The sequence below is a fragment of the Megascapheus bottae genome, chromosome 6, assembly GCF_031878675.1.
Source record: "Megascapheus bottae isolate mThoBot1 chromosome 6, mThoBot2.hap1, whole genome shotgun sequence".
NCBI lineage: Eukaryota > Metazoa > Chordata > Mammalia > Rodentia > Geomyidae > Megascapheus > Megascapheus bottae.
In genome coordinates, this window is record NC_143514.1 from 298336 (window position 1) to 422500 (window position 124165).

The following is a 124165-nucleotide window of genomic DNA, read 5'->3' on the forward strand; positions in this document are numbered from 1 at the left end:
GATGCAGTGCGCACACCAATGCTTAACAATTGTGAGTGTGCATGCATGCACATACATGCATATGTGTGCACATGTGTATGTACTTGTACTGGGGCTTGAACTAAGCACCTCTCAGTCTCACTTGGCTTTTTCTGTTCAAGTCTGGCAATTAAGCCAGACCTCCCCTTTTGGCTCTTGGCTTGCAAAGCTGAGATAAGAATCTGGGCTGATTACTGTGATCCTCAGATCTCAGCCATCTGAGTAGCTAGAATTATAGGCATGAGCCACAGGTGCTCAGCTTAACAAATGGTTTTGTTTTGTTTTGTTTTGTAGTATTGGGGTCTGAACCTAGGGCCTTTTGCTTGCTCAAACAACAAATGTTCTTCATCAGTCAATCAACCAAATCTTACGGAAGTCATAGCCTGTCTGTCATTCTTCCCTGGCTTTGTTGAAATCTTTTCATCTCTCTATCCCAGGTCTCTAATTGTTCAAAACAGTGACAACAGCAGTCACCCATAGCAACCATGAACAGCCAGAGAGAGGGCTCCTGGGTTGCAAGATCTTCAGTTGTCATCCGATCCTGGAGTGGCTCTAAGGAAGGACATGCAGAAGGGGATCTGTGAAAACCCCACCCTCAAGAGTGGTGTCACTTACTTTCAGCACTCCACAGATAGCCTCCAAGTGTCGCAGTCTAGGAGGACAGGAGGCTCTGTCTGGCCCCAGCCCATAACCCAGAGTAGCTCCTTGACGTGAGAAATGTTGAGACTGAGCAGATGCAATAGGAATGCTGGTACTCTTCCCTGACTGCCTATTTTGGCCATCTCCCTGCCTTTTAGACTCCACAGTGGAGAGGTCAGAGGCTTGAACCAAGCCAAAGATACAGGAGAAAGGTCAGGAATCTACCCAAGCTAGCTTGGACAGTACATAGGAAGACACTGTCTCAAAAAGGGAAAATAATAATAATAATAAGTCAGATCCTAGTAGCTCACATCTGTAACCCTAGCTATTCAAGAGACTGAGATCAAAGCCAGACCAGGCAGAAAAGTCTGTAAGACTTTTAGCCAGAAAAAACTGGAAGTAATAAAGGCATAGCTCAAGTGGTAAGAGTACCAGCCTTGAGCAGAAAAGCCAAACAAGATCACTAAGCCCTGAGTTCAACCCCAGTACCAACACACACACACACACACACACACGCACACACACACACACACACAAAGTAAAGAGGGAGAGAGGAGAGAGGAAAGGAGAGGGAGAGGAAGGAAAAGGAGAAGAGTAAGAACAAAGACCCAAAAGGTAAGAGATTCAGTTCTCATTGTGCTTTCCCAATGTGGCAGCCCAATAGTACTAGAAAAATATCCCACCGGGATCTTCCTCCTCCTTGTGCCCTGGAAGAAGAGAACAGATATTTGCCCATATTGATCTTTCCTGGTGATTGTCTGTGCACGGTGTCATTCAGCAAATGCAGATGTGTGCACATGTGTAGGGGCCATCTCTTCTTTGGGTTCCAACTCTGTGGTGGCCTCAAGTCTACAAGTTCGAGGGCAATCGTCTTTCCATAAGTCATGGCTGCTGTAGCTGGTCAGATTTTTAACCTTGCTCTCCTGAGAAACCCAGACTAGCTGGAAACTGCATGGATGCAGGACAGGCTATTGTGCTGAAGCTCTGGATCTGAGGCAGAGCCAAGAAACAAAATGGATTCATGCTGTGAGCATGGCTCCCCTACAGCTGGTACAGACAGGGTTTCTGTGGGACCATGCAAATCTTTCTCCAAGCAGTCTTTTTAGTAACTACAGAAAGTGTTTGTTATCCTTTGGTTTTCAGTAGACAGGCAAAACTCTAATGGTGACAGTGCCTGTTTCTGAAAGTGAGCCAACTAGCAAGAATCTGCAGAAACCAAGAAGCAGCCTCCACCAGAGGAGTCCTGTCTCTTATCATTGCTGACAGGACTTTGGGGGCTCAGCAATGGGACTCCTTGCCAATAACCTGGAATTGATGTTGCCTTTTCAGGTTAAAGCTTTAAATTCAGGGCCGGGAGTTTGGCCTAGTGTAGAATGCTTGCCTAGCATGCAGAAAGACCCGGGTTCAATTCCTTGGTATCACATATATAGAAAAGGCCAGAAATGGTGCTGTGGCTCAAGTGGTAGAACTTCTAGCCTTCTAACCTTGAGAAACACTGTCCTTGGACTTTCTCAAGTCTCAAGACAGTGTTCAGGCCCTGAGCTCAAGCCCAGGACTGGCAAAAAAAAAGCTTTAAATTCAGCCAAGCACTGGTAGCTCACACAACTATAATCCTAGCTACTCAAGATCTGAGGATCAAGGGTCAAAGCCAGCTGTGTGGAGAAGTCTATGAGACTTACCTTTAAGTAATTAGAAAAAGGCTGGAAGTTGAGGTATGCCTCAAGTGGTAGAGTGCCAGCCTTGAGTGAAAAAGCCAAGTGAGAATGTAAAGCCCTGAATTCAAGCCCCAGTATGGAGACAAAAGAGAAAACAAAGAGAAAAAAAAAATATATATATATATATATGCTCAGTGCATAACAGACCAAAATGTAGTTACTGATAGGTTCAGGAAGGAGAATGGCCAACAAGATTACGTTTAAGTTAAAAAAAAAAATTAAGCTACATTCGGTAAAGAGCCTGGAACTACAGGAGCAGTTCTGGGAATGGAGTAGAAAGGCTTGAAGGGGAGGGGTTCCCACAGCTGTCTAGGTCTGGAGGAAGTAAATTGCAGCTTTGGAGTTAGAGGAGTTTGATTTTTATCATGACCTGTAAATATTCATAACATAAAACAGACTTGCTATGAACAGAAACAAAACAGATGTCCTTGTTTCTGATTCTGTGCTAAGCAAGCAAACTCCTTTGACTAGCTTCCCAAGGGCTGTCACAGGACACCAAAGCTTTGGCCTTTAGCCTTTCTAGTTCTAGTTCTATTCATAATTTTATGAGTAAACTGGTATTCTAGTTTTGAATACCCGCCTGTGGAAGCTTGACTCAGCAGACAAATCCACATCTATTTGTGTTAATAGATTAGATTTGTAAGTTTATACAGCCAATACCAGATTGTCACTGTGGTGAATTATGCCTTGGGGGAGGAGGGAGGAAGAGGGTTAGGAGGAGAGAAACTGCAAGACCAGCAGGACATACTTGTGCTTGGAACCCTGGTTGTGAGGCCAGATAGATAGATAGATTGATTGATTGATTGATTTGGTTGGTCATGAGGCTTGAACTCTGGGCCTGGGTGCTATCCCTGAGCTATCCAGCTCAAGGCTACCACCCTGCCCCTGGGCTTGGGCATTGTTCCAGAGCATTTCTAGTGCCCAGGCTGTCTTTGAATCATGATCCTCAGATCTCAGCCTCCTGATTGGTTGGATTACAGGCATGAGCCATGGTGCCTGGCTAGATTTTTTCTTTTCCCATCCTGGGGCTTGAACTCAGAGCCTAGGTACTGTCCTTGACCACTTTTGTTCAAGGCTAGTGTGCTACCACTTGAGCCACAGCACCACTTCCTATTTTTTCTGCAAATAGTACTGAGGAATCAAACCTAGGGCTTCGTGCATACTAGGCAAGCACTTACCACTAGGCCACACTCCCAATCCGGCCAGATAGATTTTGTAGGCATTGTGGGTTTAACAACTACTTAAAAAAATAGTGGCTGCTCTGTGAACTTGTTAGAGATAAATGAGGCAGCACAGTAATACCTTCATGTAATGCCTAATATAAATGATGCTTAGTGAATAAATAATTTTCTCCCCCCTCCTCCTCTTGCTCCTTCTTCATCTTTTTTGTGGATATGTGTGTATGTACATGTATGTATATGGGCTAGTCAGAGATCTTGAATTCAGGACCTGGGCACTGTCCTGAGCTTCTTTTGCTCAAGGCTAGCACTCTACCACCTGAGCCACACTGCTACCCCTGGCTTTTTTGTAATGTAGTGGACTTGAGTCTCAGACTTTTCTGCCTGGGTTACCTTCAAACCTCGATCCTCAGATCTTCAGATCTCAGTCTCATGAGTAGCCAGTATTACAGGCATTAGCCACTGGCATCTGGCATGTCTGTGTTTTTTGTTCACTCACTTACATCTAGGCCCTGTGTTCCAAATATATAGCAGTTCTACAGACAATACCTAAACTTGTATGGCATTATGAAAATCAGATAATCAGGGCAGGCACTAATGGTTAATGCCTGTATTCTTAGCTATTCAGGAAGCTAAGGTCTGAGGATTGCATTGGGAAAACAGCCTAGAGAGTAAAACCTATGAAACTTGTATTGCCAATTAACCAGCAAAATGCTGGAAGTAGAAACGGAGTACAGGTGGTAGAGTACCAGTAGAGTGACAAAGCTAAGGAAAAGTGCATAGTCACAGAGTTCAGGCCCCAGTCTGAGCACAATAAAAATGTTAGCTGTACCTCCCTACCCCTTGAGCCATAATGCCACTTCTGGTTTTCTGGTGATGAACTGGAGATAAGAGTTTCATAGACTTGGGACCGGGAGTTTGGCCTAGTGGTTAAAGTGCTTGCCTAGCATGCATGAAGACCCGGGTTCAATTCCTCGGTACCACATACATAGAAAAAAGCCGGAAGTGGTGCTGAGGCTCAAGTGGTAGAGCTCTAGCCTTGAGAAAATCCAAGGACAGTGCTCAGGCCCTGAGCTCAAGCCCAGGACTGGCAAAAAAAAAAGAGTTTCACAGACTTGCTGAGCTATAGCCTCAGTCCTATAGGAACTTTACAGTGAAGTACAGTTGTGAAGATGCTCAGGAAACTGTCAGAAGCATTCTAAGAGAATTTTAGAACTGCGACAGAGTAATTTACACGGTAGATAAAACTCATTCATATTAAAGCATTTTGATGATTGCTTCTTTTGATATCATTTTAATAAACTACCCATTTGCTTAAAAAAAAAAGAGTCTCACAGATTTTAGTGCCTGGGCTGGCTTTGACCCACGATCCTCATATCTCAGCCTCCTGAGTAACTAGGATTACAGGTGTGAGCCACTGCACCGGGCTCCAGCTTTAGAATAATTTTGTAACATAATTTTACAAAAGCTCTTTTTTTTGTTCTACCACACATTTTGCCACTCTCCAAATTCCACTATTTTCCTATTATTCCTAAAATAATAAAAGGATTACTTAGACAAAACCAGCCCCTAAACTTTCTTCAAGGAGACCCAGAAAGAGCTAGGGTCTAGGGCTTGAACTCAGGGCCTCCTGTTCTCATTTAGCCTTTTCATTCGACCACTTGTACCAAACCTCCATTTTGCAGCTCTTTGCTGGTTAATTGGTTTGCCTGCCTGGACTGGCTTTAAACCAGAACCCTCAGATCTCAGCCTCCTAAGTAGCTAAGGATTGATTACAGGAATGAGCCACCCGTGCCCCACTAATAGTGACACATTTAAGACCAGAATTGCTTATTCCTTGGACTGTAAAGAGTAGCTAAATGTGCTTGGGGTGGCTACATGGAGAAGGCACCACAGAATCCCGGAAACATGGACTCACCAACATAGGGACATTAACTTTTCCTACCCTTCTCTCTCATTCAACCATTTCAACCCACCCAAACTACAGCACTCCCAGCTCAGGAGTGGCCAGAGAGCTCACATGACAGTCACTTTCTTACTCTCCCGTGATGCTGTGCTCCCTGGGACAGGAAATTCTCCGGAGAGCTGATAAAGTCAAGCTCTTGGCATCATGCACATGTCTATTTGAAAAGTGGAGGATTTTTTAATCTCTCAGTCCAAAGTTAACCTATTTGAAATTGACCACTGAGAGTTGGTCTCCTGTTTAAAGGTTTAGCTGTGAGTAAATAATCTTTAAAAAAAAATTGTAGACCTTTTTTTTTATCAGACTTTTCAAAGATCTTAAGCGGGTGAAAGTTCACTAGACTGAAACAATAGAAATATTTGAGAGTGGAATGTGGCCTTTGCTTTTTTGCCAGGGCCTGAACACTGTCCTTGGACTTTCTCAAGGCTAGAGCTCTACCACTTGAGCCACAGCACCACTTCGGGCTTTTTCTATTTATGTGGTACGGGAAATGGTGCTATGGCTCAAGGGGTAGGGCAATAGTCTTGAGCTGAAGAGCTCAGGGACAGCACCCATGCCCAGAGTTCAAGCCCCAGGACCGACAAAAAAAAAAAAAAAGAGTGCCTCTATTTATGTGGTACCGAGGAATGGAACCTGGGTTTTCATTCATGCTAGGCCAAACAACCAACACTCCCCGCTACTTTTTTTTTTTTTTGCCAGTTGTGGGGATTTGAACTCAGGGCCTGAGCACTGTCCTTGGGCTTTCCTCAAGGCTAGAGCTCCACCACTGGAGCCACAGCACTACTTCCGGCTTTTCTATCTATGTGGTACTGAGGAAGTGAACCTGGGTCTTCATGCATTCTAGGCAGGCACTCTACCACTCGGCCAGGGTTCCAGCCCCACAGCCTTTACTATTTTTTTCTTTTTGAGACAGGGTCCCACTACATAACCCAGGTTGGCCTCAAATTCCCCATCCTTGTGCCTAAGTATCTTGAATGCTGGGAATATAGATGTACTCTACCGCGACCAGTTCATGTCATGATTTAAATCTTACTTTCCCACCTGTGCTCTAAGAGATAGAAAAACATTTACATAATCTTATATTAATGAACTTCTAAATTAGGAGAGGAACTAATTAGTTACTATTTTTAGGGTGTAAAGGTAATTAAATGCCATGAGTTTGCTAATGAGATTCAAGGGGGACAGTCATTTGTCCTAAATCATCTGGGAAGTCCAGATTTCACATATTTTATCTCCCAAGTCCTTTACTCCTCAGACCTGAAGTTCAGAAGTATATCAACAATGGAAAATATGATGAGTTTATTGATACTCTCATAAAAAAATTTCTGGGGGCTCAGAGTTTGGCCTAGTAGTAGAGTATTTGCCTAGCATGTATGAAGACCTGAGTTCAATTCCTCCGTACCACATACATAGAAAAATCTGGAAGTGGTGCTGTGGCTCAGGTGGCAGACCACTAACCTTGAGATAAAAAAAAAAAAAACCCAAGGACACTGCTCAAGCCCTGAGTTCAAGCCTCAGGACTGGCAAAAAAAAAAAAAAATCTGCCTATGAGCTGGGAATGTGGTCTAGTGGTAGAGTGTTTGCCTAGCATGTATGAAGCCCTGGGTTCTATTCCTCTGTACTACATACACAGAAAGAGCTGGAAGTGGTACTGTGGCTCAAATGGTAGAGTGCTAGCCCTGAGAAAGCTCAAGGACAGTGCCCAGGCCCTGAGTGCTTCGGGGCTTTGCACTCTTGTTTAGCTTTTTCACTGGAAGTTGATGGTCTAATACTTGAGCCACAGCTCCACTTCCAACTCTTTGCTGATTAACTGGAGATAGGACTCTCATAGACTTTCTTCCTGGACTTGATTCAAATTGCAAAATCCTCAGATCTCAGCCTCCTGAGCACCTAGAATTATGGGTGTGAGCCACTAGCACCCAGTTAGTGTCATAAATTCTATTAATAACAAAGATAAACAAGATGAGCCGGGTGCTGGTGACTCACACCTGTAATCCTACCTACTGAGGAGGCTGATATCTGAGGATCATGGCCTGGCCTGGGCATGAAAGTCCCAGAGATTCTTATCTCCAATTAATCACCAGAAAACCGGAAGTGACACTGTGGCTCAAGGAACACCCAGGCCTAGAAGTAAGACAGTAGCCTTGAGCTGAAGAGGTCCGGGACAGCACCCAGGACCATAGTTCAAATCCCACGATTGCCAAAAAAAGGAAGCAATTTTTGTAACCACAAGAAACAACCTAAATATAAAACGAAAGACAACATATTCTGGCTTTAATTCAGAATTCATTGTCTTGCAGATAATCTGGCATGTATATCTTTAACGTAATCAGAGGACGTTTATCTCCACTCAAGTAATTGCATCTACTTTGTAATAAAATGCTCAAATGCACTGAGACTGTGAGTTGCTAGCTCAATAGCTAGGGAAGGGTGATATAAACTCTTAAGTCTTATTCTTTTGAGGGTTTAATGGCAACTGCATTCAGCCCCTCTCAAGCATTCTTCAGCTTGAGCCATATCCCCACATTTTCTTAGCCTATTCACACTTGGAATAGTACAAATAGTACTTAGAATAGTAAGTCATACTCTTCAGTTTTATAGCTACATGCTACTTTGTCAATTCTGTCCAGTTCTCTTTCAGGTATGTTCAGAAGGAAACAAGAGAAATTAGGGAATTATTTTATTATGTGTAGATTAGTACCAATGAAAACATAATTAAACATTTACATCCTGTTGGTGTTGCATAAAGTCATTTGTACAAGAACATCTTTATAATGGAATGAGGCTCGAGGCAGTCTCACACTGAAGGCTCTCCCGCCCAGCTCCTACCATTGGCCATAATTATAAAGAAGATTTTTTTTTCTTTCTTTTTCTGGCCAGTCTTCAACAGATCCTCCTACCTTAGCTTCCTGAGAACTAGGATTATAGGTATGTACCACTAGGCCTGCCAAAAGAACTTCTTTTCTTTGGATCATGTCCTTGGGATCATCAGGTTCTTTTCCTTGGATTTAATCCTCAGGGTGGGAACGCAGAGCTTCAGTGGAATTCAGAAATTGAACTACCAATATGGATTAATTTGAGAGAGTAACAAATGTGATGAGTATGTTGGCCTTTTGTGTGTGAGAGTGTGTGTGTGTGTGTGTGTGTGTGTGTGTGTGTGTGTGTGTGTGTGTGTGTTTGCATGTGCACCTTGAACCCTTAAACTCAGGGCCTTGAAGTCTGTCTGGCTTGACATTTTCACTCAAGTTTGATGCTCTACATTTGAGCAAACCTCTACTTCTAGCCTTTTCTTAGGTAACTAGAGATAAGGGTCTCCAGGAATTTTCTGCTGGATTTGGCTTTGAACTTTGATCCTCAGATCTCAGCCTCCTAAGAGGCTAGGAGTAAAATGTGAGCCACTAGCTCATTACTTACTGGCAATGTTTTGAGAATTAAAGGCAGCATACTCTGGTGTTGATGCCTGAAAGCCTTCCTGCCAAGGCACAGGCTTTGAACCTCAGTCCTCAGATCTCATTCTCCTGAGTAGCTAGGATGATAGGCATGGGCATTGGAGCCAGGCTCATGTTCACTCCTGAAACTGAGGATGAGCCTAAAGTGAACCAGAGAGGAAAGAAGGTATCTGCTGGGGGATATGTAAGAGGTGTTGAATGTAGCAGTTGAGGGTGTCATTACTAGATTTCTCACTGTCATGGGACACTGGAGACTACAGTGAGTGACAAAGTTACCAACATCAGTTTGACTGCATAGATATTTGTATATGGTTGTATAATAGCCTGTATTCTGAGAAGACCTAAGTGCAATGATAGCCCAGTACTAATTAGCACTTTATAAATATTATTCATTTCCCACTAAAGAAGATAAGGTTTCTTTCTTTATTTATTGCCAGTCCTGGGGCTTGAATTCAGGGCCTAGGCATTGTCCTTTAGCTTTCTTAAGGCTAGCACTTGAGCCAGACCATCACTCCCAGCTTTTTCTGTGTATGTGGTACTGAGGAATTGAATCCAGGTCCTTGTGCATGCTAGGCAAGCACTCTACCACTAGGCCAAACTCCCGGTCAAGGGCAGCTTCTAAGAATAGAACAATAAGCTGTGTCTTCTTGGGTCATAAAATTAGGAAGCTCAAAGAGTGTTGAGAACATATAAAATGAATGGCTTAAAGAAATAGTCATTTCCCCATCAGGGACAAATTGAACTATGAGTTTATACTGTCAAGAAAAAGAAAAAGAGAAGCTGGGGAGCAGTGGCTTATGACTAATCACAGCTACTCAGGATGCTGAGATCTAAGGAGACTTCTTTCCAGTCATATATATATATATATATATATATATATATATATATATATATATATGTGTGACAAGGAGCTGTGGCTCCAGTTGCAGAGTGGTGTTAGCCTTCAGCAAAAATGCTCAAGGACAATATCCAGTCCCTGAATTCAAGCCCCAGGACTCCGGGTGGGAGGGGGAGGGGGAAAGAGGAGGAGGAGGAAGAGGTGGAAGAAGAACAAAGAAAAGGAGGGAAGAGGGGGAGGAGGGGAGAGTAGAAGGAAGGAGGAGGAAAGGAAGCTGGAGAAGGGAAGAGAAAGGAGGGAGGACAAGAAAGAAGAAGGAGGAGGAAGAAGGAGGAGGAGGAAGTGGAGGAGAGAAAGATCCTTTCTTTCTTTTAAAATTTTTAGCTGGGTGTTGATGGCTCATGTCTATAATCCTAGCTACTCAGTAGGCTGAGATCTGAGAAAGAGCTCATTTTGAAGCCACCATAGGCAAGAAAGTCTGTGGAAACTTAGGTCTTGAATTCAAGTTCCCAATATCGGCACAAACATAAATAAAAAAGAAAGAGAATGCATTAATTTTTAGTTATTATACAATGAAGTATTTCAGGGGAAAGTAAAACTTATTCACAGAGGAAGTTCAATAAAAATAAAGTCCCCCCCCCACACACAGCTTATACTAGGTGCTAGAGGAGAACACTGAAATAAACAAAGAATTAATCCTAATTAATTCTGAGGAAGTACCCCTGAAGACCTTTTCATGAACTGCCCATTGAAATTTATGTTGAATCACACCAATTGTTTCATGTGAGCTATGGAATAAATACATAATGTGAATATGCCTATTGATACTACATATTGTGAGATAGAACAACACAACATTTATATATCTATTTACATTAGTTATTGTAAGATGGACAGCTGCAGAAAGTCCCCAATACTAGGGACCCACTCTCTGCTCTATAGCTCACCCCTCAAACATCAAGCCAACTCACCTCCTTTCAACTTCAAGTCCATGAACTCTATCAAAAACATTTAAAACAATGTGACTTCCATCTCCACAATGGGTGATTAGACTCACACATCCTACTACTTTCCTAGAACAATAGGTGAATCTAGTTTTGACAGGTTGAATCCAAATAAACTCCAAACACTTGCATAAGATAGAGATGAAACATTTTGAACCCAGAACTGAAAGCGAATGAGCCACTTGCATTGGCTCAGAGCTGGTTTTGGATCCTGCTGTTATGCCTGTACCACCTGTCTCAGGAAACGGGCAGAGTGCCGTACAACTTGTTTCTTTTACTAGAGAAAAACAAATAGATGGTTTATCCTGAGAAAGTACAGCAACTTATATTTTACATGCCCACAAATACATATCCTAGGAGTCCTTATCACCTCCCAACCCTACTACAGCTTCTCTTTTATCTTTTTAAACACCCTGTTTCATAAATTGTAGCTATATCCACAGCAGGAAGACTAATAAGATAATCATTGGCCAAACATCAAAAAGCACTTGGGTGGGCCTTCCACAGACCAGGTCCATGGCGCTTGGGGTTCTTTTTATTGTTGTTGTGATTGTTGTTCATTTTTTTAATCTCTAGTCACATTGGCTCATCTTTGTTTTTTTCCTTTCTCCTGTCATTGTGAATTTTTGCCAGGTTAGGAATTTTTCTCCGGAAGAAACCCAAACTAACAATGATAATAGTAATAATAATGAAGCCAGATTAAACAATGCCTGATCAGCTGTAAGCTCTGTGTGAGCCTACCCTGCCCTTTGATTTCTTTATCCATGTTAAGTGGAGTTAATGCATGGACCAGCATTACACAAGGGTTACACAAGAGAAAGGGCTATGCCAGAGAAGTCTGATGGACTCCATGAAATGACTTTGGAACTGTCCTCACCATCAGAACTTACATGAGAACCATCAAGCCATCTCACGTGGGCTGTGAGTCTAATACATATGTGCATATCCAGCAAGCAATTGTGTGTGTGTGTGTGTGTGTGTGTGTGTGTGTGTGTGTGTGTATGAGCATATGTGTGCCAGTACTAATAGGGCTTGAACTCAGGGCCTGGGGCTCTCAACTGACATTTTCACTTAAGGCCGGCACTCTACAACTTGAGCCACATGTCCACTTCTGACTTTTTGGTAGTTAATTGGGGATAAGAGTCTCAAGGATTTTCCTGTCCAGGAGGATTTCTAACTACAGTTCTCAGATCTCAGTTTCACAACTAGCTAAGATTACAGGCATGAGCCACCAGGCCTGGCACTATTTCACTTATAATGAGAAAAATAATTTGTTTCTTTTGGAAGTAAGGACTAAGGATTTTGTTTGCTTGTTTGATTGTTCTGAGATGTTGAAAGTTGAACCTAGGGTCTGTGTGTGTTAGGCTAACACTCTACATTTTCAGTCTGTTCACTTCTGATGTTGGTGTACAGAAATTAATACAATATTCTACTTTTGATGTGAATGCCACAAAGCACACTGTGATTTTACATCCTTTGATCTGGACATAGTACAATTACCAGTATTTGGGGACTGCATTTGGTGTTTTACCCATGAAATGAGATTATTAGTTCACTTCAAGCTTACTTTCCTTTTTTTCTTTTTTTTTTTTTTGCCAGTCCTGGGCTTGAGCTCAGGGCCTGAGCACTGTCTTGGACTTTCTCAAGGCTAGAGCTCTGCCACTTGAGCCTCAGCACCAGTTCTGGCTTTTTTCTATGTATGTGGTACCAAAGAATTGAACCCAGGTCTTCCTGCATGCTAGGCAAGCATTCTACCACTAGGCCAAAGTCCCGGCCTTACTTTCCTTTTTCTTTTTCCCCTTATCACTGCTTTTATCATCCCCCTTATCACTGCTTTTATCATCCCACTCTCACAATCCCTTCCAAAAAGATGATACATCCCTTTCATCCCAGCTATGGTGGCAAATATAAAATAGGAGGGCTGTGGTCCAGAATGGGATTAGCAGAAAGAAAGACCATGCTCAAATATAACCAGAGTAAGCTGGGCACTGCTGGTTCATTCCTGAAATCCTAGCTACTTAGGAGACTGAGAATCATATGCTCTACCACTTGAACCTTACCTCCAGCTCCAGGCTTTTACTGCTTAATTGGCAATGAGATTCTCTCAGATTTGTATGCCTATGCTGCCTTCAAACTTGGATTCTCAGATCTCAGCCTTCTGCCACCAGCACCAGGCTTTAATAAGTGTATTTATATGTGCATGTAGGTATGCAAACCACAGTTGGTTATCCATTTTGTTGTTTGTGGCCTTTCAGATCTCTCAGACTGGAAATTTGACACCATAATGCTAGTTTTGGGTCATCAGAGATTTAGGAGATACATTTCTGTCTACACAAATTATTGGCTCTCTTCGTTCCTTTTTGAAGTTTTAGCAACTTCCCTTTGTTGAGATGGAGCCTGAAGACTAAAGTGGGAAGACTTTCTGCCTGGAACTGACCTGGCACCATCATCTTCCAATCTCAGCACACCATGTAGTTTAGGATGCTAGGCACACACTACTATGCCCAGTAATGGGTTGAGAAAGAATTTGCTAATCTTTTCTGCTGGGATAGTTTCAAATCATAACACTCCAATCTCAGCCTGCCAAGCAGATAGGATTCCAGGCTGCAGCCCTGGTACCTAGCCTTACTGAAAGATTTTAATCATAGAATTTTAATGGCAAGGTTGGGATTTAGATCACTCTAGCTGTTATAAAGAGAAAAAATTGTGCTAGTAAAAAATTAAAGCAGGGCATGGTGGCCTATGCCTGTAATCCTAGCTACTCAGGAGACTGAAGTCTGAGGATCTTAGTTAAGCACTAGAAAATGGGAAGCGGGGCTGTGGCTCAAGGGTAGCCTTGAGCTGAAGAGCACAGGGACAACACCTAGGCCCAGGGGTAGGGTGGTAGCCTTGAGCTGCAGAGTTCAGGGACAGTGCCCAGGCCTAGAGTTCAAGCCCCATGACCTACCGAATAAATAAATAAATAAATAAATAAATAAATAAATAAATAAATAAATAAATGTGCCAGGACTGTTGGCTCAAATCTGTAATCCTGGCTACTCAGGAGGCTGAGATCTGGTTTTAAGCTACCTTTGGCAGAAAAGTTCAAGAGACTCATACCTCCAATTAGCTAACAAAAAGCCAGAATCGGAAGTGTAGTTCAAGTGGTAGAATATTGGCCTTGATCCAAAAAAACCCAGTGTCACAGAAAGCAGGAAAGAGGGAGAGAAGGAGGGAGGAAAAGAAGGAGGAGAGGAAAGGGGAAGAAGGGAGGGAGAGAGGGAGGGAAAAAAGGAAAAAAAAAGATTAGAGGCAGTTGCTCAGAGGAGGAATGGTAGTAATTTAATTAGAGAGGTACTAAGGAGAAATGAATGGGTTTGGAATGAGATTTGGCTGTAGAATGGAAAATTGGTTCTTCCCAAGCAGTTTGATTAACTGACTCACTGGAAACAAATTTGTTTTTTAAATCTACCTATCCAGTAATCATTTCCAAAAATAATATGTAGTCACTGCCTGTGCACAGGACATCTGGTTACTCAAACATGTCACTCCTCCCTTCTCCTTCATTCACTATTTCAGCCAGCTCAGCCTCTCCTGACCTCTAACAAGGCATGACCTTCCCAGAGGAATGTTCACCTGAAACAGTGTTTAGCATTCAGGGCTTCGGTTAAACAGAGCATCTTCTTGCAGGCTCTCCTCTTCTGACTCCTCCTACACTAATGGGGTGTATGTGTCCATGGGGGTTTTGTTTCTCCCACACACTATCTATCATTCTGCTGTAACTGTTGCTGTGTCTTCTTCAGCAGAGTTCCACAGAGGCAAGAAGACACCTGTTTTGTTTGCTACTTCATTACTGTCTGTGGCCTGCTCAATAACTGGAACCCAGGAGATACACAACAAATATTTGTTAAATGATTGAACTTGCCCTCAGAGTATCCACGTTGGCAGCTCAGAACACATATTTGAAACTCTGTGCCAAAATCTTTCCAGGGATCATTGCAGATTTTCAAATCAATATCTCATTTTTTTCTGAGATGAAAATATGAGTATAATTTTAAAGCAGTACCCAATATTGGTCTGGGAGAGCTTGTTTAGCATGGCCAAGACTCATAATTCAGGTCTTACCACCACTAACATTTAATTAATTTAAAAAAAACAAAGAAATGACATATATTTTTTAATCTGCTCTATTCCTTAATTTTTCTATCCTTTTTTTTTTTTGCCAGTTGTGGGGCTTGAACTCAGGGCCTCAGCACTGTCTTTGGGCTTTCCTCAAGATAAAACTCTACCACTTGGGCCACAGCACCACTTCCAGCTTTTTTCTATGTATGTGGTACCGAGGAATGAAACCCTAATCTTTATGCATGCTAGGCAAGCACTCTACCACCAGGCCAAACTCCCCGCCTAAAGCCCTCTCGTCTTATCTATAGATGCCATGTGGTTAGGCTGACTGGGGACCATGGAGTCAGAAAAAAAATGAATTTTCTTTCTCTCTCTCTTTCTTTCTTTCTCTCTTTTAGTGGGAGTTATGGGGTTTGAACTCCGGGCCTGGGCTCTGTCCCTGAGCTCTTCAGCTCAAGGCAACTTCCCCTACCCCTAAGCCACAGCCCCACTTCCCTTTTTCTAGTGATTAATTGGAGATAAGAATCTCTCATTCTTTAGTGCCCGGGATGGCTTTGAACTGAGATCCTCAGATCTCAGCCTCCTGAGTAGCTAGGATTATAGGTGTGAGTCACCAACGGCTGGCTAGAAAAAGTGATTTTTCATGTCATACTTTTTGTAACTCTTGAATTTTGTATTATGAGGTGTGTGTGTGTGTGTGTGTGTGTGTGTGTGTGTGTGTGTGTGTGAGTCCTAGGACTTAAACTCAGTGCCTGAACAATGTTCCTGAACTTTATTGCTAAAGGCTGGCGTTCTTCCACTTGATCAATAACTCCACTTTCAGCTTTTTGGTGGTTAATTGGAGTTTCATAGGCTTTCCTGGCCAGGCTAACTTTAAGCCCCAATCCTCAGATCTCAGTCTCCTGAATAGCTAGGATGACAGGCATGAGCCATGGGCACCCAGTGATATGTCATTTATTTAAAATAATTAAATTGTTATTATGGAAGACTTAAGTCAGAAAGAGAATTTTTAAATTATTATTGATTGTATACAGAGGTTACAACTCCATATGTCAGGTTATGAATACAGTGAATATTAATCAATGCCACTCTGAGAAGAGAAATTTAAGAGTTAATTTTGGCCAACTTAGATTCTTGGCTTTACTTCCTTTTTATACCCAAGTTGTTCATTCCATTTGTGATTCTGTGCTGTGAGGTTTTAGTGTAGGGTCCTTTCCCTGTAAACCCCAAGCCCCAGTCCAGTGATCTAATCTAAACAGACCAATTTATGCATGACAGCTCATTTCTTCCACTCCATCTTCCATTCCCAGCAACAAGCCAAATGTCTTGTTATAACAAAGACTCTCCACTCCAGCTGGAGATTAGAATGGTGGTTATGTGCCAGCCCTGCTAACTCACCAGCTACGTGATCTTCGACAGATCAGGAATTTCTGCTGTGGGTTCTGAAGGTGCCCTGCTTAAGGGCATGCTTCAACTTTTGACTCTCTGGCTTGGTTATTCCAAGGCCTCAGACATGCTTAATCTGGAGATTCATTTTTTTCTAAGGCTGGAACTCAGGGCCTCATTCTCTTGCTTGACTTTTCCCACTCAATGGCGGCACTCTGCTATTTGAGCTACACTTCCACTGCTGGCTTTTTGCGGGTTAATTGGAGATCAGAATTTTTTGTACTTTTCTGCCTGGACTGACTTTAAACTATGGTTCTCAAATCTCAGGCTCCTGAGTAGTTAGGATTACAGGCGTGAACCATCAGCATGGGAGCTACATTTTATTTTCTTCCTTTTTAAAAAATTATCCTGAAGTAAGTAGTTGTACAAATGAGTTATCATTCAACAAATCAGTTTATGAATACAATGCATCTTGATTGATGTACTCCTTTTCTCCTCCATTTCTCCCAGCCCAACCCCTCCACTCACTTTCCTTAATTTCATAGGATATAAATTGAATATTATGATAACCACATTCTTCCCCTCTTCTTTCTCCTTCCCCACCCCCTATTCCTTGCAAGGGCCAGTTTCCTGGTATTTATTTTGGTGAACTGTGAGGGTTTTGTTTTGTTTTGTTTTGTTAAGGAATTATATTATTTGTCTTCTCCCCCTGCAAATGTCACACTTTGGTTACTACATTTGTGTCCACTTGCATACAACCCCCTATGTGTTTTTTGGTTGGTTGTGGGCTTGAACTCTGGGCCTGAGCATTGTCCCTGAGGTCTTCAGCTCAAGTCTAGTATTTTGCCACTTGAGCCACAGTGCCACTCCTAGTTTTCTGATGGTTAATTGAAGAGGTTCATGGACTTTCATGCCCAGTCTGTCTTTGAACAGTGATCATCAGATCACTGAGTAGCTAAGATTACAGATGTGACCTCCAAGTGCCAGGCTTGTGAGACTCTCGGCTCCCCGCCTTTTATCAGTCATGGGTCTTGAACTCTGGACCTGGGGGCTGTCCCTGAGCTCTCCAGTTCAAGACTAGCATTCTACCACTTGAACCAACAGTGCCACTTCCAGTTTTCTGGTGGTTAATTGGAGATAAGAGTCTCATGGTCTTTTGTGCCCAGGCTGGCTTTGAACCGCCATTCTTCAGATCTCAGCCTCCTGAAGTAGCTAGGATTACAAGTGTGAGCCACCAGCGCCTGGCCCTTCTAGATTCCACTTTCTATCACAGGGGATAGATAGTATTTCCAGTCAGAAAAGGGAGAAAATGCCAGGTAGTTAGGGCAAATGAGTATTCGAGTCATGATGACTTTTCTCTTTACAATTCCCTTTTCCCCCAGTGGGCTGATTTTGATTGTTTTTACTGTACACAGTAAAACATGGGCTTTGACACTTCATGAAACTTGCCTGTGATGGACACACTTTCTGCCCATAATGGATGCCTCCTGCCTATGATGAACTATGATCTGCCTGTGATGAATGCCTCCTGCTCGTGATGGAAGTCTCCCGCCTCTCATGATACTTAAGATCATTTAATTTCTCTGACCTCCCTAGATTGTGCCTGAGTTCTTGAGAAGTGCTCCTGTTTTCCTAGTTGGGAATTAATGAGCTTTTCCTGGAGCTTGCCCCAGGCAGCAGGTTAAGGCTGATGGCTGAGGGCCAAGTCCCCACCCCCAGGGGACCAGGATGGACTCCTTCCTTCTTACACACCTGGATGCTGACTCATTTTCTCAAGAGGAGAGAAGCCGATCGTGCTCTCTGACATACACTGAAAATGTGCACTGTGTATGTTGGGCACACACCTGCAGTGCCTGCCCTGGGGATATGGAAGCTGAAAGATCAAAAGTTTGAGGCCAGACTGGGTGCTGGTAGGTTATGCCTGTAATCTTAGCTACTTCAGAAGGTAGAGATGTGAGAATGGAGGTTCAAAGCCAGCTCGGGCATAAAAGCTTGTAAGACTCTCTTCTCCAAATAACCACCAGAAAACCAGAAGAGGCTTTCTGAATGCTAGCCTTGAGCTGAAGAACTCAGGGATAGCACCCAGGCTCAGAGTTCAAGCCCCACGAACAACAAAAAAAAAATTTGAGGCCAGCCTGGGCTACACTGTAATACCCTCTGGAAAAGAAGAAAGGAACAAAGGAGAGAGAGAAGGAAGAAGAAAATTCACAAACAGAAGCTGAATTGATAAGGATAGCACTAACAATAATAGTAATGACGGTAAAGCTGGTTTGGTAGTACATACCTAAAGTTCTAACTACTCAGGAAGACATAGGCAGAAGGATTGCATGAACCCTGGAATTTGAGGCCAATTTAGTCAATGTAGCAGGTACTGGGAAATGACAAAGTAGATGCCTAAATCAAGTTTTGTGTCTAAATCACAGTTGATTCTCGATACATCTTTCTACCATATTTCATTAACTCAAATCTTTTGTTAGACTCACAGTGTGGGATGGAGGCATACTTGATTGGCAGAGTGCCAGCTCAGTAAGGAAGCCAAGTGAGTTCAAGGCCCCCAAATTCAAGCACCAGAACCAGCAAAACAAAAGAGCACTGACTAAATGGATAATGAACTATGCAATTTGTAGGCAAGGGCCAGAGGGAAAAACTGGGAGAAAGTGAAGAAAAGGGATGACATTGTCCGTAAAGGAATGTACTTGTTGCTTGACTTAGGAAATGGTAACTCCTCTGTATATCACCTTTATAAGAACTGTAAAATTATATTTTTCAAAAGAAAAAGAGCTGACAGAGGTTCAAGTAGAATGCCATCCTTGAGTGAAAAAGCCAAGAGAAAATGTAAGTCCCTGAGTTCAAACCCTAGTATTAGAACACCCCCTGCCCCCCAAAAAAGTCTAAGCAGAGAAAGTATCAGTGACTCACACCTGTAATCCTAGCTACTCAGGAGGCTGAGATCTGAGGATTATTGTTTGAAGCCAACATCCCCACCCCCCACCACCGCAGAAAAGTCCCTGTGACATTCTTCTCTCCAAACAACCACTAAAAAGCTAGAAGTAGAGCTGTGACTCAAAATGTTAGAGTGTTCCCCTTGAGCAAAAGAGCTCAGGAGCAGTGTGCAAGCCCCAAGTTCAAGCCCTACAACCAACTAACCCCCCCAAAAAAAAGCAGAAAAGAAAAGAAAAATTGAAGAGAACGTGGGGTAGTGTTCCATGATTACAATTCATTGCAGGTAAGACACTTTGCAAGAGGCAAAGGGCAGGACCTGAAGTGAACCTGGCCTGCTTTCCAGGTCAGTGCAGGGCTTCCATGGTGGATTTGCTGACTGTAGACGGCCCCAGCTCTGACTTGGCTTGCCTGGTAGACACAGCCATACACCAAACTGAGAAATCAGTAGCATCTTTTCTTTCCTTTCTTCTCCTCCTTCTTTCTTTCTCTCTTTCTTTCTTTCTTTCTTTCTTTCTTTCTTTCTTTCTTTCTTTCTTTCTTTCTTTCTTTCTCCTTTACTTCCTTTGCCTGAAAATGGCTGGCAATGGAATTTTTCTTCCATACACCATCAAGGACATACTTTTGCTCCTTCCCTTTCATTTTTGAAGGTGAAAGATGTGTGCAAACCAGGTTGGAAAGTGCTACATAGAAATGAACACAGTGGATATTTCCTTCTGACAACACACAGTCAATTTTCAAACAGAGCAATTGATACTAGGAAAAACAGCCAAGGCAAACTGTACTTCTATTTTGGGGGAAGAAAGAAGTGAATTTGTGTGGGGGGGGGGGTGCTGGGTTTGAACTCAGGACCTGGGCCCTGTCCCTGAGCCTCTTTGTGCTCAAAACTAACACTCTACTGAGTCACAGCTCTTCTTCCATTTCTCTGATGGTTAATTAGAGATAAGAGTCTTAAAGAGGGGCTGGCAGTGTGGCCTAGTGGTAGAGTTCTTGTTTAGCATGCATGGAGCCTTGGGTTCGATTGCTCAATACCACATATATAGAAAATGCTGGAAGTGGTATTGTGGCTCAAGTGGTGGAGCTCTAGCCTTGAGAAAGCCCAAGGACAGTGCTCAGGCCCCCAGTTCAAGCCCCAGGACTGGCAAGAAAAAAAGAGTCTTGAGGACTTCCCTGCTTGGGCTTGTTTTCAACCATAATCCTCAGATCTTGAATAGCTAGGATTATAGGTATGAGCTACCAGTACCTAGCTGAATTTATATATGCATGCATGCATATAGTATGTATGTATATATGTCAGTTGTGGGGCTTAAGCTTAGGAACTAGGTGCTGTCCTTGAGCCTCTTTGTTGCTCAAGAATACCACTCTTTTGGTTCTTTCCAGCTTTTTAAGCTGAGGGACTGGCAAAAAAAGATAGAGCGATAGAAAGAAATAACCTGTATTAATATAATTTTTCATTGCTGTATAATATTCCAATGTCCAGTGTTACTTTTTTATTTAAAGAATTTATTAAGATTGATTTTTTGTTTGTTTGTTTTTTGTTTTTTGTTTTTTTGCCAGTCCTGGGCTTGAGCTCAGGGCCTGAGCACTGTCCTTGGACTTTCTCAAGGCTAGAGCTCTACCACTTGAGCCTCAGCACCACTTCCGGCTTTTTTCTATGTATGTGGTACTGAGGAATTGAACCCGGGTCTTCATGCATGCTAGGCAAGCACTTTAACCACTAGGCCAAATTCCCGGCCCCCTTAAGATTGATTTTTACATCAAATTTCAAATGACATGTTTAACAAACAAGTATTCAAGAAGGGAATCTCTATATACAGTCACTGGCTTTTAGATTTTAGAATATAATTAAAATTAGGCTGAGGGTTTGTATGTCATAGATACATATTAATCTATGTAATAAAACATGATGTCTATAGAGTCAAAAATAAAAAAAAGAATATCGCTCTACCGCTTGAGCTACATCACTACTTCCAGTTTTTGAGTGGTTAGTGGAGATAAAAGTCTCCCTGCGGCCTGGGAATGTGGCTTAGTGGTAGACTGCTTGCCTAGCATGCATGAAGCCCTGGGTTAAATTCCTCAGTACCACATAAACAAAAAAAGCCAGAAGTGATGCTGTGGTTCGAGTGGTAAGTAGTATCCTTGAGAAAGCTCAAGGACAGTGCCCAGGCCCTAAATTCAAGCTCCAACTCCAGAATAGAGCTTGGTGTTAGAGTGCTTACCTAACATGTTTCAACCTCCAGCACCACAAAATAAAAATAAGATAAATAAAACTCTCTCTGAAGTACCAAAAAAAATTACAATACTTCAACATTGGCCCATGGAGTGGCCAGATACGGTAAATCTGTTCTGGACTGTCATCCCTGAGAGGGATGAGACTAAACATGAAACTGGCCCTTGGTGTAAAAAGCCTGGTTCATCAGTTCCACTAAATCAGCCTTATATCCATGGCTACATGCCAATTATAGGCCAGCACTGAAGAAGAGATTGCTAAAAGGACACAGAGACTCAGAACCCCCAAATTGAATTGAAGATATTGTGGGGAAAATCTTAAATATGAGTAAGGGAAGAGCAGGGACAGAGAATGAGAACAAGATACCTGGTTAAAGCAATCCTGGTTGATCATTATTTCAGTCATTGTTTCTGTAGGGATTTTGGAGAATTTTTTTTTATCAGTTTATCTCTGGAGCCAAACAGGAACAAGCTGCCTGACAGGGGGTCTCTTGAGCTTTGGCTGTTTTCTTTAGGATGACAGAAGATGGCATTGCTTGTTTGAGGGGCAGTAGGCTTTCATTTACAAGGTGCTAATCAGTGAATCTTGCTCTTCCTGGATCCCAAGTTGATTATGCAGCGACTGAGGTGAATAAGTTAGATCAAAGAGCAAAGATGGCTGGGAAGGCAGAGAAGGATTGGAAGGTCCAGCTCTTAGTTAATTTATAAGCTCTACACCTTTTCAGTTGCCTCACAAAAAGAATAGCCAAATGTCAGTGTCTGGATTTGCTTTGGCCTTGTTTCCATCCAGTGTACTGTACTCACTCCCACTCCCTCTCTCCCACCCTCACCCAACCATTCTGTTTTCCGGGCCTTAGTTTTTCTACTCTTGTGTAAAACAGAAAGGAGCAGATCTATTTTATCTAGAGGGAAATTATTAAGCACATTAGAGTGAATAAAGTCTTATCAAATGGTAGTACTTAATTCAACTATGATTCTATTATCAGTAGAATTTGTTGTTGGTGGTGGTGGTGGTGGTGGTGGTGGTAGTGGTCGTGAGCCTTGAAGTCTGCCTGGGCAATGTCCCTGAGCTCTTTAGCTCAAGGCTACCACCCTACCACTGTAGCTCCACTATAGAGCCGCTTCCAGTTTTCTGGTAGTTAATTGGAAATAAGAGTCTCACTGACTTTCCTTGAACCTCAATCATTAGGTCTCAGCCTCCTGAATAGCTAAGATTACAGGCATGAGCCACTGGTGCCTGGCACCAATGAACTTTTTTTTTTTTTTTTTTGCTAGTCCTGGGGCTTAAACCCAGGGCCTGGTCACTGTCCTTGGATACTTTTTGCTCAAAGCTAGTGCTCTGCACTTGAGCTACAGCGCCACTTCCAGGGCTTCATGCGAGCACTCTATCAGTAAGCCACACTCCAGGCCACCAATGAACTTTTAAAGTTTGGTGCACACTACATGTGGCTTAGGGGCTAGAGTTTGGCCTAGTGGTAGAGTGCTTGCCTAGCATGCACAAAGACCTAGGTTCAAGTCCTCAGTACCACATACATAGAAAAACTTGGAAGTAGTACTGTGGCCAAAGTGGTAGAGCTCTAGCTTTGAGAAAGCCCAAGGACAATGCTCAGATCCTGCGCTCAAGACAAAAACAAAAAGGGGGAGGAGGGCTCTCTGTGACATTCACACACATACCCAATGTACTCCAGTGAGCCCCACCCTCTCTGTCTCTCTCCCTCATTCCTTTTTTTTTTTTTTCCCAGTCCTAGGCTTGGGCTCAGGGCCTGAGCACTGTCCCTGGATTTTCTCAAGGCTAGGGCTTTACCACTTGAGCCACAGCACCACTTCTGGCTTTTTGCTATGTATGTGGTACCGAGGAATCAAACCCGGGTCTTCGTGCATGCTAGGCAAGCACTCTACCACTAGGCCAAACTCCTGGACCCCCTCATTCCTTTCTTAAAACAACTCCAACAGGCCTCAGTCCTTTAATTTTGATTATGCAAACAAACTAGTGGTCCATTTTGGTACTCATTCCCCCTTGGCCCTCCTCCCAAGTGCTCTTACTCTAACAGAGGCTATTTCACTTTCCTGTCACTGTCATTCTTTTTCTTTATCTTATTTTAGTGTGTATTAATTGTGCTAAAGACTTTTTTAATTAATTAATTTATTTATTTATTTATTTATTTTTGCCAGTCCTGAGGCTTGAACTCAGGACCTGAGCACTGTACTTGGGCTTTTCCTCAAGGCTAGCACTCTATCACCTGAGCTACAGCACCGCTTCCAGATTTTTCTATGTATGTGGTACCAAGGAATCAAACTCAGGTCTTCCTGCATACTAGGCAAGCACTCTACCAAACTTGGTGGGCCAAACTTCCTACCCAAGATTTTTTTTTTTAGTTGGTCATGGGACTTGAATTCTGGGCCTGGGTGTTGTCCCTGAGATTTTCTGCTCAAGGCTGGCACCCCACCCCTGGAGCCATAACCCCACTTTCTGGTTCTCTAGTGGTTAAGTGGAGATAGGAATCTCATGGTTTTTAGTGCCTAGGCTGGCTTTGAACCATGATCCTCATATCTCAGCCTCCTGAGTAGCTAGGATTACAGACGTGCCTGGCAGTAAATGATTTTTTAACACAGTATTTTAGATGTGCATATATTTTGCACATAGATTTCATATATTAGTTTTATGTATTACATCTATTCTGTCTCTATCTCTGTCTCTGTCTCTCTCTCTTTCTGTACTTATTTTGCAAAAAGATTTTGTATTTATGCCTGGGCCTATATCTTGATCTGCCATCTCTCATGTATCTGGGATGACAGCCATTCTGTAGTGCTCAGAATTTTGCTTGAGATGGGAGGGGTCTCTCAAACATTTTTGCCCAGAGACAGAATCTTTTTATCCTCTAATCTCTGTCTCCGAAGTACTGAGAATTACAGGCAGGGTCAGCTGTGTACTCACCATCCCAGAAAACCACATGGATACAAGCCACGTAAAAGAAAGCAAGATTTAATGGCCACCAAAGTGTACAGGCTGATCTCCTGCAGGATAGAGAAGAGCAAATTGCTCTCAGGCAGGGGGAGGTAATTCTAGGGTGCCGGGGGCTGGAGACCAGGGAAAGGGCTGGGAACAGGAAACCTTTGAAATTATAGCAGGACCCTAGAGATATCAGCCAGCAGGGGCCAAATTTCCTATAGCTGGTTTAGGCCAGGAAAGCATCCTGTGTCTGGCACATAGCTGAGACAATACATTCTGTAGCCAGGGCCAAACGTCCTATAGCTGGCTTATCACCAGACAACATTCTACATTGGGGTATATAGTCAGGTCTGGACATCTTGCATTTAGACACTAGAGATAGTATGTGACCAGGAATGGACATCAAGACTAAGGCGACAATGTGTCCCTTACATAGTTGGGGACATGTGCGTGCACTTTGAGGTGGGAGTGGGCAACTGTGGCTGGGCCTGGTGGGTGGATGCCAAAGATGGCTGTCATCCTAAAAGGAGGCAAATATGCCTACAGGATAGGCACTGGTAACTCACATTTGTAATTCTACCTACTTGGGAGACTGAGATCCAGAAGATGACAGTCTGAAGTCAATCTGGGCAGAAAAGTCTGAAAGATTCCAGAATAGCTGGCAAAAATTCACATGGGCAGCATAGCTCAAGTGATAGTACAAGTCAAGCAAATTGGTTATTTAAAAATTTTCCAGCTCTAATCATAACCTTTCTTTTCCCTGGCTAAGTGTGACCCCAGAATTCTGGAGACTGAGTCAAGAGGGTCAAGAATTCAAGATTATCCTATGTTATATACCTGAGACCCTGTCTCAAAAACACAAAAAGAAAACTTTATTCTCAGACTAGTCTAGCCTTGTTCCAGCTCTGTGATTCTGGCAATCACTTGAGGGCTTTTCTTTTGCTTTGGTTTGATCATCCATAAGATGAGTCTGTGCTTAAAAATGTGAGTTATGGGGCTGGGAGTTTGGCCTAGTGGTAGAGTGCTTACATAGCATACATGAAGACCAGGGTTCAATTCCTTGGTGCCACATACATAGAAAAGTCGGAAATGCTGCTGTAGCTCAAGTGTCTTTAAAAAAAAAACAAACCCAAGGACAATGCTCAGGCTCTGGAGTTCAAGCCTCAGGACCGATAAAAAAAAATGTGAGTTATGATCCACTAAGTCATGTCATTAATTTAGCAGGTTGCAATTGGTATTTAAAAGTTGAAATTGGCAATGGAATTCTATGTAGCCAACAGACAAGATGAAATAATGGCATTTGCAGAGAAGTGGATGAATCTAGAGCAAATCATGTTGAGACAAGTCAAGACCAAAGGAACAAAAGACTCATGTATCCTTAATATGTAGCTATTAGATCCAAACAGTACAAGAGCGAGGACTCAGTATTTGTATAGCCAATGCTATGGTCATGGTATTGGAGATAAACACAACTACATAGACATAAAAACCTATGATTCTATAGACATAATGTTTTATTACATAGTTTAATATGTATCTATGATATATAAACCCTTACCCTAATTTTGATTATGTTCTAAAAACTGCCAGTGATTGTATATAGAGATTCCCTTCTTGAATACTTGTTTGTTAAACATGTCATTTGAAATATGATGTAAAAATCAATGTTAATAAATTCTTTAAAAAAAATAAAAACAGAACACACACACAAAAAAAAGTTGAAATCGGGGGGGGGGGGGGGGGGGGACCGGGAGTTTGGCCTAGTGGTAGAGTGCTTGCCTAGCATGCTTGAAGCCCTGGGTTCGATTCCTTGGTACCATATATATAGGAAAAAAAGAGCTCTAGCCTTGAGAAAAGGCCAAGGACAGTGCTCAGGCCCTGAGCTCAAGCCGAGGACTGGCAAAAAAAAAAAAAAAAAAGTTGGAATCTAAGCTGTGTGCCAGCGGCTTAGGCCTGTAATTCTAGCTGCTTCAGGAAGCTGAGAGCTGAGGATGGCAGTTCAAAGCCAGTCCAGGTATGAAAGTGCATGAGACTTATCTTCAATTAATCACCAGAAAACCCAAGGTGGCAACAGAGCTCAAGTGATAGAGAGCTAGCCTTGGGCTGAAGAGGTCAGGGACAATGCCCAGGCCCAGAGTTCAATCCCCACCACCAACATCCCCCCCCGCCCCTGCAAAAAAAAAGTTGAAAGCTAAGTGTTCCATTTGTAGTTTTCTATGATGCAAGTGGTGGATCATGCTCTAGCATGTACTTTTTACTTCTAGGGTCAAAATAAAGAGAAAACAAAACTAACAGCAAAAGACAAAAAAAAAATAAGATTGGACTAGATGGTGAATGCAGCTTCTTTCATCTTTCATTCATGTGAGCTAGACAGGAATGCCATGTTATACCTGAAAGAGAGCAGAAAGAAAAATGACAAGAAATAAAACAGTTCACAACAGGATGCAAGCTATAGAACAAGAAGAACCAATAAAAGAGCACCATAAAGGTAAAAAATAGAAAATCTCTTCAGAGAGTTGTTCACTCTGTCCTTGACCTGGCCTTCAATTTCTCGCCTGTGTAAGGCCTTCATTTCTGGGGTAGAAAGAACATTGTGTTTTCCTGGGGCTGTTTGCTCCAGTCTTGCCCCACCCCCCTCCCCTCTGGTATATAGTGTGTGTGTGTGTGTGTGTGTGTGTGTGTGTGTGTGTGTGTGTGTGTGTGTGTGTGTGTGCTGTAAGGAGAGGGACTTCAACTCAGGGCCTCACCCTCTTTTTTGGCTTTTTCACACAGGGCTTGGCACTCTACCACTTGAAATGCACTTCCACTTCTGGCTTTCTTGTAGGTTAATTAGAGACAAGATCTTCTGGGGCCAGGAGTGTGACCCAGTGGTAGAGTGCCTGCCTCAAATGCACGAAGCCCGGAGTTTGATTCCTCCATACTACATATACAGAAAAAGTCCAAAGCGGTGGTGCTGGGGCTCCAGTGGTAGAGCCCTCGCCTCGAGCTGAAGGGTTCACCCATAAGACCGAAGTCATTTAGGGGCACACATACTGGCCTCCAGGGAGTAGGCATGCAGGGAACTGTGGGTGGAGTTTAAGGAAAGCCATGTACATAAACAGCATCCAGTGGTACAAGGCAAAGTTCATAGTGCTAGTACAAGCTAGTGATCGTAGATTACAGTTCTCTAGGAGATAAACATGGAGGGCAATGCTGTGTAGTTTGTTTTGTGATTATTTTTATTAACTAGTTGTACAAAAGGATTTCAATTCCAGAAGTATACCTTGATCAATATCACCCCTTCTCCTTCATCTTTCTCCATCCCATTCCTTCTCTCACTGATGTAGCTCACTGTTTACATACTGTATGTTGAATATTATAACTGCATTTGCCCATCCTTCCTCCATTCATGTGTCCCCATTATCACCCTCCCCAATATGTTTCAACTTCCTGGTATTCATTGTGTTAAATGTTAGTTGTTCAGGGGAGTTACACCATTGCATTTTTCCCCTTTATTTTAGTGTGTGTGTGTGTGTGTGTGTGTGTGTGTGTGTGTGCGCGCACACACATGCTGATACTGAGGCTTGAACTCAAGGACTGGGCACTGTCTCTTAGCTTTTTTGCTCAAGGGTACCCTACTACCACTTGGACCACGGCTCCACTTCTGTATTTTTCCTACTTTATGCATTAGAAAACTGAAGCTCAGAGAGGTTGAATACTTTGCCTCAGTGTGCTGGGGTGTTATGTAAGGTCTGTGACTAACTCAGGCTGGTCTTACCAGCAGCAGTATGAGTCACAGGCATGTCACCTGGGCTGGCAGCTGGGAGTGGGGGTGGATGAGGCTAAAGGAAGCTGAAGAGCATTCCAGTCCAGCTTGAAGCTTTGCACTGGTGCTGCCGAGTGTTGTTAGAAGGCCAGACCTGGCTAGTCTGGGTTTCCATCACCAAATGAGGTCAGTTTAGATTTTCAGTCTTTAAGTGTTTTGTCATACTTTTAAAAGTTTTAGTTTTGAAAACCATATATGTCTTTATAAAGTGAATATTTTAGCCAGGTGTGGTGGTATGTGTCTATAATCAATCCCAGCAGGCATGCAGGCATGAGCCACCCAGCCTCATAAAAAACATTTTATTGACCACCCTGGTACAAACACTTTTCATCACTTGAGCCTTGCTTCTAGTCCTATGTATACTTTGAATTTTTTTTTTTTTTTTTTTTGCCAGTCCTGGGCTTGAGCTCAGGCCTTGAGCACTGTCCTTGGGCTTTCTCAAGGCTAGAGCTCTACCACTTGAGCCTCAGCACCACTTCCGGCTTTTTTCTATGTATGTGGTACGAAGGAATCGAACCCCGGTCTTCATGCATGCTAGGCAAGCACTTTAACCACTAGGCTAAACTCTCGGCCCTACTTTGAATTATTTATTTTGCCAGTCCTGGGTCTTAAACTCAGAGCCTGAATACTTTCCTTGGGCTTTCTCAAGGCTATCGCTCTACCACTTGAACCACAGCACCATTTCTGGCTTCTTCTACATATGTGATACCAAGCAATTGAACACGGGTCTTCATGCATGCTAGGCAAGCACTCTACCAGTAGGCCAAATTCCTGGCCCCAAAGAGGTTTTTTTTTTGGTCATTTGTGAGGCTTGAACTTTGGGCTGGGCTCTGTTCCCAAGACTCTACTAGTTGAGCCACAAAGCCACTTCCCTGTGCATACTTTTGCTGTTGTTGTTTTTTTTGGGTTTTTTTTTTTTTTTTGGCCCCTTTCTCTTTCTGGCCCCGCTCGCTCCGGCCACCACTCGGTTGGGCTCTGTTCACTTCAGCTCAGCTCGCTTCTTTCGCTCTCTGTCGCCGTCGCAGTCTCGTCTCTGCCACTTCCGGCTTGGTTGTGTATGTGGGATACCGAGGAATCGAACCCGGGTCTTTGTGGATGCTAGTCAAGCACTTTAACCGCTAGGCCAAACTCCCGGGCCCTTGCTGTTGTTTTTGCAGGAAGATGCTTAAGTAAAATCAGGGGGATGGGAGTTTGGCCTAGTGGTAGAGTGCTTGCCTAGCATGCACAAAGATCTAGGTTTGATTCCTCTGTACCACATACATAGAAAAAGCCAGAAATGGTGTTGTGGCTCAAGTGGTAGAGTACTAGCCTTGAGAAAGCCCAAGGACAGTGCTCAGGCCCTGAGTTAAAGCCCCCAGACTGACAAAAAAAAAAAAAAAGAGTTTTGGAGGGGTCTTTTGGGATCAGTCCTGGGGATTGACCTCTGGGTCCGGGCACTGTCCCTGAGCTTTTGTGCTCATGACTGTCACTCTACCTTTAGAGCCAAAGACCCACTCCCAGCTTTTTGGTAGTTAATTAGAGATTGGAGTCTCACAGACTTTCCTATTCATGCTGACTTTGAACCACAATCCCCAGATCTCAGCCTCTTGAGTAGCTAGACTTACAGATGTGAGCCACTTGTGCAGTAGTTGTGTGTATGTGTCTGTGTCTGTGTGTGTGTCTGTGTGTGTCTGTGTCCATGTACATTTGTGTGTCTGTATTGGAGACTGAACTCAGTGCCTCCCACCCTAGCTCAGCTTTTCCGTTCAAGATTAGTACTCTATTTCTTTAGTTACACTTCCACTTCTGAGTTTTTGCAAGCTCATGGGAGATAAGACTCTTTCATATTTGTCTGGCCAGGGCTAGCTTTGACTAACAGTCCTCAAATCTCAGTCTCCTAAATAGCTGGGATTACACTTGTGCCCAGTTTTAAATTTTTTTTTTTCTCTACCTAGGAAGAAGTCAGTTGAGAAAAATGAGTTAGGAAAGAAAACAATGACCCGAGATGCCCCCTGAGGCATATGAGCTTAAGGAGAGAACACATAGGGAAATTGAACATTTGGAATTTCATTTCTTTGAATTAGCTACAGCCCCATAGTGCTTGGAAAGCATCCCTGTCTCCTGGCAGCTCCAGTCCTGCTGTCTCCATGCCATCGCATTTCCCTGGCCATGCAGGCTTAGTGGGGGAAACTGGGTCAGCATTGCAATGACAAGTAGTGTGGTTTCTTACCTCATTGACTTCACATGACCTAGGGTTCTCATAGATCTCCTTCTGAGCCACTCTGGAATCTCTAGGAAGGTTTGGGGGTGGGAGTGGGGGTATCACAAAATGATCATGGTTCTTCTGGTTTCTGGCCAGTACATCCACTTTCTACAGCCTGCTAGAGCAGAGCTTCTGGCCTCTCATCTGCTTTCACAACTCAGTTAACCCATGATCAACTGTGGTCTGAACATGGAATATTCTTTTTTTTTTTAATTTGTCAGGGTGATGTAGAGGGGTTACAGTTACATTCATCAGGTAAGTGGGCACATTATTATTTATTTTTTTTTTTTGCCAGTCCTGGGCTTGAGCTCAGGGCCTGAGCACTGTCCTTGGACTTTCTCAAGGCTAGAGCTCTGCCACTTGAGCCTCAGCATCACTTCCGGCTTTTTCTATGTATGTGGTACCGAGGAATCGAACCCGGGTCTTCATGCATGCTAGGCAAGCACTTTAACCACTAGGCCAAACTCCCGGCCTGGCACATTACTTCTTGAACATTGTTACCCCTTCCCATGTTTTTCTCCCACTTTCCCTCCTCCACCCCTCCCACACATCTTGTTTTTCCCTTACCTTAATTTTTCTTTCTCCTCCTCCCACCTCCTCTCCCCCCCTCCTTCTCCTTCTTCTTTGACAGTTCTGGGGCTTGAACTCAGGGCCCTTGGGCCTTCCTCAAGGCTACAGCTCTACCACTTGAACCACAGCACCACTTCCGGCTCTTTCTATATATGTAGTACCAAGGAATTGAATGGGGGTCTTCATGCATGCTAGGCAAGCACTTTACCATTAGGCCAAACTTCCAGCCCCTACCTTCCCTTTTTCAAATAAACAAATATTTATACACTATACCAGGTACCACATTCAGATACAGTAACAACATGAAATAAACCATAAGGGGAAAAGAAGAGAAAAGAAATAATTTCAAATAAAAGAACAACAATCACAAAGATAAACCTCTTGTTTCCATATCCTGGAATTGGTTTCACATAGCCTCATCCTACATGGCCATATATACATAGCTTTTGCGCTACTATGAATCTCAGCTGGGAGAATCCTAGATGTATACTAATTTGAACATGGAATATTTTAGGAATAACTCACTCATAAGTTCTCATTGCTTTTTCTTTCTTTTTTTTTTCTTTCTTTCTTTCTTTCTTTTTTTTTTGTTGATCCTGGGGCTTGAGCTTAGGGACTGAGCACTGTCCTTAGACTTTCTCAAGGCTAGAACTCTACCACTTGAGCCTCAGCACCACTTCTGGCTTTTTTTTTTTTCCTATGTATGTGGTACCGAGGAATTGAACCCGGGTCTTTGTGCATGCTAGGCAAGCACTCTACCACTAGGCCAAACTCCCGGCCCCCCCAATTTCAACTATGTTTTTTTGGTGTTCTGTTTTTATTTTTTTTTTAAAGAATTTATTAACATTGACTTTTACATCATATTTCAAATGACATGTTTAACAAAGAAGTATTATACAATCACTGGCACTTAGTTTTTAGAACATAATCAAAATTAGGGTAAGGGTTTATATATCATAGATACATATTAAACTATGTAATAAAACATTGTCTATAGAGTCATAGGTTTTTATGTCTATGTAGTTGTGTTTATCTCCAATACCATGACCATAGCATTGGCTATACAAATACTGAGTCCTCGCTCCTGTACTGTTTGGATTTAATAGCCTTCTTTCTTTTTTGAGGAAGGCCTCACTCACTACGTAGTCCAGTTTGGCTTTGAAGTCACAATCTTCCTGCCTCAGCCATCCGAATGTTTCATGTTAGCTTTTTGTCATGCGTAAAACTGCAAAACTAGTAACTACAGTGTGTGTTGAAGTAGTTATTCCTTAAGCCTGAAGCCTGACAAAAGTGACCATTTTGTTCCCCAAGGGAAAAGGCTGCTGACCCCAGAGGTATTGTTTGCTCAACAACAACAAAAAAACCCAAAACAAAAAAAAAACAACCAACCAAACAAAAAATGTTCCATCTTCCCAGCATTCTGGGAAGAAAGCATAAGTATACTAACAATCCTGTTTCACTTCTGTATATATGCCTTGCAACACAAAAATTCAGTAAGAAGAGTATGTGTGATATGGTTAGTAAAATGGAAAAGTCATGAGTTTTGTTTGTGGGAGACAGGAGCAATGTGTTCCCACTGTACAGGAACCTCGACCTAGCTGAAGGGCTCCCAAAATAAGTGGCATTAAGTCATCTGTTACAAGTAGAAGATAGTTATACTGATTTAAGAATAGAGATGGGGGGCTGGGAGTTTGGCCTAGTGGCAGAGTGTTTGCCTAGCATTCACGAAGACCAGGGTTCAATTCCTTAGTGGCACATGCATAGAAAAAGCCGGAAGTGGTGCTGTGGCTCAAGTAGCAGAGCTTTAGCCTTGAGAAAACCCAAGGACAGTGTTCAGGCCCTGAGTACAAGCTCCGGGACTAGCCTTGAACAACAAAGCTAATGGATAGTAGGGAGGGAAAAACCTCAAGTTCAACCCTAATACCAGCACAGAAAACAAACAAAAGAGAATTTTTCCAACTTGCAAACGATTTGACTTTTACTGAAATAATGTCTTGACTGCAGAGAAATGGAATGTTGTCGAACCAGAGCCAAAATTATGTTGGATTGGGGCTGGGAATTTGGGCCAGTGGTAGAATGCTTGCCTAGCAAGCAAGAAGACCCAGGTTCGATTCCTCAGTACCACATACATAGAACAAGCGGGAAGTGGTGCTGTGGCTCAAGTGGTAGAATTCTCACCTTGAGAAAGCCCAAGGACAGTGCTCAGGCCCTGAGTTTAAGCCCCAGGACTGGAAAAAAAAATTTAAAAATCATATTGGGTACGCAGGGTCACGCCTGTAATCCTAACTACTCAGGTGGCTGAGGTCTGAGAATCTAGGTCGAAAGCCAGCCTGGGCACTAAAGACTGTGAGACTCTTATCTCCAGTTAACCACTAGAAAACTGGAAGTGGTGCTGTGGCTCAAGGGGTAGGGTGGTAGCCTTGAGCTGAAGAGCTCAGGGACAACACCCAGGCCCAGGGGTAGGGCCTTACCCTTGAGCTGAAGAGCTCAGGGACAATACTCAGACCAAGTTCAAGCCCCTTGACTGAAAGGGGAAAAAAATCAGGTTGGACTACCTTAGGCCTTTAAGGGGACAATTGCCTTAATTTTTGTACTGGTAGATAAACTTCTCTGAAATCTATGTCACGTTCCTCAGCGGATCTGAGGCTACAGGATGCTCTAGGAAAGATGTGCTGACCCGGCAGCCTGCTTACCTGGTGTTTCCACCATGGAAGTGGTAAAATGATTTATGGTCCTCTTTCATTCTGTGACTATAAAAGTTGGCATAATATCTTGGTTCAGTTGCTATTCCTGGGCTACAGTCTCTCATATTTGGCTCAGAATTGACCACTTTATTCTTCTAAAGTAAGGTTATATCACCATAACCTAAACTTGATGAATTAAAAAGATAGAGATGCTAGGTACCAATGGTTCATACTAGCTACTGAGGAGGCTGAGATCTGAGGATTGAGGTTTGAAGCCAGCATGGGCAGGTAAATTCATGATATTGTAATGTGAGAATGTACAGAATATAGAGAAGCCACTCTTTGCCAGTTTGAATCTTGGAGTCTTTATTAAAAAGCCAGTGACTGCATGGTAGACTCACGTCTCAAAGGCCAGCAGCCAGAAAGCACACTCAATATAGTCAGGAAACAGGCCAGAGGTGACAGAAACAGTGGGTACAATACCAATAAGCCAATTAAGCTCTGATGGAGAGCTGAACTGGGTGATGGAGGGCTGAACTGGGATGTCATGCTGATGGGAGAACAGCCAGGAGACAGGGCCCAGGACTCAAACACGGAGACAGGAGGCAATGGCATGCTGCTACCTAAGCTGGTTCAGACTTAAATAGACTCAGGGCAGGGGGCAGGGTTACAGGAAGCTCCCAATCCCAGGTACTAGACTGACAGGCCTAGTAACCTACCAGCCAAGTGCCCACCCCTGTCTCCAGGGATGCAGGCACCACCCAAGACTTGGAGGAGGGGGGCTTAATCTTCTCCCTACTAGGTAGACTAGAGCCATTTGGAAGGCTTTGAAGCCTTTGATGCCCACCTTGAGGCTGCATTTAATGAATAGCTGTTTCTCACAGGTTTTCCAGCACTGGGTAGAAAATTCCCTCCCCCAGCCAGAGGCCCCAGAATGGCTGAGAAGCCCCCAGCCCCCAGCATGTGGGTAGGTGTTGGCATGGTTGTGACTCAGTTTCCTTACTTAGACTCAGTCACCTTCAAACACTCTTATCAACCAGCAAGACGTTGAAAGTAGATATATAGCTCAAGTGGCAGAGTGCCAAGTTGAGTGAAAAAGCTGAGTCAGAGCACAAGGCCCTGTCGTGAGCAGAAGTAATTCACCAGTAGGCATGTAATACGATGCAGCATAGTTTATTGATTTAACATAGCTTAGCAGAGTTAACGCAGTTACTATATTCTAGTCCTAACTTGCCTAATTCCATCCTGCCTATCCAGCACACCCTCTGGACTCATCTCTCTGACATCTTAGTCTCAAAATCCAACAGGGCCTGCCCATCCAGTTGTTAGACGCAGCATCCAGTACTGCCGCCCTGGGAGCTCTGGGGCCACACAACACAAGTCTTGGTCTTCATGGGGCAAGGAGCAGCTTCTGAAGGCCAAAGTTTAAGACCAGCAGAAGTGTTGCTCCTCATTTTGGGTCCTTTACTTACTTATATCAGTTCTTGGCTGCTCCTCTCTGGCCCGAACTCCTTGCTTGATTCGGATTGGTTAGAGCCCAGAAAAGTCTCTTTCAGATTGGTTGTGCCCAAGGGTGCGCTGGTGCCTTACTCTATCTCCTATGGTCAGGTGTCTGGACTCAGCCATTTACTGGGTGCTGGACGTTTCCATCGTTACTGCTATACACCCTGTTCTAGTGGTTTTATCTCTTATGTCCATATGCCCTTAGATACAAGTTGACACTGACAATATACCTCTTTAAGTATTTTAGCTGTATTTCAGCCCACTGTTTTTCATTTTAACCATATTCATTATATTACTATTTTTCACACCATAGTCATTTAGTATTTTTGTATCATATTCATTATTCTAGTATTTTCACATCATGTTCGTTACGTTATTATTTTCACATCATATTCGTTATGTTAATATTTTCACATCATTACCCCTGTTTTCCCTTCACATTTTTATGCTTTTACAAACCTCAAGTTCAAGCCCCTGCACCAGTACAATAAATAAAAGAGCTTCCCAACTATTGCCACTTCTGCTCCGGACATCCAGTCACTGACACTGGCATGCCTGGTGATCTAGGCTCACTTGAAGCAAATGATCAAACTTGTGAAGCAAGTACCCCAAGACTCAGATCAACCCCCCCACCCGAGTTCTGGGGCTCGAACTCAGGGCCTGGGTCCTGTCTTTGAGCTTCTGGTTCTTTTTTTTTTCCCCTCAAGGCTAGCAGTCCACACCTCTTCTAGCCTTTTCTGTTTAAGGAATGGAACCCAGGGTTTCATGCAAGCACTCTATCACTAAGCCACATTTCCAGCCCAACCCTTCTGTCTACTGTGCTCATTTTTGCCTTCCAAATCTAAACTCAATCCCTTCTTTCGTTGTGTTGTTTCTTCCTTCCCCTGATGTTCTTCAGGATTTTCTACTCACTCCACATTCATTTGCTCTTCCTGGGGCTTAAACTCCTGGAACTGAGCTCTTGCTTGGCCTTTTCACTGGAGGCTGCCATTCTACCTTTACTTTTGTTTTTTTGCTGGTTAATTGGAGATAAAGACTCTCACTGATTTGTCAGGCTGGTTGGCTTTGAATAGCCCCACAGCCCATCTTCTGTCCCTCCCTTCTTTTTTTCTTCCTTTGTTTCCCAGAATGTTGGTGGTTTTTGTTTTTTGTTTTCACTTGTTTCTGGTTCTGGGATTTGAAATTCAGGGCCTCCTGCTTTCTACTGGGAGCTCTACCACATTCCCAGCCCAAGAATGCTGGCATTAAAGCCTAAAATTTAAATACTTTTTTGCAATGTACTCTGAAGAGTTATCCTGAGTATCTCCCATAGATAGGTAGTTGAAGTAAGGTGGCTGAGCCTAAGTAAGGAAATTGAATGAGAGCCATGCCAGCACCGGCCCAGGTGCTGGGGCTGGTGGCTTGTCAGCTATCCTAGAGCCTTTTGCTGGGGGTGGGAAGGGGGAAGGAAATTCTCCACCTAGTGCTGGAAAGCCTGAAGGTTAGAGGCTATTCATTAACTGCAGATGTGTAGCCCCAGGTGAGCTGAGAGGGCTTAGTTTATGAGAACAAAGGCCAGGAAAGCTTTACCGTTTGGAGATTAGGGTTTGGCTCTTTTCCTTCAGGTGGGGGAAGGTGAAGTCCCCTTCCTCAGGTGATGGTGCCAGCAGCCCTGGAGACAGGGGTGGGCACTTGACTAATTAGTTACTAGGCCTGTCAGTCTAGTACCTGGGACTGGGAGCTTCCCATGATCCTGCCCCCTGCCCTGAGTCTATTTAAGCCTAAACCAGCTTAGGAATGATTCCACCAAGTCACTTGTCTCCTTGTTAAGGCTCTGAGTCCTGTCTCCTGGCTGTTCTCCAGTCAACATGGCATCCCAATTCAGCTACTTGGCTTACTGATATTATATCATTGTCTCTATCATCTCTGGCCTGTTTCCTGACTGTATTGAGTGTGTTTCTGGCCTTTAAGATGCAATTCCTGTATACAGTCACTGGCCTTTTAATAAGGACTCCAAGATTTGAACTGACAAAGAGCGGCTTCTGTATATCCTGTAAATTCTTGCCTTATTATGTAGTTTGTGTTAATAAACTCATTTTTCTTCTGTCAATGTCTTTTGTTACAGAGTCCCAATTAACTTACTGAGGGCAGACAAAATTTCTTTTTCTCTCATACAAGGTTTAGGGCCTGGTTTAATAAGAAACTAAATATCCTGTCAGAATGTAACGATTTAGTTTTGATGATATTCTTTCTCCTTTCTGTCTCCTGTGTGTGTGTGTGTGTGTGTGTGTGTGTGTGTGTGTGTGTGTGTGTGTGTGTGTTGTGTAGCTGCCAATCCTAGGGCTTGAACTCAGGCTAGTTCAAGGAAGCACTCTACCACTTGAGCTCCATTTCTGGCTTTTTTGGTTGTTAATGGAAATGGGTCTCATGGACATTCCTTTCCGGGCTGATTTTGAACTTTGGTCCTTAGATCTCAGCCTTCTGAGTAGGATTACAGGTGTGAGATACTGGTGCCTGGTTAGTTTTAACATTTTTAATGTGCTCTATTTTCATTCTAGAATTGAGCAATAACTCATTCCATAAAACAGTACATGTTCTAGTGGGCTGGGCTGAGCAGAGCAGATTCATTTCATAGAAAGAACAAAAAAAAAAACCAAATCAGTCTTTTGAAAGTTATTAGCCCTATAAGGTGTACAGAATAATAGAAAAATAACTGGTTGGTTAACATCCATTTATTTCAGATTATTTTTGCATGTTTAGCAAAGTGTAAGGCAGAAGGTACCATGCTTGATGATTCTGGCCTGTTGGGAAATGCAGGTCCTGTTTGGGTAATGCAGGTCCTGTTAGGTGGAAGAGATAGTTTAGTTTCAGATTGGGGATATGGATCTTCAGCATTATGAACTCCATTTTGATTTTTAACATGATTTGTTGGGGCCTAGTGCAGGAACTTAATATGAAACAATGTCTCCAGTAATTTCTAACAATTCCCAATATTTGGCACCAGGCTTAGATAGGAAATATCTTTTTGTTTTGTTTTGTTTTGGTCAGTCATGGGACTTGAACTCTGGGCCTGGGCACTTTCTCTGAGTTCTTCAGCTCAAGGCTACCACCCTACCCCTGAGCCACAGCTCCACTTCCAGTTTTCTGGTGGTTAATTGTACCACTGAAAGAAATTTGGAGGGGTAAAAATTAGGAGAATTTTGCTGAGTGGCATGTGTCATAAATGCAGACAAAAAGGATATGAAAGATATACTGGGTAGTCAGATAAGAAAACACAGTAGACTGCATACTTAATGTGTTTGAGACAGAGACTCACTATATAACTCAGCGGGCCTCCAACTCAAAATCTTGCCTCTGCCTCCCAGGATCTGAATTACAGATGTGTACTACCTCACCCAACTTTAGAGTGGGTGATTTATAAGCTATAGAACTTGGGCTGGGGATGTAGCTCAAGTAGAACACATGTACAAGGCTGGATTTATTGCATTGGATATGCATTTTTATTGCATATGGATATGCAATGGATATTGCATTATGGATATTGCAAACCAAGATTAAGGTACCAATAGATTGGGTGGCTAGTGAAAGCCATTCTCAAAGAAGGTGCTTTTTATTTGGTGCAAAGGGCAGACACCCTCCCTTGAGCCTCATTTATAAGGGCTCGGCTTTTTTTTTTTTTGCCATTACTGGGCTTGAGACAGGGCCTGAGCACTGTCCTTGGACTTTCTCAAGGCTAGAGCTCTACCACTTGAGCCTCAACACCACTTCCGGCTTTTTTCTATGTGTGTGGTACCAAGGAATCGAACCCGGGTCTTCGTGCATGCTAGGCAAGCACTTTAACCACTAGGCCAAACTCCGGGCCCCCCCCCCCTTTTTTTGTACTAATCTTGGGGCTTCAACATGGGGTCTGGGCACTACCTCTGAGCTTTTGTGCTCAGGGCTAGTACTCTACAACTTGAGCCACAGCTCCATTTCTGGCTTTTTTGGTGGTTAATTGGATATAGACTCATGGAATTCCCTGCCCTGGCTAGCTTCAAACCATGACTCTTAGATCTCAGCTTCCTGAGTAACTGTGATGTCTGGCATGAGGCATAGTCTATCCTGATGTCCGGAGCTCTGCTTTTATCACTTCCTAAAGCCCCCACCCCATTCAAGATGCTTACAAAGAGAAGTCTGTGTTGGTGGCCTGCACCTGATTTCCTAGCTATTCGGGAGGCTGAGATCTAAGGATCAAGATAAAAGTCAGCCTGGGCAGGAAGTCCAAGAGACTCATCTCTTATTAACCACCCAAAACCTGGGAGTGGGACTGTGGCGTTAAGTACAAAAAGCTAAGAAAGCAGCTAGGCCCTGAGTTCAAGTCCCAATACAAGCGCACACACAAAATATGCAGAATATTACATACAGCATTTCTACCAGTTATCTTAGGGTGCAAAAGCAGGAGTGATTGGTTCTTTTAAAGTCAGTCTAAGGACCTTTAGGTGCCTGGAGTGTAACTGCTCATTCCACAGGCCTTAGACTCCAGAGGTCCAGGGATCTCCAGGTTTTAAGCCAGGGACAGGAAAGCTCAGGGCTCTGGCAATGGAGTCCAGCTGAGGTCAGAAGTGATTATTCATTTTCATGCAAATAGTGTATCCACCCACCCTGGAGTAAAGAAAGAGCCTGCTGTGATTTCCTTGCCAGCTGCAAAGAAAGAAACAGTCAATGGAGAACTAGCCCATTATCTGAACTTCCCCCCACCCTGCAGGACTCCAGTGGATACATTCTCTACCCTTTCTCCTTGGGAGGGAAGAGGATGCATCCAAGGATGATATGGGAAATCTTCTGCCCAGGAGATAGAAGAATCTGGGGGAGGTCATGCCATCAGGATATTTCAGAAAATCAGCAGAGCACCCCAATCCATCAGCCAGACTTTCTCAGCCAAGTGCTTTCTGTGGCACTCATGGCACCATTGGAACAGCTCAGGTCGGGGAGGGAGGCACAAATCTGGCTCCTATCTGAGGAGAGGCCCAGGAAAGGCTCCTTTCACTTCCCTCACCTTCCCTCCCTTCTGAGGTAGGGCTTTGTAGCCCAGACTGAGGTGTGAGCTAACTGTGTCCAGTGGAAAGTGTGTTTTGATTTGTGATGGAAAAGGCATTTCTTTTCCTCAGTCTCAATTTTCCATAGCTATGTTTCGACAAGCTCTGGGGGAGATTTTTTTTTTTTTTTTTTTTTTTTTTTTTGCCAGTCCTGGGCTTGAGCTCAGGGCCTGAGCACTGTCCTTGGACTTTCTCAAGGCTAGAGCTCTACCACTTGAGCCTCAGCACCACTTCTGGCTTTTTTCTATGTATGTGGTACTGAGGAATCGAACCCGGGTCTTCATGCATGCTAGGCAAGCACTCAACCACTAGGCCAAACTCCCGGCCCCTCGGGGGGAGATTTTTAAATGTTCATGAAAGTTCACTATAAGAGTTACAATAAGGTGCCCCCACCATGCGATTGCACACACACACACACACACACACACACACACACACACACGGGCCAGAGGGAGCTGCCCACATTCCTGCAGCTGCGAATGCCACTTGTTCATTTTCCCATGGTTTCCCTCACTAGGGCCCTGGGATTTGTTTTTCTCCACTGTGGATCTGTCCAGATTCTGGTTCTGTTGTTTACAGAGCTTGGAGAAGAGATCAGGAATGGAGGCAAAGGGGAGAGGGAGGGGAGGAGAAATAAGACAGTGCTCCTTTGTCTTCACACTCATTGTCCATGGCACTCAGGTCATCAGCAACCCCCTCCACCCCCCTCCAACTCCATCAGAGGTGACCTGGTCATTCTCCAGGGCCAGGCCGCCCCCTGCTGCCCACTGCCAAGTAGCATCTGGAGACTTTCCAAAGCTGAGGAAAAGAGGAAGGAATCCAGGTCTGGGGTGGGCCAAAAGTCACAATCACTTCAGGTTACTGCAGAACCTTGCTGAAATCTTTTCAGAGAAGATAGATTAACCAAGTCAGTGGGTGTCCTAGAACTCATCCACCAACAATAGACCCTGCCAGAACCTCCATGACTCCAGTCCTCACCCTTACCCTTAAAGTATACCCTTCACTCCCCTTGACCAGAAAGGGTGATTTGACAGAGGGAAGCAAATATAAATGAGAATGGAAACTTTCCACGTGGAAGAATTTACAGGCAATTAGTCAAGGCTCAGATTAAAAAACATTTTTTTTCTAAACTTCCTTTCTCAGACTCTCCTTTATTTCTTTAGCCTGCGTAAAAGCACTGTGTGTGGGTCTCTTCCTGCCAGAGAGCAGTCTGTGGCTGCGTGCAGACTTCTTTCCCAGTGTGTTAGGGTCTCCCAGTATTAGGGTCCATGATCAAAGGAACAAGTCTGACACAGAAGCGGAAGTTAAACAGTTTTATTCCGCGCCTAGCATTGAGAATCGAACTAACCAGTCAGGAAGATGTGAGTGAGAGCAAGCCCGGTTAATCTCACAGGCTACTTTTATAGGCCACCAGCCCTGTGGTTGGGCTTGGCCATACACAGGTGGCCAATGGAATCTCAACATACTTGAGTGATGGCTGGGCCAACCACTAACACTTTTGCAGTTTGAACTGACCTATCATCTAGATGGGCTTCTGGCGCACTGCTCTGACGACAAGGGAAAGGGAGGGAGTTTCCTGGTAGGCCAAGGGGGGATGGGGGAGGAAATCTGGTAACTCCACCTGGTTAAACTCCTCTTGTAATCAGAGCTGTTATCAGGGAATTTACAGCCCCCAGCTTGAGTTAAGTACTCTTTTGTCATGCCTATAGGGGATGGATTTTAGGGGAAGTCAAGAAAGGGGTCCCTTCTAGTGGGTGGCTTCCTCACAGGGGTCCTGGCAGTCACCAAGAGATAGCAGGGACTCTTCCCAGGGGAGTTCAGGTCAGCAGTTACCCTTTGGGCATGGGCAGGGCCATGGCCTCCTGCTCCATCCCTTGGTCCTCTCCAGTTCTGACTGTAGCTGACACCCTTAGTAGAAGGAGTCTTCCTATCTTCCTGAGCTCCAAAAACCATCTGGAAGGTCAACAAGGGCATGGGTGAGGCTGTCATAATGTATGAGAGGAAAGAGATGGGGTTATACCATGGGGGAGGGTGTGAAAGCAGGAGCAGCAGCCAGCTTTTTGCTAGTTAATTATCTCTAGAAAAGTGTCTTGGATTTGTTTGCCCAGGCTGGCTTCAGATGAAAACCCTCAGATCTCAGTCTTTTGAGTAGCTAAGGCTACAGATAGGAGTTATCAACATCTGTCTGATAAGGGTATTTTGTCACAAATCTTACAGTTGTCAAATCCTTATAGTCATATTTATATTTGATTTTTATTGTAATTAGTGTCAGTTGTGGGGCTTGAACTCATGAACTAGGTGCTGTCCCTGAGCTTTGCTGCTCAAGGCTAGCACTCTGTCACTTTGAGCCACAGTGCCACTTTCTGGTCTTCTGATAGTTACATGGAGATTAGAGTCTCATGGACTGTCCTGATCAGACTGGCTTTGAACTGTGGTCCTTAGATCTCAGCTTCCTGAATAGCTAGGATTACAGCTCTCTATTGTCTTTAAATAGTTTTGCCAAGAGATTTCAATGCAATATGACAATTCATAGATATAATGTGCCTTGATTAGTGTCATCCCTCCCATATTTCCACACCCCCTCCATATTTCTACATCCCCTCCTACCTCTCGCTCCACTATTATTTGTTTCTTGAGACAGAGTCATATATAGATCCCTGGCTGGCCTGAAATGATTCTTCTGCTCTGCCTTCTGAGTTCTAGCATTACAGGAATGACTACCATGCCCTGTATTCAGTTGCTTTTGAAGTACTGGCTGGGCAAGCATCTGTGATAGTAGCTAAATCAATATGATTCCAATGTAACACATATTGGTAGTAGATGCACTACCGGCCTGGTTCTCATAGACTGGCTGCATTCTGTGAGAGCCAGTGGACAGATTGATTCCCACCTTACCTCAGCTGTATCTCACCAAGGCCACTGACATCACATGGACCCTGGCCCATGTGACTTCTGCCTCTGAACCACCAGCGTCACCCAATTTCATCTCTTGCAAGCAATCTACTTGTTTGCAACTTTGGAGCAATTTTAACACTGGCATTAGACCAAAACTCCAAGCAGGAAGTACTCATAGGGCCTAAGTAGGCAAGGGCATTCTGGACTCTGCACACCCAAATGGAAGGGGGTTAAGCATGGCTATCAGAAGGCATCAGTAATGTAATGAGTCTGAACTCAGTTCAAAATGAAAATACAATGTCCCCTGTTTAAAACTTATTCAAACTTTCAAGATGGTGATAGCAGGACATAGAACTAAGGACAAGGCCCTTTTAGGGTGAGACACTGTGGAATAGCACAGGTGCCATGCCTAGGAAGCCAGCCCTTTCAGAGAGAGGCCCAGGCAGGGAAATCCATGCTGGGCTTCAATTCAGGGCTTGGGTGCTGTCCCTGAGCTTTTTTTGCTCAGAGCAAGCACTCTACCACTTGAGCCACAGTGCCACTTCCAGCATTTTGGTGGTTAACTGATGATAAGAGCCTCACGGATTTTCCTGCCCAGGCTGGCTTTGAACTGAGATCCTCAGATTTCAGCTTCCTGAGTAGCTAGGCTTAAAGACATGAGCCCAGCTAACTTTTTTTTTTTTTTTTGGTTATGGGGCTTGAACTTTAGGCCTGGGCATTGTTCCTGAGCTCTTCAGCTTAAGATATCGCTCTACCACTTGAGCCACAGCACCACTTCTGGTTTTCTGGTCACTTATTGGAGATAAGAGTCTCATGGACTTTCGTGCTTGGGCTGGCTTTGAACCGTGGTCCTCTGATCTCAGTTTCCTGAGTAGCTAGGATTACAGGCGTAAACCACCAACACCCAGCATCTAATTTTTTTTTAAAGTGAAAACATTAAAACAAAATGTTTGGAGCTGGGCATGGTATAAGGTAAGCACAATGCCTCTGTACTGATTTTTTTTTTTTAATCGAACAAACAAAAGAGGCCAGTCTGCTTAATGGATTTAGAAAAACTTTTCTAAGTGGGTTATCTGTAGAGCAGACAAAGCTGTTTCTAGGTGCCCTAATTACTGAGAATGTAAAGCCTGAGCTATGAACTCATTCAAAACCTTCCTTATTCCCCGATTTTCTTGGGGGAGGAAGGGGTCAAAGTCTTTGAGACTCAGCAGTAAAAGGAGAATTGTATTCTACCTCTGCTCTGGGATTAAAGCAGTGAGGTTAAGAAATCTGGCCATTGTTCACTTTCAACAAAGTGGACTTGTTCCTTACCAGCTGAAGCATGTGAAGCATGCAGATGGACCAATGATGGGTGCTAATTGTCCTTGTCATTGTCACTAATCAACCTTGTGTGAAGCTCTCTGCTAATGGACTTTGGATGGAGCACCCTGTTTACCTTACTGTTATCTGTGAGAAGACTGTTTTGCTGGGATTATTCTTTTTCTCCTCCTTCCTCTGACTGTGGATGCTATTTCTAACCCCCCCCCACCTTACAAGTCATGAAAGGGAAGTCAAGAGATATTAAATATTTTCCTTAAGGTTATAGAGTTGATACATGGTAGCGCTGAAATGGGGGAGAGTATGTGTGTATGTGAATGCATGCATGTATATGCATATATGCAAGTGTACGTGTGTGTGTGTGTGTGTGTGTGTGTGTGTGTGTGTGTGGCAGTGCTGGGGATCAAACCTAGACTATGTTAGCCAAGCACTCTCTCCAAGTTCTTATCTCTGGTCCTAGAGCTGAGATTTAAAGAGTCAGGTCCTCCAGCATCCTGTGCACCAGGACCCCGCAGTCCTGAAATGAAAAGATGAGAAGCCCTGCTCCTGAGTGATCCAAAGTCTGGTTAGAGATGCCAAGATAGGGACATGTTTAGATCTACCATGTGACATATATTATAATGAGGATCTACATAAAGTATCTTGAAAAGAACAAAGAATGACCCAGGTCCTGTCTGGACATATACTGCACTACTGGAAACCTGGATACACAAACTTCGTTCATTCTTTCTTTAAAATTTTATTTAGGGCCGGGAGCTTACATGAAGACCCAGATTTGATTCCTGGGTATCACATACATAGAAAAAAGCCAGAAGTGGTGCTGTGGCTCAAGTGGTAGAGCTCTAGCCTTGAGAAAGTCCAAGGACAGTGCTCAGGCCCTGAGCTTAAGCCCAGGACTGGAAAAAAAAAAGGGGGGGGGCAGGAATGTGGCCTAGTGGTAGAGTGCTTGCCTAGCCTGCACAAAGCTCTGGGTTTGAGTCCTTGGTACCACGGAGAAAGCCAGAAGTGGTGCTGTAGCTCAGGTGGTAGAGCGCTAGCCTTGAAAAGGCCCCAAGGACAGTGCTTAGGTCCTGAGTTCAAGGCCCAGGACTGGCAATATATATATATATATATATATATATAATTTTATTAATTACTTAATTTTTTGTTGGTCATGGGGCTTGAACTCTGGGCCTGTGTGCTGTCCCTGAGCTCTTCAGCTCAAGGCTACTGCCCTACCCCTGGAGTGACAGCCCTACTTCCCATTTTCTAATGGCTAATTGGAGATAAGAGTTTCATGGTCTTTAGTGCTCAGGCTGACTTTGAACCTCTGTCCTCAGATCTCAGCCTCCTGAGTAGCTAGGATTACCGATGTGAGCCACCACTTTTTTTTCTTTTTTTTTTTTAATGTCCTGTGGCTTGAACTCAGGGCTTAGATGCTGTCTCTGAGCTTACTCTCTTAAGTGCTCTACCACTTGAGCTCTACTTGTAGCTTTTTGGTGGTTAGTTGGAGATAAGAGTCTCAAGGACTTTGCTGCTTGGGTTGGTTTTGAACCACAATCCTCAGATGTCAGCCTAAGTAACTAGGATTACAGGTGTGATCCACCAGCATTCTACTCTTTATTGTTATTTATTTATTTTTGCCAGGCCTGGGCACTGTCCTTGGACACTTTTACTCAAGGCTAGTGCTCTGCCACTTGAGCTACAGCACCACTTCCGGCTTTTTCTGTGTATGTGGTACCCAGGAATCAAATCTAGGACTTTGTGCATGCTAGGTGAGCACTCTATCACTAGACTATGCTCTTGGCCCCTCTGCTCTTTATTTTTAAAAGCTAGTATCAATTAGTCATACAAGGAGATTTTATTTATTTATTTTTATTTTTTATTTTTGCCTGTTCTGGGGCTTGAACTCAGGGCCTGAGCACTGTCCTGGGGTTTTTTTCCTCAAGGCTAGCTCTCTGCCGCTTGAGCCACGGCACCATTTCTAGCTTTTTCTATGTATGTGGTACCGAGGAATCGAACCTGGGTCTTTGTGCATGATAGGCAAGCACTCAACAACTAGGCCAAACTCCCGGCCCAGGGAGATTTTATTTTAACATGTCCAGTTATTACAACTATCATGATCAGAGTCACCACTCCCTCCCTCTCCTCTGTCCCCTCTTCTTCCCTTCTCCACCCAAGCTCATCAAGCTTCATCTTCATTTTAAACACTGATTTTTCAAAGCTCTGGGAACTTCACACTCTAGATAGCCTCTGTTTAATCCAGTGATTCTGAAATTAGATTTCACTGGCCTAAACATCAATATTTTGAGCTCATCAGGTAATTCTCATAGGCAGCCAGAGTTGAAAACCCTGATTGTTGCTGATCCTTCAGTCCTATGATGCAGTTCATGTATAGCTGAACTATGTTAGATATAAACAAGAAAAAGTTGCTGGAAGCATGGCTCATTGGTAGAAAGCCTACCTAGGGGCTAGCAAGCTTGAGGCCCTGAGCTTAAAACCCTAGTGCTGAAAAAAAAAAAAAGAATATAGGTACTATGGTTTAAATGTGTTCCCCGAATTTCATGAGCTAGAAGCTTACTCTCCAAAGTCATATGTTAATGGTATTTCAGGGTTGAGGCATTTGGGAGGTGAGTGAAGCATAAGGACTCCATCCTCATGAATGTATTAATCCACTTAGAGATTAACCATTTTCCCTGGAGTAGCTTTGCAGTAAAAGGATCAGTATTTTAGGTCTGTAATCCTAGGCATTTTTGTAGCAGAAATCCGGAGGGTGGAAATTTATGACCAGCCAGGGCAAAAAGACCCCATTGCAACTAGTAGCTAGGGCAGGTATCATTCCAGCTACACATGAAACATAGATAGGAGTAGCCAGGCTCAGTGGCTCACGCCTGTCATCCTAGCTACTCAGGAGGCTGAGATCTGAGGATCATGGTTCAAAGCCAGCCTGGACACTAAAGAATGAGAGACTCTTCTCTCCATTTAACCACCAGAAAACCAGAAGTGGCATTGTGACTCAAGGGGTAGGGTGGGGGCCTTGAGCTAAAGAGCTCAGGGACAGCGCCCAAGCCCAGAGTTCAAGCCCCTTGACAGACAAAGAAAACAAACAAAAATAGGAGGAATACAGTCCACATAGTTTCAGAGGATCAGGCACAAACACAAGCTCTTCATCCTAAATAACAACTAAAAGTAAAAAGGGCTGGAAGTGTGGGACTCAAATGGTAAAGCACCTGAAGTGCAAGAGGCTTTGAGTTCTTACTCTAGTATCATCCCCACTCCAACAAAAGGCTCTTGCCAGATGCCAGCAAGATCTTGGACTTTCCAACTCACAGCCCTGTGAGCTACGTAGACTTTTATGCAAATTATCCTGTCTTGGGTATCTTATTGCAACAACAGAAAATAGATTAAGATAATAGGCAAATCTATAACAGAAATAACAATAATTACCACTTGTTGAGACATACATTTCTGGAACACTGCAGTTACCTTACGCACATTACCTCATTGCATCCACCCAACCCTCTAATGAGACAAAGCTCCTTTTTCAGATGTGCAATCCTATGCCCAGAGAACTTAATTTAGCTGTCCAAAGTCATGCCAGAAATGTGTGGATTTGAGGAGCTGGGTTTGTAGCTCAGTGGAGAGATGCCCAGGGTTTGATCCTTCCTCTACAAAGAAAAAGAGAGTACTACCTGACCATGATCTTGTTCCAGAGCTGTAACTATAAGAGATCCCATTTATAATTTGACATTGCCCAATTTTCTTTAGTTGCAGACACACCTATTGTTAGTCAGGGCCTACTAGGTCATAGTAAGGTGGGGCTTTGTTTTTAAACCACTTCCTAATGCCTCCCATGTTAGCCTATTTTATGTACGTGGGGTGGCACACACTCAATTTACACTTAGTTTCGTGTGTGTGTGTGTGTGTGTGTGTGTGTGTGTGTGTGTGTTGGTACAGTAGCTGGAACCAAGGCCCCGTGCTCTCACTTTTTGTTCGTTGTTATTGTTGTTCAAAGCCAGTGCTTTACTACTTGAGCCATACCTCCATTTCTGGCTTTTTATTGTTGATCATGGCGCTTGAACTCTGGGCCTGGGCTCTGTCCCTGAGCTCTTCTGCTCAAGGCTAGTGCTTTACCTCTTGAGCCACAGCCCCACTTCTGGTTTTCTGGTAGTTAACTGGAGATAAGAGTATCATGCCTGGGCTGGCTTTGAACCATGGTCCTCATATCTAACCTCCTGAGTAGCTAGGATTACAAGTGTGAGCCACGGTGCCTGGCTCATTTCTGGCTTTTTGGAGAAAAGAGTCTCATGGACTTTTCTATCTGGGCTGGTTTCAAACTGTGATCCTCAGATCTCATCCTTGTGAGTAGCAAGGGTTACAGTTGTGAGCCATCTGGCTTCTTTCCATAATTAATACCCATATCAAGTTGTAGACAGCCAGGCTCCAGAGTAGAGGACACTGATTTCCAGTTTGATTTTTACCAGCACAGTAAACTTACACCCTAACTGGCTGACTGTTTTAATCATCTGCAAGTGGGGAATGAATGTTTGCTCTCTGCAGCTACAGGACAACCTGAGGGTCAAGCATTCTCACATTTCTCCCTGGGTAGACTAGCTGTTCACAGGAGCACTGGTGAGGCCACTCTTCCTTATCCCTGTGGATGAGCCTTAAGCACCTCTCCTCTCCCCTACTTGCAGTCTACTCACAACTTCTGAAATTGCCTGCAAGAAACATAGGTCAGAGTTCACAAATATACCAGGAAACAGGTGAAAGGGCATCAGGAGAAGGGCCAAGTCTTTTTTTTTTTTTGTGGGTCATAGGACTTGAACTCTGCCTGGGCGCTGTCCCTGAGCTCTTCAGCTCAAGGCTGCCACCCTACCCTTGAGCTACACCCCATTTCCCATTTTCTAGAGGTTAATTGGAGATAAGTCTCAGTTCCTTTTTGTGTCTGGGATGGCTTTGAACCTTGATCCTCAGATCTCAGCCTCCTTAATAGGATTACAGGTGTGAGCCACTGAGCCTGGCTTTGTGTGTGTGTGTGTGTGTGTGTGTGTGTGTGTGTGTGTGTGGCCATGGGGTTTGAACTCTGGGCTTGGGCGCTGTCCCTGAGCTCTTCAGCTTAAGACTACCACCCTACCCCTTGGGCCACAGGGCCATTTCCTGTTTTCTGGTGATTAACTGGAGATAAGAGTCCCATGAACTTTTTTTTAGTGCCCCGGCTGACTTCAAACCTTGATCCTCAGATCTCAGCCCCCTAAATAGCTAGGATAACAGGCATGAGCCACTGTGCCCCTCTATGGCTTTTTTTTTTTTGCTAGTCCTGGGCTTGAGATCAGGGCCTAAACACTGTCCTTGGACTTTCTCAAGGCTGCAGTTCTACCACTTGAGCCTCAGCACCACTTCCAGCTTTTTTCTATGTATGTGGTACTGAGGAATTGAACCCGGGTCTTCGTGCACGCTAGGCAAGCACTCTACCACTAGGCCAAACTCCCGGCCCCAGTCTGTGACACTTTTATATCCAATTAACTACTCCAAAATTAGAAGTAGAGCTGCAGCTCAAAGTGGTAGAGTGCTAGCCCTGAGAAAAAGAACTTAGGGGCAGCGCCTAGGCCTGAGTTTAAGCCCCATAACAAACAAAATAAAATAAAAATAAAAACAAAACCCCTGGGCCGGGATTTTGGCATAGTGGTAGAAGTGCTTGCCTAGCATGCCATGCAGGAAAACCTAGGTTGTATTCCTCAGTACTGCATACATAGGAAAAGCCAGTAGTGCTGTGGCTTACATGGTAGAATTCTAGCCCAAGGACAGTGATCAGGCCCTGAGTTCAAGCCATGGGAATGGCAAAAAAACAAAACAAAACAAATACAAAACCTCAAACCCCTAAAGCTGGGTGCTGGTGGATCATGCCTGCAATTCTAGCTATTCAGGAGGCTGAGATCTGAGAATCACATTTTGAAGTCAAACTAGCAGAAATGCCCATGAGATTCATCTCCAACTAGCCATCAAAAAAACTACAAGTAGTAGTGTGATTCTAGTAGTAGACTACCAGATGAGCAAAAAAGCTAAGGAACAGCTAAGTGAGGTGGCTCATGCCTGTAATCCTAGATACTTCAGGAGGCTGAGATCCGAGGATAGAGGTTCAAAGCCAGCCCGGGCACTAAAGAAGGTAAGACTATTATCTCCAGTTAACTACTAGAAAATGGGAAGTGGGGCCATGGCTCAAAGGGTAGGGAGGTAGCCTTGAGTTGAAAAGCTCAGGGACAGCGCCCAGGCCCAGAGTTCAAGCTCATGAACCCCCCCACCCCCCAAAAAAGCTAAGGGACAGCATTCAGGCCATGATTCTGAGTTCAAGCCCAGTATGAGTACACACAAAATATTAAAAAAGAAACATACGGCCGGGAGTTTGTTTGGCCCTAGTGGTAGACTGCTTGCCTAGCATGCACAAAGACCGGGGTTCAATTCCCTGGTATCACATACGTAGAAAAACCAGAAGTGGTGCTATGGCTCAAGTGGTAGAGTTCTAGCCTTGAGAAAGCCCAAGGACAGTGCTCAGGCCCTGAGCTCAAGGATCAGGACTAGCCAAAAATAAATAAATAAATAAATAAAGCCAAACAACAGAAAAAGCTCCATGGGCACCAGTGGCTCAGACCTGGAATCTTGTAATCTTAGCTACTCCGGGGGCTGAGATCTGAGAATTACGGTTCAAAGCCAGTCCAAGCATGAAAGGCTGTGAGACTCTTATCTCCAATTAGCTACCAGACAATCAGAAGTGGCTCTGTGACTCAAATGGTAGAGCACTAGCCTTGAGCTGAAGAGCTCAGGGACAATGCTCAGGCCCAAAGTTCAAGCCCCAGGACCAACCTAAGTAAATAAATAAAATAAACTCAAGTTTATATTTATACCATGATATAGATAAAAGTAGGAAATGGGCTGGGAATTTAGCCTGGTGATAGTGCTTGCCTAGCATGCATGAAGACCCAGGTTTGATTCCTCGGTACCACATAGAAAAAGCTGGAAGTGGTGCTGAGGCTCAGGTGGTAGAGTGCTAGTCTTGAGAAAGCTCAAGAATAGTGCTCAGGCTTTGAGTTCAAGCCCTAGGTCTGGTTAAAAAAACAAACAAACAAACAAAAAGAATTTATACTGGGCCAGAATCCTGGCCTAGTGGTAGAGTGCTTACCTAGCGTACTCAAAGCCCTGGGTCCGAGTCCTTGGTACCACATATCCAGAAAAAGCCAGTCATGGTGCTGTGGCTCACGTGGTAGAGCACTAGCCTTGAGAAAGCCCAAGGAGAGTGTCTGGGCCCTGAGTTCAAGCCCCAGGACTAGGAAAAAAAAAGAATTTATATTATTACTATTATTTTGTTTTCTTTCTTTCTTTCTTTCTTTTTTATTTCTTGTTGGTAAAGGGGCTTGAACTCTGGGCCTGGGCACTTTTCCTGAGTTCTTCAGCTTAAGGTTAGCTCACTACCACTTGAGCCATGGCGCCACTTCCGGTTTTCTGTTGGCTACCTGGAGATAAGAGCCTCATAGCCTTTGATACCTGGGCTGGCTTTGAACCATGATCCTCAGATCTCAGCCTCCTGAGTACAGGTGTGAACTACCGGTAGCCAGTTTATTACTATTATTTTAAAAAAATGAAATCTGCCCATTGCAGAGAACATCTAACAAGGTATATCTGGGTAGTGCTCTGTGCCCTTACCACAGGATCCACTGTGTAAAGTTGCCCTGTGTGCCAGGAGGGCACTGACTCTGCCTGCCTCACTCCCTCTCCTTGGCCCTGCCACCCCACTCACTTTCCACGTGCTGTTCTGGCAGCCCCACCAGCTGTGTGGCAGCAGGTTCCTGGTGACTGCTCAGCCAGAACTGCCTCAGGACAAACAGGAAGGATTCAGCTGCCTTTGAAGATGATTCTCATTGACAGGGAAACCTCAAAATGCGGAGGAAATAGCTGGTGGCTCAAGCCTGTAATCCTGGTTACTTAGGAGATCAGAGATCTGAGGATCACAGTTCGAAGCCAGCCTAAGCTGTTTCTTTTTTCCAATTAACCAGAAAAAACAAATGGAGCTGTGGCTCAAGTGGTAGAGGGGCAGCCTTGAGTGAAAAAAATCTAAGGGAAGTCACCTTGGCTCAGAGTTCAAGCCCCACGCCAAGCAAAAGGAGGAAAATCATTGAGGAAGATACCATGCTGCATCATTCCCCTTGCCTCTTTCTGGACCTCCCAGGACCTCGACTTGGGGTACTGCAAAGGAGCCCTTGCAGGTACAGCTGCCTCCTACAACTTGGCCCCAAACTCAGCTAGAACTTTAGCTCCACTGGTTACACTATGGTGAGCTGAGCCCCTCCTTATCAACTTGAAGCTTCCTCTGTGGGAAAACAGAATATGTCACCATTCTTTCATGTGAGAAGCCTGCTCTGGGCAAAGGCAGATTCCTGATGGAGGCTAAAGCACAAGGAGAGAACTCCAGCCTGGAGAAGGCATGCAGGGAGATCAGTTTCTTTTCTGACACTTCCTAGTTGTGTGACATTAGGTAAATGATTTCACTTCTCTGAGTCTAGTCTAAGTTTCCCTATTTGTAAAATACAGTGGTAAAGCACTTGTCTATTTCATGCCTAAGGCCTTGGTTTCAAGCCCATTCATACCAAAAAAAAAAAAGTTAACCTGGTGGTGGTGGTGTATATTTGTAATCTTAGCACCTGAAGGTTGAGACAAGAGGATGATGAATTCTAGACTGCAATCTACCGATTTAGGAAATGAGACTGTTCACTTATAAACAATGTGAGTTGTAAGAAGCATCTTCAGTCCCTCCCCAGCACTCAGAGAAGTAAACGGTGGTTCCCAGCCCAGGCAATTTGTACTTCTTCCTGTGGCATGAATGCTCCTGCCCTCATCCACTTCCTTCTCACTTCTCTGGCATCTTTCCCAGCCCAGCCCTCTCATTTGTTCAATTAATAAACTGTTGCTGTCATTGCAGTTCAGACCCCATGCATAGACCTGGTACTAGGGAAGGGAGATGGGGAGGGGGCTCTCGCATCTGATGAGGCCACTCTCATGTCCGTGGTGGGAGAAATAGGAACCAGGGTTGGCAGCAGATGCCGCTTCCTGACCCAGGTCTCCTGGGACCTCATCAGGATAATCAGCAAGAGCTTCATTAAGATGGAGCACGAGCCCATCCATTTGGCAGGGCACCAGCGTTCTTCTCAGGGACAGGATGGCTCAGGATTGGAGATAATGGCCAGCCTTAGGCTCTGGCCTTGTTCCATGTTCAGGTTGGACCTTTGGCTCCCTTGTTGGCGTGCAGGCAGGCATGCATGCACGCACACAAGCTAGTTTCAGGGCTTTCAGTCAGCTAAAGGGTTCGTGGGTACATTCCTGTCCTTGAAGGCTAGTGAACAAGATGATGCTGTAGAGCCCAGCAACGCACGAGTGCTCCTGCTGATTGCTGAGAAGAAATGAATTCTGAGGTTCCCAAGAACCCATTAAGCCACCACAGGTCTAAGGGACTTCCCTCCTAGCCTGGAGAATGGAACAAGAGTGAGGCCTACCCTCCCTTTTCTGCAGACACCTGCTTCCTGCCAACTTCTGTGCTGGCTACAGCTCAAAGAGAATGTGGCTTCCGTGAGTGTGTGTGTGTGTGTGTGTGTGTGTGTGTGTGTGTGTGTGTGTGTGTGTGTTGGTACTTGGGCTTGAATTTGGGGCCTTGCACTCTTGCTTGACTTTTTTGGCTCAAGGCAGGCACTCTACCACTTGAGCCACAGCTCTACCACTAGCTTTCAGATGGCTCATTGGAGATAAGAGTCTCACAAACTTTCCTGTTTCAAATCTCCACCCTTAGATCTCAGCCTCTGGAGTAGCTAGGATTATAGCTGTGAGACACTTGGCCTTTTCATGGGGTTTTGTTTCTTCCTCTGGAGAGGGCTATCTTCCAATATTGGTTTCTTTTGCTATCAAGTCAACCCAATGCATGTTCTTGTTCTCTCTTGTCTTTTCTTCTTCCTCTTCTCATCTCATATCCCATCTCTCTCCACAGAGGCCGTAATAGTTTTGAACTTAATGTTGACAAGTCTTGTACATATATTCACTGCCTAGTAATTTTTGCATACTTCAAAGTTTTTATTTTGTTTTAGTTTTAAGTTTCAGTCTATGATGGAATAGTTATGTTATGTTGGGTCTGTGGTAGCACTCCACTGGAGAGCTTGGTGGAACAAGTTTGCTCTTCTGGTGGCCCCAGATTTGTAGACCTTCAGGTCCCAATTCTCAATAGTGCCAACAGATGGGGATTGAATGAGCATTGGAAACATTCTAGACTCAAACTACAGACTTTAGGTTTCTTCTGAGATCTCTCTCTCTCTCTCTTTTTCTGTGCTGGGTCTTAAGATTTGAACTCAGGACCTGAGTGCTGTCCTTGAGGTTTTTTTATTTTTGCCAGTCAGTCCTGGCAAAAACAAGGCCTGAATACTGTCACTGGAATTTCTCAAGACTAGCACTCTACCACTTGAGCCATAGCACCATTTCCAACTTTTTCTGTGTATGTGGTACTAAGGAATCAAAACCAGGGCTTCATGCATGCTAGGCAGACATTCTACCACTAGGCCATGCTTCCAGCCCTGAGATATGTTTTTCTTTTTTTTTTTTTTTACCCTCAAAGATAGCACTGTACCACCTGAGCCACATTTCCATTTCTAGCTTTTTGGTGGCTAATGGACAATAAGAGTCTCCTGATGATAGATTTTTCCTGCTGTGGCTAGCTTAAAATCACATCTCAGTCTCTTGAATAGCTAAGATTTCAGGCGTCAGACAGTGTTGCCTGGCTGTATTTTCACAATTTCATTTGGATATAATCAGGTTTTTTTTGCAACATTTTTCCCATCAAGTTCTTCCTCTTTGAGTCATGGTTACAAATATTTCTGGATAAGTAAAGATTGAGATGTTGTAATAAAGAGACCTCAAAGTATAGTGGTTTAAAGACCAACAGAGGAGACTGGGAAATGTGCCTGAATGCAACATGCTTATTAAGGAAGAAAGACAAGGAACTCTCTCATACCTTTACAGTGGAGCATACAAAGGTCTCCATTTTTTTTTTCTTAAACGTTTACTTTTTGTTAGGTCTGCCTGGAAGAAATGACTTCTTTCCTTGGTTCTCTCCCCCTGCACACTGGAAATCCCCGCCTAGCACCCACAACCCTAGCAAATGGAATGCCGGGGGACAGTGGGAGGTCCCCCAGTCTGAAGTATTTCCCCATCCTCTGAGATCATATCCACTTCTGCTGTGGCCACACCCCTATGCCAGTCCCAGGGCTTCACCTCAGGACCTGAGCGCTGTTCTTGGGCCTTCTCAAGGCCACAGCATCATTTCTGGCTTTTTTTTTTTCTTCTATATATGTGGTACCTAGGAATCTGACCAAGGTCTTTGTGCATGCTAGGCAAGCACTCTACCACTAAGGCCACACTCCCAGCCCTCACCCTGAGGCTTTTATTTGAAGTACACTATGAAGTCATGTGTTTTTTGTTTATTTTGCCAGTCCTGAGGCTTGAACTCAGGGCTTGAGTGCTGTCCTTTGGCATTCCCAAGTCTAGTGCTCTACTTGAGCAACAGCACTTCTGGCTTTTTCTGTGTATGTGGTACCAAGGAACCAAACCCAGGGCTTATGTGCATGCTAGACAAGCACTCTACCACTAGGCCTAACTTTTGGCCCCTAGAAGTCCTTTTTTTTTTTTTTTTTGCCAGTCCTGGGCTTGAGCTCAGGGCCTGAGCCCTGTCCTTGGACTTTCTCAAGGCTAGAACTCTACCACTTGAGCCTCAGCACCACTTCGGGCTTTTTTCCATGTATGTGGTACTGAGGAATCAAACCCGGGTCTTCATGCATGCTAGGCAAGCACTTTAACCACTAGGCCAAACTCCTGGCCCCCCTAGAAGTCCTTTTAATACTAAAAACAAAACAAAAAACAATGGAGATAAGAGTCTCACAGACCACCGGGAGTCTGTGGCTTGTGTGTGTAATCCTAGCTACACAGGAGGCTGAGATCTGAGGCTCAAGGTTCGAAGCCAGCCCAGGCACAGAAGTCCATCATACTCTTATCTCCAATTAACTACCAGAAAACCAGAAGTGGTGCTGTGGCTCAAGGGGTTGGGCGATGGCCTTGAGCTGAAGAGCTCAGGGACAGCACCCAGGCCCAGAGTTCAAGCCTCACAACCGCCCCCCGCCAAAAAAAAAACCTCACGGACTTTTTGTCCAGTTGTGATCCTCAGATTTCAGCTTCTTGAGTAGTTAGGGTTACAGGTGTGAGCCACCGGTGTCTGGCAATAACATATTTTCTTTTCCTTTTAGACAAGTCTAGCTACATGGCCCAAGCTGGTTTCAACCTCACTATCCTCCCATGTCATTGTCCCCTTTCCACCAGGCTGGGATTACAGTCATGCACCACCCTGCCAATTTACAAATGCTCTATGAAAAGTCTAAGTACGCTACATATTATGAGTGACTGCTGCTGTTGTTCTTCAAGTCTTTTGCGTAACTTTGGATATTAAGTGAGCATCTGCAGAGCTTTGGATATAAGGTAAATCTGGAAAGGTGCGGGAAAGCAAGGTTCTTGCAAGTCCAGGAAGTGTATTTTCTTTTTCTTGTAGGGATATACAAGTGCTTAGAGCTCAGTCCTGCAACAGAAGCTGGCGAGGAAGAGGCGTTTGCTTGATGCTTCTGCCGTCAGGCTTCGGTTCCCGGGTGGTCGTGGGCTTTGCCGACGAGGGAAGCCAGGTATGAGACTGGGAAAGCACATACCGCCATCCCCTTCCTCGAGGCACCGACGGGACGAAACGCAGTCCCGCCACCAGCCGGCGCGCTTCCCGGGCGTCGAGCGTGTTTCCTCTTGAGAGGCCACGGCGGCCCCCGGTGGCGGCAGGGCGGCAGAGCCGCACAGGACGCCTGGTCCCGGGATACCCCGAGTCTCAGACGCCTTAAGCCCGCCTCCCAGGGGAGGCGTGGCCCGATAGTGTCCAGCCTCTGGGGAGGGCGGGACCCGTAGATCGCCCCGCCCTCGCGCTGCGGCCCTCCACGCAATGTCGTCGGGGGCACGGATTGGCTGGCTCCATGCGTGAGGACGCTGCGTCGTGGGGCGGGGCGCACGAGCGGTGTCTGTGGGGCCTCAGCGGGTCCCGGCCGCCCCCGCCGTCGCGCCTCGCCCACCTCGCGCCTTCTTTTGGAACGTCTCGGGTCTCGGGGTCGCGCGGCTACCTGGAGTCTGGCGGAGCCGCCTGTCCCAGGAGGCAGCTCTGCTGGCCGGGTCTCGGTGTGGGGAAGATGGCGCCGGGGCCCCCGGGCATCGGTGAGGAGCCGCTCCCGGGGTGCCGGCCCGGACCCCCCTCGCGGCTCCTGCTCCTGGCCCAGGCGCTGCTCCTGCTGCCCGCCGCCAGAGCCGGCCTCTGCCCCGCGCCCTGCGCCTGCCGTCTGTCCTTCCTGGACTGCAGCCGCCGGAGGCCGCCCGCGCCCGGCTGGAGGGTGCTGTCGGGCCCGCTGCCCCCCGGCGCCGCCGGCCTGTGAGTCGGGGAGCGGGGAGGGAGCGAGCACGGGGAGGGGCTGGGGGGCGGGAGGACAGGCTCCGCTCGAGCAGGGACTGACGGTCGGGCCCCGTCCGAGGGCGTGGTCGGAGCCTGGCCTCTCCGCGGGAGATCATCTCCACCTGCGGGCTCCGTGTTAGGTACTGGGGGCGCGTGGACTCCATGTTGGGTACTGGGAGTGCCAGGCTCCGGGGAACTTTGGTGACCCCCGGGCCAGCCGGTGGCCTCCGGGCCGGCCTTGGCTTCCTCGCCCAGGAACGTCAGAGCGGGCAGTGGCCTGGGTTGTCGGGGGGCACCAGGTACCCAGCACATCTTTTTCTTTGGGGCACCAGCGCTCCTCTTAACTTTGGAGTAGTATACACCTCTTTTTGATGTACACATTGCGCTCCTTTGGGGTACCAGCGCACCTCTTTCTTTGGGGTACGCGGCCCTCAGTCACGTGGTCCTGTCAAACGCGTTGACAGCCTCTTTTGTCTGTAGTTGATGGGGGTTGAGTTCTGCTGAGGTTTGGAGTACCTAGGATTATAAACATGTATCCTGAGATTCCCCACTACTTGCTTTGTAAGTCACTTTCACGAACAGATTCGGGAGTCACAAAAAGAATCCCCCCATCCATCACGTGAAGCTTGAATGCTTTTCTGTGTCTCCCCTGTAGTAAGAAAATAAAATCACACCTCTTTTGTTTATGGTGTGAGAAGCAAGTGTGGTGACTGGCTGAATCTGCTGCTGAGTCTGTCTTTACCTGTATCAAGTAGTGGCTTGTGGAGAGCTCCTTGGTCTGAGTCAGCCCAGTGGGGCTGTTAAATACTTGGAATTATGGGGACTCTTAGCAACCAACATACAGTTATTTCTCTGCCATTAACTGAAACAACAGGCTTATTAATTGACTTGTAATAGAGTTATCTCTGAAAAAGAGTCACCATTGAAAATATTTCAGGGTGTGATTAAAATGTGGGAATAAAATATAAGTAGAAGAACTGTATTGTAGAGGTTAAGAAACATGGATGTGTTTACAAAACACTAGCATAGCTAGGAAAGAAAGCTGCCTCATACTGAAAAGCTAAATATTGTAGTAAGTGTTGAAGTTAATATAGTTTCTGTTACATGACATCTATAGCTAGTTCTGTTTCCTTCCACTCAAATTATAAGCTTCATATCCATGTGTGCTGAGTATAGTCTGACTTAAATGTAGCATAGTATCTTTGTTTTGCATTCTTGGAACAACTACCTGATGATGACCAAATCATTGGCACAGGTCTAAAACACAATTGGCTTCATACAGATGTGACTGAAATAAATTTGTCTTCTTTTTTTTTTTTTTCCCTTGGTTTGGTCAGATCTCTTCAGATCAAGGCTAGCGCTCTACCTTGTTGAGCCACAGTGCCATGTCCAGTTTTATTGGAGATAAGAGTCTCAGGGACTTTAATGACTGGGCTGGATTTGAACTGAAACCGTCAGATCTCAGTCTCCTGAGTAGCCAGGATACAGATGTGAGCCACCGCTGTCTAGCTTTGGCTTAATTCTTAAGATCCCTTTATTGGAGGGACTGGGAGTTTAGCCTAGTGGTAGAGTGTATGGGGGATGTAGCTCAATGTTACATACACTAAGATTTTTTTTTTCTTAGTTGTGGGGCTTGAACTCTGGGCCTGAGCGCTGTCCCTGAGCTCTTCTGCTCAAGGCTTCCACCCTACCCCTTGATCCACAGTGCCATATCTGGTTTTCTGGTGATTAATTGGAGATAAGAGTTTCACGGACTTTTAAGTGCCCAGGCTGGCTTCGAACCAAGATCCTCATATTTCAGCCTCTTGAGGATTACAGGCATGAGCCACCATGCCTGGCTTTCATTGAGAATATTGAGGCCCTGGGTTTGATTCCAAGCACTGAAAAATAAAAAGACCCTTCACTGGTAGGAAGACAGTGATTTACAACAATTTTCTATAAGATGCATTTATTTTGTATTTAATTTTTGTTTAAAGAAATTGCTCAAAGCTAAGTGATACTCAGCTTTTTACTATTATTTTTGAAGCAAGGTCTTACTTGCAGCAGGGCTGGCCTCCGATTCACCATCTTTCTGCTTCAGCGTCTTGAGATCTGAAATTACAGTTAAAAAACACTTAGCTCAACTTTGAAACATTTTAAATGTCCCATGGTCAAATTGACATTTTCAGCTGAAGTGAAATGCTCTGGAGGATGTTCTGGTTGGACATGTTACAAACAGGAGTTCTGGGAGGACAGGCTTAAGCGGTCACAAGACTCTGAGCAAGCACCTGTCCTGGTTCAGTGTCTCCAGGAACGAATACACACACACACATGCAGATGAAAGTTTATTATGAGCAGAAAAGCTTAAATATTGAAAGGATTACATTGTCATGAAATATTATTCAGCAGTTGCTTTCAACTGTAAAACCATCAAGTACATTTAGATTTTTGTAATCAAACTCAATGTTCCAATTTCTGCTCATGGAAATAATTGTGGACAAAATTTGTTAATTCTTGCCGGGAGTGGTGGTTCACTCTTGTAACCCTAGCTGCTCAGGTGGCTGAGATCTGGGGATTGGTTCAAAGCGAGCCTGGGCACTGCAGACCTAAAGACCATGAGACTCTTACCTCCAATCAACTACTAGAAAATTGAAAGAGGCATTGTAGCTTAAGGGGACAGTAGTGCCCAGACCCAGAGTCCAAGCCCCACGACCGACACACACAAAATTCTTTTTCTTTCCATTGCTAGAGTTGCAGTGTGTGTTTTGTTTGTTTGTTTGTTTTTTGCAGGTTAAACAATCATACTATTATATGCCCACTAGAGCCTAATCCTGTTTATTTCAAAACCTATTTAATACTGCCTTTTAACTTGGCTATAGAGAAACTCCAAAATATTTTTTGGTCATTTAAAACTTAAATGGAAAGCCAGGAGGGTGGCCTATTGGTAGAGTGCTAGCCTAGCAGCATGAAGCCCTGGATTCCATTCTTTGGTGTCACATACACAGAAAAAGCTGGAAGTGGTGCTGTGGTTCAAGTGATAGAGTGCTAGCCTTGAGAAAGACCAAAGACAGTGCTCAGACCCTGAGTTCAAGCCCCAGGACTGGCAAAAGAAACTTAAATTGATTCTCTGAGTGCAAGCTCTGTGTTAATTGTGCATGCAGGACACCTGGTATTGAAGGCCCAAGAATATTAGTCAATGTTTTATTTTATTTCCTTGTTTTTGTTGTTGTTGTTGTTTTGTGGGTCATGGGGCTTGAACCAGACCTGGGTGCTGTCCCTGAGCTCTTCAGCTCAAGGCTATGGCCTACCCCTGGGCCTGGGCCTTGTCCCTGAGCTCTTTACCTCAAGGCTACCCCTCTACCCCACTTTCTATTTTCTATCTAGATGTTAATTGGAGATAAGAGTCTCAGATCCTTTTGTGCCTGGGCTGGCTTTGAACCTTGATTCTCAAATCTCAGCCTTCTGAGTAGCTAGGATTACAGGCATGAACCACCACGCCCTGCCAGCTTTGCTCAGTTCTTTAAAGTTCTTTTATATTTTGGAGAACTCAGGCGTGTGCTGTTGAGGGTGCGCGGGTGAGGGTGAGCGTTCAGTATCCTAATTATGCTTTGTTTTCTTATAAATATTTTGCATTTTCCAGTGTACAACATGTGTAATCACATATGTTGAATATACTAAGATAGTCTTGTAGCTTCTTAATGCTTGAAATACATTTCTCTCACCATAGGTCCAAGCCATTTGATATGCTTTATTCTTTTAAAAGGTCGTCCTTCTAGCCTAATGAAAAACTGGGAAAAGATCACACCATCTTAGCCAAAAGATAGAGGAGCAAGTGTCTTGATTACATTATGAGAGCTTAACAACAATGTTTTTAAGGAGTACTTTGGGAGCCTAGCAGAGTGCTTATTTAGCATGATTGAGGCCCTGCATTTAATCTCCAACACTTGAGGGGGGAGTTCTTTGAATTCTTCATATTTTCTTTTCTTTCTTTTTTCTTTTCTTTTTCTTTTTTTTTTTTTTTGCTAGTTGTGGGGCTTGAACTCAGGGCCTGAGCATTGTCCTTGGGCTTCTCTTAAGGCTAGAGCTCTACCCTTGAGCCACAGCACCACTTCCAGCTTTTTCTATGTATGTGGTGCCCAGGATTCGAACCCCTGTCTTTGTGTGTGCTAGACAAGCACTCTACCACTAGGCCAAACTCCCAGCCCCCATATTTTCTTTTTTATAACAAAGTATATGATTCATTTAGTCTATATTTCTATTGTGAGACATATTAGGTTGTTTGGCGCAAACAAAGGAAATTTAAGTATTTTTGCCTCATCAAAATTAATAGTATTGTACTCGGCCTTTACTTGTAGATGGGTGCCGCATCACACTACTCAAATTGTACATCTAGCCCTAGTGTGTGTATTTTTTTTTTTTTTTTGCCAGTCCTGGGCTTGGGCTCAGGGCCTGAGCCCTGTCCTTGGGCTTTCTCAAGGCCAAAGCTCTACCACTTGAGCCTCAGCACCACTTCCGGCTTTTTTCTATGCATGTGGTACCAAGGAATCGAACGAACCCGGGTCTAGGCAAGCACGCTACCACAAGGCCAAACTCCTGGCCCCTTAGTGTGTGTATTCTTTACTTTTGCAATCTGAAACTTTTCTAATCTAAAACTGAGATTATATTATTTGTAACAACTGCCAGAACGGCTATCCTGTAAACAGTACAACAATGATCAAGTGTGATATAAGAACAAGTGTAGCGGTGCTGGGAGTTTGGCATAGTGGTAAAGTGCTTGCCTAGCAGACACGAAGACCCAGGTTTGATTCCTTTGATTCCTGGGCACTACATACACAAAAAAAGCCTGAAGTGCTACTGTGGCTCAAGTGGTAGAGCTCTAGCCTTGAGAAAGCCCAAGGACAGGGCTAAGGCTCTGAACTCAAGCCCAGGACTAGCCAAAAACACCAACACAACAAACAAAAAACAACAACATAAAAAACATATATAGTGAAACACTTTTGTTTCTTTTACACATTTTTTAACACACATATACATATATTGTTACGTATATATATATATTTCCAAATCACTGTGATAAGTAACTTGCTTGTGTAAGCAAAACCTTGGCAGGTTGTAACAGGGGAAGCATAGCTAATTGTGAACATAGGTGTGCCTGTTCAGGTGATACTAAACTTGATATCAGGTTAAACTTGGAAAATCTTGGAGCACCTTAATAGTGATAAATTCAACTTATGCTTGCCTTTGTAAGTAGACCTCTGCCAGATCAGTTTTTTGTTTTATTTTCCCAGTCCTGGGGCTTGAACTCAGGGCCTGGGCACTGTCCTTGGAGCTTTCTCAAGGCTACCTTGACAAAAGTACACTGAAGCCTAGAACAAGAGTTACATTGGAGTCAAGTGCTGTGGCTCATACCTGTAATCCTAGGTACTCAGGAGGTTGAGATATGAGGATTACAGATCAACGCCAGCCCAGGCACTAAAGAACATGAGACTCTTATCTCTAACTACTAGAAAATGGGAAGTGGGGCTGTGTCTCAGTGGGAAGGCTGGTAGCCTTGTGCTAAAGAGCTCAGGGACAACACCCAGTTTGAGAGTTGAGTCCCCATGATTCACAATAGAAAAGTATTCACTAATGATGGAAAATGTCATTCTGTATACTTCACATATAAACTATGGCATTTGTTCCATTTTTTCTTTCTTTTTTTTTATCTTCTTTTTAAATTGTAATTAATAGAGGGGTTACAGTTAGGTTCGCCAAATAGAATGAGCATTACATCACACACATTGATACCCCTTCTCATGTTTTTGTCCCCATTTCCCTCCCCCCATTCCCTGTTGTATTTTGGCCTAATTTATTTTAAAAAAGGAAGGAGAGTCAGTTACTAAAATCAAGGATTAGAGTAGGGGGCCTGCTCAAGTGGTTGAGTGCCTGCCTCAAGCTTGAGGCCCCAGCCGAGCTCAAGGTTAAATACCACTAAAAAAATCCCCAAACAAACAAAAACATAGAAGTCAGGCAGTCACCTGCAATCTGAGCTACTCAGAAAGCTGAGACCTGGAGGATCAATATTTGAAGCCAACCTGAACAGGACTCCAAGAAATTCTGTCTCCAATGAGTCAGCCAAAACCTGAACTTGGAAACATGGCTCAAGTGGTAGAGTGTAAGTAAGTACCAGGCTTTGAGTGCATGCCTTTACTGGCAGCATTAAAAAAAAGGAAAAGATAAAAGGGTTATTTTCCACGGTTTGGTACTGCTGGTCACTAAAAATTTATCTTTTGATTTGGGATTGGAGTGGTGAGACTCATGCCTATAATTCTAGAGCCAGGATCATGAGTTTGAGTTCAGCCTAGACTACTTAGTTGAGACCCTGTATCAAAAACCAGTACCACAATGAAACAAAACAGTTACAAAAAAGAAAGTGGAATTTATTTCAGCCTAAATCTAGGGTATTTGCATTTCCTACTGTCTTTATTAGATGAATTACTAAGAAGAAGAACAGATTCTGGCCACTGTCATAGTCCCAAATGGTCATTTTATGGTATTATTTTGGAACATTGTATGTGAAGAATCCTCCCTCCCTCTCTCCCACTTTTTCCTGTTGTAAAGCAGTGCTAGTGTATTTTCAGGGCTCTGGGGGAAGAATGTTAATCTGAGAAAAGTGAATGAGAATCTTATTTCCGGGCACATGATGGTAGCTTTTAAAATTTTTTTTTTTTGCCCGTCCTAGGCTTGAGCTCAGGGTCTGAGCACTGTCCTTGGACTTTCTCAAGGCTAGAGCTCTACCACTTGAGCCTCAGCACCAGTTCTGGCTTTTTTTTTTTTTTCAGTAAATTGTAATTTTTTATTGGAAAACAAATATACAACTTGGAATGGATTGAGGCAAATTATGCCATAAGCAGATTTTCTTTAAGTGGCTAAAACAAAGTTTAAAAAGCAAGCAACAATAAAAGAAAATGTTTCTGGTACAAGACCAACAGTACAAAAAAATAGTGTACGAGTACCTGGATAATACACCCGTTTTGCAGTAGTGCAACTTTTAAGTACATATTGTTGACTGTCCATAGTCCACGCAGTTACAACTCCACACTTCAACAACAACATGCTGACAGTTCCTAAAAGAAAACTACTTAAAAAAGGCATAACCCAGATGTTCCCTCATTTGACCAACTCCATCTAAATTTAGATGTGCAGAAGGGCTTAGATATATCCAGAGTAAGCCGCATGCAACATGTTACTTGATCAATTTTCTAAAATAAGGTTTCAGGACAATGGCAGTAAGATAAGGGAAGAAAACATGGAGGAATGAAATCCTAATTACTATACATGCATATTTTTTTGACAGTAGGGGAAACCTTTTACAGATAAGTTACAAGCAAAGAAAAGGCAAATAAACAATTTTGTACAAGAAATTTAACACATTCTGTACAATGTCTTCACTTTGCTGTCATCATTTGTACAAACTCTTCATAGTTTACTTGACCATCACCATCAGTATCTGCTTCCCTGATCATCTCGTCAACCTCTTCATCTGTTAACTTCTCCCCCAGGTTTGTCATCACATGGTGAAGCTCTGCTGCACTAATATAACCATTGCCATCCTTGTCAAACACACGGAATGCTTCTCTAATTTCTTCTTCACTGTCAGTGTCTTTCATTTTTCTTGCCATCATTGTCAGAAATTCAGGGAAGTCAATTGTGCCATTACCATCGGCATCTACTTCATTAATCATGTCCTGTAACTCTGCTTCTGTGGGATTCTGCCCGAGACCTCATTACAGTTCCCAGTTCCTTTGTTGTTATAGTTCCATCACCATCCTTGTCAAATAGGGAAAAGCTTCTTTGAATTCTGCAATCTGCTCTTCAGTCAGTTGGTCAGCCATGCTGCAAGCGCTACCGGTTTCTGAGACTCGACCACACAACCACTCAGCTCGATTGCTCCGCTCGGACTCAGTTCTGGCTTTTTTCTATGTATGTGGTACCGAGGAATTGAACCCAGGTCTTTGTGCTTGCTAGGCAAGCACTCTACGACTAGGCCAAACTCCCGGCCCCAAGTTTAGTTTTTAATAAAGTAATACTTTGCCATGCTAAATTATTGAAGTGGTGGTACAGAGTCATTAAAGGAAAGAAGCAACAAGTTCTAGTTAATTTTTTTTTTTTTTGCGGGTTGTGGGGCTTTAACTCAGGCCTGGGTGCAGTCCCTGAGCCTCTTTGTGCTCAAGGATATTGCTCTACTATTTGAGACATAGCACCACTTCTGGCTTTTTCTGACTGGTTTACTGGAGATAAGCATATCACAGGGGACTCTTTCTGCCAGGACTGGCTTGGATCCATGATTCTCAGATCTCAGCCTACTAAGTAGCTAGGATTGCTGGCATGAGCCACCAGAGCCTGACTTTTTTAACTTTTAGAGCAACCAATTAAAGCCTGTACTGACATGCTCATTTTTCAATGAAAGAGACTGAACTACATAAGAAATTAAGATGCCTAAGATGCCCAAACTGAGCATGGAAAGATGGAATTCTGTAAAATTCTTCACATTTTGTTTCTACATCCCCAAATGAAATATTTTTGTATTTTCAATTATTAATAACCTAAGGGAATAAAATGGAAGCAGACAAACAAACATGCCCCTAATTCTATTTTTGCTATTCCTGGGGCTTGAACTCAGGGTATGGGCAGCACTGTTCTTGAGCTTTCTCTATGCTGGTACTCTACAACTTGAGCCACAGCGCCACTTCTGGCTTTTTCTGTGTATGTGATATCAAGGAATTGAACCCAGTGCTTTTGTTCATGCTGTGTAAGCACTCTACCACTAGGCTACACTCCTACTCCTCTCCCCCAGTTCTTACTTATTTTTAGTGTTGGTCCTGTGGCTTGAACTTGGGGCTTGAGCTCTTTCCTTGAAGTTTGGGTTGGTCATGGAGCTTAAACTCTGGGCCTGGGTGCTGTCCCTGAGCTCTTCAGCTCAAGGCGGTTACCACCCTACCCCTTGAGCCACAGTGCCACTTCCACTTTTCTAGTGGTTAATTGAACATAAGATTCTCATGGACTTTAGTGCCTAGGCTAGCTTTGAACTGAGATCCTGAGATTTCAGCCTCCTGAGTAGGTAACTGAGATTACAGGTGTGAGCCACCATACCCAGCCCTAATTCTTTTTTTTTTCTTGTTTATCTTAATTATTGAAAAAGTGTAAGGTACTATTTTTATTGACATTATTGACAAATATTGTTTGATCCGTATGTAGTTTTTTTTTTTTTTTTTTTTTTTTTTGCCAGTCCTGGGCTTGAGCTCAGGGCCTGAGCACTGTCCTTGGACTCTTTCTCAAGGCTAGAGCTCTACCACTTGAGCCTCAGCACCACTTCCGGCTTTTTTCTATGTATGTGGTTCCGAGGAATCGAACCCGGGTCTCCATGCATGCTAGGCAAGCACTTTAACCACTAGGCCAAACTCCCGGCCTGTTTGTTTTGGTTTTTTTTGCTAGTCCTGGGTTTGAGCTCGGCCTGAGTACTGTCCTTGGGTTATCTCAAAGTTAGAGCTCTACCACTTGAGCCAGAGCATTGTTTCTGTCTTTTTTCTATGTATGTGGTAAGGGGGAATTGAATCCGGGTCTTCATGCATGCTGGGCAAGCACTCTACCACTAGGCCAAACTCTCCCGGCCTTGTATGTAGTTCTTTTGCAAAAAGTTGGATCCATAATTTTCTAATGATGTATCAGCCAAATAGTTTCACACAGTTTTAATAACAGCAGCAATTTCCTTGAACTGCCTGTAAAAATTCTGAAACTGTAGAGTTGTCATTTCAAAGGACTTGTTCTTTACTTGGCCAGAATGATCTGCTACTTTTTGCATTACTGCAACATAAGGATACTTAAGTGATCTGCCTCTGTCCAAGCTCATGGCCATACCGATTTGCCGCTGAAAATCTATGAACTGGCTTGTTGACTTCAGATTTAGCATCTAGGACTGGCTCACCTGCCCAGACGCCTCCATGACACGAGCACTGAGCCACCATGGTGGTCCTGGGCAGATACGCATGCTACTGGATACCCCCTAATTCTTTATCTCTTTTTTTCCTTTTCTCTTTCTGGGGGTTTATGGGGCTTGAACTCTGGGCCTGGGCACTGTCCCTGAGCTCTTCAGCTCAAGGCTAGTGCCCTACCCCTAGATCTGAGTGGTGTTCCTGAGCTCTTCACCTCAATGCTACCGCCCTACTTTTGACTCACAGCCCCGCTTCCTGTTGTTTAGAGATAAAAGTCTCACAGCTTTGTAGTGCTTGGGCTGGCCTTGAACCATGATCCTCAGATCTCAGCCTCTTGAGTAGCTGGAGTAACAGACGTGAGCCACAATGTCTGGCTGGCGCCCCCTAATTTTTTTTTTTTTTTGGTCATGGGCTTGAACTTGGCCTGGGCGCTGTCCCTGAGTTCTTCAGCTCAAGGGTCTTCATGCATGCTCTCTACCACTAGGCCCAGGTACCACTTCAGCTCAAGGGTAGCATTACAGGTGCCCCCAAATTCTTTTTTTTTTTTTGCCAGTTCTGGGCTTAAGCTCAGGGCCTGAGGACTGTCCTTGGATTTTTCTCAAGGCTAGAACTCTACCACTTGAGCCTCAGCACCACTTCTGGCTTTTCCTAAGTATGTGGTACCAAGGAATTGAACCCAGGTCTTCGTGCACGCTAGGCAGGCACTCTACCACTAGGCCAAACTCCCGGCCCCAGCCCCCAAATTCTTGAAATGAATGTGTCCGTCTTCCAGCCACCTCAAATGTTTTGTATTCATATAAAGGGCATTGTGTAACATAAATAAAGGAAAGAAAGGTTAATTTGAAATATCATTATATCTCATGCTACCTTAGAATCTTACTTATCCTGCATCTTTACCCAATATGTCCAGTTATCTTTAGGTTAACAATAAAGCAGTAATACTCTTAGGAACCATTTATTTGTGGAAGAGACTCTCAAATCTCATTTATCCTAATTCAGACAGTGCTAATAGGCAATGGGTTTCTGAGCCTGACACAAATTCAGGAGGAAAAAAAAAGGTAAGTAGGCCATTATAGGCAGGAAGGCTAACGGTTCTAAAATGTGAGAGAGCTTTTAGTGTAAAGCTGTTAGTGGCAACAGAAGAGCTAATCTATAAAAAAAAAAACCCGTATTCTAAGAGTTGTTTTCAAATTTTTCATTATACTCCAAGAATACTCAGCTCATTAGCATGTTAAATCACAATATAACAATTGATTTATAATAGTAATCCTGAGGATTTTCAAAATTAAATTGTTCTAGGTTTATTCTGATAAGACAGGAGTTATATTCACAAAAGATATGCTAGATAAGTAAGTAAAGGATATCATACCCCAAATAATAGATTTTTGAGTGTGTTTGGGTTGGGGAGGAGTTGTTAGGCAAGTACTCTGCAATTGAGCTACACCCCCAGGCTTTTAAATATCTTTATTCAAGGTGGTCTTGAACTGTTGGTCTCTTAAATATGTGGTATTCTTAAGTGGATTACCTGTAATTATCTTGGCTACGTACGTTTTATTATCTTTCTTTTTTTTTTTTGCCAGTCCTGGGACTTGAACTCAGGGCCTGAGCACTGCTCTTGGGCTTTCTCAAGGGTAGAGCTTGACCACTTTCTAGGTATGCAGTATCAAGGAATCAAATCCTGGCCTTCATGTGTGCTAGGCAAGCACTGTACCACTAGGCCAAACTCCCAGCCCTAAAGCTTTTTTTCGTGTGTATGTGTGTGTGCGTGTGTGTGTGTGTCAGTGTGTGTCAGTCAGTGTCATGGGGCTTGAACTCTAGGCCTGGGTACTCTCCCTGTGCTCTTCAGCTCAAGGCTACCACTCTACCCGTTGAGCCATAGCACCACTTTCAGTTTTCTAGTGGTTAATTGGAGATTAGAGTCTCATGGTCTTGTGTCCGGCTGTCTTTGAACCACAATTCTCAAATCTCAGTCTCCTGAGTAGCTAGGATTATAGGCATGAGCCACCGCACCTGGCCCTAAAGATTCTTTTTATCAAAGATTTTGCTATTGTTGAAGTTGTTCGACATTTAAATACTTGAATGGGCAGAATAAAAGCCTAGATCACTAGCTGCTGGTCATCTTTCAGTCATGTGCAGAACTTGAGTTCCTCTTCAGCTATTGTGACTGCTCTGTAAATTCTATAAATAATTTACACTTCATGGAACTGCAGAAATACATTAATGGCACCTCTGGCTCCACATGATATTAAAGACTTTAATAATTCATAATTTATTACAGCTGCATTGCTTAGTCTGAGTGGAAGTAGACATCTAGATAAGGCCTTCTCTGAGACCTTTACTTTCTAGTCATTATATCAACTAATTCATAGTGTTAGAAAATAAAAGTTATGGACTATAAGGTAAGTAGCTTTGAACAGTGGGAGACTAATGTTATCATCTGCTTTAGGTAAACTAAAGAATTAATGCTTGGATATAAAAAAGAATAGAGAGAGGCCTCGTAATGTTTTGTTGAGTTTATTTATTTTTTTGGTGTAGGGGAATCAGTCGTAGAACCTGAACTCTGGACCTGGGTGCTGTTCCTGAGCTCTTTAACTCAAGGTTATTGCTCTACCACTTGAGCCACAGTGACCAGTGAATTCATTGTATTTATTTATTTATTGCCAGTGTTGGGCTTGAGCTCAGGGCCTGAACCTGTCATTGGACTTTCTCAAGGCTAGAGCTCTACTACTTGAGCCTCAGCACCACTTCCGGCTTTTTTCTATGTATGTGGTACTGAGGAATTGAACCTGGGTCTTCGTGCATACGAGGCAAACACTCTACCAGTAGGTCAAAACTCCTGACCCTGAATTTATTTTTTTTGTGCTGGTGCTGGGGTTTGAATTTAGGACTTCGGTGCTGCCTCTGAGTTTCTTTTTCCTCAAAGCTAGGGCTCTACCACTTGAGCCACAGCTCCACTTCTTGCTTTTTGGGTAGTTTACTAGACATAAGTATCTCACAGAATTTCCTGCCTTAGCTGGCTTTGAACTGTGGTCCTCACATCTCAGCCTCCTGAGTAGCGTCTGCCACCTGGCTTGTGTTTGGGGTGTGTGTGTGTGTGTGTGTGTGTGTGTGTGTGTGTGACAGCATCTTATTTTATAGCTCAGGCTAGCCTCAAGCTCATAATACTCCTGCCTCTGCTACTCAAGTGCTGGGGTTACAAGTATGTATCACCATGCCAGGAGAAAGGATCCAAGTTTTTTGTTTGTTTTTTGTTTTGCTAGTCCTGGGCTTGGGCTCAGGGTCTGAGCACTGTCCTTGGACTTTCTCAAGGCTAGAGCTCTACCACTTGAGCCACAGCATCACTTCTGGCTTTATGTATGTGGTACCAAGGAATCAATCCCGGATCTTCGTGCATGCTACACAAAAACACCACCATTAGACCAAACTCCCAGCCCCAAGAGCCTCCAAGTTTTAAAACTTTTTCCCCCAGTGTGTACAAAGGAATGGTTCCTTTAAGGTCTTGTGCAACACAAATGTTTTGACTCGGAGTTGTACCCTCAGCCTTATCCAGTAGGTTTTTCCATTTGATAATGGAAATCTTCAATTTTTAAACATTTTCTTCTGCCTTTTTTGAGTACTTTCAGGAAAAGAAATTGAAGCCAGTAATGGGGGGGGGGGGAGTGTCTGCATGTAGTCCCCATCAAAAGGATTTGAGTACACAAGTTCAAATTCAGTCTGGGTAACATGATGAGGCACCTATCTCAAGGGCAGGTGGAGGGCAGAGGGAGAAGAATGGCATGATTATGGAAAATGAGAGCATGTGTATACTCCTGTAAGTTCACATGTCATGTCATTCATTTCCAGCATGAAATTTTAAATTTGTCAGGTGCCAGTGGCTCACACTGGTAGCTACCTGAGTCTGAAATCTGAAGATCACCATTCTGAGCCAGCCTAGGCAGGAAAGTCTATGAGACTCTTACCTTCAATTAACCACCAAAACATCTAAATGGAAGTTTGACTCATAGAGCACTAGTCTTGAGCAAAAAACCTAAGAGACAGCACTTATGTCTGAGTTAAGCTTTGGATTCAGCACACACACACACACAAACACATACGTGTTAATTTATTCATTTTCAGTGAAGGGAAAAAATCAAGTTGATGTTGATTTCTTTAATTTTGGAGTAACTATTGGTAGGGGGAAGAAACAGTTACTAGTATTGATGGTGTTTGTAATCCTACTTGTCAGCACAGTGAATTGACACATGGTCTGTCATGTTTCTAGTAAGTTGGTCTAGTGATTGGATCAATCCATGTAATTCTGGTTAGACATTAGCTACTTTTGCAGGTAGCTCTCCTGCTGTATACCAGAAGCTTTCTGTGATTGTACAGTGTTGGGATTATGTTCAGTTCACTTGTAATGTCTTTTAATCTCATTTGGGTTGGTTGATTCATTAGGTTCTATGTGGTTCTGAGCCTTGAGGCTGCTTCTTATATCCTGTGTATCTTTAAACCGACTGTGCTCTGCTGAGTCTCCCAAATGTATCAGGTATCCTTAGAGTGCCCTTCAGAAATGCTATCATATCTTCAAACATAACCCTTTGTTCAAGAAGAGAAATTTTGTATTTTTCACTAATGCTGGCTATGAAGTTGTTAATTCTATGTGTAAATAGAGTTTATTGCTTTGATATTATTTTTTAAAAGTGATTATCTGGTTGGATCATTTTAATGCCAAATGACATCCACAGGAACTGAGTACAGGTGAGGGTTATACTTCTAGGATTAAGGAAGGTGTTATGAAAGTCTTTTAGATTAACAAGAACCCTTCCACTCTCCAAGGGGAAGGGTTGTTAAAATGTTAACAGTCATAGGATGCAGAATTAAAGCATACCATGTTAGGCCTGCTTCCTGGGTGTTATGAGCTGCTTATTTTCCACGGGAAATCTCTGACTTCTAACAGTTGTTGGTTTGTTTTTCATGGTGGTACCTAGGCTTCAACTCAGCCTTGGTTCTTGCTCTGCTTTTCCCTCCTTGGCTGGTGCTATACTATGTGAATCACACCTTTAGTTCAGCTTTTTTTTGGTTGGTTGTAAGGCTTGAACTTTGGGCTTGGGCTCTGCCCCTCAGCTCTTCAGTTCAGTGCTACCACCCTACCCCTTGAGCTACAGCTCCACTTCCCTTTAGTTCAGCATTTTGCTGGTTAATTAGAGATAGAATCTCTTGGACTTTTCTGGCTTTGAACTTTAATCTTTAGAACTTTGCCTTCTGAGAGGCAGGCCTAAAATGGCAACAAAACTATTCACTTGATTGAAATCAGGAGTATGTGGTGTAGTAGGAAATATGAATTTATGAATTGGATTAAAGTATCTCAATGTAAGATTTTTTTTTTTTCTTGTCCTGAGGTTTTGGACTCAGGGCCTGAACACTGTCCCTGAGCTCGTTTGGCTAACCCTACCATTTTGAATTACAGCACCACCTCCATTTTTCTCCCTCCTTTTCTTTTTTTGTCTGTCATGGGGCTTGAACTCTGGGCCTGGAGGCTGGCCCTGAGCTCTTCAGCTCAAGGCTAGTGCCCAAACACTTGAGCCACAGCACCATTTCTAGTTTTCTGGTGGTTAATTAGAGATTAGAGTCTCATATACTTTTGTTCCTGGGCTGGCTTTGAACTTCGATCCTCAGATCTCAGCCTCCTGAGTAAGCTAGCATTACAGATGTGTTGTATAGAGGAATTATTTCATGTCAGGTAATGAGTACATTTCTTTTATTTTTATTTTTTGCTAGTCCTGGAGCTTGAACTCAGGGCCCAAGCACTGTCCTTGGGCTTTCTCAAGGCCAGCACTCTACCGCTTGAGCCACAGCACCATTTCTGGCTTTTTCTATGTATGTGGTACCGAGGAATCGAACCTGGGTCTTCATGCGTGCTAGGCAAGCACTCAACCACTAGGCCAAACTCCCAGCCCATGAGTACATTTCTTTTTGGACATTATCACTCCTCCCTTCACTCTTTCACTGTTCTCTCCTCCTGTCCCTGCCCACAAGGTATGTAGTTTATTTTCAACTAGTATCTGCTGAGTACTGAATTAATATTTTTATGTTTTCCAACACAGACCTTCATTCTGATATGTCATGCCAGATATTTTGGAATAAAAGTCTTAGAACTATTGTGGAAAAGCAATGTTTTAACTTAGCTTTAGTTATGCCATGTGTCAGTTAAGGGCTAGATGAAAGTGGCTAGGTTTATAGATGGGCAAGCATACATTTAGTTGAGAACAAATTGTTCTGCTGTGATGGAGACATCAAACCTGCATGTGTCTTTAAACTGCCTGTGGCTGCACAGTGAGATACATTGATCTATAATGTTTCTCCACTGTGTGCCTGTTGCTAGCTATATTGTAACACATATTACATCTACTGGTAGACAGCTTGTGTGTTGGTTGGATTCCACCTCAACCTTGTAAAGGTGCCGGGAATCATTAAGGTGAAATTTTAAAATCCATTTAAATGAACTCATGACTAACTTTGGTAAAATATCCAATAAAGTACTTGATAGAAATGAGATGGAATTAGAATTTCGGATTTATGACTTAAGTTTGTAGTTGTATGGTTTTTGGATTGATAAGCTACGAATTTCTGCATGTTTCTTAAAGTGAGGGTTATACAAGTATTGGCCTTATAAACTAGTTGTGAGAATTTAGCCAGGTAATTATAGTGTGAGAAGACTACAGGGTGCTTAATAAACATTCATCTGTGATCATTATTTGCATAATTTGAAATGAGATGAATTCCCCTCCCCTGTATCTAGATAGGAATTTTTAGGATAACCACATCCCTGTGGTTATCAGATCCATTTTCTTTTTTTTCAAGACCAGGACTCAGATTCAGTGTTTGACACTCTTGCTAATTGGCTGGTATTCTACCACTTGAACCGTACCTCAAACCCCTCCATTTTTTTTTCCTTTTTCTTTCTTTTTTTTTTTTTTTTTTTGAGATAGGGTCTTACTGCATAGTCTCCGTTGGTCTGGAACTTGGACTTCTCTTGCTTCAATCTTCTCTGAGTCCTGGGATTAAAAGTATACACCACTATACCAAGCTTCAACATTGTAAAGATTTTTTTATTAGCATACACTGATTGTTCGAAGAATTTCATTGTGACATTTTTATGCATCATATGATGTAGTGTACCCTGATCAGACTTACCTCCTGCTTCTTCTCCTCTCTACTCTAAAATAATTTTAACAGGTTTCATAAAGTAGTTCAGTACATTTGTCCTTATTTACCCTCTCTCTTTTCCACTGTTACCCACTATCCAACAGAGCCTATTTCATTTTCCTGATAACACCAAGGGTTTCACCAAGGTATTTTTGTTCTTTTTTTTTTTTTTTCAAGTCCTGGGGCCTGCTCAGGGCTTGAGTACTGTCCTTGGACTTTCTCAAGTCTAGGGCTCTACCACTTGAGCCATGGCACCATTTCCAGCTTTTTTTTCTACGTATGTGGTACCAAGAATCAAACCAGGGTCTTCATGCATGGTAGGCAAGCACTCTCCATTAGGCCAAGCTCCCAGCCCTCACCAAGGTATTTTTCTATATACAGAACAGCCCCTTCTCTTGCTTTCTCTTTCCTTCTCCCCTTACCCAATTGATAAACAGCTTTCAGTGAACTTCCTTATGTCATCCCTCTTTAAACTAGATATTATACATTTACTCTCCATCTTTCTACTTCCTCCCTCCCTTAAACAGCCCCTCCTCAACCCCAGGCCTAGGGCTTGAACTCGGTGCTTGGGAATTGTCCTTGAGCTCTTTTGCTGAAGGCTAGTACTTAGCACTTGAGCCTTAGCTCCACTCTGGACTTTGGGGTGCTTAATTGGAGATGAGAGTCTCAGACTCCTGCCTGGGCTGACTTTAAACCTCCATCCTCAGATCATACCCTCCTGAATAGCTAGGATTTGGTCATGTAGCTTAGGAGCTGTCCTTGAGCTCTTTTACTCAAGGCTACTTGCTCTACCACTTTGAGCCAAGGTGCCACTTCCAGTTTTTGAGTGGTTAATTGGTCGGTCGTGGGGCTTGAACTCTGGGCCTGGGAATTGTCCCTGAAGGCTACCCAACCTTACCCTTGGAGCCACAACACCACTTCCCATTTTCTAAAGGTTAATTGGAGGTAAGTCTCTTGGACTTTAGTGCCTAGGCTGGCTTTGAACTGTGATCCTCGGTTTCAGCCTCTTGAGTAGCTAAGGCGTGAGCCACAGTGCCTAGCTCAAATTCACATTTAATAAAACCTTCAGTATTCCTAGTTTAGTTCCTTTTTCAAAATTTTCTTTTACTTGTGAAGTTAGGGATCCAACCCAGATTCTGGCACATATTAGGCAAGACCTCTCACTAAGCTCTTATCTCCAGACTTGTTTTTTTCTTTTAAGTTTGCTTTCTAATACTAAATTTAAATTGATTTTTTTCCTTCAGGGATTTGAGCCATAATCGATTGTCTAATTGGAATATCAGTTTGGAGTCACAAACCCTGCAGGAAGTGTAAGTTATTTTATGTATCTAACGTTAAATTCTTTGAAATGATTTAATAAATTCTGAGTTTGAGTATTTAATCTAGAGATGCTGTCACATGAAGACTTTTTAAAAATGTTGTTAATTTGTCTTTCATTAGCTTATAAGTTATATTCATTTTCACAGGTTAAAGCATATTAACTCTGTCTCATCCCAACAATTTCCCAAACTATTTCAGTTAGCAGCAATGTTCTATGTTTATACATGTTCACAATCTAATTACTCCTCTACCAGACTATTCTTCTCCTATGCGGGAAACTTTTTAATTAAGTTATTTGAAAACCTAAACTTATCTTTGTTTTTTGTTTTGCTTTTTTTTTTTAATTACAAACTGTAGGCATTGAGTTGGTGATTTCAAATTACAAATTGTATAGAAATATTCTCCTTGGGCCATGAGTGTGGCCTAGTGGTAGAGTGCTTACCTACCATTTAGGAAGCCCTGGGTTCAATTTCTCAGTACCCACATACACAGAAAAAAACCAGAAGTGATGCTGTGGCTAAAGAGGTAGAGTACTAGCCTGTTTTTGTTGTTGTTGTTGTTTTTTGCCAGTCCTGGAGCCTGAGCCCTGTCTTTGGGCTTTTTCCTCTAGCCGAGTTCTACCACTTGAGCCACAGCACCCCTTCTGGCTTTTCTATGAATTGAACCCGGGTTTTCGTGAATGCTAAGCAAGCACTCTACCACTAGGCTGAACTCCCAGCCTAGAGTGCTAGCCTAGAGAAAGGACAGTGCCTAGGCTGTGAGCTCAAGCCCCAGGACTGGCAAAGGAAAAAAAGACAAAAAAGAAAGAAAGAAACAAATATTCTACTTCCCTGAAACCAAAAATAATATTCCTTCCCTCCTGGGAAATTTTATGTTTTTTTTGCATGCTTTCAACCCAATGAAACTGTATGGTATAAATTTTTAAGTGTTTTTGTAAATTACCTAAAATAATGGCATCATATCTAAAGTTGATTTATAAGAAATAGAGTATTTGGGTTATTACTCGAGAATGTGGTGGTTGATATAAGTCAGTTTTTCTCTCCTCTTGGCTAAAGTTTTTTCTTTAATGAAATCTGTTGTGTAATTTAAGGAGGAATGTTTCTGTATTTTTTCTCCCCCCCCCCTTTTTTTTTGTTCTGGTTCTGGGGCTTGAACTCAGGGCCTACGCACTGTCTCTGAGCTTATTTTGCTCAAGGTTAGCACTCTTATCATTTGAGCTATAACTTTTTTTTTTTTTTTTAAATAGACTTCTTGCCGGTGCTGGCTTCAAACCACTAATCTCAGGTCTCAGCCTCCTATTAGTAAGGATTACAGGTGTGAGCCACTGGTGCCTGGCATTCCTTTTTTTTTTTGAGACAGTGTCTAACTATGTAGTTCAGCCTAGACTTCGGATCCTCCTGCATCAGAATTTTATAAAATATTAACAGTATCAATTATTGCTTTATGATGTTCCCCAGGACACAGCTATTGATAGATCTTTTCTCTTTACATCTTCAGAACCCTCCGTTGTTGTTTTTAATTTTTACTTTTTTTTTTTTTTTTTTTTTGCCAGTTGTGAGGCTTAAACTCAGGGCCTGAGCACTGTCCTTGGGTTTTCTGAAGGTTAGCGCTCTACCACTTGAGCTGCAGCACAATTTCCAGCTTTTTCTATGTATGTAGTACCAAGGAATCGAACCTGGGTCTTTGTGTATACTAGGCAAGCACTCTACCACTAGGCCAAACTCCCGGCCTAATTTTTAAGTTCTTAAAATTTTTTTTTAGGTTTTTTGTTTAATCTTCAAACTTTGTTTTCATATATTACATATACAAGGGAGTGGTCATTATGACATTTCCACAGGTAGAACCAGTGTATCCTGATCAACCTCATCTCCTCTGTCACTCTCCCTTGTCCTACTCCCCCTTTTTAAAAGGATAACTTCACTGAGTCCTTGTTGTCCCTGTATAATTTCTTCTGGTCCCAAATATACTGCTTTTACTGTCTTGTAAAGCAAAGAAATAGCTGAAAGAATGGGCAATGAGGAAAGGCTTCCTTGGGGAGACTTTGTAACTTCAACTGGGTTCTTAGAATCTCTATGTCTGGTTTCTTTTCTGGGTTCTAGATTGTTGAACTTGTTTGTTTTTTACAAACAAATGAAATGTGATTGAGATTTGTTCTTGAAATATCTGAAGCAGTCTGTTGAAAAGGCAGCTAAGAATAAGCATGTCATACATGTCATGCATATAATATAATTAGTCTTAGATCTTTTCTCTGCACGGATATCTGTGTTCCTCAGCAACCCTCCTAATGTTGAATAGCTTTAAAGATAATTTAAAAAATTGTATGTGTGTATGTGTATTGAGAGAGATACCAAGATCTAGATGGATTAATTATTTCTTCTTTAAGGATTCAACTGCAAGTTTTCAAAGAACTTTGCTAATACTAAAATTACTTAAGGTGAAATAATGTTTAGTCTTCCTAATATTGATTTTAAAAATCAGTATTTTTAGCTGAGTGCAGTGGCTCACACCTGTAATCCTAGCTGCTCAGGGAGCTAAGATCTGATGATCAAGGTTCAAAAGTAGCTCAAGGTTCAAAGCCAACCTGGGCACTAAAGACAGTGAGACTTCTATCTCTAATTAACCCCTAGAAAACGGGTGCTGAGATTCAGGGGGTAGGGCAGTAGCCTTGAGCTAAAGAGCTCAGGGACAACACCCAAGCCCAGAGTCCAAGCCCTATGACCGACCAAAAAACAACAAAAAAAAACAGTATTGAAACATTTCTTTTACTAAATTGTCTAATTTCTTAGTAAATACATTTTTATCTTAGTCTAACTCTGAGTGATAGGCGTTTTCAAATTTGGCACTCACCTAAACAGTATGTATTAGGCAGAAAGCAAAGTTTAAGAGGTAGAAATCATTTCTTTTTTTTTCCCTTTCCTTTTTTTTTTTTGCTGGGTCATGGGGCTTGAACTCTGGGCCTGGATGCTATCCCTGAGCTCTTCAGCTCAAGGCTATCGCCCTATCCCTTGTGCCACAGCACCATTTCTGGTTTTCTAGTGGATAAGAGTCTCATAGTTTAGTGCCCAGGTTGGCTTTGAACCATGCCTCCTGAGTAGCTAGGATTGCAAGCGTGAGCCATCTTGTCTGGTGAAAGCATTTCTTTTTTTAAGCTTTTAAATATTTTTCTCCAATAGGAAAATGAATTATAACGAACTAACTGAAATTCCATATTTTGGAGAACCAACAACTAATATTACTCTACTTTCATTGTAAGTAATTAAGGTCTCAGATCTTTTGTTTATATTATAGACAGTATGTAGAATTTTTTTCTTTGTTTTTAAGTATCCCTATTGTTAATCATAATTAATGACCTGTGGCCTGAGGCGAATCACTGGTAACAGCTATAATATAATATTTGTTTTGTAGAGTTCATAACTTAATCCCACAAATAAATGCAGAGGCATTCCAGTTTTACCCTGCTCTTGAGAATTTAGACCTCAGTTCCAATATAATATCAGAAATCAAGACATCTTCCTTTCCTCGAATGCATCTTAAATACTTGTAAGTAAAATGAGTTTAAATGTATTTAATTTTTGTATTTTTTATTTTATTATAAAGGTGATGTACACAGGGGTTACAGTTACAAACAAATGTACTCAAATTTTTTTTCTTTTTGCCAGTCCTGCGCCTTGAACTCAGGACCTTGGCACTGCCCTTGGACACTTTTTGCTCAAGGCTAGTGCTCTGCCACTTGAGCCATAGAATCACTTCCAGTTTTTTCTGTGTATGTGTTACCGAGAACTCAAATCTAGGGCTTCATGCATGCTAGTAGGCCGCATTCCCAGCCCCCAAAAAGTGTTTAAGTACCTTTTTATTCCTCTTTGGTACCTGTCTTCCCTGAAATGTCTATTATTTATTTGTGATTTGGTATGCATGCATTAAACGAGCCTAGGATTGGGACCTTAAAGTTAGTGGTATCTCACTTTCCCTCCAGAAGAAAGAGTACACTGGTTAGAAAATATTGGTAGGCATCCAGAGTAAACTTTGAGGTTCAATTCTGGATTTTTTTTTTCCGTTTATTTTTAAAGAATAGTAGTGGGCCTGGAGTTTGGCCTAGTGGTTAAAGTGCTTGCCTAGCATGCACGAAGACCCGGGTTCGATTCCTCGGTACCACATATATAGAAAAAAGCCAGAAGTGGTGCTGAGGCTCAAGTGGTAGAGCTCTAGCCTTGAGAAAGTCCAAGGACAGTGCTCAGGCCCTGAGCTCAAGCCCAGGACTGGCAAAAAAAAAAAAAAAAAAAAAAAAAAAGAATAGTAGTGCCAGGAGTGGTGGCTCAGGCATGTAATCCTAGCTACTCAGGAGGCTGCGATCTGAGGTTCACAGTTCTAAGCCAACCTGGACAGTAAAGAGTGAGACTCTTATCTCCAATTAATGACTAGAAAACTTGAAGTGGTGCTGTGCCTCAAGGGGTAGGGTGGTATCCTTGACCTGAAGAGCTCAGGGACAACGTCTAGGCCTAGGTATAGGGTGGTAGCAGGTAGCTTTTCTATTTGGTTTGTGGTGCTGGGGATTGAGCCCAGGGCCTTGTGTATCCTAGGCAGGCACTCAACCTGTGAGCCATACATTTGGCCCTAATCAGCAGTTCTATAAAAGGTGAACAGGACTGAAACTGTAGTTTACCCTATATAATGATAATAGTAGTTAGCATTTATGCTAATATAGTCTAGTTTATAAAACCTATTCACTAGTCTGGTACCAGTGGTTTATGCCTGTAATCCAAGAGGCTGAGACCTGAGGATCACTGTTTATGCCAGCATGGGCAGGTGAGATACTTTTTTTTTTTTTTTTGGTCAGTCCTGGTCTTGAGCTTAGGGCCTGAGCCCTAAGGGCCTGTTCTTGGGATTTCTCATGGCTAGAGCTCTACTACTTGAGCCTCAGCACCACTTCTGGCTTTTTTTTTTTCTGTGTATATGGTACCAAGGAATCAAACCTGGGTCCTTGTACATGCTAGGTAAGCACTCTACCACTAGGGCCAAACTTCCGGCCCAGGTGAGATTCTTTTATCTGTAACCACCATAAAAGCCAAAAAGGGAGCTGTGATTCAACTGCTAGAGTACCAGCCTTGAATGAAAAAGCTCAGGCCCAGAGTTCAAGCACCAGTACTGGTACATACAAAAATAAATAAATAAAGTTCATTTAAAACATAAAGCCTATTTATACATAATGCCACATAACAACCTAGACAACGTAGGTGTCATACTTTTTCAGGTCTGAGGATTGAACCCAGTGCCTTATATATTCTAGGCAAGTACTCTACCACTGAGCCATATTCCCAGACTTGTACAAAATTTACAAAATTAGTAAATGAAGAAAAAAAAAGCAAGTGATGTGTAAAGTTGCATATAATAAAGTGATAGAGCTGGAGGTCAATTACATACTGTGGGAAGCTTTTAGTAGTAGAAATTTTATTTAAAGCTTCTTCTTTTCATGTTATTTTGTCAATTTTAGGAATTTGAGTAATAATAGAATAACCACTTTGGAGGCTGGTTGCTTTGATAATTTATCAAGTTCCTTATTAGTGGTAAAGTTAAACCGGAACCGGATTAGCATGATTCCACCTAAGATCTTCAAGCTGCCTCACCTCCAGTTCTTGTGAGTAACTAGATACATGAATCGATTGTAAGGAGATAGCTTTTCCTTACACTGTCTTTTCGCTTCTCGATTATTGTTAGAGTATTTCAGTAAACCAATTTTCTAACGAAAATTTTTTTGTTTAAGGGAACTTAAAAGAAACCGGATTAAAATTGTGGAAGGTCTTACATTCCAAGGGCTTGATTCCTTAAGATCTTTGAAAATGCAGCGCAATGGAATTAGCAAACTTAAGGATGGAGCTTTTTTTGGTTTGAATAACATGGAAGAACTGTGAGTACTGAATGCTAGAATAGAGGATTATTAGCAATAGAGTCTGCCTGGGACCTTTCAGTGCTAAATAGCTAGAATGATTGCTTAATTAATACAAACATTAATACATTGGTACTCTATTCTCTGTTGTGAAATAAGTATATTAAACAAAATTTTTTTTTGTTAGTGTTAGACATCGAACCTGTGCAAATGCTTAGCACACGATCTACCATACACTGTAATTTCCTATTTTTTACTTAAATATGTTAGCTACTTGATATTGTTGCCAACCTGGGCAGGAAAGTCCCTGAGACTCTTACCCACCAATTAACCACTAAAAAGCTGAAATGGAGCTGTGGCTCAAATGGAAGAGCACTAGCTTTGAGCAAAAAAGCTCAAGAACAGCATTCAGTCCTTCAGTGACTATCCCTAGGACAGGTACTGAAAAACCAAGCCGAGACAAAAAAATGTCTCATGTAATAAGTTTATATTCTCTAATTCACCTCTAGCAATATATATATATATATATATATATATATATATATATACACACACACATATATATTATTATTATTTTTTTTTTTTTTTGTCGGTCATGGGGCTTGAACTCTCGGCCTGGGTGCTGTCCTGGAGTTTTTCAGCTCAAGACTACCACCCTACCTTTTGAGCCACAGCACCACTTCCAGTTTTCTGGTGGTTAAAAGTCTCATGGGCACAGGACTTTTGTGTCCCGGCTGGTTTTCAAACGCAATCCTTAGATCCCAGCCTCTCCTGAGTAGCTAGGATAACAGGCATGAGCCACCAGCACCCAGGTAGCAATAAATCTTAAATAGACTTGTGTGTTACTTGAGTTCATCAAAAGTCCATGAAGATTTAGAATTGTATTTGCACTGTTGGTTCATGCCTATAATCCTAGCTACTCAGTGGGCTGAGATTTGAAGATTGCAGTTTGAAGTCAGCCTGAAAAGAAAAGTTTGTTTGACTCTTATCTCCAATAAACTAACCAGTTTAGAAAAAAATAGAAAACCTTTGTGGCTCAAGTGGTAGAGTGCTTGCCTTGAGCACAGAGAGGCTAAGGACAGTGCCCAAGCCCTCAGTTCAAGCCCTAGGAATGGCAGAAAAAAAAATTGAATCTGCTATCAAAGTGCCTTGTTTTGACTTAATTTTCATTCTTAATTCTACAGAGAACTAGAACACAATAACCTTACTGGGGTGAACAAAGGTTGGCTGTATGGCTTGCGAATGTTACAACAGCTATATATGAGCCAGAATGCTATTGAAAGAATCAGCCCTGATGCATGGGAGTTCTGCCAAAGACTGGCTGAGCTGTAAGTGTGGAGTAGCGTCTCATTGGAGGAGCTATAAATGTATGGTGACATCTCATTGAAGGCTGTGGGACTAGAACAGGTTGAAAATAAGTAGTTCTCATGGCTGTAAAGAGATCTAATATCTGTCATTCCTAGATTACTGTTAGAATCTAAACTTACAATAATGTAGGAAAAAATTATAAATTGAGCCAAAATATAACACAGTTTTTACTTCCCATATTTCTTGTTTATAGCGATTTGTCCTATAACCAACTGACCCGTCTTGAAGAATCTGCCTTTGTGGGTCTGAGCTTACTAGAGAGATTGAATCTGGGAGACAACAGAGTCACTCACATTGCTGATGGTGCATTTAGGTTTCTTTCTAATCTTCAGACACTGTAAGTATATTTTTTAAAATGAAGTGAAAAGCTGGACACTGTTTGCTCATGCCTATAATCCTAGCTGTTCAGGAAGCTGAGATCTCAGGGTCAGGGTTTGAAGCCAGCCCAGGCAGGAAAATCCATGTGACTCTTACCTCCAATTAACCAACAAACAGCCAGAAGTGGAGCTGTGTCTCAACTGGTAGAGTGCAAGCCTAGAGCAAAGGAAGCTCAGGGACAGTACCCAGACCCTGAGTTCAAGCCCCAGGGGCACACACAATGAAGTAAAGCAAATTAAAACCATGAAATCTTCAAATTTATGTATTCTAGTATTCTCTGACCTATGCCTCAGGGCAAAACAGTTTTGTCTTGTTCCATTGGTCTAATACCTATAATAGGCAGCAAGTATGTACTTTTAGTTAATCATGTGAACATTAAAACTAGTTACTGTTAATAGTTTGCTGTATAACTATATTTGTGTTTTTTAGGGGAAAGAGAAGGGAAGGCTGTTAAGATCCAACCCAGGGCTTGAATGTGCTAGACAAGCACTCTATTAAGTTTATACAGCTCCTTGCTCTGTGTGACTTTTCCCAGAAGAAATGAAGTATTGAGTGTTCCCAGATACTAGCATATTATTGCCTTTTCATATTAGTAGGATAAAGTCTGAGGCACTAATTTGCACAATGTTTAGACCAGTATTAGAACCCAGATCAGTTTGACATGAAAACACCTGTGTATTTCATAGCTTTTTCACAGGTATCATTTTCTTGTTTCTTTATGAAGGAAGAAATACAGAAACATTTTTAAGACATATTCTTGCTGATCTTGAATTGCTGCCTTCTCTGCTTCTTGTGTGTTGGATTACAGACTTGTACCACCATGCTTGATTAAGTTTGTAAATTTTTTTACTCCCTGGGCAGTGCTGGGCAGTGCTGGTCATGCCTTGCATGTGGTAGGTACGTAGTCTACCACTGAGCTACATGCCCCATGTAAATTTGCAGGTTCTTAACAACTTCTTACTAGGAGGCTTTGTGGCACTCTGAATTTGAATTATACATGGTTTCAGAAAATTGCTAGGCTTCCATATCTGGGACCTAACCATCACTGAGCTGGAAACGTGATGGTCATTGGTACATATATGCACAGGTTTTTGTTTTCCGTTTTGTGGTGCCAGTGATTAAATTTGGAGCTTTGCACACTGAGGCAATAGCTCACTTTAGTTATATCCATAGCCAGGTTTTTGTCTGATTAACTCCCCTATTCTCCCCTTCTTTATATGACATCCTTCAGATTTGGCATTGAAAATTAAAGTGATTCCTCCTTCCCCTTTTTCAGTGTTATCAGAACTGAAACTAGATTTGGGCAGACTTAGAAACATGTATCAGATTGGCCTTTAGACATTTCAAAGGATGTCAAATGAATAATTTTCAGTATATTATTGCTTGTAGAGTTAACGTTTAAGCAAATAATTGAGGAAGTAAACCATCTAGTGTCACAGAAGTAGTTAAGGTAGAATAAAGGTCAAATCTGGCTCTTTTTGTGTGTGGCAGTATTGGAGTTTAACCTGGTTTCATATATGCTTTGTTAGGCAAGGATGCTGCCTCTTTAACCATACCTCCAGTCCAGAGAGTTGAGCCACTGGTGATTTCAGTGTTTATTCCTTAGTAAAATAAAATGCTTCATTAGCTTTTCACTTCAAGTAAAGATGGCTAAGCAAGAAGAGAGAATCAGCTGTTAGTTATACAACTTTATGCTTTTAGTTTTGTTTTTTTTTTCTTTGTCCAGTCCTTTATTGAAGGAAGGGCATCAAAAGAAATGATCTTACATGGTACGGGAAATATAAACACAACTACATAGACATAAAAACTTATGACTCTATAGACATAATGTTTTAGTACATAGATTGATATGTATCTATGATATACAAACCCTTAGCCTAATTTTGATTATGTTCTAAAAACTAAGTGCCAGTAATTGTATATAGAGATTCTCTTCTTGAATACTTGTTTGTTAAACATGTCATTTGAAATATGATGTAACAATCAATGTTAATAAATTCTATAATAATAATAAGAAGAAATGATCTAAACCTCAAACCCAGACCCTAGAGAGGTTGGCACACTGTCTCCCAGCCTGTCCTTGCAGCACGGTCCATGGGCAACTCCTCTGCCCTTCATCTTCAGATTGATGTGTCCATCTCGGAACCTCAGTGGACACTTCTGTGGGCAATGCTAGCCGCTGGGGGTGGGCAGGTAGGACCCCATACCTGCTGCCCTCTCTGCCTCTTCCTGACTGTAGGGTTCAATGGTCAACTGCTTCAGCCTTTTCTTGTGGTCTTTGGATCGTAAATGGGTTTTAAGGATGGTAGATCTATGAAGTACCTCGTGCAGGCCAGACAGCGATGCAGACCGCCCCCGGGAAGGTCAGGGTTGGGTTCCGGAGTCTGGGGTCGGCTTGGGCCTCGCGGGCCCTAGTGGCCGCAGCTCGTGGTGAATCTCATCCAGGTCTGGCCGCTGCCGCTTAGCCTTCATCTGGCAGGCTAAGGAGTGCACTCTGTGCGTGCAGCTCCAATGGGAGCAGAGCCATGCCAGTGACAGTGGAGCCCCAGGGTCGGGCGAAGAGAGGAACCCATGCGCAATGACTGCTTTTAGTTTTTTTTTTTTTTTCCTATTACCAGAGTTTAAACCTAGTATGATCCATGCTTGTTTGACTGGTGCTTTACTACTTGAGAGCCATCCCTGCTAATTAGCCAGCAAAAAGCCATACCTCCAGTCTGGCTTTATCTGGTCAAGTAGAGAATATGTCCTAAGAATTTCTGCCCAGGCTAGCTTTAAACTTCGATCCTGAGCCTTCAAACATAGATCTCAGCCTCCTGAGTAGAAATATAGAACTAAGCCACAAATAAAAGTTTTTTGTTTTCTTAGGAAGCTAAAAAGATCTGTGTGTGTGTGTGTGTGTGTGTGTGTGTGTGTGTGTGTGTGTGTGTGTGTGTGTGTGTGTTCGTGTTCCTGTGGCTTGAACTCTGGGCCTATGAGCTATGAGTTGTTTTGTTTTGGCAGTCCCAGTGCTTGAACTCAGAGCCTGAGCACTGTCCTTGGGCTTTCTCAAGGCTAGAGCTTTACTGCTTGAACCACGGTACCATTTCCAGCTTTTTTCTTTTTTTTTCTTTCTTTTTTTTTTGGTATCGTAAGTTTTTTTTTTTATTGTAATTAGTAAAAGGGTTACATGATATTTGCCAGATAGAAGGTGCATTAATTCACATACATTGATTCCAGCTTTTTTCTATGTATGTGGTACCAGAGGAATCCAACCCCGGTCTTTGCGCATGCTAGGCAAGTACTCTACCACTAGGCCAAACTCCTAGCCCCTGTGAGGTTTTTTTTTTTTTTAACTGTTTTTTTTGTCTTTTCCTTTTTGGCACTGGGGATTGAACCAGTGTTAGGCAAGCACTTTGCCACTGAGCTACATCCCAGCCCTCCCTTGAGTTTTTTTTTTTGTTTTTTTTTTGCCAGTCCTGGGCTTGAGCTCAGGGCCTGAGCACTGTCCTTGGACTTTCTCAAGGCTAGAGCTCTACCACTTGAGCCTCAGCACCACTTCCGGCTTTTTTTTTCTATATATATGGTACCGAGGAATCGAACCCGGGTCTTCATGCATGCTAGGCAAGCACTTTAACCACTAGGCCAAACTCCCGGCCCCGTCCCTTGAGTTTTTTTTTGCTCAAAGCTAACACACTAACATTTGAGCCACAGCTCCAGTTCTGGCTTTTTAGCAGTTAATTAGAGGTAAGACTCCTGGACTTTACAGCCTGTGCTGGCTTTGAATTTTATCCTTATGTCTCAGCATCCTTAGTAGCTAGAATTACAGGTGTGAGCCACCAGCACCCGACACAGTGGCTAGCATAGTCTGTCTTCCTTAGAGGTGTGGAAATGGCTTTTTTTTTTTTTATATTTTATTAACACTCATTCTTTTACATCATATTTTAAATGTCAGGTCTAACAAATAAGTATTCAAGAATGGGATCTCTGTATGCAATTACTGGCACATGGATTTAAGAACAAAATTAAAATTAAGCTGAGAGCTTATATATCAGATAAATATTAATCTATATAATATAACATGTCTATAGAGTATACCATCATAGATTTTTTTTGTCTAGATAGTTATGTTTATATCTCCAAGATCGTGTCATTGACCTTGAGTACCCAAATATTGGGTCACTGCTCTTGTGCTGTTTGAATCTAATATTCACATATCAAGGAGGACCATGCGCCTTTGTTCCTTTGGTCTTGACTTATCTTGCTCAACATGATTTGCTCTAGTTTTACCCACTTCCCAGCAAATGCCATTATTTTATCTTGTCTGTTGGCTATGTAGAATTCCATTGTTAATATGTACCACATATGTACCCCTTCACCTGTAGTGTAGGGACATCTGGGTTGTTTCCATCGCTTGGCTATTGTGAATAGTGTGAGATGAACCTGGCTATGTAGGTGTCCTTATCATATTCTGGGTATGACACTCAGGGTAGATGCCCAGGAGTGGTAAGGCTGGGTTGTAGGGAAGGTCTAGGAAATGGCTTTTAAACTGCAAAGCTCTGCACTGCTCTTTGTCAGCCATCTTAAGTTTAAGGACCAGAAGGGAAGCTGGAGTTACCCAGAAATATCATTATTCTGAAATAGTGTTTCTTTTCCTTTTCCCTTTTCTTTCTTTCTTTCTTTCTTTCTTTCTTTCTTTCTTTCTTTTTCTTTCCTTTTTACTTTTTTTTTTTTTTTTTGTCTTCCCTGAACTCAGGGCCTGAGTACTGTCCTTGGGCATTCACAAGGCTAGAGCTGTACCACTTAAGCCATGCACCACTTCTGGCTTTTTCTATGCATGTGGTACTGAGGAATGGAACTCAGAGCTTCATGCATGCTAGGCAAGCACTCTACCACTAGGCCGCGCTCCTGGCCCCTGAAATTGGCTTTCTAAGCTATATTACCTCTGTCTTCCTTTTTGCAAGTCCCTATTTATAATTTTTATATGCTCACATAGCTAGGGAGATTAACACTATTATCATACTATTAATACTGTTGATACCATTAGCATACTGTTGTCATTAATACTATTAGCTTAATAGTATTAAGCAATTAGATTTATTAGATTAGCTTAATGCTTGCATTTTTATTGCAAATATTCCTTTAAAAGGCCAGATTGAATCTTTTTTTTTTTTTTTTTTGCCAGTCCTGGGCTTGAACTCAGGGCCTGAGCACTGTCCTTGGACTTTCTCAAGGGTAGAGCTCTACCACTTGAGTCTCAGCACCACTTCTGGCTTTTTTCTATGTATGTGGTACCGAGGAATCGAACCCGGGTCTTCATGCATGCTAGGCAAGCACCTTAACCACTAGGCCAAACTCCCAGCCCCCAGATTGAATCTTTATCATTGTTTTTATTAGCATATATTAGCTTATACAAGAGAGATTAATTGTGACATTTCCATGCAAGTATTCAATCACTCTTGCTCTGTCACTTGTCCTTACCCTCTTCCTAGAACAATTTCAGCATTTTTCATGGCTCTGTTTTCATATGCAATCTACTTTATCCTTTTTTATCCTGGTCATTAGCCCAACCCCTTCTTGCTAGTACCTCCTCTTATCAACAGAGGATATTTCTCTTTCTCTTCCCCTCAACAGCCTAAGTATCAATTGTTTTTGGTGAGGTTCTTTATGCTGTTTTAACTACAATTATAGTTTTTCAGAATTATTCACACAATTATCCACCTTCTACTTTTATTTTCCCTTTCCCCTTCTCCTCTTAAGTAGTTCCTTTGACTCATATTCTATATTTTTGTGTGTGTGTATTATATATATGTGCACATAATCATTAAAATTAATATGTACACCATAGCATTACCAATCCAGAGTGTTGCTCAATGCTGTGAGGGTCATATTGATTAACATAACCTGATTCTCTGTGACTTTATTTTTAGAGACTTAAGAAACAATGAAATTTCATGGGCCATAGAAGATGCTAGTGAAGCTTTTGCTGGACTCACAAGTCTCACTAAATTGTATGTATTATTTTAGTATGTTTGTAAAGATGAATTTTCATGAACCTGTTGTAAATGTGATTGGATTTGTATCTATTTGATAGTTAGAAAGTCTGAGCATTCTGATTTATCTCTTAAAGAAAGGAGCTATGTTTTTCTTTTTTTTGATCAATGGTTTGTCATTATTTTTTGTTAGTGGTCCCTATTTTTAAAAATTGATAAAAAAAAATTCCTATAGACCCTTAAAGGAAAGTTAAGCAACTAGAATCTTTTCTTTCAGATAAAAGAAATGCACTCATACTATAGTTGAACTAAAGTGTTTTGAATTGTGTGAGCTTTTTAGGGTAGGTCTCTAGTGAAGAATCTCTCAGGTAACACTTTAAATCCCTCATAATAAGAATTTCTTCAAATTCATACTTAATGTGAATTTATTTGATTCTTGTTAAGAAAAAGATGGAGAAATTAACTCAGCACAGGCAAACCACCAGTTTATTAGTGGTCACTGTAGGTGTCAGAGATGCTTCATTGACGTCTTACTAGAAACCTTCATGCTGTGTTTTGCATTGATTTACAAATTCATAGCATTCTTTTTTTCATATATTTTTTATTGTAATTAATAGAATGGTTACATTATATTCACCAGATAGAAGGTGCATTACTTCATATACATTGATACCCTTTCTCATGTCTTGGTCCCCATTTCCCTCTCCCCCACCCCCAAATCAAACCTCTTATGGCCAAAGAAAATGAGGTTTAGAAAGCCTAAGTATTTTTGCCCAAGATTTGATGCTTATCAAATAGCTGAGCAAAGAGGCTAGAATTAATTATCTTGGATTTTAGTCATGTGCTATTTCTAGGAATGTATTTAGCTTTCTGTTTTCTACGTTGATGGGACTAAGCTTTCTTTTTTTTTTTTTTTTTTGCCAGTCCTGGGCTTGAGCTCAGGGCCTGAGCACTGTCCTTGGACTTTCTCAAGGCTAGAGCTCTACCACTTGAGCCTCAGCACCACTTCTGGCTTTTATCTATGTATGTGGTACCAAGGAATCGAACCCGGGTCTTCGTGCATGCTAGGCAAGCACTTTAACCACTAGGCCAAACTCCCGGCCGGGACTAAGCTTTCTGTACTTTTTTAAAAAATTATTTTATTGTCGGGGTAATTATAGAGGGGTTACAGTTACATTCTTCGGGTAGTGGGTACATTACTTCTCACACAAGCTTTCTGTACTTGTTTACCTACTCTTTACCTTCCTCATTCTCATTGTTACTTTTTTTTTCTTGGTCGGTTGTGGGGCTTGAACTTTGGTCCTGGGCTCTACCTGTCCTTGAGCTCTTCTGCTAAAGGATAGCACTCCTGAGCCACAGTTCTACTTTTGATTTTCTGGTGGTTAATTAGAGATAAGAGTCTCATGGACTTTCACGCCCATGCTGGCATGCTGGTGTTGAACTGAGATCCTCAGATCATAGCCTCCTTAGTAGCTAGGATTACTGGCATGAGCCACCAGTGCTCAGCTATCATTGCTTTCTTTTTATAAAAGTAAAAAGACTTCTCTCACCCCCTCACTCCAAAGGGATAGATAGTTATAGAGTATAACTTTAAACATACATGATCTGCTTGCCTGCCTGCCTCTCTGTCTTGATTGTGCCTGTACTGGGGCCTGAACTCAGGAGCTTTTGCTCTCCCTTAGCTTTTTTTTTTTTTTTTTAAATATATATTTTTTATTGTAATTAATAGAAGGGATACATGATATTTGCCAGATAAATGGTGCCTTAATTCCCACACATTGATACCCTTTCACATGTCATGGTCCCCATTTCCCTTCCCCCCTCCCCCACCCTATAGCATTCTTAAAAATGCATATTCTTAACCAAACTGTACACATTAAATGTGTGTAATGTTTTGTCAGTGTCATCTCAATAAAGCTGTTAAAAAATACAGCAAGCACACTGGTTTTTATTTTATAAGTAAATAATGAGTTAAATTTTATTTCAGAATCTTACAAGGAAATCAGATTAAGTCAATTACAAAGAAAGCATTTATTGGCCTTGAGTCCCTTGAGCATTTGTAAGTATTTCGCATACATCTGTTTACTTTACAAATCATCTTTGCTATTAGCAGAGGTTGTTTAGAACATATAGTTTGTATAGCTTAAAAACATTTTTATTTTGAAGTAGTTGTACGAGGTTACTACAATTGCATAAGTCAAGTTTATGATAATGTTTCTTGGTCACTGTCACCCCTTCCTTTGTTCTCCCTTAAGGCCTCAAGTGGTCTCAAGTGTTAAGAAGTTCAGTTTTTATATAATGAACACTGAATATAATAGCTGCATTAGCTCACTCTTCTTCATTCCCTCCATGTTCCTCCATCACCTGCATCCCCACACATGTTTATATAGCTTAATTAACTGTAGAAATGGTCATATGTAATGTTTCATTTCTGTCTTTTCAGAGATTTGAATAACAATGCTATAATGTCTATCCAAGAAAGTGCTTTTTCTCAGACTCCCTTGAAAGAACTGTAAGTGACTGATGGTCTTAAGGTTGTTTTTGTTTTATTTTAAAAATAAAATTTGTCAGTGCTTATGTTTCCGAAACTGTGCAGTTTAGGCGGAAGGAGAAAAATGTGTTATTGCTTAGTTTAGTAGTAGAATGTAGTTTAGAAACAACCTTGAAAAGCTGGTGCTTGTGGCTAGGAGTTTGGCCTAGTGGTAGAGTGCTTGCCTAGCATGCACCAAGACATGGGTTCCATTCCTTGATACCACATATATAGAAAAAGCGGGAAATGGTACTGTGACCCAAGGACATTGCTCAGGTCCTGAGTTCAGGACTGACAAAAATAAAAAGCTGGTGCTTGTGATTAGGAAACCTTAGAAAGCACAGGAGTCAGTTCCTTTTTTTCCTCTGTCCCTATTTGTCTCAGAAACACATGTTCTTAATTCTTGCCCTTTGTGCGGGTTAAAATTAAAGTATTATTAGTTTGATTTTGTTCTCTAGTGTATGAGTTGTATGACCCAGAACTTCTGTATAATTATCAGATAATACTTTCAAAATACTGAAATGATCAAAACTGTTGGGTAAAAAAAAAATAGCATTACATATGTCTGTGTATAAATTTTTTTTGGGGTGCTGTACTGAATGCTACATTCAGGACCTGAGTGCTATCCCTCAGCTTTTTCTTTCAAGGCCCTGCCATTTGACCCACACTTCTTTTTTTTTTTTTATTGTAATTAATAAAAAGGTTACATGATATTTGCCAGATAGGTGTATTAATTCACATACATTGATACCCTTTCACATGTCTTGGTACCCATTACCCTCCCCCCTAACCCCCCCACCCATCTTAGTTTTCCCCCCTTCCCTATCAAATTCCAAATAATCAAATACAAATAATTTCAATATATCAGATAACAAAGTGAGATACTGTAACAATATGAGATACCCAAGGGACAGCAAAGGAGATGAGAAATAACATAGTACATTAAGGACAACAATCATTCGTTATATGGCTTTTGTTTCAATATCCTGGAGGTCCTTTCAATTAGCTTCATACTATATGGCCTTATGTATCAAGGTTTTGCTCTATTGCAGATCTCTGCTAGTAGAGCCCAAGGTTTCTACTGATTATGACAAATGAGGGAAACCATTGAGCCTAAGTTCCTTTGAGTCTGGCTTACTTCACTTAATATGATATTTTCTAAGTCTTTCCATTTCCTAACTAATGGTTGACCCACACTTCTACTTTAAGTTTTTTGTTGGTTAATTGGAGGTCTTGGTCTCTTGTGCTTTCCTACTCACACTGACTTTAACCCACAATTCAGATATCAGTTTCTTGAATCACTTGTATTATAGGTATGAGCTATTGGTGCCCGGCTTATTTCTCAGCTTTTTTTTGTTTGCGGCTGGTACTGCCCTACCCTTGAGCCACTTGAACCATACTTCCAATTCCTTGGGTTTTGAAAAATTACTTTCAAAGTGGTGCGGTGCGGTGCGGTGCAATGCAGTGTGGTGGTAGCTCAAGCCTGTAATCCTAGCTACTGGGAGGCTGAGATCTGAGGATTGCAGTTCAAAGCCAGCCTGGACACTTAAGTCCATGAGACTCTTATCTCCAGTTAACCACTAGAAAACCCGAAGTGGTGCTGTGGTCCTAGGGACTGGGTGGTAGTCTGGAGCTGAAGAGCTCCAGGCCCAGAGTTCAAGCCACATGACCAACGAAAAAAAAATTATGAATTCTTTACTCCCATTTCCTGTGTCTAAAACAGGAAGTTTCTCCTTTACTTCCCTATTTCCTTCTATTTTATTTGGCTGGGCTAAAATACATTTTTGTTAAAACTTCAGAAATTCTTTAAAAATTATAGTTGTGTTGGTTTAAAGAGTTCTGAGTGAGGGGATGTGGCTGAGACTTAATATTAATTTTAAACTGATGGTTTGAATCTGCAGCCCGGTATCATGACTGTTGGACTGTAATAGTTTATTTGGTGTGCACCAGGACTGGTTCTCTTCATGTAATGGTAATAAATATTTAGTGTTTTGAAACTTTTAGAATAATTTGATATTACTCTGACACTTTGGGGGGGGGGCGGAGGTGGTCCTGGGGCTTGAACTCTGGCCTGGGTGCTGTCCCTGAGCTCTTCACCTCAAGGCTACTGCCCTACCCTTGACACAGCCCTACTACCCATTTTCTAGTGATTATTATTTGGAGATAAGAATCTCTCAGCCTTTTATTGCCCAGGCTGGCTTTGAACCTTGGTGCTCAGATCTCAGCCTCCTGAGCCACTGCACCCAGCTACTCTGACACTTTCAATATTGTTTATAAAAGTATTGTTCTTTAGTGGATTGGAAATTTTTATAGGCTGGCTTTTCTTCCCCTCCCCCCCAAAGACTGAGATTAAGTAACTACATATATTTCAGTCACAAACACATTTTAACAGTCACAATGATAAGCTAATGAATAATACAGACTAGTTCTTAATACATGTAGTTTAAGATGTATTGAGGAATGTGTGAGCTTTTAATTGCCTTGATTCAAATTTTTCCTTACTTCCCTTTAACCTGTAGATGGGTTGTTAAGCCTTAGACTTGGTATCATCTCAGTACAAGAATAGCATCTCCCTCCAGTTATGTGAAGGTAAAATGAGATAATTTATTTTGTGAATTATCCTTTCATCATGTACTGTTCAAGGTACTATTCTGGATACTGAAAAAAGCAGTAAATAAAGTTTTGGGGGTTTTTTGTTTTTTTTTTGTTGTTGTTTTTTGCCAGTCCTGGGCTTGAGCTCAGGGCCTGAGCACTGTCCTTGGACTTTCTCAAGGCTAGAGCTCTACCCTTGAGCCTCAGCACCACTTCCGGCTTTTTTTTATGTATGTGGTACCGAGGAATCGAACCCGAGTCTTCGTGCATGCTAGGCAAGCACTTTAACCACTAGGCCAAACTCCCGGTCCCCAAAAAAAGCAGTAAATAAAGTTTATATTCTAGTACCCTATTATCCTGCAGAGAGCAATAAAGGATGAAGCAATGGATCTATCAGGTAGGAAGATTTCTAAGGAAAAGGAAAAACAAGTCAGGAATAGAGAGTGAAGGGTAAAGTATATAAGGAGATTTCTGAAAATATAGCTTTGGACAGGAGCATAATGAAATGGCAAACCATCTGAATATAGACTGAAGGGCTTTCTTTTTCTCTCATGGTTTTCTTTCTTTTTTTTTTTTTTCGGTCAGGTCGGGCTTGAACTCTGGGCCTTGGGCAATGTCCCTGAGCTCTTCAGCTCAAGGCTACCACCCTACCCTTGAGGCCACAGCGTCACTTCTGGTTTTCTAGTGGTTAATTGGAGATTAGAGTCTCATGATCTTTAGTGCCTGCCCAGGCTGGCTTTGAACCTCTATCCTCAGATCTCAGCAAAAGGAGTTTAGAGTTAGTTAATGCTCTGAGACTTCCTATGTGGATCTAATATATAGAGGATTTTGTGCCTTTTTTTTTTTAAAAGCTTTAGGGTTTTGAGTACTGACTTTCATATAGTTGAGTGACTACAAAAATCAAAATGTTGGAAAGCCATCATTAAGCCAGTGATGGTGACCCCAGCCTATAATCCTAGTTATTTGGGAGGCAGATATGGGGAACTGAGGCTGGAGTCCAGCCTTGGCATAAAAATTTGTAAGATTCCATCTCAACCAAGGGCTAGTGTGCAGGAGAAAGCAATGTAGGGGTAATGGCCTGGGCCTGTAGTCTCTAGCCACATGGGCAACACAAGTGGGAGAATCACTACCCCAAAAATAAGGTAAAAAGGGCTAGAGGCTTGCCTAAGTAGGCTTCCATAAGGAAGTTATATTTGTTATAAGAACATAATCGAACAGTTTAGAATAGTAAATGAATCTCTAGAGATTGATTTAGAAATTGTGAAAAAGATTCTTTTCTTGATCAAATTTTAGTCAGGCTTTTGAATTCCCTCCCTTCTCTCACCCCTCCCCCCCAGCTTTACCTTGTCAAACCAGTTTTGGAAGAACAGGTCCAGTGGGACCATCTGATTATTTTCATGTATTCTTGCTGTATGATCTGATCCTTCTGCACCATTCTCTAGGTGATACTTGATCACTAGTCTCTCTTCAGCAACATATCTGTTACGTTATTTCTGATTATTTCTGCTTCCTAGTACTTCCCATCTGCTGACCACTCACTTGATCATTGGCTATGCCATGCATATTTAGAGTTGAGACCAGTTTTATCTGTCCCTTTTGAAATCCCATAACAGTGGTCTCCATACCTGTAGAGATGGTCTTAAAATCTGTTTTACCCTACTTTTACAGTATGATTGAGTTACTTTTTCTTTAACAGTTCTGGTGTTGTGGCATGGATAGAATAAGATTCATCATTGGACCCCCAGACCTCTCATCCAGGACTCCAAAGTGTGCACCTTTGAAGACTTTGTCTTCATTCCTGACTGATTGATCGGGGATCCAATGGTGAGTCAGACTGGTAAAGCCATGGCTCTGGACGAATGTCCATTGGAGCTGGTAAGGAAAGATTCTGAGTAGTTTCTGAAGCTGCCAGAGTTCTTTTTAAAAGAGGACTGTTAGGCTGGAAGATCTTCTCTCTGAATTCTCTTTCCTGAGTGTGGATTATTTCGTGACTTCCTTAGCTAAAAAATGCTTCCTGGTACTCTGTAAGGCCCCTCTGCTTTCTCTGTTGTCTGTTTCTCCCACAGAAATTCTCTGTGGCCTGAATTTCTTTTGGAACTTCTATTGACTACTTATTATGCTAACCTTCTTCTGTCTACTAATGCTGATCTCTTCTCCTTATTAGAACTTTAATGGCCTCTGTGAAACATCTACCAACTCGGGGGGAGATTTTATCATTCTTCTCAGACTGGCACGTAACAGTAACCATGGCTTCCCATTGTTCCTCCTCTTCCTCACCATTTTTCATCCTCCCTCCAGGTCCCTTATATCCTTTCATATATATTGTACCTGTGTAAATCCTTACCTCCAATTTCTCTACCTTTTGTCCTTTTTTTTTTTTCAATCTGATCTTGTAACCACTTGAAATTCGGTCCTCTGCCCTCTAATACAGGCTTTCCTAGGACTCAGATAACCCCAGAAGCAACTTTCTGAGGCAGAAAAGCAAAAATGTTAAGAGGAAGTAGACTAAGTATTTTATGTAAACTTAGTGTTCTTGGGTAACCCTTCAACCTCCCTAATATTACATACCACATATCAAAAAAAAAGCATTGACAAGTGACCTTCACAAATACAGTTCTGTCTTGTCCATAGGGAAATATTCTACAATCCCCAATGTATTCCTGAAACCCTGGATAGTATTAGAGTGAATAGATACTACTTGTTTTTTCCTACACTGCTTGCAGCATAAAGTGAAAGAGTTAATCTGTCCTTGCATGTTCTGTGCTCTGCAGCTTTGTTACTTGAACACAAGCACTGCACTACTGCAGCCATTGATCTGATAATGAAGTTGGCTACTAAGTGATAATCAGTCTACAGCATAGACAAAGGGTTGGTCCAGGGCCTGGGTGGGGCAACATGAGATTTTTATCATACTAAGCATAGCAACATGCCATAAAATAGTTTTGGATCCCATTTCCCTTGGATAATAGCTAAAGTTTTTTTTGTTTGTTTGTTTGTGTTTTTTTCCCCCTGTGTCTGGTTTATTTCTCTTGTTGTTAATAACCTACACTTCCATCCATGTTGTTACTGACAAGATTTATTTTTTATGGAATAGCTAAAGTTTTAGAGTATAAATTTTCTTACGTCTTCCAGTTTGGTAGTGTGTGTGTGTGTGTGTGTGTGTGTGTGTGTGCGTGCGCGAGTGAGTGTGTGTTATATGTAATATTTTTCTGCCTCAGTGATATTACCAAATTAACTTATAAAATTCTTTAAAAGCAGTTCTGTTCAAATTATTTTAGAGACAAATGGGCACATGTATAGTTTAATCCTTAAACTCCCAGAAATATGGAAGTTACAATACCCAATGCTTTCAAATACCTATGACTTGGTCAGGCCTTTTATATATAAGATTAATTGTTGGTTTAGTAAAAACAGCATGCCTTCAGAATTGTCAACATTAAGTATAATGCAGATACACAATTTTGTTCAGCCTGGATTTACTGGTCAGGCTTATTATCACTACTAAATATTTAAGACTGTAAAACTAAATCCAGCAGAAGTACAAAATATACAAAAAAAGTGAATTCCTTGATGCATGTCAAATGTAACAGAAAACAAAAAAACCATACGTTTAAAACATACATTTAAAAGAAAAGAACCATATGACTTCTTTGAGAGGCAGGCACAAGAGTTTGACTCTGTAACTCAGGAATCTTCAACTCTTGCTCCTTCTGCTTCATCCTCCTGTGTTTGGTTTTTCAGGTATGTACCTCCATGCCTGAATTTGTCAGCTTATTTATTACTTAGTGGTACTGAGTCTTTTTCAGTATTAAAAGAAGTAATTTCATATAGTACATTAAGGACAACAATCACAAAGTTAAACTTCTTGTTTCCATTTCCTGGAGTTCATTTTTGCTTAGCCTCATCTATATGGCTGATGTGGCCAGAAGGGAATGCAACTGCACTGTTCAACCACTCTGGAAAGCAGTGTGGCGGCTCCTCAAAAAACTAAACACAGAGCTCCCCTATGACCCAGCAATCCTATTCCTGTGTGTTTACCCAAATGTGCATAAACAAGGACATACTAAAGCTACCAGCACAACAATGTTCATTGCAGCATTATTTACCATAGCTAAGATATGGAACCAACCCAGATGCCTCTTAGTTGATAAATGGATCAAGACGATGTGGTATTTACTCACAAATGGAATTCTATGCTGCTATCAGAAAGAATGAAATCCCTCCATTTTTAAATGGAAAGACTTGGAAAAAAATCATATTAAGTGAAGTAAGCTAGGCCCAAAGAAACATAGACTCCATGTTTTCCCTCATTTGTGATAGTATACATCTAGGATTCTCGTACCAGAGTATCACAATAGCTCAGAAATCATTTTTTAATTATGAAAAATGATAAAATGTTTTTCTTTTTTTGGTCCATCGTGGGGCTTGAACTTTGGGCCTGGGTGCTGTCCCTGAGCTCTTCAGATCTAGGTTAGTTCTCTACCACTTTCAATTTTCTGATGTTAATTGGAGATAAGAGCCTCACAGACTTTCATGCCCAGGCTTTGAGCCAGTTTTGTTTTTTTGTTTTTTTTGCTCATTAGTTGGAGATAAGAATTCCAGGAGTTTTCTACCTACGCTTACTTTAATACCTTGATCTTAATACCACAGTCTCCTGAGTAACTAGGATTTACAGGTGTAAGCCTTCAGCTACTGGCTTATCTTGTATTTGACTTCAAGTTAACTTTGAGATTACTAGTTGACTCATGTCAATTTGTCTTTCTTTCATTGTATTGGGTCTAAACCCAGGACCTGCCTTGTACATGCTAGGCAAGTATTCTCTCACTGAGAATATCCCCAGTTCTTGTGTGTTTTTTTTTTCTTTTTTTTTTTTGTGTGAGATGGTCTTCCTAGGTCATAGGAGTAATTCTATTAACTTAAAAGCTTTCTGAAGTGATTCTCTTACCATGGCTTTCTTTTTTTTTTTGCCAGTCCTGGGCTTGAGCTCAGGGACTGAGCACTGTCCTTGGACTTTCTCAAGGCTAGAGCTCTACCACTTGAGCCTCAGCACCACTTCCGGCTTTTTTTTCTATGTATGTGGTACCGAGGAATTGAACCCGGGTCTTCATGCATGCTAGGCAAGCACTTTAACCACTAGGCCAAACTCCCGGCCCCTTATCATGGCTTTCTGAATAGCTGGAACTAGAAGCATGTGTCATGGTACCTAGCTTTTCCCAGTAAAAAAAATTTAGAATTTTTTTTTTACCCTATACAATGATAAAACTTATTAGTTGATTTATTATGTGGTAAACATCAGTTAAGAAGCACATAAAAGGCAAAGACTGAAAGATCTTGAATTTGAGACCAACCTGTGCTACATAAGGAGACCTTTCAAAAGTGATGCTAAGGGCCAGGAGTGTGGCCTAGTGTTGAGTGCTTGCCTAGCGTGCATGAAGTCCTGCATTCCATTCTTCAGTACCACATATGCAGAAAAAGCCAGAAGTGGTGCTGTGGCTCAAGTGACAGAACACAAGCCTTGAGAAAGCTCAAGGGCAGTGTCCAGGCCCTGATTTCAGGCCCCAGGACTGGCTCAAAAAAGTGATGCTCACAGTGGCTCACAGCTGTAATCTTAGCTTCTCTGGAGACTGAGATCTGATGATCACATGCAGTTCAAAGCCAAATGGGACAGGAAAGTCTGTGAGACTCTTAGTTCCAATTAACCACCAGAAAACTGGAAGTGAGATAGTGGCTCAAAGTGGTAGAGTGCTAGGTTTGAGTAAAAGAGCTCAAGGACAATGCATAGGCCGAGTTCAAGTCCCACAGTTGATTTCCCCACCCCACCCCCCCAAAAAAAAACTGTTGCTAAATCTTGGGTTGTATTTGTTTTTTGTGTGATAATGACATAAATATTTTAGAAGTTCTGTCAAGTTAAATTTATCATGGTGTTATCAGTTATAATTTTGGTATATTGTATGCCACAAAGTTACTACCTGCTAAACTCATCAGATTTTTTTTTTAATGATGACCACTCTGAGCCCTTTGCTAGTTGAAGTTACTGTTTTACTCTCATGATTTCTTCAAACCTTTGGGAACAGCTATAATCCAAAAGTGCGTCATTTTCAAAGTGGCTCATGGACTCTAATAAAGGAACATATGTAATTATAAAACTATGAGCAGAACAAGACCAAGCAGAACAAGAATTAATCAGTGGGGTTCAGTGAACCAGTAAAGGATAATTACAGCTTTTGGTTTAGAAAAATCCTTGTTTAATTTTCTCTTTTCAGATTTTAAAGAATTCCCCTCTAATTTCTCTTAAGCTATATGTAACTCATAGTAGTTTGACAAAGTATACCCTTTTGTGAACAAAATTTAACAGTTTTTTTTTTCCCCCTGTCTGGAGTCTTCTGTTACCCAGAAACTTAGTGGTGATTCTTTTATTTTTTTTTCCCCCCTGTGGCAGTATAGTTGCTTGTATAAATTCAGTAATAGGAATATGTTCACCTTGTAAGAAGACACAGTAGTTGTTATTACCAAGACTGACTGGAAAGTCATATTTGAGAAGATATATAAAATCTGACATAATCAAATAGTTTTAAGGAATCAAGGTTGACTTTAAGGTATCCTTGAAAAAAATGGGTTTGATATCTTGTTTTAGGTTTCCTGGCTTTGGCCAGTCAAGTCCCAGAAACTTGGGAATATTTTGGGATTTTTTTTTTCAATTTTTTGTACTCTTTGGAACAGAAAGTTAATTTTTGTTAATTTCAGTAGCTTCCAAATGCGGAAGTACAAGGAAAAATGTTATTTCTTGGTTGTAAAACAATCTCCAGCTTCATTTTCTATGCCTTGGCCTATTTTGGGACTCAGTATTTCCAAAAATTTATAATACTGAAAGGGAATTCTGGTGATAGTCATGAGAGGCTTCTAAAAGTAAGTTCTTTGAAATTATTCTTTCTTTTGTAAAATTATTCAAGGCAAATTCAAAAAGACCTTTGTGGTCCATTACTATTCTTACTGTTCTTAGGTAAATCAGGTCAAATCTGTATTTTATATCATACTTCAAAACTAGATAAGGATTTTGATCATGTAAGTTACAATGTTCCCCCGAATTATTTCCTTTCCCTGCAACTAAAGACATTTAAGATGGACGTTTTAAGAATTATGGAGAGAAAATACTTATTTTTTTTTTCAAATGTTTTATAGGCCTATTATAAAATCTAGATCTCAAATAATACTTTAGTAGTTCTTAGATTAAGTTTGGTACACATTGCCACAGGGCTTTTAGTAAAGTAATTTGAAAGTGGTTATATAGTTTCTGCAACAAAGGTCTCAAGTGTTCCAAGGTACATAATTAGGTTTTTGTTATTGTTGTCATCGTTGTCATCATCATCATCATCATCATCATCATCCTCGTTGTCATTGTCCTCATCAGTTGTTCATCGGTTGTCTTTTGTCCTCGGTTGTTGTCTGTTGTGGGACTTGAACTCTGAGCCTGGGCGCTGTCTCTGAGCTCTTCAGCTCAAGGCTACCGCCTTACCCCTTGAGCACAGCACCACTTCCGATTTTCTAGTGGTTAATTGGAGATAAGAGTCTCACAGTCTTTAGTTTTGAGCCACGATACTCAGATCTCAGGCTCCTGAGTAGCTAGGATTACAGGTATGAGCCAGCCATAATTAGGTTTTGACCCAACTTTTCAAAAATTTTAAATGTCAGAAATGTAAAGGATAGTACAAGAAACACCCTATGCCCTAACTAACCAATTATTAGTTATTACCCTTTGGCCAGTTTACATTTCCCTTTCTCACCTTTCCTATGTGCATATGAGTATGATACATAGTTGGTTTTGTTTTGTTGCTGGTCATTTAAAAGTTGTAGACGTATTTTTGAATACTTGTTTGTTAAACATGTTATTTGAAATATGATGTAAAAATCAATGTTAATAAATTCTTTATAAAAAAGTTGTAGACATAAAACTTGGCTTTCAAATATTTCAGTGTATTTCTTGCGAACTGGCATTTTTCTGTATAACCACATTACTTATACCTAAGGAAATTAAAATGGATTAAATAGCATCTAATGGACTGCCTACCCTCAGGTTTCTCCAGGGTTAGAAGAAAGAACTGTCATTTAGATTTTTTTTTTTGTCTGTTGTGGGGCTTGCACTCTGGGCCTGGGTGTTGTCCCTGAGCTCTTCAGGTCAAGGTTACTGTCCTATCAGTCCTACACGTGGGCCTGGATGCTGTCCCTGAGCTCTTCAGCTCAAGGCTATTGCCCTACCCCTTGAGCCACAGAGCCACTTACCATTTTCTAGAGGTTAATTGGAGATAAGACTCTCATTTTCTTTAGTACCTGAGCTGGGTTTGAACAGCGATCCTCAAATCCCTCAGATTGATCCTCAAATCCCTCAGATCGCAGCCTACCTAGTAGCTAGGATTATGTGAGCCAGGGTGCCCCAGGGCCATTTAGCTATTTTGTTTCCAGTCAAGAATCATGTGTCTAAACTGAACAATAGCCCATACAACTGGAATTATGAGTAGTGTGGGCTCCACAGTGAGACTCTTGTCTACAACAAACAACCGCCCCCCAGCTTTGTATTTCATTTGCTTGTTCAGAGTTCTCTAGACATCTTTAAAATAGTTCCCTTACCCTTGTATACCTCTTTTTTTTTTATGTCTTTCATGACATAGACATATTTAAAGAATCAAGGCTAACAGTCTGATTTGTTTTCTTATGGCTAGATTAACATTTTTGACAAGAAAAATGTGCAAATATATATAGGAAGGTTTCAATGTTGAGGAAACTTAGAATGAAAAGTTAAATAAAGGGTATACTTCTGTTGTGTTTTTTCTGTACAGTGTTCTGAACACAAGCAGCTTGCTCTGTGATTGTCATTTGAAATGGTTGCTTCAGTGGTTGGTTGACAATAATTTCAGCCATTCTGTAAATGTGAGCTGTGCACACCCAGAATGGCTCGCTGGGCAAAACATCCTCAAAGTGGACCTGAAAGATTTTGTCTGCGGTTTGTATTTTTATTTTAAAATTTTGTGCAATTTTTAATATATTATTTGCTTAGCTATTCTTTTTTGTTGATTTGAACTCAAGGTCTTGCACTTGTTAGACAAAATGTTTTACCACTTAAACCATACCTTTACCCCTCACATAACTGTCTTAACAAAATTTGAGGAAAAAAGGTAAGATGAAACACTTGAAATGTCTATTATTAGGACAACCATGGATGTGGTTTCTATGATGTAGTTCAAACCATGTTTTCCGTGATTATTTTCATAGTTACAGGTTAAATTTTGTATCTTTGACTTAATGCCCTATGTCTGTATCATGATGGCTATTTTTAGTGGTGGTGTGAATGGTGGTGTTTTCCTTTCCAAGAGATTAGTAACTTTAGGATAAATAGGAGTCCAGTATTCATAGATATAGTTGTGTGTAGGTGTGTGCCCATGCGCACATGTGTATGTATGCGTGCACATATACAGACAGACATGCTGATACTGGAGCTTGAACTCTGGGCCTCGTGCTCTTGCTTCACTTTTTACCCATATTACTGAATCACACCTCCAGTCTAGCATTTTGCTTGTTAATTGGAAATAGAGTCTCATGGATTTTCTGCATGGACTGGCTTTGACCAGCACCTGGTGATTTTTTAAAAAAAATGTTATTATTGAAGTGATATACAGAAGGGTTACAGTAGTGAGTACATTTCTTTTTGGACATTGTCACTCCTTTCCTCGCTGTCTTCTAGTTTTTCCCTTCAGTTCCTGTTCATAAACTGTATAGTTCATTTTTACCATAATATCTTCTGAGTACCACTACTACATTTGTTCATTCTTTGTCCTTCCATTTCTGTGTCTTCCTTACCTCTTCCCATAAGACAGATAAATGAACAAAACAAAACAAAAAGGGGAAAAGAAAAACCTCTTGTTTCCATTTCCTGAATTATCTGGTGGAATTTTTTTAAAGCATTTTTAAAGCTGGACTAGCTTAAGACTGTAAGCTAGTCAGGAGGCTGAGATATGAGGATCATGGTTCAAAGCCAGTACAGGCAAGAAAGTCCATGAGATGCTTATCTCCTTATCTACAAAAAAAAGCCAGAAGTAGAGTTGTGGCTCAAGTGGTAAAATGCTAGCTTTGAGCCAAAGCAGCTCAGGGACAGTGCCCAGGCCCTGAGTTCAAGCCCCAGAATGCACCAAAAATGAAGAAAAAATGCATTTTAAGCAAGATGGCAGTGAGGATAGTGCAAAGAGTGCTGGGTCTTAAGATCAGGTTCTGCCTTTGTTAAATGAGCTGTTTGACTTTTCTGGACTTTAAACAATGGGATTGGACTCGAGGTCTGTTGTCTGCTTCTGTCTTAATGTGCCACTGTATAAACAGAATTTACAGTTTTACAGTCTTTGTTTTACAGTTGAATCTAAGTCACTGACCAGGCTGCTTCTTGGGGTTTTCCCTCAGATGACTTTCTCAAACCACAGATAAGAACACATCCTGACACCACAGTTGCATTAAGAGGCATTAACGTGACCCTGACGTGCACTGCAGTGAGCAGCAGTGATTCACCCATGTCTATCATGTGGCGCAAAGACGGTGAGATCCTGTGCGATGTGGATGTGGAGAATTTTGTGCGCTATCGGCAGCAAGCTGGGGAAGCTTTGGAGTATACGAGTGTCCTGCATCTTCTCAGTGTGAACTTCACGGATGAGGGAAGATACCAGTGTATTGTTACTAATCACTTTGGTTCTAATTATTCTCAGAAAGCCAAACTGACTGTAAATGGTAAGGAGTTATACTAATTGATTTTTTTTTCATGTTCAGTTTTTAGAAGAATTTTTCATGTTCAATTTTTAAATTACTTGATCAAGAAAAATTTGAGAAAGAATCTCAACTGTCTTGACAAAGACTGAGGTGCAGTTTTGGGGGTTAGCCAATTTAGCCCTTAACTAAATTGATGGTTGAGGGATGCATTCCATTGCCCTAGAGAATGAGTTGTTTCTACTATGATTGTGCTTTTGAAGACAGACTTTTGAAATTTTCAGTTTTCTTTCCAAAATCTGTTTGAAAATGGTGAAATTCATTTCTAACCCTGCTCTTGGAGACTTCTAAAATTAGAATATTTATGACATTTCTGGGTCCAGTGATCATTGTTATTGTCTTAAATGTAGCTACATAGTCTTATTTTCTGTCTGAGATTAGGATTCAAACCTGGTACCTGACACTTTAACTCACTGGCTGGTGCTCTACCACGTGAGCCACATCTTCAATCCCAAGAGGATTATTTCTTAAATTAAAAGTCTTTTTGCTGAGACTTAAAAAATCCTCTCCAAAATAACTTGATTTCTTTTGTCTATCAGATTGAATAACTACATTTTAGGCTTTGTGCAATCAAAAGTTAATACAATCTGCTGCTTTTTTTTTTTTTTTTTTCTTGCCAGTCCTGGGCTTGAGCTCAGGGCCTGAGCCCTGTCCTTGGACTTTCTCAAAGCTAGAGCTCTACCACTTGAGCCTCAGCACCATTTCCAGCTTTTTTCTATGTATGTGGTACCAAGGAATCGAACTCCGGTCTTTGTGCATGCTAGGCAAGCACTCTACCACTAGGCCAAACTGCTTTGTTTTTAAATGAGGTTTTTTGTTTTTGTTCTTTGTTTTAATGGTCCTGGGGCTTGAACTCAGGACCTAGGCACTGTCTCTGAGCTTCTTTTCATTTGCTCAAGGCTAGTACTTGACCATTTGAGCCATGGCACCAGTTCTGGCTTTTACTGTTTATGCAGTACTGAAGAATTGAACTCAGGGCCTCATGCATACTAGGCAAGCACTCTACCACTAAGCCACATTTCTAGCCCTTGAATAAGTTTTTTAATAAGCATAAAAAAATTTAAAATATGAAGTTCTTCTAACAACTGTTACTAGTTTAGAAGGTATTCTTGGCTTCTTAATGAAGCCAAATCCTAAAATACTTAATTCAGAAAGATTTATGACCCTCTGCTTTCCTTACTCTAATCCAGATGGTCATATAGTCACGGTTTATGTCATATATGTCTTAGTTGTTATTGTGAATCTAAGAGAAAAGATGTCTTCTAAAGCTTTCTTCAAGCCAGAGGCTGGTGGTCACACCTGCAATCCTAGCTACTCAAGAGCATAGAATCTGGAAATCGCAGTTCAAAGCCAGACCAGGCAAGAAAGTCCCTCAGACTCTTATCTCCAATTAACCACCAGAAAACCAGAAGTGGTGCTGTGGCTCAAAGTGGTAGAGTCCTAGCCTTGAGCAAAAGAGCTCAGGGATAGCACCTAAGCCCCAAGTTCAAGCTCCACAACCAATAATAGCAAAAGAAAAGTAAAGCTGTCTTTACTATCAGTCCAGACATCATGTCTCCCAATAGAATGGAGTGTTACAGTAGCTGCTCTTTTACCCATTAAATTCATGTATACATGTGTGTATGTGTTTGTCTATCTCTCTCAACCCTACCTATTTTTTCTTGGGAATCTCTTTTTGGAACAGAGATGCCATCTTTTCTGAAAACTCCAATGGACTTAACGATTCGCACTGGTGCCATGGCCAGATTAGAATGTGCTGCAGAAGGGCACCCTGCACCTCAGATTTCCTGGCAGAAAGATGGTGGTACTGACTTTCCTGCAGCCCGAGAAAGACGCATGCATGTCATGCCTGAGGACGACGTCTTCTTCATTGCCAATGTGAAAATAGAAGATATGGGCATCTATAGCTGCATGGCACAGAACATAGCAGGAGGTCTCTCAGCAAATGCCTCGCTAACTGTGTTAGGTGAGTTCACTGCTTCCACCACCTCTGCTTTCAGGAACTATTCTTGGACTTAAAACTAAAAGTAATACACAGTTTTGGGATTTTGGTTGCAGTTCTTGCCTTTTTTTTATTAAAGAATTTATTGACATTGATTTTTACATCATATTTCAAATGACAAGTTTAATAAACAAGTGTTTAAGAAGGGAATCTATATACAATCACTGGGACTTAGTTTTTAGAACTTAATCAAAATTAGGCTAAGGGTTTGTATGTCATAGAAACATTAATTTATGAAATAAAACATTGTGTCGATAGAATCATAGGTTTTTATGTCTATACAGTTATGTTTATATTTCCGTTACCATGTCTATAGCATTGGGTATGCAGATATTGAGTCCTCGCTCTTGTACTCTTTGGATTTAATAGCCACATATTAAGGATACCATGTGCCTTTTGTTCCTTAGAAGGTTTTGACTTGTCTCACTCAACATGATTCGCTCTAGATTTATCCACTTCCCTGCGAATGCCATTATTTTATCTTGCCTGTTGGCTACAATTCTTGCCTTTTTAATGTTGTCACTAACAAGATTGTCTCTGCTTCAGAAGTCAGTGGGTCAGATGAGTTAGTGGGTCAGGGAGAAGGCTTAGGCGAGTCAGGAATCTTGTCACAGAATTCAGATCCCTTTATTTATCTTTTAAGTCTCCATCTTACAAGAGTTCTAGTTCATTTGTTACTTTTTTTTTTCTATTATTCAGTGAGTTTATTTTTTTGAAAAGTATCCTAATCATTTTATAGTGCTTCACAGAGAGGCAAGGAGCATGGTCTATTTGTAGAGTGCCTTCCAAGCATGCACATAGCCCTAAGTTAGATTCCTCGGTGTATCATACACAGAAAAACCGGAAGTGGTGCTGTGGCTCCAGTGGTAGACGGTAGCCCTGAGAAAGCCCAAGAATAGTGCTCAGGCCCTGAGTTCAAGCCCCAGGACTGGCAAAAAACACAAAAATACTGAGTTACTGAAGTACTGAGAAAAGACTTAAGGTTTTGTTTTGTTTTCACAGTGCTGTGGATCACACACAAAACCTTACTCATAGCTGGGCACTGGTAGCTCACACCTGTAATCCTAGCTACTCAGGAAGCTGAAATTTGAGGATCATGGTTCAAAGCCAGCCTGGGCAAAAAAAGACCATGGGACTCAAATCTCCATTTAACTACCAGAAAACTGGAAGTGGCACAGTGGTAGAGTGCTAGCCTTGATCTGAAAAGCTCAGGGAGAGCACCCACGCAGGCCCAGAATTCAAGCCCCACAACTGACAACAACAAAAACAACAAAGCCTTATTTATCCTGGGCAAATGCTGTACCATTGTACCATTGCAGCCCCACATTTAGGTGTTTTTTTTGGTTGTTGTTTTTTGAGGGAGTTTACTGAGGATTGAACCCAAGGTCTCTTGCGTGCTATACAAGTGTTGTACTACTGCTCTAACATCCCTAGTCCTTTTTTACTTTGTTTTTTAGACAGAATCTTGTTTAGTTGTGAAGGCTGGTTTCAAGCTTACAGTCCTGTGTATCTGGGATTACAGGTTTGCACATCCAACTCAGATGTAGATTTTGGGGGTTTTTGAAGGCTTTTTAAAAATTGAAATACTAACTCCTAATTGTCCTATGAGGATATAAAACTACACATACCTCAGTAGTGTAATTCAGTAGGATTTCGAGAATAAAATTACCTAACTTGGTTTGTTTTGATTCCTTCCTATTAGAAACACCTTCATTTATTCGCCCTCTGGAGGACAAGACGGTTACCCGAGGTGAAACAGCAGTTTTACAGTGCATAGCTGGAGGGAGCCCGGCCCCTCGCCTTAATTGGACTAAAGATGACGGGCCACTGCTGGTTACAGAACGACACTTCTTTGCTGCAGCCAACCAGCTTCTCATCATTGTAGATGCTGGGCAAGAGGATGCTGGGAAATATACCTGCATTATGTCTAACACCCTGGGAACAGAACGTGGCCATATTTACCTAAATGTCATTTCATCCCTCAATTGTGATTCTTCTCAGAGCAGCATTGGGCATGAAGATGATGGCTGGACCACAGTTGGCATTGTCATCATTGTTGTGGTCTGCTGCGTGGTAGGCACCTCTTTGATCTGGGTCATTGTTATTTATCACATGAGAAGGAAGAATGAAGACTATAGTATCACAAATACAGGTGAGTGGTACCCAGTGGCCACCTTTGGCATGTATTAGAGTAAAAAGCGCTATGTAATGCTTAGACAGAGACTGGGGTCCTGTGGTACAGTATCTCATGATATGTTGGGAATTTTCTATTTCAATGTTCTACTTCCTCAATAAAACAGAACCTCTTTGGAGGAATAATTTGCAAACACCCCCCCCCCCAATGGCTTTTATAAATGTACTGCAGTGTATCTTCTTCAGTATCTGTGGTTCCATTCCATTATACTTTTGCTGTAAGGAAAAGTGGGCTTTCCCTGAAATTTGGATGAGAGGATATCTAGCCAGATAAGTTGAGAAAGTGACTAGAGGTCAGGTCTTTCCTGTTGGGGGTAGGGGACGGGGTGAGGAGATGTGGTTCTGCACATGCTGGGCAAGCACATGCCATGATGCTAAAAACTCAGTAGTACTTCTAAAGTGAAACTTTAGGAAAAAATGCTAGTAAAATCTAGTCTTTGAAAAAGACTTGGGGGGCCGGGAGTTTGACCTAGTGGTTAAAGTGCTTGCCTAGCATGCATGAAGACCCAGGTTTGATTCCTTGGTACCACATACATAGAAAAAAGCTGGAAGTGGTGCTGAGGCTCAAGTGGTAGAGCTCTAGCCTTGAGAAAGTCCAAGGACAGTGCTCAGGCCCTGAGCTCAAGCCCAGGACTGGAAAAAGAAAAAGACTTGGGGTCCCAAGTCCATACCTTTTCCTGGACAAATCAGAGCAAGACACATTTGTGAAATTGTCTTTTACATGTTAGCTTCAACTACCCAACTTTGGGACTAAATGATGTCTGTTTTCTAGAGGAACTCAATCTGCCTGCAGATATTCCCAGCTACCTGTCTTCCCAAGGAACACTGTCTGAGCCCCAGGAAGGCTACAGCAACTCGGAGGCAGGCAGTCACCAGCAACTCATGCCTCCTGCCAATGGATTTGTACACAAAAGCACTGACAGTAAGGATTCTAGTTCATTAGAATTTCACCCTATTCCATTGGGTTTATTTTTTTTTTGGTGTGTAGTTTCTCCTTTAGCCTGTACCAGTATTTTTACAGTGAAAATATCTAGCCTCACCTAAAATAGAATGAAAATTGGACTAAAGTCTGAATAAGATAAGAAAACCCTACAGTAAGGGGAAATACATGATTTGTAATAGACTGAAATATATAGCCTAAGCTCCTACCTTTTTAGAGTATAAGTACCCTGAAAATTTTATCTGTTGGGTGCTGGTGGCTCATACCTATTGTCGGGGGTTTTTAGTCCACAGTCCCTCCCCACCCGCAGGAGGATAGGGAGAACACGCCCTTTCCAGAACAAACCGAGAAAGGAGAGGGCTGACTGACCTCCCCAACCCAGCTCTCTCTTGCCGGAGGACAATCAGACATGTCAGGGAGACCCAGCAAGGCAGGAACTCGTTTATTAAGGAAGTCCATTCAACTAACATAGGATGCAGGAGCCTATCAGCACAAAGGTGGGCAGGACAGGGGAGGTACTCTCATTGAGGTAGTCCATTCAGCTAACATAGGAATCATGTGCTGTCTGAGAGGGCGGAAGGGTTCAGGGGCCTATCAGAGGTGGCCTTACTTTACATCACAAACCATAGCTATGCCTTCCAATCAGGCAACAGGCATCATCTCAGCCAGGTGCAGTCCAAAGACCAGGGAGTGAACACTGGGCCATGAGTTAGACCTCCTTTTACAGCTAGGTTTCTATTTCCCTGATGTGACGTGCTATTTAACAGGCTGAGATCTGAAGCTCACGGTTCAGAGCCAGTTGGGCAAAAGTCCATAGAACTCTTTTTTTTCTCCCCCCCCAGTCCTGTGGCTTGAACTCAGGGCCTGAGCGCTGTCCTTGGCTTTTCTCAGGGCTAGAGCTCTACCATATGAGCCATAGCACCATTTACAGCTTTTTTTTTTTTTTTTTGCTATGTATGTGGTACTAAGGAATTGAACCCAGGTCTTCGTGCATGCTAGGCAAGCACTCTACCACTAGGCCAAACTCCCTGCCCTCCATAAGACTCTTGTCTCCAGTTAACCACTAGGAAGCCAGAAGTGGTGCTGTGGCTCAAATGGTAGAGCATAAGCCTTAAGCTAAGAGCTCAGGAACAGTTCACACACAGGCCCAGAGTTCAAGCCCCACAACTGACAGGAAAAAAAAATCAGGGCCGGGAGTTTGGTTTATTGGTAGAGTGCTTTTCCTGGCATGCACAAAAGCTGAGGTTCAATTCCTTTGTACCACATACATAGAAAGAAAAAAAAACAAAAACAAAAACAGAAGTGGTGCTGAGACTCAGGTGGTAGAGCTCTAACCTTGAGAAAGCCCAATGACAGTGCTCAGGCCCTGAGTTCAAGACAGGACTGGCAAAAAAAAAAATCATATCCAAGGGATATTTGATTCTTCTGCTGATAAGTAGGTATTTAATAAAGATTAAAAGTCATAGTGGCCGGATGCCAGTGGCTCTCACCTATAATCCTGGCTACTCAGGAGGCTGAGATCTGAGGATTGCGGTTCAAAGCCAGCCTGGGCATGAAAATCTATGAGACCCTTATCTCCAGTTAACCACCAGAAAACTGGAAGTGGTGCTGTGGCTCAAGTGGCAGAGTGTTCATTTGCCTTGAGCTGAAGTGCTCAGGGCCAACTTCCAGGCTCAGAGTTCAAGCTCCATGACTGACGACAAAAATAAATAAATAAGGGCCAGGAGTTTGGCCTAGTGGTAGAGTGCTTGCCTAGTATGCACAAAGACCCGGGTTCGATTCCTCAGTACCACATACATAGAAAAAAGCTGGAAGTGGTGCTGAGGCTCAAGTGGTAGAGCTCTAGCCTTGAAAAAGCCCAAGGACAGTGCTCAGGCCCTGAGCTCAAGCCCAGGACTGGCCAAATAAAATAAATAAATAAATAAAAGGCATAGTAAACAGAGACCATCAGAGATGTGAAAAGTGTTCTCAATACCTCTCACCCTTCCCTGCTTCTCCTGCCTCACTGTAACAGAATACAGGGATTACTAACTAGTTCTCTTTAAAGCTTTGTAACCATGTGCAAGTTACTTTATTTTCTTTTTGCTTGCTTTTGAGGTAGGATCTTGCTGCATAGGATCAGTCTACCTTCAAACTCATGATTTACCTGCTTCAGCCTTCTGAGTGTTGGGATTTTAGTCATGTTCCACTGTGCCTGACTAGTTGCTCTTTTTTTTTTTTTTTTTTTTTTTGCCAGTCCTGGGCTTGAGCTCAGGGCCTGAGCACTGTCCTTGGACTTTCTCAGGGCTAGAGCTCTACCACTTGAGCTTCAGCACCACTTCCGGCTTTTTTCTATGTATGTGGTACCAAGGAATTGAACCCGGGTCTTCATGCATGCTAGGCAAGCACTTTAACCACTAGGCCAAACTCCCGGCCCCTAGTTGCTCATTTTAAAATAAATAATACTTGGAATATTTCTGAATTTTAATAGATTTTCTTTGAACTCTGAGAGGGATAACTGAAAATCTAAGACAAGTTCTCACTATATTGCTCACTCTGGCTTCAAACTTGCTATCCTCCTGTTTTAGCCTCCCTGGTGCTGGGTTTGTCTCCATTTCTAATGTTCTAGTTCTTGATGATGGCTTAACTTTCTCTTTATTTATCATAACCTTTCCCTTTTGTTTTCAAGGCACCCACATATTTGTCAGGCTGGGTTTTTGACTAGCGATATTTTTAAGCAGCAGTGTTGCTTCTCGACTTGAGAAAGTACCATGTCTCATTAAATGAAATCACAAACTCTTCATTCTCTGCATTAGTTTGCTTAGCCAAACATCTCTTATAGCTCTCTGCTAGCCCCACCTAGCATCTCTTCATCTGAGTTTGGCCCCTCCAAGCTAGACAAAGATGGTTTACCCTAGTGCTTAAAACTTGGCTCCGAAACCAGTGTGCCTAGATATTTTAGCTCTTGCTCTGGTAATATTCCTTCAGTCAAGATACTTCTCTGTACTGTGGTTATTCTCAGTATAGAATGAGGATTAGTCAGCAGCATCAGTATCATAGTGATGTGTGAGGATGGTACAAGTTCATTCACAGGAAGATCTTGAACTTTACCTGGCTGATAAGTGCACAGGAAATCGTGGGTTGACTAGCTAAACTAATTCCATAATAGAAAAATGTTTTGAGTCTTTCTTCTGTGGTCATCAGGTGGCACCAGTGCTCGAATGATCTGCTCAGATTGTTACGACAATGCCAACATCTACTCGAGGAACCGCGAATACTGTCCTTACTCCTTCATAGCAGAGGAAGATCACACGCTCGCCAGCCTCATGGTCCAGATGCCCAAGGAGACATTTTTGTCACTTCCTCCCCAAGACACCACTGCCCTGGAGAGCCTGATGCCTTCAGGAGACAGGGAGCAGGCTGCCTTTCCCACCAATCATGAGAGGATGAATGAGAAGAAACTTCCCTCCACACAGATAAGCAATGGTACTGCAGGCTTTCCTTTTGTTTTGTTCTTTTGTTTTACTTGGCTTTCACTTCCACCTAGGTGAGCTCTCCTTTTATCTGGGAAATAACTCTCATTTGAGAGGAAGCAAACAAATTGGTATAACTAGAGAAATCACCACTGCTAACTGAACTAATGCCAAAAATGGTCATATATTTGATTTACAAGGTCCTCACCTGTGGGATGAGGACAGCATTTGTTACGATGACACTTACCTCTTATCTCCTGTCTTTAATAATTGAGATTTGAAGTGATCATAACATATTTTGGTCCTAATTTGGTGACTTTTTTTTTTAACTGAGAAGACTTTAAAATGTTATATTTGGTGGGTGTTCTGTCTGGGCCTGTGTGTCCACATGTGCACGCAGGACCTAGGACCCCCAGTCCTTGCGTAAGTCTCATGGCTCACAGCTGGCACTCTGCCAACTGAGCTGTGCCTTCTGTGCAACTCTTCCGGTTGACTGAAGATGGAATCTTGAGGGCTTTTCTGCTTGAGTTGTCTTCAAAACACCATCTTCCAGATCTTAGCCTCTGAGTCACTGGACTCACAGGTTAGCCAGTGGCACCCACATCACTTAGTAGGTGTTTCCTTTTATGAGTTATGAAATTATGAATTATGAAAGGCAGTTTTGAGGTAGTTTCCTCTGTCCTTTATGACCCAGGAAAAGAAGTACTCTACTGTACAAACACTGGTCATCTCAATGTCAGACAAAGAAAGGTCCTACTGAACTCGTCTTCTAACTGTGTAGACTATTCTTTTTGTCAGTCCTGGGTTTGAGCTCAGGGCCTGAGCACTGTGACCTCAGCACCCCTTCCAGCTTTCCTCTGTGTATGTGGTGCTGAGGAATTGAACCCAGGTCTTCATGCATGCTAGACAAGCACTCTACCATTAGGCCAAACTCCTGGCCCTGACTGTCTATCTGCTGTTATTTCCTGATGTATCAGAGCACTGAAAATAAGATAGGTGGTAAGAATTAGAGATTGGCAGAGGAAGGTAGAAAGTATGGTAGTATTTTTCCAGGAATAAATGATTAACATCAAACTTAAGATGTGCTCTGTTCTTAAGAGACCAACTTTGAAGAGTTCTCCAGGGAATATAGGTTAGAAAAAAAGTATTGCCGGTGAAGTTGGTCTCTTTTATAGGTGGAGTAGGACAATACTAAGGTTTGAACTCAGGGACTTAGCTACCACTTCAGCTATGATTCCAACCCTATCTTCATTGGTAATTTTTGAGATAATCTTACTTCCCACGTGGTTGTACTTCAGACTTTGAATCACTGCAGATCACAGGCAAATGCACTTGTGTCCAGCTTCCCTCTGTGAAGATAGAGCCTTAAAGGTTTTCTGCCCAGCCTGGCCTGGAACCATAATCCTAGTTTCAGTCTCCCACATAGCTTAGGATATCCCCAACTGTGGGTTGAAAAGGTTGTTTCTGCCAGGGATGGCCTCAAACCACAGTCCTCCCAATCCTAGCCTCCTGAGAAAGCTAGAAGTTTAGGCATAAGCCACTGGACTCCAGTTGCAGTTAACCTCTTTCTAGTCAGTGTCCATGAAAGTAATTCGCCACCATTAAATTCATCTTTCCATTTCCTAGAAGAGTTATACAAAGAGGACTTAAGAAAAACCAGAGTATAATGCATCTAAAAAAAATTTCTTAGCCAGGCGTGGTGGCTCATGCCTGTAATCCTCGCTACCCAGGAGGCTGAGCTCTGAGGAATGTGGTTCAAAGCCAGCCTGGGCACTAAAGAACAAGAGACTCTTATCTCTTTGGATGCCTTAAAAGTAGATTGTTTTTTAATTGTGACAGGTATGTCTTTGATCTTAATGTCATCAACTCAGGGATAGATCAGGCATTATTTCTTTGGAGGTTTGGTTAAAAGGCCATCACTTTTAGAAAATGAAATTTGAAATCATAATAACCACTGGTAATTCTTGTTCTTTGTTCTCAGAAATATCGCAGCAACCTCTGTGGACCATGAACAGAGAACTAGGTCTACCAGCTCTCTCCCAGCAGCATCATCCAGATGAGGGCCGGTCAGAGACCCATCCAAACTGCCCATCCTCCATGGCCCCCCGCAGATTACATGACCGTGCTTTTGACTTTAGTAGGACTCGAACCACTCAAGATGGTTTGTGAGGGCACTTGAGACCCTCTTCAGGAGGAGTCTGGGGCAGAAACTCAAGTTTATTTTGTATTTACTACCTCCGAGTTCAGAAGGAACCCCCACGGTCAGTACTTGTTGCCCTTTGTTTCTGACCACACAGGTAGGCTTGGCCATTGTGTGGGCTTATTCATGACGAAGAAAGGATAATGGCTGGTGAATACATCAGACCTAAGAGGAATATTCCAGCAAATGTGCTTCCTGATATGTTCACAGGGTGAGCCCAGGTGAGCATTGCCTACCAGAAAGAGCCTTACCACTGCTCAGCCCCCTGGATTGATTGTCCCGGTTCCCAGAAGAATCCTAAGAAAGCAGCTCTACTCGGATGTTCTCTTTACCTTCCAAGAAACGAAAATAACTTTGGAGCCCTCTGGGAAAGTGTGCCTGGAATTGTTGAGTGGTTTTTAAGCAGAGAGTTGAGAACAGGGCTTTGATATTCAAGGTCTGCAGCAAGAATCCCACGTTTGACGAATTGGTACCAGGTCAAAGGTTTTGTATTCTTGTGAATTGCTTTTTGTACCTATTGGCTAGGGATGTTATTGTACATATATGTACATTTATAAATAATTTTTCTATTTGTTGGTCTTGTGTGTTAGCTGCAACGTAAATACTTTTGATATGCAGAAATTATCACTCTAGTTACATTGACATCAGCTTCATAGACAACGTGCTTGTTGAGAAATATAGCATATGTACAGAAGCAGGGTACTTGCTATTATTAACTGCTTGGTTCATTGCTAAAGGTTCACATGCTCTGTCATTTTCCATCCATTGACAAGTACCTGTAACATTCCCTTTCTAACATAAAATGTCTTGTTCTTTCCAAGCCTGGCATTCAAGCAATGTGGGCATAGAAGACCTGTATGGAGGAAGACAGGATTTCCTTGATGAGGAGGCTTCTTCTCTGTGTTTCTCTTGTTTCTTGTCATCTTCTGATGGGCAGACATCTTGGGAAGGGAAGAATGCTCTTGGGAATAGAGAACTGTGCAGAAATTCCTACCTGTACTGGAAAGCTTGGGAGTGGCCTTTGTTTTGTACAACTGATTGCTGAAGCCACAAAGTTTTTTTGAATTTCATATAGCAAAGAGCTTTATGTAAGCAAAGAACTTAACACTAATGAAGCATAATGGACTGACATTCCTTGTGCTTTCACATTTCCCTACATAGGCTGCTGTTCTATCCTCTAAATCAAACTTTAGTTACTAAATAACTGTGGTCTCTTAAATACAAACAACTATTTGTAAGTCTTCGTGCATTTGGGGGATTTTAAACTCACATAAGTTCTCGGATTTTTGTCAGAGGGTTTATCTGGATTTCATTCTTACCTTTTAATCCTGAGATTTTTCTCAATGGACATCAGTACTTCTTTGGCTATTAATACTGCTCCACACTCTTCGTCATCTTAGAACTGTCAGATTCTGTCACTTTTTCCTTTGAATCTCTTAACTATGTCCAATTGCCTATACCATTGGTCTGACACATGGCAAAGGCAAATTCTTTTACTTTCCTAGGCCCTATTTTTTTCATTTATGAACTGAGGCACTTTGGTACGTGCTCTAAAGCCCTTTCCAGCTGTAACAGTCTGACTCTGCAGTTCCCTTCAGAAACCAAAGAGGATTATGCTACTTTAATGAAAATCGGCTTTCATGAAGTATTTGTTAGCAGAGAACAAGAGTCATGCTGGCTGCAACTTGAACCAGATTTATTTCCTCCATAGCAGAAGCCATGGATGTAAGAGATGTTCACCTTGGCTCCCTGGAATAGCTGGTCTGAGTGCTAGAGGTTGGTTCACCACACCAGAGCACCAGGGCCAGCTTAGAGGCCAGCTTAGAGGCCAGCTGCCTGAGGATGCAGTCAGAGTTCTGCTGTACTTAGGTTTTCCTGTGTGCAGAGGGAAGTAGGCCTACAGCTAGACATTGTACCTGTGGCAAAAAGCAGGCTGTGAGCCAATGCTTTAAAAACTGCATCTGGAAGCTTGCTGACAGTGTTCCTCTGGCCAGAAGTGTCTGTGCGCTTCTACATTATGTCGGCGAGATGGTTGAAACACCATTGCAGGTAATCCTGGTGTGTGGAAACGACTAGTCAGGAATCAGTTTAAATGTGAAGAGCCTAACTCACAGGTCTTAAGTTATAATTAGTAATAAGAATCCTAGGAAAAGGAATTCCTAAACCAGTTTGATTGCATACATATTTGACCGAGTGGTATCCTTTACTTAACAGGACTGGTGGCTTATTTGTGTTTCTTCTTTAGTAGTACTACATCTATAGTGCTAAAGTAACCAGGGATATATGCAGAGCAAAATAGAATACTGAAATACTCAGTTACACTTCAGTACATAAATTCTCTTCATTCGTGCACTTCAGATACTGATTGTCCAAGGTTACCTATAAGAAGAAAACGCATTTTCCTTGAGCTCAAACCCCAGCTGGCAGAAGATACACACACACCTAAGCCATTGGCTCTGTTACCTGGTGATTTGTAAGTGTTCTGGTGTGCAAGCTGCTGATGTAAGGAAGAAAGAAATATCAGAAACTCAGTTGCCTCTAAAGTCCACTTTAGCATGTCTGTCCTTGAGGCAGCTTTTGTGCTCAGGATGAATGCATGTTACCCACTGAGGGGCTGTGAAAGGATCGTGTGGCTGTGAAGCAATTTAGATCCATTTGCCTATGCAAAGGGGTGTTGCTAGAAGAGAAGTCTGCTGCAGGTTGTCTTATGAAATGACAAGAGTCATCTGTAGGAAGGTAAGTAAAGAGGTACCAATTACATTAATAATTGGAATAATTAGCCTTTTGGGAGAAAGGTACATGCAGAAGCTAGATAATCATCTGCTGCTAATGTCAAAGAGATTTTTTTTTAAGACTTTGGGTCTCTAATCCTAGCTACTCAGGAAGCTGAGATCTGAGGATCTTGGTTTGAAACCAGCAGGAACAGAAAAGTTCACGAGACTGTCATCTCCAACTAAATAGCAAAATGCTGGAAGTAGAGATGTGGCTGAAGTGGTAGAGCACTGGTCTTGAGTGAAAAAGCTAAACAAGAGAGGCCCTGAGTTCAAGCCCCAGGACCAGCAACAAAAACAACAACTATGAAAAGATTTTGACTTATAGATGACAAAGGGTTTTGGCCTGTGTTCATGACTGAAGACATGAATTTATGGGCTTATTCTTCCAAAGAAATCTGAAATTATAAACAGAAATGATATTACTATAATTAAAAATATTTAAAGTCTGTATTGTAGCACTCTCTTTTCTACTGTTTGATTTTTATTCTTATGTCTGCTAATTTGTGGGACTAGTTGGAATGCATTAGAATTATGGTGTTTACTTTTATACTTAACATTTTACCTCACTATGTTAATATGGCCTTTTCTGGTAATTCTATCCACAAAAATGCCAGATAGACAATGGAACAGGTGGAATTGATGGTCCCCTGCCTCCCCCACCTTCCCCTGTCTCCGGCCCCCTACCTCTGTGGTAAGGATTGAACCCAAGGCTGCTTTAATACTAGGCAGGAGCTATAATACCCCTGAGCTATACCCACAAGCTTTGGGCTTGCTGTCATTTTGTCTAACATCTTCCATCTTCTTTGCTTCTCCATGCAAAGATTATAGGTGTAATTGTAAAGACCTTTACAGGGTTGAGCTAAGGATTTTTTTTTTTTGGTGCCAGTCCTAGGGCTTGAACTCAGGGTCTGAGCACTATCCTTGGGCTTTCTCAAGGCTAGAGCTCTACCACTTGAGCCACAGCACCATTTCTGGCTTTTTCTATGTATGTGGTACCAAGGAATAGAACCCGGGTCTTCATGCTTGGTAGGCAAGCACTCTACCACTAGGCCAAATTCCTGGCCCGAGCTAAGGATTTTTTTAAAAAATTTATTTATTTGGCAACTTGAAAGTAACTTTTTTGATGATGTGATATTTATTCAAGTTGTTTGGCAGGTATGCCTCCTTCCTTCTACCTGAACTTCTTGTTTGGAATGTAATTTCAATCAATTAGCCTTGATTATTTTTCTCTATGGGGGACAATTTCTTGGTTCACTGACAAAAGTAACAAGTTCTGAATTAAGGGATATGACTTAAACACCAATGTCTGAAATTAACACAAGAACCTTCTGGAGTTTTTCTGAGAATCTAGAAGATTTGTGGGAGATGAGAGAGAAGAGGGACCTTATATTTCAAGAATTAATATTTGGATCCACTGTCAGGACTGATGTTCTTAGAGGTTCTAATAACTCAAGGGGTGAAGAAACACTTGACTTGTTTCTGCTGCCTGTTTGAGGATATAAGGAGGAAAGTGATCTTCTACTAACAGAAACAGTTTTGAAACAGAAATGGATCTTCAGGTGGCCAAGGGCTCTCAAGGGTACTCTTAGCTACTTAATGTGACCTCTTCATTCATACAGAGATTTACTTCTGCCCTCTCCACTTTTTCCCTTCTTAGAGTAAGTCAGTCTGAAAAGTCCTAGGATTAAACATGCCCAAAGGTATTGCACAGAAGAATGTAGACTTTATAGGGCTTATGTTCATTTACTTGTTTGTCTACTATAATACCCGAATAAAGCTTAAATATATGATCTCCTGGTGTTCTTGTGTAAGTTTGCATCCTTTTGTGAGAATCTTCAAAGAGTGGAGCAAGGTAAAACCAGAAATGTTGCACTTTAGTTCTTGCCAAAAGACAGGAGACACAGCTGCTGCTATGCCCTGCGATTGAGCGATGGGACACTGGATGTTCTGAACTTCCTTGTTGTGCCACCTTGGTGTTAGAAGTCCAGAAATAAATACACTCTGTACTTCATTAGAAAGTAATGGTATTTGGGGCCGGGAGTTTGGCCTAGTGGTAGAGTGCTTGCCTAGCATGCACGAAGGCCCAGGTTTGATTCCTTGGTGCCACATACGTAGAAAAAGCTGAAAATGGTGCTGAGGCTCAAGTGGTAGAGCTCTAGCCTTGAGAAAGCCCAACGACAGTGCTCAGGCTCAGAGTTCAAGCCCAGGACTGGCAAAAAACAAAACGGCCATGGTTGCTCACATCTGTAATCCTAGCTACTCAGGAGGCTGAGATCTGAGGATCATGGTTCAAAGCCAGCCCGGCACTAAGTCCATGAGACTCCCAAATAACCACCAAAAGCCTAAAGTATTTCTGTGGCTCAAGACCTGAAGTGCTCAAGTTCAAATCCCACAACCTATAAAACAAAAAGTTTGCACAGAGATGAGCCCAAAGGCAACATTTTTAAAAGAAAGTTTGACAGATGTTGTATTAACATTTGAAGAATGTCTATATTCTATAACTTTCTTACTCTGCCATTTCTGGCACCATTCCCTTTACAAAAAACAATTTGAAAACTGAGCTCATAATTCCAGTCTTATGTTGTTGTGTTCATCTGCAATTTATTTTATTTTTTTGGAGACTTAGATTTTATTCAGCTTTGAGCATGAAGAAAATGATATAAAATAAGTCATAAGAACTGTTCTCTTGTATATTTCAAACACTTTGAATGTTCTATAAAGTGCTCACAGCAAATATGAAAAGCTCCAGTACGCTTCTTTCTGTAACTTATGTTGCAACAAATGCAACATTAACAACATAAATTTCTTCTGTACCAATTTTAAAAGTTGAAATACTGAATTACATACTAATTTTTGTTATGCATATTTTTATTCATAGACTAATAATTCTATTACCTCCTAATTCCTGAATCTGTTAACAGCCCTTCAATCTCAAAATAAGAAACATTTCCAGGGTCTACATGAGACAGGTTGTAAACCAATGGATCCCGCTCTCTTGGCAAATACCTCATGATAGTTAATGTAGTTATATCCAAAGCAACTTTTTTTAAAAAAATGTTGGTTGTGGGACTTGAACTCTGGGCTTGGGTGTTGACCCTGGGCTCTTCAGCTCAATGCTACTGACCTACCCTTTGAGCCACAGCACCACTTATGATTTTCTAGTGATTAGTTGGAGATAAGAGGCTCACGGGGGGGCTGGGAATTTGGCCTAGTGGTAGAGTGCTTGCCTAGCATGCATGAAGACCTGGGTTCGATTCCTCGGTACCCCACATACATAGCAAAAAGCCGGAAGTGGCACTGAGGCTCAAGTGGTAGAGTGCTAGCCTTGAGGAAGTCCAAGGACAGTGCTCAAGCCCTGAGCTCAAGCCCAGGACTGGCAACCATCTGTGGCAAAGTAAATTTATTCTATATTTTGGCTTTATGACTACAGATGGCATTGCAATGATTATAAATGTGCAAATGGTTTGTGTTTATATCGTGGCTATTCCTGTTACCTGCAAATTGCTAACTCTCTTCTAACCTCTGTTCCCTTCTCTGCTAGATAGTACTGATAATCTTCATTTTACAGTACTAAGTTGTGTTATTTCTGTTGGAGAGGAGCAAACACTTCAACTTACATAAACAACTTACTTTGGGGAACCAAGAAAGGAGATGGAAACTTTATGTAGGGGCCCTTTGGCCAATCAGTGGACTTTACCTCTGAGGAGTGTGCCTGTGTGTCTGTATCTGTCTGTGTGAACCACTTAAGCTACAACTCTACTTCTGGCATTTGGTTGGTTAACTGGAGAGTTAATTGCTTACGAGTTGTATGGACTGTCCTGACTCACTGTGAACTGTGATCCCAAATCTCAGCCTCACGAGTAGCTAGGATTACAGGCGTGAACCACTGGTGCCCAGCTTGTAGTTTTTAATAGATTTCAAACACCACTCGAAACCTTCACAAGGCTCTTAGGCTTTCCTCTACAGGGAGCCCCTTGTTTCCATTCTTGGCCTGAAGCAGGCCAAGCAGCTGCTGTGTGCAAAGAAAGATGTGTGGTAGCCTTTGTACCATCTCTAGACACCGCTCAGCAGCTGCCCTGACCAGTGTGAATTCCAGTGCTTGAGCAAGGACAACTTGATAAGTTCATACATCTTCTCAAACTGGAGAACTCAGTAAGCAGAATAGCAGGAAGCTGTACTATTACCCTCACAAAGAAATAAACAGAGAGACCATTTATTTTTTCTAGGGGAGGGGTTGGTTGTTTTAAAAGAAAGCTTTTGCATTTGCAAGCCTGACTTGTATTTAATAAACTCTGTTACAATGAGGAAGGGGGCTGCTGAAGACTGGCTAAATCTAGCTTAGATTTTCTTCAGCAAAAATAACTTGCTGTGGGCTGGGAGTTTGGCCTAGTGGTAGAGTGCTTGCTTAGCATGCAGGAAGACCCAGATTCAATTCTTCAGTACCACATACAGAGAAAAAGCTGAAATGGTGCTGTGGCTCAAGTGGTAGAGCTCTAGCCTTGAGAAAGCCCAAGGCCCTGAGTTCAAGCCCCAGGACTGGCAAAGAAAAAAATAACTTGTTGCCAGGTGTGGGTGGTTCACACCTGTAATCCTAGCTACTTAGGAGGTTGAGATCTGAAGATC

General features: G+C 42.2%; 1 protein-coding gene and 2 pseudogenes across 2 annotated transcripts; 1 reads left to right on the forward strand and 2 right to left on the reverse strand.

Moving 5' to 3' along the window:
- The first annotated feature begins 57576 nt into the window (after positions 1–57576).
- Lrig2 (leucine rich repeats and immunoglobulin like domains 2) lies at positions 57577–121332 on the forward strand. Of its 2 annotated transcripts, XM_090334053.1 has the most exons (18): positions 57577–57990; positions 76391–76456; positions 79640–79714; positions 79872–80006; positions 81955–82098; positions 82225–82368; positions 83532–83675; positions 83909–84052; positions 90000–90080; positions 92050–92121; positions 92506–92574; positions 104016–104179; positions 105625–105945; positions 107666–107947; positions 109686–110135; positions 110949–111098; positions 114300–114581; positions 116550–121332. In XM_090334053.1, the coding sequence occupies exons 1-18, from the start codon at positions 57755–57757 to the stop codon at positions 116735–116737; spliced, it is 3147 nt and encodes a 1048-aa protein (XP_090190179.1). In that variant the 5' UTR covers positions 57577–57754; the 3' UTR covers positions 116738–121332. The 2 variants fall into 2 exon arrangements, with proteins under 2 accessions (XP_090190179.1, XP_090190180.1); XM_090334054.1 differs by lacking the exon at positions 81955–82098.
- On the reverse strand, positions 64795–65926 carry LOC150061159 (calmodulin-1 pseudogene; annotated as a pseudogene).
- Positions 67709–67900, reverse strand: LOC150061160 (COMM domain-containing protein 6 pseudogene; annotated as a pseudogene).
- Positions 121333–124165: the final 2833 nt, after the last annotated feature.

Bases quoted from the DNA above. Each gene is read 5' to 3' on its own strand.
- Lrig2 (XM_090334053.1), top strand. From the start codon at position 57,755: ATGGCGCCGGGGCCCCCGGGCATCGGTGAGGAGCCGCTCCCGGGGTGC. The intron at 83,676-83,908 runs GTAAGTGTGGAG...TCTTGTTTATAG, and splicing joins TGCCAAAGACTGGCTGAGCT to CGATTTGTCCTATAACCAAC. The intron at 90,081-92,049 runs GTATGTATTATT...ATTTTATTTCAG, and splicing joins CTCACAAGTCTCACTAAATT to AATCTTACAAGGAAATCAGA.